Source organism: Falco peregrinus, chromosome 4, assembly GCF_023634155.1.
Source record: "Falco peregrinus isolate bFalPer1 chromosome 4, bFalPer1.pri, whole genome shotgun sequence".
Classification (NCBI taxonomy): domain Eukaryota; kingdom Metazoa; phylum Chordata; class Aves; order Falconiformes; family Falconidae; genus Falco; species Falco peregrinus.
In genome coordinates, this window is record NC_073724.1 from 89,753,952 (window position 1) to 89,898,130 (window position 144,179).

The 144,179-nt window shown below is 41.5% G+C and overlaps 2 protein-coding genes and 1 long non-coding RNA gene across 17 annotated transcripts in view; 2 read left to right on the forward strand and 1 right to left on the reverse strand.

Moving 5' to 3' along the window:
* Nucleotides 1-4,188, forward strand: part of LOC129784376 (uncharacterized) — a 9,513-nt gene extending 5,325 nt beyond the window's left edge. The window contains exon 2 of the long non-coding RNA XR_008747040.1: nt 2,960-4,188. This is a non-coding gene — a long non-coding RNA (uncharacterized LOC129784376). The remainder of the gene's footprint in view (nt 1-2,959) is intronic.
* Nucleotides 4,189-14,084: 9,896 nt separating this feature from the next.
* Nucleotides 14,085-109,940, reverse strand: TSC22D1 (TSC22 domain family member 1). Of its 15 annotated transcripts, XR_008746803.1 has the most exons (5): nt 105,973-108,824; nt 78,578-78,668; nt 77,101-77,202; nt 73,843-74,674; nt 70,773-71,901 (listed from the first exon to the last, which is right to left on the reverse strand). XR_008746803.1 is itself a non-coding variant. In XM_005233774.3 (4 exons), the coding sequence occupies exons 2-4, from the start codon at nt 108,792-108,794 to the stop codon at nt 15,258-15,260; spliced, it is 3,132 nt and encodes a 1,043-aa protein (XP_005233831.1). In that variant the 5' UTR covers nt 108,795-108,827; nt 109,472-109,940; the 3' UTR covers nt 14,085-15,257. The 15 variants fall into 15 exon arrangements, 8 of the variants coding, with proteins under 8 accessions (XP_005233831.1, XP_055657564.1, XP_027637289.1 ...); XM_005233774.3 differs by lacking the exons at nt 70,773-71,901; nt 73,843-74,674; nt 77,101-77,202; nt 78,578-78,668 and adding exons at nt 14,085-15,515; nt 16,632-16,683; nt 109,472-109,940 and having other exon boundaries at nt 105,973-108,827; XR_008746801.1 differs by lacking the exons at nt 70,773-71,901; nt 73,843-74,674; nt 77,101-77,202; nt 78,578-78,668 and adding exons at nt 67,335-69,516; nt 69,824-69,973; nt 70,493-70,758.
* Nucleotides 109,941-109,995: 55 nt separating this feature from the next.
* LOC129784287 (translation initiation factor IF-2-like) lies at nt 109,996-111,470 on the forward strand. The gene is made up of 2 exons (XM_055801590.1): nt 109,996-111,156; nt 111,324-111,470. The coding sequence occupies exon 1, from the start codon at nt 109,996-109,998 to the stop codon at nt 110,917-110,919; it is 924 nt and encodes a 307-aa protein (XP_055657565.1). The 3' UTR covers nt 110,920-111,156; nt 111,324-111,470.
* Nucleotides 111,471-144,179: the final 32,709 nt, after the last annotated feature.

The window sequence follows — 144,179 nt, forward strand, 5'->3', positions numbered from 1 at the left end:
TGGAACAGATCCGCAGGTACCAGAGTTAATCATCTCATGTTTATGCTCCAGACCTGGCAGCTCTTTTGCGTTTCATTTTTGTTTAAGAAATTTATTTGCCAAAAATATGCTCTTGCTTATCTGGAATTTTTATGGGCATTAAACAAGCCAATGGCAACAACGCAAGAGTCATCCTTGCTGGGCCGGTCAAACTCATCTCTCTTTTTAAACAAGGCAGGTGCTCCCAGCTCCCAGCCCTGCCAGCTCCATGGCCCCATCCCCGCAGCAGCGTGTGGGACACGCTCAGCACTCAGAAACCCCAGCCTCATCAAAGACAAATGGCAAAGGAAAGACACCCACCAAAAAAAATAAAAGTCAATTTAGAAATGCTCTTTGCTACCTTCACTTTTTCTCTATGGTTTTTGTGTTTTTTTTTTTTTTAATTTCATATAATTTCATGGCATTTCATTAGTGCTGCATATTACATAATAATCTCTTATTGTTTAAATTCAGTTTCATTTTAAAACTATTAAAACCATCTGCCACTTAGTAAACACTAACATATTTTCTTTCCTAGATCAAAGTGTCTCCCGTCTGTGTTGTAATGGAAGTTTGACATTATTTTTTTTACAAGACAGGCAGGAGACACTTTGATCAGGTGCCAAACCATTTCACTACAACAAACAGGCAACACTCTGAGCTAGAAATGATAAGATGTTATTATGCGCCATGATGATTTCACGACATGTCAGCCATAATGTTAAAAAAAACCCCTACAGAACATGTAACATTAAAAACGTCAGTGTGAAATTCCAGGTTTTAAAAAATGAACAATTTATGAATTGAAAACGTTCCTTTTATATTTTTCCTCTACAGAACTGTGACCTTTCTGTAGCATTTTTTGACTATTTTTTTTTGCAATCCTTTTCATTTCAACGAACCAGTATCTTCAGTCAAAAACAATCCACTGAAAAAATTCTGACAGAGTTAACTTAAAAAGCTTTTCTTGAAAGCCTTTTTTATATACAAAAGATTATTGTCCTTGTCAGAGAACAAAAGAATCACCTGCTGGCTTTTTTGTCATTCCTAAATAAATTAATTGCTTGAGGATTATTTCATCCATGTTTCTCAAATGCACCGCTCCCCACTGCTCCCACCAGACCGCGGTACACATTTGCCTTTTATCCTGGGACACAGGATGCCTCCACAGAGAGCCCCCGACTTTCCAATAACACAAATACTGCAGCTACACGCTGGGGAATAAAACCCCATGCACATTGTCATTTCTGTCTTAATTTGCATGCTGAAGAGGAGAAGGGCTCTTCCATAGTCATCTGCACTCAGCGCGCGGGCATCAGAGAGGGGCTGGGCACAGGAGCTGCAGGTGGAGCAGGGGAAGGCCACCAGACCCTTCCCCCTCCCCCTAAAAGGGGGGCTACTCCTGCTTGGCTGAGCAAAGCTATTCCAGCTTTCCATGTGGACAACCACAGCTGAGAAAGGGCTAGTTGTCTCCAGCACGCATGGCAGCTGGAAGGGAGGTCCACGGCTCAGAGTAACTGGTAGCAGAAGGGCAGCAACACGCACAAGGGGAGCCTGTCTCACCAGCAGGGAAAGATGAGCACTTCTTATTTGAAGACCACAATTTATTTCACCCTAAAAGAGGTGAGAAACCTCAGGGGCCTAAAATCTGTTTCTTTACAGTGATCATAAAGGAATCAAGGATGACTGTGTTGCAGAAACCAGATAAAAGTTGCATCTGAGAAATGTCTGACTGGGTATTAGGGAAAAAAAAAATCACAAAGAGGAAGAGGTTGCCCTGGAGGGCTGTGTAGGATTTTCATCCTTGGAGATTTCCAAAATTCAGCTGGACACAGCCCTGAGTGACCTGCTCTAATGCCAAAATTAGCTCTGCTTTGCGTGAGGAGTTGGATCAGATGACCTCCACTGTTCCCTTAAAGGTTCAGCCATTCTACATCCATTTATGACATCCCTACAATTATTACGGGATGAATCCCAGTTTAAGAGATAACAAGTATCAGGTTTGCCCAAATCTGATTGTGCGTCCTTACCTGCAGCCCACTGCAGCAATGGCATTTGCTGTGTCAGTGGTGGTGCCAGTTACCACCTCCTACACCACTGGAAGCACAGTGTTCAACCCTTCCAAGGGTAAGTCCTTGGCTTCCCGGATAGCTTCATTTCAAAACATGCATTTGAACCAGTCTGGGGGTTGGGGGACTTGTATCACACTGCCCAAGGTCAGGAGGAGACCCCAGACAGCGCCGGTCTGCAGGCGTTTCAGCACGGGGAGCTCTTTGTAGCAGCAGAGCCACATGCTGGTGCAGCGTCAACACACGGCGCACGTCCAAGCGCAGCCCAGGCTGCCACACACCGGGGTCTTGCGTCAGTATGCGCAGTACAAACAGGCACCAAGCGTGGGCTACTTCACATTTAGGTCTTCTTTCCTCCCCTGATGCTTTGGGTCGGTGGGTGTCACTGCCCTGAGAATGACTTTCCAGCACCAGTGGAGCAAAGGCTGTGCAAGAAACGATTGAGCCTTAGCTCATCTCCTCCCCTTTTAAATGCAGATTCTTTAGAAACAAAAGCCGCAGGATTGTGTGCGCTTGTTGTTTCAACCCACTAGTAAGTATTTTAATGTGCAGTAAATCATTATTGAAAGAAAAGGTCAGAAATCCAGAGCCTGGGAGGCTAGAGGTGTGGGTTGGGCATTGCAAACCAACCGACAGGAATACAACTCAGGTGTTTCATTCCCTAGGGCTCCCTCAAAATTCACAGCTTTTGTGCTTTTCTTCCTGAAAGACTGCATTCAGGGTGTGTTAGCACAAGGCAAAGTTGGTTATACTGGAAAGCTGAGAATTCAGTACTTTATCCCCTATAAGAGGGCCTGTTTACCACAGGTTGTTTATTGCTCATTATTACTGGTTGTCTGCTAGCACCTCTCCCTCTTTCTTGCCCTCTCCAGGCAAAAATCAAAGCCTTTCCTACCACCCGTGATGTTTTAGTACCCCACGGGCTTAGCAATAAGCTTGTGCCGTCCCTCCACACCCCATGTTGCGGACAGCCCAGCCAACCACACAACCCAGCATGCCTGAGGGCTTCCTTCCTCACCAAGAGAGGGAAACCACTGGGAAGCGACAACCACAACTCCCAAAGAGCCCATTGCTTCTCAAATGAAAACATTGTGGAGCTGTGGCCTAAATACAACCGTTGTTTGCCAACAAGTCAGAAACATCTAGAACAATCTCCCCTCTGGTCCAGCGCGAGGACCACCTGGTGCCCAGAAGCAGATAAACATCACGTGGCACCGTGAGCCTGTCCTGCTGCATCAGCCACACCTGCTCATCTCCTTGAAGAAGGACTTTGACTTGGGCTAGCAAAGGAGGCAGGGGTGATGCTCACCAGGATCACGGGCCTGAGCAGAAACCCTTGGAGAAGTGCAGCATAGCCTTCAGCCACAGCATCTGACCGCTCTCTTGGCTGTGCTTGGCAGTTGCTGCCACGCGGGTACCGCCTGTAGAGCCCACAGTAAATACCCCTCCTTCGCCAGCAAGAAGAACATGAAGATCACCAGGGTACCACGCTGAGGTGCACCATACACTAACAGTTCAGGTCCCAAACGTGTTATTTGCCCCGTCAGTTCCTGAAACATGTCTTTGTAAGATGTTCACGCCTCTCCCAGCACCAAAGACACCTCCAGCAGGACTGATCTACTATCCTGCTGCCCCTCTTTGGAGTGCCTTGTCCCCGTTAAGTAAACAGTGCAGGAAACCCTTCGTATTTACCCACTCCAGAGAAGACCTTTGGTTTAACCTTGTCAGGATGCGTCTGCTGGAGCGACAGCGTACTGTATGTTCTGCCTCTCTATTTGCATGGGTCGAGGAAGGAGGCTGCCTACATAACCACCCTCCAGATGGAGTGGTCCCATACGCATCCAGACCTTTGTTGGCAGTTGCCAGGCTCACGCGGTACATGAGAAACGCCTCACGTGTAATTATAGGGCTGCGGTGTTTTGCTTAATTGTTCTGCTGACAGAATACAGCTGTCAAAGGAATTGTCCCCTTGGAAACCTCCCTGCCCACACATTTTAGGACACTCAAGATAAACTAGATCTCCTAGCAGGCTCAGGGTGGACAGATGTAATTTCATGGGGGCTGGGGGACAGAAGGGTCAAACTTCTAATTTTTCACAGAACAGCTCTCTTCTCGTTTGCTGTGCTCCTGATGTAGTTCTGCGAAGACGACAGCACACATAGGGGACTGGAGATGGGATCGTTACCATGGCTGGTTATTTTTGTTGGAAATGGCTGTTGCTATTTTTTAGTCTAGTTGATTTAGCCAGTGGTTTCCGGAGAACAAAAAAGTCAGTGCTTTCTCTTGACCCTTCATTGCAAAACGCAACCTGAGCTTTAGGAAACTTGGTGTCGGAAGGTTCCCATTCCTCAGACCTGCCCTGGCTGTTGGGGCCACTGTGAGAAAATGCCGATGGCTGCAGGGTGGCTGTCCCACCAGGCACTGAAGGGCATTAGCCCTGGCTGCCTGGGCAAGGTCTGTGAGAGCCCCTTTCCTGAGGTTCTATCTACCACAGAGCAGTTGGTGCCACACAGTGCCCAGGTTGTAGATGCCACAATTAAAACGCTCCAGAGAGTCATCTGGGGTAAATAAATGAATGCCATTGCTTCTGAAGTGAACTCTGACTTTGAGAGGCGCAGTAGAGCTGCAACACTGCACAACCCCAAGCTGGACGCTGCCTCTCCTCAGCTGTTTACACAGCTAAAAGCAAGCAGCCGTTTGCCTTCTCCATTTTTCTAAACAAGGTTGCAACCTCTGTTCCTGCCTTAAGGAACAGACTGAATTGCTTATGATCCAGAACAATATCATCCTTTATTCTCTCTCCAAAAGCAAATCGTATTTCACCTTGATTATTTGCACATAATATGATTCACCAGACAAAATACCACAGGTATAAAAATGCTTATTGATAGAGAAATTGATAAAAGGTATTAAAGATCCAACATTTGCTTAAATATCATGAAACTTGTCACACACCAAGAGCAAGATTTCAGCCCCACTTTGTGAACTGGGAAGACTGATGCTGTGTTTCTGTTCACTCCCAAACCCTTAATTAATTTGTTGTGGGACCAGGGCATCATAACACTAAAGGCAGCTTGTGCTGCAGTCAGAACACAAGAACAAGTTTGCTCCAGCACCATTTCCAAAGCTATCAAAGCATCCCAAAGCCTCCTAAGTCTGGCCCAAATGCATCATTTAATCTTAAGAAAGAATTTGGTTTTTTTTTTTTTTCTTTCTTGTTTCTGGCTTCGTGTATTGCAGCTCATTGATACTTCTAGCTCTTTTCCTCAGAAACTGAAGGCTAGAAACTGACTCAAGAGGAGGTATGAGTCTCATCAGAGCAACATGATTTCAGGAGCTCAGATTTTAATGGGAACATCACATCTATTTGGCATTACAAGGTCTGATCTTGGTTTGCTGAAGGTCTATCCTGGGTTTGCTTCTAACAGAGATCATAGGCTGATGTATACAAATGTCTGTACTGACGTTGCCGGGCAGCCTCATTGGCAAACTTTGCAGTTAAATATAGCTAGAAAGGAATTTCTTTTAAAATTTAGACCAAAAGTAAAGGCTGTTTTTCTTTCCCCTCTTTTTTAAAAAAGAAAAAGGAAATTATTGATGTCTGTGAGTTTTCATACAGAACATCTCCAAAGGGTGGATGTGCTTTCATTTAAACCTTCCCTTAGCCGAGCTGTTCTCAGCCCTGTTAGGATGACGTCCTTGTTGGAGAATGAGAAAGCAACTTTGCACAGACACTAAAAGGAGACATTTAACGATGTCACAGCTAAAAAAAAAAGCAAATAAAATCAATGCTAACAATGGGTACCAATACTGAAAGTCCTCTTTTTCTGAAAGCGGAGAATTACTTCCTTTAAGTACCCAAGTAAGCAGGCAAGGGTGGCAAAGGTGAGGAGACAAAGTCTGCGGGGGGGCACCACACGTTAGCCATGTGAGCCTACCTGAAACTTCAAGGGCGAGGACTTGCAGAGGAGCTGACGACACCAAGTTCCAGGCAACACACCCAGAGCAGAAAACTCCATGTCTGAAGTGATGCCCATGGGCTAATAGCACAGATCAGGGCCAGTGCTGGGCTCCAGGCATGTTGCTATGCTGCAGGGCAAGCATGAGCACTGGGGGGCCTGGGGAGCCAGGCTGGGAAGGGAGAACTGGGGAACATCTGCTCTTGCAGAGCGAGCAAAAGATGGAAATGAATTTAAACATGTGTCTGCAGGACATGTCCAAACGCAACCCTAAAACATGGGCATCCAGCTGCATCCTCCAGTTTGGAAAGTCCCCGAGTTGTTGGCTGCTGGAAGGTGAAAAGATGCTTCGGGACAAGGACAGGTCCACACCTTCCCTCATGTATCTGCTGGTGGCCATGGCTACTCAGATGTGCTGGGCTAGGCGGGCTGGGTCAGTCCCCACTGATAGCCCAGGCAAGGCCGTTCCGGAGGGATAACACACCGAGTTGCTCAGTTTATCCCAAGCAGAAAGCATCACCTTCAGTGTAGCAATACCAGTACCACAGTACTTACACTGTACAGATTGGCAGGAATAGCCGCTGCTAAAATACAATCATGCTCACACTAGGAGGTCCCATGACCTCAGCAACAGGCTTGATCTCTAACAGAAACCCCTCCCCTTAAGAACATCACTGCAGTTTTTGGGGCAGTACTTTGGCAACAGCTTTTAAGGGACAAGTCGGCAGGTGCCGTTCCAGTATCGGGGTGCAGCATTTTTATGCCAGACACCTCACTAAGCAGCGTGTTTTCCCTTCATGCCCTGTGTGCTGCAGCACACGCTTGGTCAGGTAGGAGCTGGAATGGCAATGAACTGCCAGGCTGTGCTGGAAGAACTCTTTTCTCCCCCTAGGATGGACTGGGGTAAGATTTTCACGACCAAAACCACCAAAAAATTACTGTGTGCAGAATTGCCCTTGCTTTTTTACATTACTTTGGGTTGGGGGTTTTTGCTCATTCTTCTTGATTAGCTAAAATGCCCACCTGAAATTTATCTTGAGAAAAGGCAAAGGATCTAACCCTCCTGTAAACAACAGACTGTTGATAGGATAACTTTTTCCTCTCTGAATTACTAATAACCGATACCTGTATTTTCACATCCCCAGAAAGGAACGTTTTTTAAAGAAAGGGGCATTTGCCACTGAAGCCGCAGGTTGAAATGCGAACAGAGTTGTGGCCGTGGGTTGATTTTACCTCCAGGCTTGACTGCAAGCAGCCACGCCGAAATGAAATAAGAGCACCATGGAAAACTGGAATATTTTCCCTGGGCTACAGGGTGCCGGGGTGCAGCCCTCCCCCTGCCCTATGTGCCCCAGCACTCACCGGGGGCATTAACCCTCACGAGGAGTACCACAGCTCCTCCAGGGAATGGTGGGTGGGCGATGGCTGGCTGAAAGCTGCCATCCGATGTCACTTGGTGTCACAGGCCCTCTGCCTCCTGATCCAGCAGGCTCAGCATAGATGGCCTGGGGGGGGGTGGGGTGTCTGTGCACATACATCTGTTCTGCCAAAACCCCAGAGTGTCCAGGAGCAAGTTTAAGCACTGCAGGCGTTGAGGATGCTCCAGCAGAAAAATAGCCCCAAACCTCCTTGCTGGAAACCCTTTAAGACAGATAGGGGCCCATGTTAGACTTCCCTTCCCCCATAAGATTTCACTTCATTTACTAAAGCTACATTAAGAACATCAACATTGTGAGGGTGGGGAAAAGAAAGCCTCTTCAAGCCTCTTCTGACTTCCCCTGCTCTTCATGAGATTCATCTCAGCAGCTTGGCACTTGTACCTGCTCCCAGACCTCTCTGGCTACCAAGGCCACCCCAAGTAGCCCAGGGCTGGAATAAAATCACTGCCTAGCTCTGACATGTCCAATGCAGGCATTGGCATCCAACAGGCCACGTCAGAATACTGCCTCCCCCATCATCTCCCTCTATCCTAGACCTACTGGAGCACCCCCAGCCCTGATGTGTCTGCATCCTATTGTTGGCTGGAGCTGCTTCGGTTTGCTCCACATGCCCTGGCAACACAGCTACTGCTGCTCCTTAGAAAGCCCAAGTGCATTTATGGCACTTAAGTAGTAAATAGGAGTAATTGCCTCCTGAGCAAACAGGCTGTCCTGGCTCAGATCCTCTGCATGAGCCCATTAAAGGGGAGCTGCTGTTCATTAAGAGCATGACTGAACTTGATCCCACCACTGCTCGCAGGATTTTAAGTTGAAGCTGATGGAGACTGGGAGATGGGCTAGGGGACTTTTCCCCGCACTGCCTATGAGCACTGGCACTTCCAGCCTCTTCTCACCTCCCTGTGACAGACCTCAAGTGCTTTCATCATCACTGCTGGGGTGGATCCCTTGTGAACAGCAGATGGAGAAAGTCCATGGCTGCAGGGCACTTAGCAAGGCTTTGCTAAATCCTGCGCTCAGGGGACGCAGACAGGTACAGCACCCCAACCCATCAAGGCTATACTCAGCTGCACCGTTCTGATGCGCATTTGCTTTTCCCCTGTGCCAGGTAAGCATTAAATCTGCCTCTCTATCAGTGGGGGCTGCTGCTCCCTGAAGGCACGGAAACCTGCCGTGAGCTGCAAGCCACATCCACTCCCCGCACTCACCTTTTTTTCACTTCTCTTTGGGTTTGGCGATTTTGTCAACTGCATCTTTTCTACAAAGAAGCCCACGCAAACCTCCCTTCTGACTGCTTTCATTTGTGATTTGCAAGCCTTTATAATTGGTTCTTAGAAATGCTTTAAGCAAACCACTGAAGCACTTTGCAACATCCGTCTGCAGCGTTTTTAAACAAATGGTATGGTTGTGGTATGTGGTAGGGATCAACCTGACATCACTTGGAGGTCACCTTTACCTCTGGGGTCACGCAAATATTTCCAAAGAGTTGTTCCTCTTGGCGGTCTGGCCCAAGCAGGAGGTGTTTGGGCCTTGCCTCAGTCACCTCAGAAGGTCACTACGAGCAGGAAGAGTGGCCCTGGAGCAGCCAGCACCAGGGAATATGCATTTACAGCACTGGAGACTAAATTAAAATCAGTGAAAATAAAGCCATCCAATTCCTTTTGGTATGGACATTCCTACCAATTCATCATGCTTTCATGCCCATGCAAAAAGCACAGTAATTTACCCCTGGAGCACCTTTGGAGCTTCTTCATCCTACTTCCCAAGGCAGAAAGACGCTACACTGCAGCAACCACTTTCAGTAAGTCATAAAGCAGATTTTGTGGCTCCTGAGTGGTGCCAAGTTTCTAGCTTCTCTCCTGCTTTGCAAGGAAGAAGTAGTACGCTCCTACCAGCCTCTGATGAGGAACAGGTCCTCATTTCAAGCATCTGTAAGCAGAGCCAGCAAGGCAGGAGGGAGGATGAGCCGGTGGCAGGAGGCAGAAGTGCTGGAGCAGAGCCCTGCAGGCTGCAGCACCAGCAAGCCCACAGCGTGGAGGGCACTCTGTTCTGGCAGCGGCCAGTTTCACAGAGATTGTGAGTTTAAGCACATATCTAATTGAATTGCAGATGTCTTTTCTGATGGCTATCTGGTAGCAAAGCTTCGATTAAAGCAGCTGCAGAGAGGCAGAACAGGCTGGTTCTCAGTAATAAAACTAATGGGAGGAAGAATGACCATTTACCGCAGCCTCCGTGGGAGCATAATGCAGGCAGCTACTTTAAACACGATTTTTGAGGGAGATCTGAGAGCTCAGCACAGATCCCCAGCTTCCAGCTCCTAGAGATCCTGAATGTATGCTGGACTGGAAAGCAGCTGACAGTAATTCAAATAATCCACAAATAAGCTCATCTCCCTCCCTTCCCATACTCCCTGATGAACAACAGATCTGCTTTCCCATGAGGGCCATAAAGGCTTGTTCTTCTTGACTTTGTTTTTTAAAGGCTGACAAATTTTAACCACTGCCCTTTTGTTTCTTCCAAGATTCAGGTGGGTTTGCCCTGAGCTTGCACTGGCCAGATGATGAAAGCACTTGAGGTCTGTCACAGGGAGGTGAGAAGAGGCTGGAAGTGCCAGTGCTCATAGGCAGTGCGGGGAAAAGTCCCCTAGCCCATCTCCCAGTCTCCAGCACCTTTCACCATTTTACGGTGCCTTTAGACCTTCAAAGAGGGAGAACTTTTAACAGAGCTCTCAGTCCACCCAAACTAGAAGACTGGAGTGCTAGGATGACCTTTTTTTTTTTTTTTTTTTCTTCTGACTAGCCAGTTTCTCGTGACAGCTTGAACCACATCCAATATGCATCACCACATATGCATCACTGAAAAACCACCCCCACCCAATCCAGCTGAAGCATCAAAGTTAAGCTTCAGGATGACCTAAGAACCTGGCTTAGCTCTAGAACAAGGCTTTTGAGAACTGTTTTCCCTTTTCTCAGCTGGCTGTTACACACTACCCAAATTCCCGTTGTGCTGCCTTTCGGAGGCCTCTTGGCCATGTCCCACCCAAACTCTTTTGCCTCTTGGTGCAGCACAACCCTCCCAGGGGCACCTCAATGAACAACCACCAACAGGCACTTAGCTGCAAGGAAAGTCATTGCAGTTTTGCTCATTTTCCTTTTTGAACCGCTGCCCTTTTCCAGCGTATTTACAATGTAAGGAAGTTGGTTTATTCATGGTTTGGCTTTTAACTTCATTGCTGAGCCTGGCTTTGTTCCTGTTGGAAACTGGACCCCGATTCAGGAGGGCAGTTGCCAGTGTCTGCTGGAAACTCCTTGCCATGGGATTTTCAGACACGGCGTTTGTTGGCCTAGCTCAGCACATACTAAATGCAGTCAGAGGAGTCTGCTTACTCATTGCAGGAAAAGGACCAGGCCAGTGGCAGGTGTTTTTCAGAGTATCCTCAAACAAGCATTTCAAATGCCTACGTTCTTTCCAGACTTCCCAGGAGCTGCCTCCAGCAACTATCCTCCATTCGGTTTCATACATCTGAAGCTACACTGACCAGCAATGGATGGAATTAGGCTGATTTCCAGTTTAGGCACTTGGAATTGTAACTTGTTTCAGGCTCAGCCCAGCAGCAAACTTGCCAGAAAGTCAGAACGCATAATCCCAAAGAGAGAGGAGAAAAGCAAGAAATAACGCAGTGTCTGGTAAGATGTGAACTGTTACTAAAGTACTCAGCATGTTTAACAAGAGGTTTTGTGAATGGCATATATTAAGCTAAACAAGCATGCCTTCAGTCAGCGAGCTCGAGTACTGCTATTTCACCCTACAAGGAATAAATAATAATTAACATTCTTTGTATTGAGATAAATACATTCACTGTAGCTACAGAAATCAAGGGTGGTAATTCCCAAATAGCCTTGCTGGGTTCTTTCTCCAGCTGAAAGATGGGAAGCTGCCTCCCAGGCATGGATTTATTCCATGAGAATTAGGGAGAGGGATCTCTTAAGGCACTGCATTTACTCCACTGCTGCTGGGAGGTGTTGTCTGGGTGATCTCCAGATCAATGTTATTGAAGCATATTTCTCTTCCCCAAGTATTTACAGAGCCCCCAGAATCTGGACAATCTGGACTTGCCTTAGAATTATTTGTCAAAAATGATTGGTTTAACCAAAAAAAAAAAAAAAAAAGCCACAAGAGGTAAAAAATAGCAACTTGCTCTCTACAATAATTGGCTTAGATGAGTTTATCATATTGCTGTTAAAAATAAAGCAAGTGTGCAGCTAATTGTCAACAAGTTAAATGACAAACAGCTTGAATATAGCCTGAAGAGTTACTGAGTTGGAGATAGGCAGAGAATAAAGAGCCTGGCAAATAAAAGACAGATTACATTATTCTCACTGTGGATGTAAACCTGAGCAACTCAGAGCTCATACAAAGAAAAATTCTGGTGGAAAAAGGTTACACTCTTAACTATTGATAAGCTTTGATTTAAAGTGCTCTGAAAAATTATTTGTTCTAGAATAAAAACAAAAATCAAAACAATTAATTCCAGAAGCATTACAACACCATTGACTGAAACACTTTTTATTTGGGTCTCAAGTGCAATTTTAGTTGATTTGAATCTGTTTCACAGAGAGGCTGCAGTTTTGATAGAGCTATTGCTAAAATCAATTCAGCAGCAAAACACTGCTCTGCCTAACTTTAGCAATTAATAAACAGCTACAAAAAAAAGCTCTATAGGTACTGAAGTTTTAAAACTAAGAGTAAATTATCGTATTTGTCAGCATTGAAGCACAAGGTACTAAAATTGTTGATTACCTAACCAAACTTTCAGACTTCCAAATACTGTATTAAAGAACAGTTAAAAAAAATATCTTGGATTTAGGATATGCTCAGGCTCTTCGTGAAAGAAATAAAAGCAGAGGTTAATTTCTTTCTTAAATAAAAAAAAGTAATTCCTTGCAAATTTTGGTAAGTGAAGTGGGTGAAAAAGCGGCTCTGCATGTTGAGATTGACTTTTTTATATACTCAATGTTACAGCCTGGAAGTGCTAAAGAGACATTCAGAATAGAAAGGCAACTGGAGACAATTAAGCCATTTAAAAAGCACCAAAATTAGCATTCCTTTTGTCAGATCCAAATAATTCCAGTGCTGTTCTGCCACAAAGGCTATCATCAATTTCTAATTTTAGCTTAATCCATGAAAAAAAGCATCTCGCATTTCTCTCTGGCGTTTCCTCATTAAGAACATTCTCAAATTATAGACTGAAATCTCAAGAACACAAACTACGAATTAAAGTTCACACTCCCACATAGACACACTCACGCATGCACTTTGATATACTAGTCCCAATAAAGGTAATGCAACTACTCATGCCGTGATACAACTAAGCAACGCCTGAACTGCCGTATGATGAGTACCCAAAAGCAAGAATTTAGCTATAAATCACACAAAAAGATGATCTGTTCTGCCTCTGAAGCCTCAGCCTTCTTGCTCCCTCTGCTACACCCGATTACTCTCAATAACATGAGATTCCACGAGAACGGTATCTCCTGATTTTCATTATATGGAATAAGCAGTCATATAAGACCCTATAAAAAAAAAAACCAACACACACACCTCTGTAATTAACCCTTATGTTTTAAGCCAAATTAATTCTTTCTATTCAAATTTTAGGACAATGCTTTCAAGGTCAAAGAACTGCCCTACCACTCAAAGCACTGACCATTCTCCCTCATTAACCGGGAATACTCTTTCAAGTATACAAGATTCACATGCTCAGCACTAGCTAACACCATCCACTGCAAAACTGCAAATTCCTTTGCTCCCCCGGTTATAGCCTATCAATCACGCTGTATCTAGTCATTCACCTAGAAATCGGTAGGTTTAGATTCAGTTGTATTTTAATCATCGTAACTAAAGAGGAACGAAATACTTTTTTCAAACCAAAGGGAAAGTTTTTATCTTCACACATAATTGGAATTTCTTCTCAACAATTTTAGAAGGCAGAATTAATACTGCAAGCCAAGTTCAGACAACTTTAACTCACAAAAGTATCAAATAATCAAGATAAAAAGCTGTGGGAGTGAAAGTGAGAAATTCTTGGATGCCGAGGTTTCAGCCTGGCAGTTTGAGAGGAGGGCAGGTCAGTCATGTTTGCACTGCCGGGGAAGCCGTAATGCTTGCTGCCTCAGTCACCCTGAATTCAGGGTATCGGAGCTGCTGCCAGCACGGGGTGACCCACGCTCAGGCACGGGTGCAGTGTGCTGCCACGGAACAACCGTTGCACGAGATTTATACGTTCATAGCTGATCATACAAGCAGATGCCTGACTCCTGCTTATCTGCTACTCCACATACAGAAGGCACTCAACAGTCCTGCCTGCACACGACCAGAGCAAAACAAGGAGCTTTGCTTAGTCAGGCCCCCTATTCCCACCTCCTTCGTTTGGCTTCATGTTCACTGTGTTTTTAAGAACACTGTGGAAAGCGGGAGATGCATTTTTAGCTGAAACTACACCTCTGAAGCCTGGACCTTCTCCTGACCTCTCTGCTTATGTAAAACTGCATTGCAACATGTTGACAGTAACTGCAGTTAACATTAGTACAGTATACAAACAGTGATTTATCAACATTGTATGCTTTATTGAAAGTTGACAAGTGCAACAGTTAAATACATTGACGTGTTACAACTGTTTAGAGAACATGCACAAAAACATATGCATACTACTATACAGATCATATGCAAAAAATCCATACTGGGAAATCCAATTTTTTTTTTTTTTTTTAATTCTTTGCTAGCAGGGTTTGATAATTTTTGGAGTGGTTTTTCCTGTCTTGAACCAAACTACAATGAACAAAGATTTACTTCAAGATAATCAGCAGCCAGGGAACTTCAGAAGTTACACAAACAGCATAAATCTGCCAAATTCTGAACAGTTGCGTAGGTGCATTCTTATTTATGTAGCATAAAAAAAACAACTTTCCAAACTTCTTCAGATCAGCCAATGAAACAACTAAACTTCAATCTGTACAACCTAAATAGTTACAGTTTTCTATTTTACAAAGTAATTACACTAAATACACAAATATACAGTAGGCGAATAACCTTCATTGTAATTATCCTATGACCCAACTGTACGTCACCTACCTGCTTTCTATATATAATACAGCTTTATGCACCTGTCCACTGCTTCAAAAAACGGTGCAAGTATTTGCACTTAAGGTTTCAGGTGACAATTAAATGTTAAAACACTGAATTTACCTTTCTCCCTCTCCCTCTTCGATCCTATGCACCAGTCCTCACTTTGGAACCCCAGTGCACTATGGGGGATTGAACCATCACTTTTTACTCCAGTCTGTTTCTTCATATTTCCAAGCTCGAAAAGCACTTGTATCAGTTATGTCACTGGATGAGCAGAAGGTTTAAAAACAAACAAACCAAAAAAAAAGAATTCAGGCATGCAGCTTCGCTTCTCAGCCATTTGCAGAAGCTGCTCAAGTCCCCAGTGTACTTGTGCTAATTCTCTGGAAGAAGTTTATTTTATTCAGTCAACCTAAGAACAAAGACTCCTTCAAGCCAAAGGGGGGAGGGAGGGAAGAGAGAGAGACAGATGAGTGCATAATACGGGGAGGGAGAGAAGCCTCTCCTGATGTGTACAGGGCATGGAGTCCTCAGTCTGAGTTGCAATGTGCACTGAAATGGATGAAGGGTGGCTGTGGCGGATTCCCGCTAGTCCTTCTTGCTCTGGGCAGTCCAGAGGCCAGCAATCATGATGGCAACGACATCCCGAACTATGCTGAAGGCCCTGACCCCTGTGATGCCGGCTGAGCAGGCTGCTGTGTTGTCCCTTGTGACTGGGAAGAGGAAGGCGGGGAACCAGTCTGCAGCTGTGCTTGGAACTGGGCAAGCTGCTCCGGGCTGGCCAGTGTTTTTAGCAGAGTGTTTTCTTGCTCCAGCTGGGAGTTCTTCTCTATCAGCTCTTTGATTTGCTCTTTGAGGACCTCCACTTCCTCCCTTACCGCGTACATCAAGTGACTCTTTACCAGATCCTGAAAGGCAGCAGAGAGCAGGAGCGTCAGGAGAGCAGCCCCGCAGGCGACCCACGGTGGCGGGGGCCGGCGCCGCCCAGCTCTGCCGGGGCGCGGTGCGGCAGGTCCCCCCGCGAGGGACACGGCCCCGGCCCACGGCGGAGGGCGCCGGCCCGGCCCCAGCGAGCCCCACCGGAACCGGGGGCCGGTCACAAGCCGCCGCACACGTGCGGGCCCGGGGAGGGCGGTGGGCCCCGCCCCCGCCCCCGGCCAGGCCCCGCCCCGCGCCCGGCCCCGCCCCCCGCGCACCGGCTGCAGCCAGTTCTCAGCGCAGGTTGCCGCATTTCCCTCCCTCCCGCCGACCGTGCGCGGCCGTGGATGACGTCAGAGCGCGCCCCGGCCAATGAGCGTCCGAGTTATTTATAGCCGGGAGTTAAAGGCTCGGAGTTTGCCTAGCAACAGTCGGCAGAGGCTCCCGTGAGAACGGCTCCAGGCACCGCTCCAGTAACAAAGGGCGGCCGGGCCCCAGGCGCAGCGCAGCGGGACCGCGCCGGGGGCAGGGCGGGGGCCGGGCCGGCGGCCGCGGCGGCCCCGAGGGGGACCCGCCGGCTCCGGGCAGCGCGACGCCCGTGCCGGCCGCCGGGAGAAGGGCGCAGCGGCGGAGGATGCCCGGCTGCAGCCCGCGGGGGATGCGCTCGTTTGGCAGAAGCGGGATGCGCTAGGAGTTTAAAAAAAAAAAAGCGAAAAGCACCCCAAAACACCCCCGCTTTGGGGGGTAGGCGTGTGTGTGTAACACCCTACACACACACACAAATGCCGCTGTCTGCCCCAGCAGCGCCCCTCCCCCGCCGCACGGAGCTGGGATCAATCGGTTGGGGAGGCAGGAGCCAAAAACGATGCCGTCATTCCCTCTCCGGCATCGATAGAGAGAAGTGCGCATTCCTCCCCGCAGGAAGCCTTTGATCGATAAAACAACAACCACCAGAAAAAAAGCCCCCAGAACCGGAGCCGTGCCTCCCCCTCCCTCTCCCCGGCCCCGCTACCAAAACGCGTCCGCGCACGGGTTAACCAGCCGCATCCCCATATTGTTTACCGCTTCAAACATCACCACGGTTTTATGCCCCAATCGGTACGTACCATGGCTTGCTCGATTTTGTTGTCGATAGCTACCACGCTTGCACCAGAGGAACTGCAAAAGAGAGAAAGAAAGAAAGAAAAAAAATACATTAGCGGCGGCTGAATTATTTAAGAGACAAGAGACGCGGGCATTGGTAGCCAGTTGGCTGAGAAAGTCATCCTCACGCTGCCCTGCCGCCGCCGCCTCACCGGGATGCTCCACTGCAGTAAAGCAACCTGTGAAGCCACCCCGAGCCCCCCGCCCGCAGCCGGATCAAATATCCCGACATTTTGCCCCCCAGCAGACCACAAAGACCGAGCTTAACTGCAGGCTGCGGCAGCCGCGCTCCGCGCCGGGGAGGGCAGCCCCTCCGGGGCGGGGAGACGAGGCGAGGCGGGCGCCCGGTGCCGCCGCTGCGGCTCCCCCGGACAAAGGAGTCAGCCCGGCGTTCACCTGCCCCGCCGCCGCCGCGCCGGCAGAGCCCCTCGGACACAACACTTATTTACCTACTGTCGAGCCTCAGGGACGAGTTGTCGGTGCCCAGCAAGGACGATAAGAAGGAAATTGAGAAGTGTCTTAGTTGATAAACTCCTAGATCCATTGCCACTGGTCTACAACATTGGGCATTCATGCAATCGCGGCCAGAAAGGCTCCCCGCAGAAATCAGGTCTCCCTCTTGCCGGACGTGTGCGTGTACGCGGGCGGCGGGGCAGCTCCGCCGGGCGGCGGGGCGGCGGCGGGACCCTGCAGGGCGCGGGGCTGCGCTCGGCCAGCTCCGAGGTCAGCGCTCCGCCGCGCCGCACAAAACCTGGCCATCCCGGCCCCCCCATAATTTATGCGGCGCCGCCGCCGCCCATTGGCTGCGCCGCCGCTCGGGCTCCGCCCCCCGCTTCATCGCATCTCATTAGGCGCGCTTGCCCCCCCCCCCCCCCCCCCCCCCGCCGCCCGGGGCTGGCAGCGCCCTGGCCGCCCCGCAGCGCCCACGCGGGACGACCCCGCACGCGGGGGGGGGGGGGGGGGGGGGCGGCTCTGCCCCCTCCTCCCCCGCCCAAGAAACCCCGGCACACGGGGTGCCGACGCGCGGCTCACCGTGGATTTCCACCAGCAATCGCTGACGGCGAATGAAAACAATAATAATTATTATTATTAATAATAATAGTAGTAACAGCAGCCGCAGCCGAAGGAGCTGGGGAGCGGCGGGGGAGCCCAGCGCGCTGCCAGCCGCCGCCGGCGGGAGCGCGGCCCGCGCCGCCCAGGGGCCGCCCGTCGCCGCGCCGACAGCGCCACCTATGGGCGCACGGCAGGGCCGGCCGGGCCCCGCCGCACCGGGGCAGCCCCGCCGGCAGGGACGGTGCCTGCTCCCGCGGCGGGATCCACCGCCCCTACACACATCTCAGCCCCGGAGAATGAAACCCGTTACCGGACAGCTTCGCCTGTGCGGGATGCACACGCACAGACAAATGCACCTGCAGATAAAACTTGTTTCAGACTCGTACAGATCTGCTAAAGCAGCAGCGATCCCTCTTTGTCCTTTACACGCCTTATTAGTCCCTAAAACCATTTATGAAAAAATATTCAGCCATCAGATCATCCACAAAAAGCACGCACTGCCAAACCTTCGGACTTCTAGCAACCCAGCTAATACTCTTGTACAATAACAGGGAAAATGCGTATTTGCTGATTTTTATATTGTCATCCAGCACTTATGGTCTTAAAAGTTGCAGCACATGCACTAGTAATGTAGGAAAAAATTATCCCACATAACTGTGGTGTATTTATCAAGAAATGTTATGCTTTCAGGTGTCATCAAACACAGCCACTACAGTCACAGCCAGTCCAAGTGATCCTCTCTACCAGTAGAGTTTAGGAGGAGACCCAAGGCTGAGCTTGACCACCACAAAACACCTCCACAAGAAAGGGCCAGCCTCTAAAACCACTATCTGCTAGACCTGCACTTTCATAAGGCATTACGTTACTTAAATGCACAAAAACAAAGTCAAAAACCTCTTCAATTCTCTACAGCAAACCTCTCCAAGAGCTGGAAGTCACATATATGTCACAGGTGTTGCTCCCAGAGAAGCAGGAAAGCCAGGAGGCACAGAATAATCATCTTAAAGCTAAATTTAGCATTTGCGTATCTGCATCATCCTTCTTAGTTTATTTACGTTGTCCTAGTCTACTATTCTTTCATTCAGTAATGCCAGCAGAGTAGTACAAACTAATCCTGTTCACAAGAGAGGTGACATTTAAGAATAAGTGCTCATCATAGCTGCTATCCTAGTACCACACAGGATGTACATCCCGCAAGGGCACAGCTCTCATCTCGCCATCTTCAGATATCAGGGGAAGCTCCACAGGATACCACCTAACAGGCTGAAAATTAAAGGAAGGGAGTTTTGAAAAAAATCCTTTGCTATTACATTTGCAAGTCAATACAGGCAAGTAAATTAGAACCACCACATTAAAACATACGTGTCAGGCTCCAGCTTCCCACCTCCTGATGGACAAACACCAGTAACCATACAATGTGAACAGACTTCAACTAACCGCTTTCTTTGCAAAGGTTACATACTACACACAATGGTACTCAAACATATTCAGTGATCCAAGTGAGCCATTTAATAAACAGCTCCAAAAGCACATCATCTGTACCGGAATCTGTATCAACTTCTCTCCTAGACTTGATCTAAATTAATATTTTATGAAGAGCTGGGGTTTGAAAATCAAGTAAATGTCTCAAATGACTCCTCCTCACAGTAGGGGACTTAGGACTTTAAAATTAACGGAATTGCAGCTGGACACAAGCTCAGGGGCAATCTCTGTTCCCTAAAGGTCTCAACCTGAATGGGGCAGAGTAGATATAAAACCAGAGAAATTGTATCTCTGCTAATTAGGTCCTTATAAAATAACTCCCTGGAAGATAGCAAACTCACATGCCCACACAGACGTACCCTTGAAATGCCTGCTTTTGTTGCAGGTCAGGCAGCAGACGTTTGTATGTGTTTTCATTAGTACATGTAAAAATAAAGTCATGGATGCATTCCAAGATGATCGTCAGTGCTGCCATAACAACTGGTGATTATAAAACACCATCATCCCACTTATGACAGAAAAATATGATTTTCAGACTAAATTAACAATAAGTAACATTGCCCTCTAATCTATACTAATGTATCTTCGTGAAGAAGAGATACAGGTATGATCCTAAATCCAATTCCCACTAAACTCTCTAGCCATCTTCCATTAACTTCAGTGGGCTTTTAGCAAATTCATTTATTTTTAGATGCCTACAAGCAGAGCTATGATTCAACTGAAAGCTGTCAGCTGCGTAAGTAGGACTGCATATTAATATGCATGTTCTGCTTTGCCCACCCTATTAAAAAGCAAAACATAAGCGTCCCTTTATGGCTGAGAAAGCTCTAAGCTCTCAAATCATCTAGGAAATAAAAAAAGCAGGACATGTACTTTCATGTACTACTTCATCCGCAAAAAGGCAGGGGGGGGAAGAACACTAATCTGTGATGTTCTCACCTCAACACCACATCATCTGCCTGACAAGAACATGGACAGAACTCCGTATTTAAAGTTGGGGGTTTGCTATTGCTGTTTTATATCATACATTTTAAAAAATCTACACAAGCTGTAAGGAAAATAATCCTCCAAGCTCCCTTTCCCCCCCTTGCTTGCTCATCAATTTGTCTCCCCTCCTGGCCCCTCTACCATAACATTCAACATGCACTTTACTCAGCTTATGTTGTTTTGATTCACTCACCTTCTCTCACAGCACTAGAAGGGAGTCAAGATGACTACTATGTTACTCAAAATCTTCTCTCTCTCTTTTAATATCTCATTAATAGATACTACATGGTATTAGACTCCTGCAAAAGCTTACAATTTTACATTCCTGGGAGCAGAGGTGAGAAAGGCTGCAGAATTCCTTATTTCTGTAAAGCCACCCCAGGTCTGCACTGGGCTGGACCAATTCATGCCTGCTGTTAGCCCTGGACATGGAATGAGGGTCATTTATTTAGAGTCCCATCACATGGCAGATCACACACTTTGGAAGTCTGCCTGGTGTTCACAAACTGCTTAAATTAATAGAAAAAGGGTTGAGATGGGTTACTGAGAAACAAGCAGGGCAGAATACAATATACTGCTAAACAAGGAGCTCACCAGCATCTCTGATGCTCAAGTAAATCAACTGCTTAAGTTGAAACATATACGGTAGTGAAAGACTTCTTACCATGCTTCACCTTTTGTAGTGTTTCAGTTCTTAAACACTGTTTCTCCCACTAAATAAATTTCCTCATCTCAATATAATCACGCTAAGCACTTGAAAAAAGAGCTTTTCATCTTAAGCACATAATGAAGTAAGCTGCAGCACAGAACCATTTTGTCTCTACGCAAGTTTGGTTTGGCGTATTTCTGTGTGCATGTTAGATTCTTTCACTTAAAAAAATTACCTTTCAGGTATCTTGTCAATGTATGCCCCCTTTAAATGCCAACATTAAAAGCCCTAGATAAGCATCTCCTGAACTTAAAATAAATCTCATCTTTTGACCATGTTGCAAAGAGACCACACCAAAAACTGTACTAGAAAACAGCAATTTCTGTCACAGCACGCTTTCAACTTACACTATAGACAGGCTCAGATCCTGTGCACTTCAGCTATAGTTATCAACCACAAAATTAAAGCACTGAAAGGTTAAAAAAAATTTTTAACAATTACTAAAGAGTACAGTAATTAGATTCTACATGACATCTGACTTTACATTTCACTTGGCATCTAAAAACAGTCAATAAATGGCAAAGTACTATTCTGCCTTAAAATTCATAAATTCAAAACTATTTGTGTACTGACAGCAATCCCCCCAGTATCAAACTTAGCAACACTGCTCCAAGCTAATAACCTGAAGAGGAAACTCTGGCTGCAGTTGGCTTCAAGGACTTAAAGAATTATTTATTTCAATACACCATGACTTTTTTTCTTCATCTCAGTAAAGGTACACGATAGGCTGGAGAAGCTTCCCAGTGATTTCCGCACCGCCCCCCGCCCCCCCCCGTAAGTTATAATTATTTTTTTAACAGACTAAGGACAAAACCAAACCAACCAACTAAAAAAAGATCACATTCAGATAGTCTAAAAGATCACAGAATCTAGCCAACATCTTTTTCCAGCCCCAAAACTTGTAGCTAGGATCTTGATTTAAAGAAAACTTGGAGAGGTTGAGAACTTACTGCTCAGCTCCAAAGGCTAACACATATTTTATTTCTAGTTTGAATTCTGCAGATTTCCATTTACATATCTCTGCTAAATTGAAGAACCTCTTGCTGCCAGATACTACTTTAAATGTATCTTTTCCTCCCCCATAGTAAAGTTATTTGCAACTCTAATTTGGTTTGCTAGGAATTGGGTTTTAGTCCCATGAAAAACAGATAAAAGGGAAAGCTATGCAAGATGCTAGTGAAATGAACTGCTATATTTGTAAATAAGTTGTTTTTTTTGCAGATGTGCAAGCATAACTAAATAAATAGTCAGCAGAAAGAATACATACACCCTGCTGGGGTTCTGGAAATAACCTGACAGTACTTCTAATTGCAATGCACACACTGAAATATCATGCTGTGTGCTCTGCACAGGAGACACAAAGCTGCATTTAAAAGCAAGAAGGTAACCATGTAAGATCAAAAGACAAACAAGGAGAGGTTCTCACTGGCCCCTCTGAGGATATCCTCTTTCTCTTTTACAGGCAACTAATTGCTAAGTCAACCCCAGTTGTTTTTAATGAGAATTATAATGATTCTACCAATTGTAATGCTGACAAAATAAAACATAAGGTCTGTACCAAGTACCTGGATATAGACAAACACAGAGATAATCCACCCATCAGAGAGAGCTCTGCAAAGAAATGGGAACCATCTTAAAGCAATTTTGATGCTTGGAGAGGGACATGCGGCATACCCTTCCCTGTGATCATCCACCGATGACCATCTAGCAATGCAGCTGGGATGAAGGACTGTTCTGTGCACATCCACTGAGTTTCAAGATCTCCTCAGTCAAGTGAGATCTATCATAACTCAAAACCTGAAATTGCATCCAGATGTTACACCACCTAAACTCAGAGAATTACATATTTGCAGTAACATCTAGTTTGGGAATCACAGGCTTCCCTAATTTCATATCCAAGCTTAAAATGAGTAAGTGTAAAATATTTAACTTCATTGAAAGTGAAAGTCCTTGTCAGTATTACATAAACTTCCCTTGACCAAGGACTGGAAGTGGGAAAAGATCCACCAGCTGTGTTAGCACCCCTGAAAGTTTTAAGTGAGACATCTGAGCCAGGAATTTATTTTCTTTCCTCCAGAAAGCTACACACATCACTCTGCAGGCTGACACTGTCCCCAGGATGGAAGGGGAGAAAAAACCCCATCTGTTTACTGCCATAAAGCAGCCTACGTAGAACAGTGGTAAAATGTTACAACCCAAGTTTCACTACCCAAAGCATGGAACTGTAACTCATCTTTCCTTTATGTGAAATTTGGTTTAAGTAATTTTAGATTTAACTTATTCCCTGTTCTTATGCATAGCTTTCATGTGCAATGATTTTCTCAAAACCAAAGAGAACACCTAGAAGGAAAACCTACTTAAACTAGCATTTAATCCCACTTGTTCTAGCTGTACAACAGATTTTTCAACTGTGTACTCCAAAATTAAAAGAGGGAAAGAAACAATGTCACTGGACCATTTCAAGTTACACCTAACATAACAAAAAGAAACACAGCAAATATAGGAAGTGGTTTGGCACAGTGACACCACAAGCATTTGGAAAGCTGAAGTTCTCTATATTAACTAGTATCTCTGACCCAGGGGGCCAACAGCCCAGGAGGGACTCAGACAGTGGCTGACACCCACCCCACTCTACCTTGATAGCACACAGTGGGATTTAGTCATCAAATTAAGTAACAGCTAATTTAACCTGTAACTGAGCAGGGTAATCTTTTATCATTTTTTAAACTCTTAATATCTTCTGTTTCCTTAAGGCTGTGGAAAAGTCACTCCAAGTAACATGAAATGGGAATACTACATCTCACTGACTGGTGCTAACCATGGAAGGGGGACAGAGGACCTTAAGTCACTCCATTTCCCCTGTCCCCAGTCTCCAGTCCCCATAAAGCCTACACCTATTATGTCAATCTCTTCCTTCCTCTTTCCCACCTCCTCCACTTTTTCCAATTGTTCCCCTTGAAACTACATTGAAAATCTTGGATCAGCTAATAATTTACTCATGCTTATTAAGAAATTACTTATACTGCATAACAGTTGGCCTACACTTCTCACTGAATATCATTTTCCCTTTAATGGCTACTTTTCAATTCAATGCTTGAAATTAAGCCTGTGTTTCCCACAGAAGTATATCACACTAGAAGCAAATTCAGAGTTGCTAGGAACAAAGCCAAAACCCACACAATTAACCAGTGTTGTCCTATGGTCTTCAGGAAGTCTGGAATGAAGTTCCCTATTCCAGCTTCTACAGAAATGATTAAAAACAGCCAGTGATGATCAAAGGAGAAAAGTACAGGCATATAGACACAAAATGTAAGGTAAGATCACAGTGCAGGAAACTGAGTGCCCGGGATGTGGAATACAATCTGCTGTGAATGAGGATGAAGGTCCGTCATTGCTCAGCTTTTGACATGGCAGATCACTCGTTACCACCCCGTTATGCAGAACCTTTTTTAAGGACATTCTGTTAAATAATAATAATAAATACCCAACACTGCAACTCTGTTACACATATAGTAGAATAAAGACAATAAGGTCAGAGTTCAACAACAATTTTCATCCTTGGCAAATATATGAAGATGACAGACCTCTATCCAATTGTCCATTTACACTCCTACAGTTTCAATCTCTTCACAATCACTGGCAAATGGCTTCAAAAGGTATTAGCAATATCAATTAACAAGTAGGTGAATGACTCCCCTGGCTCTAATGTATGTGTAATACCGTATTTCCTAATTTCTTAAGTGGTCAAAACTTTCTACTTCAGATGTACCTCAACCCACAGTTTTATCAACATCTGGTGACTACTTAGAAAATTTAGAGAAAAGTCAAGAGCTGTTGTTCCATCCAAGCAGAAGTGCACTTTGACAAACAGGCTGCATTCACTCTGATGTATTTAAAGGTATTTTTATAACTGAATGGAAACTTGCAGTTATAGAATGTACCTCCACCCATTCAGGAAGCATAGGGGAAACTTCCAGAAACCAGTAAGAATGCGACCTGATTTACTACACCTATTGCACACGGCAGTGTATCCCAAAGTCTTGCTCCTCTTTATCAACCTTTAAGTCAGCCATCTGCTGGACGATTTCCTGCCCAGGCTGTGCTTTCCCCACCCTGTGGGAACAAGGATATGAGAGGAATCTGATGTATGCTCCTGCTTCAACTCGGTACAGCATTAAGAAACAGGTACAGCTAGACCCTGGAGCGGGAAAGTACTCCCAAGCGTCTTAATCCAGGCATAGCTTCAGTGACTTAAGAGACACAAATCCTGCTGACTCACGACCGCAGAAATCTCAACAGTATCTCCACATAAAAAAAAACATTTACCTTCTCCCCACTGAAGGAAGGAATTTTAAAGCAATACTGACCTGAAATAGAAAGGCAAGAAACCTGGGAAAATACATAAGCCTATGAAATGAGGTGTGCTTAAAAATGACTTCAAAATTACCTTAAGACAGATAAATATATTTCAAATCTGACCCAACTGTGCCTTATGTCTTTAGAGATGTATTACCCGCTTTAGTGCAACACTTCGTTCCTGTAATTCTGCCACACTGCAAACCAAAGAGACCAGTCAGAACACAATGTGCCAGCTCAGCATATTTGGAACACCTTCCAGGCCAGAGACTGAAAATGGCTGGCATAGGTCCCACCATCTACAGAAGGCCCGTATACCCTGAAGTCCTGGTTCTCCTTCAGTTGGGATTCAGCCTTCCTCAGTACCTTACTGCTCCTCTAAAAGAACCCCAGCCAGTACAAAGCCCTCATTTTCCACAGGACTTCATCTTCTAGGAAGTACCTTGAGACTGTCAGATCCATGGTGGCCACACAGAACAGACACCACTGACATTTAGCCACCCTTGAGGCAGACATTTTGCAAACAGCAGAAGATAATCTTAATCTTTTAATACACAACTTGCAAAGGAAAGCTTACAGCATGTTATTTCATACCTATTCAATATCTGGGTAATAGTCTTTATGCAGAGTTGGCTAAATTTGCGAGTGGCATACTGTTTATGAAGCAGTCCTGTCCACTCCCTAAGAGTTCTGATGCCTGTTTTCTGGTGGATATCCACATAAAATAAGTTTCATTAGCTGTTCCAAGAGTCTTTTGTACAAAACGAGTTCTGAGCTCATTTATATACTAACTGAACACTTCTTGAAAACAATTACTTCATCCTCCAGAAAACCACTGTTAATAAGATAACACCTTGAACCTTTGTGGCTTAGAAAAAAAAACCAAACAACCTCAAAACAAAACCCCCACAAAAACCCCAACCAGCTCCAGCATCAGAAGCCTGAGATGAGTAACCCACTCAGTAACACATGGGAATCCAAAACAGCTCCCGGGTACATTTCCTCATTCTCGTGCAGGGTGTTAGCCCAGATGCCCAGTGGCCACTTCTACAGCATCAACGTGGTGAGCTGCCACACTGCTGTCAAGGTATAAGGAAGGAGAGAAAACCCCTGCTGCAGGACAGGATTTAAAGCCCCTTTTCCAGCTCCACCACTGCTGCAGTGCCCCACCAAGCACAGGGCACAAGTCAGCTCTTCCAAAAAGCCACCCCAGGCAGCCTCCCATCCAGGAAGGCATTGCCTGCTCCCACACAAGGTACAGAACAGGGGAATTCCTCTCTGACACTCCCCAGCTACTGCTAATCGCTAGAGGCCCTGGGCAGGTAGACAGTAACATCGATCAGCAGTTCAACCCCGAGCAATCATGACAGCTATAAACAAAAATACTTGCAAGTGAATGTTTGAGTCACAGGGTAACAACGGTGCCACTGAGATAGGCTCCTGCCTTAAATTAGTTTGGCCAAACCTGTTTTTCAGCCCCATTTCTGAAGAATTCGGCATTTTAAAAAATGCTGTTGATAAACTGAAACAGGTAGAAAAGAACCATTGAACTGATTCAGAGATTGGGGTTGGGGGAATTCACTTATACTGACAGACTGAAAGACATCAAGGTACTTGAAAGGATCCTTGAAATCCTTGGAAGGACTGAGAATGATGAGTGAAAAGCTACCTTTAAATAGTGAAAATGCTAGGTTTCAGGAGCTGTCAGATTTTTGTTTTCTTTTTTCATATTAGAATGTATCTATTTAGTATTTGCCTAATGATGAATTAAAGCCTGCCTTTGAAAAATAGTAAGAAGGACCAGCTCAAATACAGCTGCTTTTCTATCCCTTGATATCAGATCAGGTAGAGGCTGGATGCCCTTCACTAAGGAATGCTTTAAACCAGCTAAAGTTACTGAAGTTCAGATAGGAATGACCTAAATATAACAGCACAAGACACACAAGTTTTTGTCCCTTTAACCAATACAGCCCACCTTAACCATTCCAAGAGTTAGCAGGTGCACCCAGCACTCCTTCCTTCCAGCTGACGCCATAACCAGAGCCTGAAGCATCTTCTGACTTGGGTGGGTTCCCCCAGGCCCCAGGCTCACATGACCTGCATTTCCAACCAAGTTTCAAAAAGAAATACAGAAGATGCCACGACACCATTTGTTCAGTACAAATACAGAAAAATGCCGATACACACCAGGCCTCAAGCAGACACAGCCACCAACTGCCTGCAGTACAAGAGAAGCAGGAGCTCCTGCACACCTACATAATCACAGTTTCCAGCTGCTTAGTGCTACATAGCTCCCCAGTAGCACACAGACATTAGGGATCGCTCTTCCACAGCACCCTGGCAGAGCTCCAGAGCCTGAACTCTAGATCTTGGATGTCATTCTTGCACACAAACTTTAAATGAAAAAGTATAAAGTATTTAATTTTATCTGCACTCCCTCTCAAAAAAGAGATTCTACATCTAACCTGAAGAAAGCCAAATGCTTCTTTTGATTTGGCCCACACATTCAGTAGGGTCAGTTTTGGAAAGCCAATATAACCATATGCAACAATAGCCAAGGACAGCTGCGCAAGAGGTTGAAGTTTCGCCTTCATTTGCAATTTATGGTGACGTGACAATCAGCCAGCCTGAACTCACAGAAAAACAAGTAGAGCAAAACCAGTGTCTCTGTAAATGAAACTAGAGGGAACAAAAGCAAGCGAGAAGTAAACAGGAAGTAGCTTGCTGAATAAGAATACAGGAGAAGTCATCCACATTTTCTACATAACTAACGTAGATTTTGGTTTACAACTAGAGGTGCTACGCTGGGCTGCTATGTGTATCAGTAAAAATCAGTTATAGCAAAACCTCTTAATAATGCAGAAAGGTTAAAGAAAAAGCATGTCTACTCCATCACACTTTTTTTCATCATACATTTTGTGGAACAGATTGTTTCCTACCACAAACCAATCTTCTCAATACAACCTTTCTTGCTCGGTAATATATGAGAACACAGGTCATTGCTGTACACAGACGCCACTCAAGCACAACATACCTTTTGTTGTTATATTTCGATTTCTATATAAAATCGTAAAGTATTTCCATTACACTGGTTCCTTAGGCATACAGGTGATTTTAGTGTAGTTTTTAACATTCATTTCAAAATTCAAGCATGTTTTTAGAAACTGTTGATTGCCGAAGAACTTAGTTTTTTAAAAAAGTTTTCAATGTATAAATTTATATTCTTTAAAGAGGCACCACTCACAGAGGAAAGCTATTCTCTGTGGGCAGTACCGCAAACATAACATGACAAAGGTAACAAGTGAATATGTATAATTAGTATTTATCAAAATTTATATATGAGCAAGGTTTCTGGATTTTAAGGCTGTGGTGTAACAAAAGTTACCAGTTCAGAGATCAGAAGTTACGAAGAACACATTCTGTGCTCTCTCCCACAGAAGGGTATTTGCCTTCTGTACACAGAACAACAGCTCTTTAACATGAAGAATGAGGGCATTTTCATTCCCCCAACTATCAGATATTTTTAACTCAGTAAAATAATTCTTCCCATTCACCAAGTTACTTGGTATTTCTTTTAAACACTAGAAAGGAACCAGATCAAAACCATCCACCTCATTTTTATACTGTTTAGATGGAAAGGGAGGTTAACAAATGTAATGCAGAAGACCATGTTTTATTTCAATGTCTCTCCAAACATTTAACAAGACTGATTAACTAAGCTGTTCTTTAAACACATGACAAGACAGAAAATATATTATGTATGAAAAATATTTACATGAATATGAACGTGCTTGATAATAAATTTCAAATCATGTCAAAATTGTCATTATTTGGTTTAGTATTGCATCACTTAAGATTTGGAATAACTGTAATAACTTTTTTGAAAAGAGGAAAAGTACTGTAATGGCAAACAGTTTACTAAAATATCTAAAATAATCTATATTATAAAGAGATTTCAAGACATGCAGATTTTCAGTGAATAAGTAAAACAATAAGTAAACAAAAACTATGTCTGCATGACACAGTACATTCAACCAATGTGATACTCGTAGCTTTAAATAGTTTGAAATAGTTTCAACTTGTGCCAAGCACCTTGGTTTAGGAGAAGCATTTTTAAGTACTTGCTCAAACAAATTAGTTTAAGAAACCATTTTTTTAAAAAAAGGAAGAAAAGTAAATCAAGCATCTAAAAATTAAAAATTTTATAAATACCTCTTTAGATGCTGTTCCAGGTCCAAGAATAACACTTTCATGGTTATTTGGTCAGAGCCTTGTTTCTGAAGAAGTGTCACTTTCATTGATGTATCTATTTAGTACCCACTGATTAGTTTCCCCCAGATGGAAGGTTGGAAGAAATACCTCTCAGTCCTTGGCAGCCGTAAGATTAGCATTAGCATTCCACTATTAACCACAGGTCCTGAACTCTGCAGCACTTTCAAGAATCACAAAGCCTCACCCGTTAAAGATTATCCACTCGCTTCCATTCAAAGTTTGAGGAGTTTAATTGTGGTTGGTCATGATTAACAAAAACAAGAAGGGCGAACAGTGATGACACTACAGATTCTGAGATCACATGGTGTGCTGTTACATAAAGCATCAAGAGAGATTAAAATCTTCATGATTAGGTTTTCAAACCTCAAACAAATGCATCTTCATTCAGCAGCGCCAAATTTGCCAACTCTCAAGCTGATTCAGTCTGCTCTCACTTTTTCTGAAGCATGTTAATCACTACAGGTAGCCAATTCTGCATAGAGAAAAGGCAGATGAGTTGTATTGTTTCTCAAATCAAAGTTCTAGTGCTTAATGACAACTGTAATTAGACACAGAATCAACAGTACCCAATTTGTCAAAACACATTTTACATGGGGAAATCGTATCCCCAACTACTATTATAAGAAGAACTGGTGACGGCAGTTACAGACATGCATCTGGTTAGTCTCTTCTGCAGACCAGATAAAGATCAACTCATCATGTATCAAGCCAAAATTCAATCAAATACTGTGTATTCTTCCCCATAGAAACACCAATCGCCATAAGGAATTTTTGGTGCACTGTAGTACATCTACCATCTAACTAGAAGCGTACTTGCATAGGGGTCATTATCCAACACTGCTTCGATGTAAACATACTCTTCTCTATCACTGTGAAAGCTTTTCAGTGAGAATAAAAATTGACTTGCCCACAGCACATTGTAGAGAAGTGAACGAGATTCACTTCCCTAGTCTACACAGGAGCTGGAGAGCCAGAGATACCCCCTCACCGTGGGAACGGCCAGATACTTGCAGCATGCGTGCAGGAGCTCCCACCACACAAGACAGCATGGGCATTGATGTTACACTCTTCTATCAGACGGAGACCACAAAAATGCAGACAAAACCAGAAATCAAACCTAGCAAATGTTACGTGGGCTTACTGCTAACTGCTAAAGCATGTCAGTTCCTCAGGCAGATTTGCCTTTTAAGACTATACAGGAAAGAAACCAAATAGAAGGGCCAAACGAGTTGGCTCAGAGCACGGCCATCTACTATGTAGCTGCACCTCTGTTGTACCTTGCCAAGGCACTGAAGATGTGACTGATGGCAAGAGAAGCAAAGCAGGTATTACACGATAAAAAAAAACAAACCAGCCTGGCCTGGGTGAGGGAGGGGTAGAGCCAATGCTTCTTAGTAGAACCAAGTCTACCCATCACACAAAGGGAATATTTTGGTTAAGAAGTAGAAAGGAAGCAAACAAAAAGAAATAACACAATAATTGGGGTTTTTTTCTTCCTGGCAGTAAGGGCTGCGGTGGGATTAGTTCTCCATTCCCAAAGTCAAAAGGGAATTCAGTTAATTTAAAATAGGCATCAGAGCTACTAACTGTGAAGCAGGGCAGAATATTTCCAAATGGGTCTTCCCAGAGCCTGGTACACCTGACTTACAAGGACAAAGCATCACGTTCCTTTTAAAGCACACCAGGGAGATTGAAACAGACAAGTTACACTCTACAATAAATGTTTCTCTCATTACCTCAAGTCCATCTTAACACAGCATGGAAACGGGTAACAGTCATGGCTCATTTGAGCATTCTCTTCTCACTCCCACCAAAAAAATCATGGAGGTGGGACCACTCAGATGGTGGAGCAGTTGTACTCCAGGATCTTGGTTCTCAGAGAAGAAGCACAGAGGTATAACAGCCCTGAGAGAGATGCGTGCTCTGAAAGCAGAGCTACTCTTGAAGGCTTCAAGTGGAGACTAACATGGTACAACCAAATATAAAATGAGAGGGGGTGGGGAAGGGAAATGATTTGTAGAAGGAAGGAGACTTTCAACAGGCTTTCAAGGAACAATAAGGTAGCAGCAAAGGGATCATCCATTACAGCAATTAACGACTATTAAGATGAGAAATTTTAACCCAGTATTATTTAACAGTTTCATTATTCTAGATGAAATATTACTTGTAATGAGGAATCTTGCTTATTTTAAAGAGCCAAATCATCAAGCTGACTACAGAAATGCTCAAAACCAATTTCAAAAAGCTGAACCGAGACAGAAATTACAATTTGAGTGGCATCTTTACATATCCTTTCGTAGTCAGAGATTTAGTACAGCAGTAATCTCTAAAGAATCCTGGTTACATTATCTTACGTATCACATATCCTACAACCACATATCCTACAATCTCCCTTGGCTGTTCTATAAACTACACGGCTGACCTGTGGCAGTCAGGCTCAGCTGAGTCTGTATCCCACAGAACTGCACCAACAGAGCTGACTGCTTTGGATTTTAAGCTGCCCTTCTCTTAATCCTCTTTAACATCCTTGCCATCTCTGTTGCCTGTATGCCCCTCTGTAAGGCTGCGCAGCTGACATCAGCTAGGAAGACAATCTTTCTCCGTAACTGTTGTGCATACAAGCACATGCACTGGTCACAAGTGTTTTCCAGTATGCCCGAAACAATGAAAACACATTGCAATATGTTGGAGCGGGAAAGGGAAGAAAGCAGTGCCATTAACCTTTCCCATGGACAGTCTTTCCTTTCCTATTCCAAGACACCCTCCGAACAGAAGCTCCATCATGCTAGGGGCTGTGTTAAGCCACTTAGAAACAAGGTCCAGTAAAAGTTGTGCACATCTGACCAATACATCACTCAGCTTCCAATGCTGATATGTCTCAAATCTGGGTTTCCTTTATAGCCAGAAGGATCATTAAATGTTAGATGACATGGGGGGGCGGCATAGAGGGGAATAAATGTCTAGAGACACCAATGTAAGCACTGAATATAATTAATGACAGATAACTAACCGTACTATCAATTCATGCCCACAAACAAATCAAAAGACACTGTAAAAAGTTATCCTTCCAGCATCCTCCCCATGAGCTTATGCTAAAGCCTTGTAGTTTGCCCTGCTTATTAAAAGAAGTCTTGTCAGAGTCCGTTTTAAAGTGAGAGACAAATATATATGCATGTATGATGCAGGACTACTGGATATATTCAGCTGCTTCATTCTGCAGAGAAGCAAGCGCACTGCTGAGCCCAAGAAGAGAAGCCATAGGTAGCTCCACCTCTGGTAACACTAATCACCCTCCCTCATGCTTCAGCCCCAATTACGGTGATGACTTTACAGTAAGGCAACACTCACAGGCTTAATTTGATGCTAATTCTCCAGTTATGCCAAGTAAAATGGTTTCTACACCACTGATCTAAAAGCACCTAATTCCAGTTCATCACCTTTTTATGTGGGGGTTTTGTGCCCCAGAGGAGTCCTACCAGTTTCATTTATCACAGCCATGTGAAACAGCAAAGGATTTGCGTTGTCAGTTACCAGAAACCAAATTAAATCTTAAAACATTAACTGCTCCAGAGGCAGGTATCCCAATAACCGATTTTCCTCGTAAACATTCCCATAAATTTGACAATTCTGGTTACAGTGCATTCAAGTAATTAAAAGTATTGCTCAGTTATGTGTAGGTTAACAACTTACAGGTAATAGAAACCACAAAGAAATTGTACGTCAACTGGATTAACTACATGATCGAACATTTTTACTGCCTTGAAAAATAGCCTCTAGCTGCAACTGAAAAAAGCTTGAAGTACAAGGATCTTCTTTCTTCTCCTGTCACATTCAAGAATTCAGCACCAAGCTATGCTTTCCTTCCTTTGTCCTGAACCATTCTGGCTCTTATATAAAGTGACAGATTGTGCACAGATGAATTATCACTGTGGGTACACTAGGATGTCAGATACGGGTAAGTTCCAGCATTTATTGAAACAAAAAACAACAAGATTTCATGCATGATAGCATCAGGGTACCTAGGTTCTCCCCTGGCCATAGCACTTATGCCCAAAGGGGAGGAGGGAGCACATTTCATGATACTTGATTTGCAGTACTCCTCGACAGTCTTGCTTTTAATTAAAAAAAAATACATCAGCGCAAGTTTAGATTTAGCCTGGTAACTGAATGAATCTGGCATTCAGCCAACAGAATTTACTGTTTATGTCAGTCTCGATGAAGTGCAGCACTTGAGCCCGAATTCCTCAGCATGTCACACATCACTGAGTGAGCTGCCATACCTTCATGGAGTAAACATTTAGCAGGTTCATTTCCCACATACTACAGAGGACTTAAATAGACTATAGGACTTAAATAAAACACTATAGGACTTTAAAAAAAGAGACAGCTTAAGTAACCCACAATTTACCATAGGAAAAAGCAGAAAATAAAGCACAAACCAACATTTAGACTACAGACATAAAAACCCTGATGGTAACCATGTCAATTTTGATGTGATGCAACAAACTAAGAATTATGATGCGCATGAGTGCTTGATAAAGCAGAAAATATACCAAACATTCAAGCTTTTCTGGAAGCTTTGAAGTTATAAACATGTAATCCTTCCAATATTTAAGGGCTAAAAAACTTACTAAAATAGTGATCCAAGATTCATGTAAGCCAGCACTCAGGATTTCCAAAGTTCGATCTGTGATCATACACCAAGTGTCTAAGACTACTACTATAGGGGGTTCAAAATCAGAAAAAAAAAATATCTATGTGAAGTTGTAATGTGTGTTACAGGAGATGCCCTACATACCATTGACATTGTAACTTAACTTTTTTTTTTTTTTTAATGCTTTGTTCCCCCTCACCCCCATTTTAAAATCAACCTTTATGGAGTACTTTGCCAAAGTGTTTTTCAAGGCTGCTGGTCAGCAACAGCAGCACAGAAAAAACAAATCCGACTTCAGAAAATACTCTTTAGAAGTCATCAGTGAAGCAATACACGCTGAATTATCAAGGGAAATAAAACTGACAATGAGAAATGGTAAAAAGCACAAAAAGCTGCATAAAGACATCTGCACCATAATGAAAACCAAAGCGCAGAAGTGAAAGACAAGCGCATGGATGCCAAGTTGGGAAATGTCTCATTCCCAAATACTAGCAGCAGAAATCACTGCTGTACCTTTGTTATCCTCATATTTTGAGCAGACGTAATGAAGTACAGTTCAAGAAGATAGCTTTATTTCAGTGCACCATTAAGCACTTCAAAAAAGTGTCTTTAGCTATTAACATCCTAATTGAACATCTAAGGAATATTCTTAGACATCCTACACAGTCATCACCAAGTGATACGCACTGTAAGGCTTTCACAGTTGCACAAAGGTAAGCAGGACAATTGCACAAAATCAGCCTGTTTTACTGTTGATTTTTATTTTCATCTTGGCACTATGACACATACTGTCAAAAAGCAAATCCTCCCTGTGTGAAAGATCAAGAAACACGTACAGGAAAGATCTTATTGGGTATGAAACACCCGCCTAGCCTCTGACACCACCTCCAGGCAAGGCCAGAGGCAGAGGCCTGGGGGAGAACCCAAAAAGCAGGGAGATAAATGCAGCTTCCCTACAGTACGCTCCTACCTGTCAGCAACCAGCAGCTTGAGAAGACCCTGCACAAGAAATAACAACTTAAAGTGTTTAATAACGTAAAAGAATTTTCTTCCAAGAACTGGCCCAGTTGCTTTCTTTCAAAGGAAGTACATCACAGTTCTGAGACTTTGTAAAACTCTGCTTGGTTAATTCCGAGTTAATTACCCAGAAGAGGCAGTTTTCAAACTATCAAATACAACCACCTTGACTGCTAGAGAGACATGAATTCAAATCTCAAGAGCAAACATTATTTAAGAACACGTCAGGAACACCTGGAAGCCACCACAAGCAAGAAGGAGCAGCTACCGGGAGTCATTCTCCAAGAACCACCTACGAGCAAGTGCTTTACATTCCACTTGTTGCAAATCACTGAACTTCTATCCTTTAATCACACAGAATAACAGATGTACTCGAAGCATGTTCAGGCTGTGGAACTATGTCAGTATCAGGACAAAGAAACATTTTGAAAAAACTAAGTTATCTTGGGGGAAAGAACTAATTATAAGCATTGGTACTGAATTTGTATTATAAATTAGAATATTTACTGGTAACTGCTTTTTGATTGTGAACATCAGTAAAATCAGATTAAGGCTACAGGAGACAAGCCTAGTATCTACCACTTTTACTTCCACAGGTAAGGCATCTCTCTACCCTGGCTATGTTCTATTATCCTGGTCTACAGTGAGTGCTCCTTTCCGTCACTGCAGGCACCTGTGAAACCCAAACCAGCAGAATCTCTGATTAACAAGGAGCCTGATTAACATGGACTGACACAGCACAGTAACAGCAGCTCAGCATTTTTTGCTGCAAGGGATTGTCGATTTAGTTTGCATGTTACATCAGCTGAATACAAAATTAATAATGAAGGATTTACAGACATTCATCTAGACTGGAGGGGAAGGAATCCTCCCCCCAACACAGATGTGTACGGTTGTGTTGGCATTTTTTAAACCTATGCATGCACAAGAAAACTTCAGAGAGTACTATTCAGTTGCCAGTCACATAATCCATGAAGTGGAACCTCACAGTTAAGGGTAAATAAGTTTCAACAGACAAATGCAGCATGAAGCAGGACTCACAAGCCTTCTTATTGAGAAAGGCCATCCAAAACCTTCACAGGCCAATTCCAAAACAAATCTGCACCCTGCCCAAACCTCCAAACTGAGGCTCATCACTAGGTGTGGGCTAACAGAAACCAGTTACAGCTCTTCTTGGAGACCAGACACTCCTCAGTAATACAGGAACTTTATGAAACTAAATTACAGCCGACATTCCTTGGGCATTTGGTGACATTTGTATTGAAGGAGTAAGATAAAGATTTACAACAATGTAGTTGTAGCCATTATCAAGACAGGAAGAGTTTTTAACTCTACAGCTCTCTTCCCCCAGACTTTTCCTTTCTTTCAGATTCCAGAGAGCAGTGTGCACTCAGGCAGCAGTTGAGGACCAAAAAGCTTTGGGCTCCATGAGGCTAGCATCTTATTTTTAATGTCAGCCTGTTGTAAAATGGAGGCAAGTAGAATGATGCAGCACTCAAACATCAAACAAGCACAAATCCAGACAGAAGTAACCAACCCCTTTTGGTACTGCGAGTACAGCAATTACAACATGACCTTCGACGCTCTAAATAAAGCAAGCTGCAGAGACCAGAGACTGGGTTTCTCTGCCATGCCCATCATCCCCCCATCGAGGGAGCAGCACTTTGCCATCCTGACTCTCTTCAATTAGGCCAGATGCTCTGAGAGGTGAGATCTTGCTAAAGAGAGATACTCTACTGTTTCAACCAGGATAAAGCCCTTCACAAACCCACTGCTGTCAATGGGAAGGGCACTCCACCAGGTCCAATCATTCAGATGCTGGACCACCAGGACTAGAGCTATTGCAGCACAACCTCCCATGAGCAGCACAACACAGGTGCTGCGTGTGCAGAAGGAAAAAGGGTGTAACTTGCTGCTGAAACTTGAACTTTAGGACCTGGCAAGCATTTTGTGCATAATCTGTTCTCATGCAGGTAACTTTCATGGTGCTGTGCAACCTACCCAAACTTGTATGTTCACAGAAAGCAGCATAAGTGCTTTAGGAGGTTTGATGGGAAACCAGCAGCAACAAAATAACACCGCAGGTAGCAAACTAATATCTTGCCATGTTGAGCTACTGATAATACACCTTTTTCTCCCTGTAGTGAATGCTCATCAGTGGCCCACCATGAATGATTACGCCACATTAGTTCAAGTCAACAACACCCCAACATTAAGTATTAGTTCCTTTAACAGGCACTGGAAGACAGCACTAATCCTATACTTGATTATTTTTACTGTGAACATTTAAGTCTTACACAGCTCTTACCCTGTATTTATTTTTGTATTCTTCTAGATTGATTGTGTTCAGCAATGTTTTATTTCAGAAAAGACTGACAGTCACAACCTTCAATTTTCTTATCTGGCTATGTGACAACAGCAAGCAATTCTGAAATTAGCTGCTTCTGACAAAGCATTTTCTTCAGAGACTGAATGTATTTTCATTTCTTACCTTATCAGTAAGGAGTACAGAATGTGACAAAGTTGCAAGATGTGCTGAAACGCCTCTCTTCTAAACCAGAGATTGGGACTTCAGTTCCGCAACCAGTAATTATCATTTTCTTGAAATTAATTGCTCTAATCAGGTAAGTAAAAGCTACTGAAATTACTTGGGAGACCAAAATAGAGGTTTGGAAGATTATTACTGCATCTCACAGAGGAAGAGATATTATTTTTATACATGCTATTATTAACGAGACTGAGAAATGTATTTATCATGAAATTAAATATTTAGTAACAGAATCATAGGAAAACAATCCAAGTACAGATTTGAAAATCAAAAAACACGTCACTGAACTAAAAGAGATAAGAAGAGAACAGAAATAAAAAGGCAAGTGAAAGCAGGGAAGGAACAGGGAGAAATAGTCAGAGAAAACAGCAAGCAGAGCAAGGCAATAAAGACCGAAGGGTCAGAAACCGCATGAGGGAGTGAAGAGGATAAAGGAATTATGGGCTAAAAATACCCAAACGAAAGGTAACAGCAGATGTTATTTTTTTGGTACATTTAATACAACATCTGAAAAACAGAGCATTTCTGGAAATGCCAGATTTTTCTAAAAAAACCCCCAAAATCCAAAACAAACTATACAAAGGAAAGGATTAACAAATTAAACCTACAATGAGCAGCTGCAAAAGGCCTGCCACCTCCCTTGGAACAACAGCACTTTGATTCATAACCCAATACCATGACATCACTGTCTTATGAAGACAGCTTTTGGAAAAAGAGGAAAAAAGGGAGAAAAAAAAAATCAGAAGTTTCAGACTCTCAATCTCTCACCTTCACGTATGTGAGCAAAAACTTCCAGCCTGTAACGGCTCCCTTCTTAATTCATGCTTCAAATACAATGTACTAGAGAAATACTTTAACCTAAAGTACCAGAGGTAAAAGTTACATTAGCCAAGATAGTTACGTGGCTCAGCTTACCCCACTGAAAAGGGTTAAGCTGGCAGTGCTAGAGTAGCTCCTTCCAAAGCAACTCACACAGCCCTGAACTGTGCAGTGTGCATTCTGTAGCCACACAAAAGCCATGCAAATTCTCCTGTCAGGAGCATTGCAGTTCTGTACCGAACCAGCAGCCCTTGGCTTAACCAGTAAGGCAGCTGCCCTTCAGTGGAGATGGGTTACACAGTGCAGTGGTTAAAAGCAAAAAAATCAGCCTACACCTGTGTTTCCACAATCACAACTGACTGTCACAGCAAGCATGAGGATTTTTTAGGACAGCAGCACTGTGTGAGCTCCAAACAATACAGTGCTATTTTCAATCCTCTTCAGAGAACAGTGAGGAAGAGAGAGCAAGGAGGTGTTTTGAGTGGGGAGGACAGACACAAAACTAGTTTATTGACCTATCTGCATTTCAGCTGTTGTTAATAACAGCTAATGCTTCATATCATTCACTGAAAGATGTATCAGAAGTAAGGAAGATGAGCTCCAAGCGTATTCCAAAAAGTCTCTGTAATTCTGGCTTCTGAATATCAATTTATCAAGTTATAAGAACTAAGAGTTCTTCTTTCCAAGATGCCCAGGGAAGAAGGAAGATAATCAAAGTTTATTACTTTCTCCTTCAGTGACCAGTTCAATATCGCATTAAACATTTGTGGTGACCCCTACTGGTACATACATACTGATCTAAGTCCAAAGATTCAAACCTGCTCAGGCATTCATGGCAACAGGCCTTCCACTCAACGACTGAATTTCACAGGTTTTAATAAAAAGCACAAACACAGCTAACATGTCAAGTTAAATAACGTTCTTTTCCTCTCACTCCATTACACATATTCCACTATTGTATTTCACAATGGGCTCCAACTAATTGCCTCCTACTTCATCCTGCCCACAAGTTCTTGCCTTCTCTTTTGTACTGGATCTGATGGAAAACCAAAAACTATTACCTGCTACACCACATGAACAATGTAAGTGAAGGCAGAAAAGAGTGACCGGCAGAGAGGGAAGGCAGCTTTCCCCTTCCTTAGATACACCCACCCACCAAATTCACTATCACGGTAAGGTCTTGCAGAAAACACCAGACAGGAAATACTAGCAAAAAACCCCACAACCCCCAAACATGCAATTTTGTCCTTATTGTCTATCTGGATATTCTGTTGTTAAAGTCAGGGAAGGAATAAGAAAAGCAGATAAGGAAGATAATATTTAGGCCACTTTCCTGGCTAATTGTGTTCTCTAATGACAACCATCACAGCAGTAGGAGTTCCCTTTCCCAGTCTACAGTTACTTGTGTGGCGTGTCTGATTCAAGACTCTTTGCAAACTGCCAAGCAGAGGGCATGCTCAGTAAATAGAGATACAAACAGACTGTATTTACTTGTGTCAGAAGTTTATCAGAACAGTTGAAGAACCACATTCTAAAGAAGATAAGCAGGCAGGCAGAAAGAACATCAGAAAAAAAAAAAAAACAAAACCTAAATTATAATCAAAGCTACCATATTGAGACATACAACAGCAAGTACAATTAACATTTAACTTGTTACTTGAAGTTTATTTGAGAAGTGACTGAATCATTTGTGCCTTGGAGCAAAGAGGTGTTGACACAGATATAGCATTAGCCAATTATTTTGCTTAATAAAAAATACGGTTAAGTCATGAATTTGTCACCTGTGACAGCGTTTGGTCCATTGAAATGAACCCTTCAAGATAAGCAAGTGGTTAAAAAGAAGAAAACTCTGCTTGTAATAGTACTGAAAGTAATGTACATATTGGATATGGTCTTTCTCAGAGTTCTCTTTAGCGTTAGGAAAGATCAGACGTCTAGAGGATAACACCCAGCCTAAGGCTCAGTCCCTGCCTTTCTCTCCACTAATCACAGAAGCGGCCCAACACAACGAACCTCCTGCACTAAGGTTAGCCTCTGTAAATGTCCTTCCCTCTCATAAAGCAGTTTCTTCCAGTGGCCAGCATTAAGCCAAACTCTAAAAGGGAAGCTATTAAACCAACCAACCTCCCCCCCCCCCCCCCCCCCCCAAAATAAACAAAAGAATCAATTCAATGGACTAAGAGAATTCTGGTAGCTAAAAGGCATTAGGCACAGCACCTAACGGCACTCTGACTTCATAGGATTACTCAAACTCCTCAGTTCCCTTACTGTGAAGGAACTTGGTAGCACCTTTTCTGTTCCTCTGCTTTGTTCTCTTGGCTTCTAAGTGCATCCAATCGCCCTTCCGCACTTCTCCTGTATTCTTCTCTCTGTCCTTTCTCACACATCTCCCTTTGCTTTAATAAACTAGCAAACAGTAAATCTGTCAGGTGTTCTCCCTTCCCCACCCACTCCACCCCCAACACAAAAAAATACAGTTGGCAATCAACTTCCAAGCATGAGGGAAGTGCAAAATGTGTAGATGAAGGCAATGGCTATCAAGCATGCATAATTCATCGGACCTACGGCTGCCTCTGTAGAGAATGGAAATAAATTCTTTCTTCTAGCACACCACACTGGAAGAAAAGATGAGATCCACAGAACACACAAAAGATCAATACAGCACCTTTAACAAAGCCAAAGGTAACGAGGGGAAGAAAAAAAAAAAAACTACTGGAGAAAAAAATCATTATCTATTACCTGGAACTGCACAGACTAACCCTAAAATGATTTTAGATTCAGATATTTTTATGTTTCGTTCAACAGCTCCTAAAAAGCGCTCAAACCCCAGAAATTCCTACTGGTCTTAAGAAGAGTAGCTAGATTATGATTTCTGAGGAACCTGAACCTTTGTTCAACTGCACAGCAAAGGTATCTGAAGAAATTGGAACAATGTCTTAATTCTGTTTTATCATTTGTCTCTATTTTCTTGCCAACTTGAATTAGAAGAAAGAGTTTTCAGTCTCAAATTGCAGTTCATGGATGAAAGTAAGTTTTTACTAGAATTAAAAGGCATTCCGCATAGCACATCTTTGTTTTTAAAGCAAGTGGTTACTCATGGTGACTTCAAACTCCCTTCATTCACGTTAAGTGGCTGCTTTTTTCTTCAAGGCCACTATTGTGTCATAACTCAACTACTTATAAAACACTTGTGTATCTCCATACAACAAGCACGAAAGAAATTATCCATTTTTGCTACAAACACTCCTCTAAACCCACAAAACCAACTTTTTCTGGTTTTCTTCGCTTTTGCACCTACTTATGAAACTGCCACCTGATATCAGCACTAGAAATAGATGCCTAGAATAGCAATGCAGCTTTTTAAAGAAATCCAAAACAACAAAAACACTATCATTTGACCATGTACGTATTGTTCAAGTGAAACCAAAGAGGTCACGCATATTTTTAAACTTCCCATACAGCACGCTACACAAAAGAAAAAAAAAAATAGGAATCAGGACAGCACAATGCTTGCATAACCAGAAAGTCCTCAGTCTTGCTGCAGGAAGGCTCAACATCACCCACACCAACCCTGCCCCCAGAGGGATCCTTATACATAGGATTAACTTCTACAGTCACGCTAAGACAGAAAAAGCTCCCTATTCACAACTAGAAAGTTAAACAAGAAAAATACAAAGTGTAAGTACAGGTATAGACCAGATTCCTCCCAAGCATCTCACAATTTCAGAGTTACTCAACCACAACAATTAAGAATGCCTTGAGTGCGCTGTACCTGAGCAAACTCTGTTCCAGTGCACTACATTACCGACACTGCAGCCTCAGCTGAATGTAACCCAGTCCTGGCAGCTTTGAAGCTTTTTCTGCCTTTCCCTCTAATGCTTCCCTCCCGTGGAGCCTGTGGGCTTGGAGAAGCAAGTCACTCCTCTAGTCAGAGGTACACAGCTGGCTTGCAGAGATCAGGCAAGCCCCTGATGACAACTTGTCCCCAGAAGCCTAGCTCTAAACATTTTCTATTCAGCTTTTAACTTAGAAATGAAATAGGAAACCCCAAACCAGAAATCTGCAGAATCAATCCATAGCGAGATATTCACCATCATAGATAAAAGCAAAACAGGCAGACTTGGTGCCAGAAAAAGCAACCTTAATGCTATTAGCTACTTCCATCAATCCCCCCGTGGAAGCCCATACATAAGGTCAGTGGCAAGCTCTGCCTAGCTCAGTACCATTTCACAGCTGCCATATGCCAGCAGAGTCTGCATCCTTGTTGATTATAGCAGGGCAGCAGCGCCCCTTCCCCTGACCCAGTCCCCGCTAACCCTGTTAGGTTTGGTCAGATGTAGATCCAGCTGTTTGTAACTACCAGTACACGCAGGCACGAGCTGTTCTTGACCAAAGCAGTTCTGGTTTTCACTGGCTATCAAACTGCGTGCAGTCAGAACCCTGCTTCTAGCAAAACAAGCTCCTTAAGAGTAAAAATCCAAATCAACTGTTCAGAACTTTAACGCCTCATAGGGGAAATGAGGACCCTAAATTGTGCAAATTCCTCGTATTCTGCCCACTTTGCTCACTCAGCACCGTCCATACTGAACTCCCATCACCACTGTCAAGGCAACGAGGACTCGACCTTCTCGCCCTCCGCAAGATCTTCCCTCGGATACTCTGCTGAAGCCGCACTCCGGAGTTTTAAGCTTCCACTATGAAAAACCTCAACCTGCGGCGGCCACTTTCCCCCGACTCCCGAGGATGCTGCCCGAAGAGAGGCAGTGCTTGCGCGGGACACGGCTACTGAGCCCGCTCGCCACAACTCAGCGCCGCGCGGCCCCGGGCCGTGCCCGTGCCCCCGCCGCCTGCTGCCCGCGGTGACTCTGCCCCGCCACCTGGTGGCCGCTGCCAGCGCCAGGCCGCGCTGCCCGCCGCCGGCGCCGCCGCCCGCCCCCCCCCCCCCCCCCCCCGCCCCCCTCCCGAACCGGGCAGGGGCGGCCGCCCCCCACCCTTCCGTAGCGGTGCAGGTTTTGCGGCGGCGGGGGGGAATGAGAGGGACACGCAGCCCGCCCGGAGCCGCGGGGAGAGCCCGGCCCGCCCGCGCCCCGCCGCGGCCGCTAGGGAGCGCTGTGGGGCCGGCAGCGCGGCAGGGTCCGGCCGCTCGGCTCGGCGCGCCCGGCGCCCCCACAGCCCCCACCCCCCCGCGGAGAGACCCTCTGCGGGGACCTCCGGGCTCCGAGCCGCTCGGACCGCCGCTGAAAAACCTGCTGGGAAAAAAACAAACAAACTAACCAACCCTAAACGTGAGATGCGCCAATAAAAGGGGAAGCAGCGGCTCAGGCCCTCCGTCGTTCCTCCAGAAAACAGATTCGTGCCCCTGAAAACAGCCCGAAAACCGCGGCACAAGGGGCCGGCTTCGCCCGCCGTTACAGAGATGGTGGCTACGGGTACAGACACACGAGTACGCCGTTCCTGCACTGAGGCTGGCTGTAACCGGACAGCACTGGGAAGCGCCGCACACAAAGGCCGGCTCGCAGCGAGAGGCGGGCAGCCGGGCCCAGCCCCGAGATGGGACACCGGGACCGTGGGCACATCTGTCCCCAGCTGTGCGCATCCCCCCAGGCCCGGGCCGCGCACCTCCTACCTGCTTTTATATCCTCCCCTAGTAATCTTCTCTTACTGCGGAGTCAAGGCATGAAGAACGTGCCGAGGGGGAGCCCACGGGGACCGGCTCCTAGAGAGAAGCTGAGACCGCAGACCTCCGCCTTGGGCCGCTCCCAGCCCCACCGACTGCCCTGAGAAAGGGGGTGCCCCCGGGATGCAGCACCAGCCCTGCCAGCCGGCCCCTTCCCCAAGGCATCCATCAGTCACTTACTACACTTTCAGGTCGAAGAAGAGCTCAGGGCCAAACCCGGTATCGGTTTTCCCTCCGAGTAAAATTTTTAAAGGCAGGAGCAGCCCAGACACATCGCCCCCCACCCCGCGCTCCAGCTACAGGCAGCCAGCCGGGCTTTGACCGCTGGAGCCCGCTACTGAACGGGGTACGGAGAGACGGTGACCTGCAGCAGGCTCCCGGCACACCAGGTTTTTCTCGGGACAGTGAACCTCCAGGACGCCGCAGCACAGACTGCAGCACACCCCGCTTGCCAGCTCAAGTCAAGCTACAACAACACCCGCCCTCCCCTCGGTCCTCTCTCACCAGCAACAAAGCCACAGGCAAGGGTAGCAAGTTACGGGTGTCACACCAGAACATCCACGCTGGATGAGAAAGGAAAAAAAGCATTTCGGTTTATGGAGGCATAATGTCTAAGAGACACTTCCCCCCCTCCCCCTTCCAAAACACCAAATTGACATTATTATTTAAAAATCCTTCATCTTTCCCCACTGTAAAGCCAATGTCACTTCTCAGATCAAAGTAATCCTTGCATTAATTGGATTGCTAGATTCCCTCCGGTGTCTTCCTGAAAACTTCCTTAAACTTACTACTTTCCACTGCTGGGTGGTCATTAGATTACCCACAACACACACAGGCCCACAGCCTTGGAGCTTTATTGAGAAGAGAACCTCACCCTTTGTGCCAGCCTAGCAGCATATGACAGGGGAAAAAAATACTCCGAAAAGTTGGTCTAGCCAAAGATGCCAAAGGGTCATTGAACTCTCCCCCGCAACCCAGTCTAGCTTTGCTCACTGGCAGTTACCTCTGAGCAAATACTAGAGGAGCAAGAGGCTGTGCACTTGAACCCTGCCACTATTCCCAGGGATACTACAAGGAAGGAGTGGGTCCTTGCTGAGTCTTGCTTAAGAAAATAACACGTGTGTGTATGCATGTGCATTCATAGACACACCTGTGAGGCTGGTATGTCAGAACACACTGATTTTAGAGAGCCTTAATCTCCAAGACTTTTTACTGCTAGAATATACTTTTAAAAATCAGATCTTGTCTTTTTTTTAAAAAAAGTCTCTTCATGAAAAATGGGATGCGGGAAAAAAAAAAAGTACTCCACAGTGCATCATTTTCAGTACTGGTACGTAATTCCGTGTTTTTCCTTTCTATGAACATCCAAACACTTGAAGGTATTGGCTTTTGGTTTTTTCCTTCCTTGTTTTTTTCTGTCTGTTTATTTTAACAGAGCATCAGCCAACATGGCAAAGACTTGTTCTTCAACTGCCAAAAGCATCACTAGTATAAAAGTGATGTCGACACTGTTTTGTTAGTAATGTTGGCCTTCCCTCTGAAGAGGCAGAACATACACATTGCCAGGTCAAGCATTAATGGAAACTATTGTTAGTTTACTTAGCCCGGCAGCATGAAAGCTTGTAAAACAAGACAACATCATCAAAAAAGATCTGGGATCACCTCAAACAATCACTCCAACTCACTTCTCCTGAAGATCCATATGCTCAGAAATCCAAGTGACTGAAGACATGGCAGAGGTAATCACAAAAAAGGGATGGGATTAAACCTTGCCTTCTTTGTGCTCCTCCACCTCACCCTCCCCTTTGCTGTGCACTGGAACATGGTATTTTGCAGAAAAAGATGTGCCTGCAAGATTGTGAACTCAATGAAAAACAGGCATTTTATGCAGTCTACACGTCCAAATTTAACAATGAATCAACTGTCATAACAGGATTTGACACAAGTCTGAGTCTTTTGTTACTGTGCCAAGCTAGAGTTTTGCCTACTACTGTAGTTTCAATACTGCACGTAGACTCCATGAGTTTGCTGATCAAAACCATATTTATATTTTTAATTATCAATGCAATGTTTTATTCAATTATTTCAGTGAATTGCCTTAGTCTTCCTGGTTACTTTAAGGAGATGAGTTCTTTCTACTGTCTACTTTGCATGAAATTATGAGAAAATTCTCTGAAAACTGACCTTGATCAGGATGCACAGGAAGAATACTGCCCAGCAAGTATCCTTAACGGGCCTACTATCTTTTGTCATGAGTTCTACAAGTTAGAGAACTGAAAGTTTATACCTTCAAAGTATGGGAACAAGTAATTACACGGCAGGCCCAATAAAAAGGAAAAAGCAATCAAGAAAAGTAGCTAAAATGGAAGCCTTCGAAACCACTTAGTGAGGTATAACACAGATGTTACCAACCACAGAGAATAATAGAAAAAATTAGATCGGAAGGCTTCTTTGGCTTTCACCTAGACCAACCTCACCATAAGTGACGGCTAGCTTCAAAATTTTATCAGGTTGCCTTCTAAAGGAAATGAACAAGAATAGACAGAGCTCAAAGTTCGTGAACACTACTACCCTGACAGACTACCACAAGTTGGTAGGTGCCATCTGAAAGACTCAGCCTTAGGGATGCTAAAGAGCAGTAAACAAAAAACATGCAGTCTTCATATGAATCTTGCAATTCAGATCAAGCAAAGGACAGCATTTGTGATCCCCCACCCCCAACTACAACAGAACAAGTTACTTTCTGAAACAGCAGAAAGGAAAAGAATAGAGCATCAGAAGAACCATCAATCAGTTCCCAAAATATTACAGCTCTAGGATGAGAACCAGGAAAAACTGTCTGGCTCATCTAAAGTACCATTCCAAAAGTACAGCAGGCAACTCCTCAGAACATACCTTATATTAAGCTGTATTTTAAAAATTACTTCAGCTATTTGGCTTCTGCACTCCTGGTTTGAGGCCAAACCAGAATCTCAGCTCTCCAACAGCAGTAGCCTTTAGTATGTCACACGCATTTTCTTGCAATATTTTAAGCTAAGAAATCACACTAGCCTGAAAAATAAGTATAAAAGTATAAATTGGCTCTTCTTCCTCATGGATGTTTTAAAAGAAAAAAAGTCACATTCCCTCAGTCTTCTGCTGGTAGGCTAAACAAGGCAGCATCTGATAAGAGCAAGAAACTCAGTACATGAAACCTTTTCAGAAATGCCTAGAGGGGGAGGGGAGGGAGGGGGAAGTATACAAGTGGCAGTGAAAGGAGGACCAAATAGGTCAGTCAACACAGAAGACAACTGGTTTATAGCACTGTCCCAGATGAAGCCCTGATTGCTTGCCTTGCAAATGTAAATACAACTAAGTTCTAGCTCCAAAGCACCCAAAAACCTCAAGAACTCAAGAGAGTGTAACTGTACCACCAGATCATGCTAGTAAGATCCAATTACATACTTAAAAACAACGGTCACAAACAATTATGTTGTAATTAGGTATGATGTCACAATCCAGAATGCAGACAGCATTGAAAGAAGGCTATATTCAAACTGGCAAGAGAGATCTTATCTATAAAACAGCCTTAAGAGACTCATCCAAAACGTTAATGTTAATGCTCTGAAGATTTCAGACTAAGTAGAATCCATCATAAAAATGCCAAGTCTATTTAACAGGAAGCTATAGGTAGTATTAAAAAAAGGCAGGCAAAAATTAGGATATTTTCATCTTAATTTTACGTTAAAAACCTGCCTATTAATCTGCATGAGTTTTATATGCTTCGGTGCTGTCCAAATATATGAATGTTCACTCAAAATGACCACTTCTACAAAGTTCAACACCTGCATATCCTGGGACTATTTCCTTCATAGTGTATCACTCTGAACCACTGTTTCAGTCCAAATGTTTAGATGAATGCTGCCCGAATTAAACCGCTATTAACAGTTCATTGAAGTGCACAGATATGTATTTGATTCGTAACTCAGTGGGTACTGCTCTCTACAGTCACTTCTGGAACTCAAAAGCAAAATAAAGCAGAAAATGAGAACAGAAACACTGAGATTAAGAGATGTAAAAATGAATGCTGCCAACACCTATAGTTCTGTGAAAAAAAATAAAGGAGGGTATGTGAAGCATTAAAACTATGTAAATGAACCGGAGACATATCTTAACCTTGTATCATCCTATTTAACATCATTCTTAAAATGTCTGTGTTACACAACTAAAATTTAAAGTATTTTTGAAGTCTATTAAGACCCAGTTACTTTGAATCCCAAGCACTCCTGCCTGCACTGGCTGCCAATAGTAACCACATACTTCAGCAAATGCACTCCTATAGCTTCTAGGAGTTAAAAACTGACATTTCTACTGTTTCAAAAACTTGACAGTCAAAGTTATAACGGAATTTTCCTTTTTTATGCTAGAAGTTGCAATCCAGACTGAGCTCTAACAGCAAGGTTAGAGACATGCTAGAAATGTTTGCAATACATGTTTGCTGAAGTTAAGAATAGCCCAAAGATAAGCAGTTGCCTAAACTTGGCAGTTACAAACTGGGTCTCTATACAGGCACAAAACATTCTTCTGATGCTCAGACTCATTTGTTCTCAAACACTGACTGTCCCGGCTCCAAAGCCATACAGAAGTTTAATGAGGTGACAATCCCCTGCTGTCAGAAAAGTTTTGAGATTCAGGTCACAGCAAAAAAAAAAAACCCAAAACAAAACACTATGGGTAATTTAACACAACAGGAACTCACCGAAGAGAATTAGATAATACGTGCTAGGAGTTGAGTTTTTCCCATCATCAAGATAAAAATCCTATTTTTTTTTCCCAACATTGAAGGAGAAGGCTCACACTTGGTATCAGAAAAATGTGTGCATATTTGATCCTTGAGTCTTGGAAGGTTTTAAAGAAACCTCTGATAAACTCATTCTTTTCAGGGGAGTCACCATTCACAATCACTTTGCCAAAGCTCTCAGAAGCTTCAAACATCTTAAGATGGTCTTACCTTTATATGCACCCATACTAAAACTAAACTTCAAGAGGTAGGTTAGCAGGGAAAGAGGAGGTGCAGCAAGACATATAATGTCATCTCTGGCAATTGAGTAACTCTGTCTCTCATCAGCAAGAGTGCCATATTGAATCTTTCTTCATTAACACATAGAATTTCCCATAGCATTTGTGGGAAATATTGATTTTGCAGATTTAGCATTATTTGATCTCACATGCCATCTATACCATCTCTCCTGAAGCTGCTGTAATTCTATTGTTACTGGAAAAATAACTTAAGTCATGGCAGCAATAAAAGAATTCCCTCACCCATAAAAGACATCCATTTTGTCTACAGTGGAACACCTTATTTTACAATTCACTTTCAAACATAAAGTATACTTAAGGCCTTGTTTGTACCAGTAAAGCCCATCAGACTCATTATTTCTATTTAAAATTTAATGTAAGAATGTTCATAAACACAGTGAATAAAGACTCACTAACAGTAATTTAAAAGTAATCGTACCTGCCTGCTCTGCATTAAATTTATCACCAGTTAGCATAACATGTAAGAGTCCATTAAGTTCAAATGCTTCATGTTAGCTGCACTGAACTGTTTTTCAACTGATCTGTAATTAAACAGGACTTTTCTGTAGAACTGGTGACCGGTTTCTGAAAGCAGACCATGCACAACAGGACAGGTTCTTCACCTAAATCAGACAGTAACAGTCTTTCACCTTCTTCCCTTTTTTCATAGATTCTTACTAGGGAGTACCCAGGTTTCCATTAATTTTAAAAGCAAAACCAGAAACAATGGCATTTTCATCTCTGAAAATACAAGAGGGTTCTATTTTCAGCAAAATAGCGCTGCATTTCACATCAGTATGCAAGACCATTACACTGTTATTACATTTCACAATCATTAAGAAAAGGAACTTCCAGATTAACAAAGGGCAGACAACAATCTGGATATTTCCTCACCACATGTAATAGACAAAAATTAAATTACTACAATTTAGACTCAAGCTTTACCTCAGTAACTGTATCTCCCTGTCTGCACACAGAAGACAACTTTTCATTCCATTGAAAGCTAAATCTGAGATGCAGTGATTTTAAAGAAAGTTACTCTAGTGATGGATACTACCACTATAAATAAATACTGGAAATTAAAATGTTGAATAAATTATTAAGCTAAATGAAAGACCTGTTTTCTTCCTCAAATTGACACTAGCCCTAATCAACAGTATGATCCTCAAATATTAGTTAATAAAAATGCCAACAGAAAACATGAGAATTAAGAAAAAAGTTAGTAAACTCGGAAAGGCAGACCTATATTCAACACATTCAAAAACAAAGGAAAGCATCAACACAAGATAGTTAGAATTATGTATACAGCATAAAGCATCTAAAAGATTTTTATTCCTTTCTCACCCTAAAGAACACAGAAAAGACAACTCATTCAGCTTCTCCTCCCCCCCCCCCCCCCCCCAGTATCATGGGATACAAGTTTCATGTTTTCATCTAGATAATTACTACTTTTGTTTTCTGTGAATTACAGTGTCACCCATTTCCAACTGAAACAAAGGCATTTATTAACTTAAGCAAGAAGGATCTGGGCTTCAAGTCATTAAGTATTTCAGAAATATAGGTTAGCCTATCTATAATTAGCATTCCTGATGATTTAAACATGGTTTGATGATTACTAAATTCATCATCTTTAAATAAACACTTCTGACTCAGCATGAGCAGAATAGAGACATTTTCATCAACTAATTTAGCTTAAGACTTTTTGGCAAGCAAGACTAGGAAAGAACCGATAGCTTTTATAAGATCAGTGAAGGCAGGAATAGGCATGCAAGTATGTTAACAAGTAAAAGGGAAAATATTATCATGAAACTGAATCCAGAATCATTGCAGACAATTGTTCCCATACTCCAGTGTTTTGCATTTTGAAGTGAGTAATCAGTAAGCAGACACTACATAGACAAAAAACATCCTTATCTAAGAATTCAGGTAAGGGAGCTACCCTTTTTTTATTATGATTAAATACTAACATGCTTTAGAAGTCAAGTTGTATCTTGTAGAAGCTAACAATATAAAATGGAAAACATTTATTTCAGTACTTAGTGGTCAAAGAGGATGAAGCTAATGACTTAAATCAAAGATTTAATCCTATAATGGAGCCACAGTGTTCAATTGCCAACAATGAGTAGGAGTAGGAGTCATCTCAGCAAGTCACCTGCTAAGCAAGCCAGGAAACAATACAAAAATAAAAAAGCACCATGTATCCACAGTGGAAGAATGTACAAAGACTGAAAGGGCACGTGCCCACTAAAATCCTCAGCAAACAAAACCTGAAATTGGGTACCAGATTTATTTCGTTAGTTCATTGTTATCCAGAACTGAGACCTTCCCACAGCTTTCAAAGATCTGACCCATATTCAAAGGCCAGATCCAGAACTTTACACGTCACCTGAACTACAAAATCTTGTTTCCAATACATTGGTGTCACACAAGGCTGACTCAATCTTTTTTCTGAACACTCACAAAAAGCTTTTTTCCAAGGTTCATCTAATCCTTAGCAGTGGTTTATTGATAATACATACACCCCCCCATAATTGCACTAGAACACAATTTTGCATATCATGTCTTAAAGTCTGTTTTGTCTACAGACTCCTTGGAAACCTGGTTTGCATAACACATTCTTTCCAGAAGACTCCTCTGCTGAAATTACTATCTGGGTTTTTTCTTTTATTAAATATGAGGCAGTTAGTTCTCTGTAGTTTCAAAAACTCAGTCTAAATCTTTATCTTAAATTCAGCAAAGGACTCTTCCTTCCATCTTCATGAGGCAAGCATTCCACCCTACAGATTGTACTTGAAATCAGTTCTTTCCAGATTCAGTAACTCTCTCAGCTTTTATATATTGCATTGACTTATTTGTTCCACATTGCACATTAAGATATCAGAGACCTTTAACTCTCCTTTCTAGTGTGTTACATCAGTCTTCAGCTACTAGGCTACATACCGTTCCTTAAAATAGCATAAGCCATTCAGATTTTTTAGCAGTACGTACACATGAAGCAAATTTCCTCATTTTCCCCCTACATCAGTTGCTTTAAAATAGAGGAGACCTTAGAATGATGCTGAGTGTCTAATGTGAGCTCCTCCAGAGGTCTGACCATATTTTAGAAATTGAAAAAGGTCTATCTATACTGGGTACAAGGATATGGCTGAGTCCAACAGGAACCTATTTACACAGTGCCTCTGACATTTTGAAACAGCCTTGCAGCAAAATATCTGGGGCTCCACAGAGCACAACAGCACCAAACATTTATTCACATGCTTACTGCAAGTAGTTTTCCCACTTTCCCTGTGAGCTTGCTTTTTTTTTTTTTTTTTTTTTTTGGTCTGGTGGTTATTCCCCCCACTCAAAAAGGTAGCTGAGAGAATTCACTAAATTTCTTTAAAACTCACTAATTTCTTTAAAAGCTGTCAACTTACATAACATTTGACAAAGTACTACAGAACAGTTTAAGCATCTAGAAGGTTTTATGAATGATGGCTTTTGTTCATCTGAAGTTTTTACATCATTATGCAGAAACTTATTACAGGTTTAATACAATTCGCAACCTCCACTATATCAAAATAGAGGGCTATCCCACTTAATTACATGCTGTTTGTGGTTTTTTTCTCTAGGGGATGCATGGGGGGAGAAGGCTTCAAGGTCAAATTCAGGACCCTGAATTTTGCCTAAGTAGTCTAAAAACAAAGTATAAGAATAATAATAAAGAAATTGCAATATGCTACCAGAAAGATTTCATTAACAGTCTGAAAATTCACTTAGTAGAAGTCTAGCTGGGGAACAACGCTGTCAAACACCATACGCCCACTTAAAGTTGTATTTTAAACAAAATTTTAAGTTCCAAATTACATATGTTCAAGGTTATAAATGATGTAACCTTGGACTTCTGACTTTCTGTAAATCTTTAAAGTAATTTTCCATTATTCCTTACACTATTAAGTTTCTCATGCTTTTCATCAGCACAGTACATCTGAAAACCAGAATCAATTATCTCCTATAGTAAATGATCTCTAGATGTTCAGTTTGAGCTTTAATAAGGAGAGATTTTTTCAGAGACTCAGCATCTATTCTCAGACCCACCTCCCTTTACTAATAGCTGCCAAATCCATCAGCCCAACAGAAGCAACACAACCCGAACTCCCTGCCCCAAGGTCCAGCCCAGCAGCAAGGCTGAGCATGCAGTCCCTATAGGCACACACGTAAAAACACATGCACAGCGCACACATACACGGCTGGCCACACAAGTCAACACAAACTCAGCAGTTAGGTAAACACAAGCAGCACCAACAACCTCCTTCTGCTTCTCTCTGATCAGGGTGAAAATCCATTAGGAGAATACGTACAGATGTGCACACACAGAGAATATGGATACCGCTGTAACTGGCCTTGGGCTCGCTCTGAAGTCTCCCCAGCAGCTGTTCCCAGACTCTAGGTCTGCCCAGCTGCCACCACATGGCACACAAGCCCCTGTGGCCACACTCCAGCTGCTAGCACTCAGACCCCCTTGCAAACACATAAACACATCCACTACAGATCCCTCTAGGATCTGGCCTTGGACTCTTGGTCTACACAGCAGCTGGTTGCCAGAGCTTCTCGCCCCTGGTTAATTACTTCATGCACAGATACACACACAAACAGGGGTCTCAGCCAGACCCCAGAGTCTCCCCAGCAGCTGGCCTGGACTCTTAGGCTCCTCCAGCAGCCAACCTCTCTAGCTGTCGCATACAGATGCACATGTGTTTTGCCTGGGCTTTACAGCCACACTCAAGTCTCTTTTCCTACTCCCTGGTTCATCCTGCTTCACAGACCCTAGTGATCAACACCAATGCATGCACCCTCAGTTGACTCAGCCACGTGAGCCCTTGTCATCCATGGCATCTGACTCTAGCTGCTGGGACGGAGACCCCTGTAGACACACACGATGGGTAGCCTCTATTTCTGTTTTCTTGGGTAACAGTTTAATGAGACAGGCCTGGCAGACTGCACCGAGGAGGACAGGACATGGCCAAATATACTGTCCAGCCACCTGCTTACAGGCAACCAGCCCACTTTAGCCCTCTGTCCCTCTATTTTCCCCACAGTTGTTCCTTCCCCCAAAATCACCCTGATCCCTCCCTTTCCCCAACCTTGGTCCCTCCCCTAAGCATCCCATGCTGCCATGTGCAATCCCAACATGTTCTTCCCTGCAGCCCATAGTAAGTCCTACAGTGACTCTAACCCCTCTTCCCAATCTGCAAGCTGACCGCACATTGCCTCTCCATTTACTCATCAATTATCTGTCACCCAGGTCCCTGGGGGCTGATGATCTCCAGTGACAGACCTGGCAGGAGCCAGGTCAGGGGGCTTGTTTCTCTGACAAGGTTACCAGGGTTCCCCAGTTTGCCGCTCTGCCTGAAGGCTTCACTGTGTGCACAGAAACGAGCCTTTTAATCACATAACCTATTACCCTTAGTATTTCCAGACTGAACATCCAAAGCCATTCCAAGAGTATTTATCAAAGCCACGAAAATAACATTTCAAAGTTCAAAGCCAATGTGTTTGGAAAATCATCATGTTCACCACTTGTTTTAAGTTGTGGGGTTTTAGATTAAAAAACACAAGCACATCATTTATCAGATCTACTCACTCAAAGTTGTTGCTCTTAAGTGTCAGGTGCTTGCTCATGTGTAATCCTAATAAATGTTTTCCAACAGTTATCAGGACACTTAAGTAATACAAAAAGCACCACATACCTTGTTGACCATATCATATTGTATTTGCTTTATAAACACTCATGACTGTTAATGTTATTGCTAGGCAACTGGACTATCTACCATACAGTATCTGCATAGCACTGTCTGTTAGCAAACAATTGATTTTGAAGTCTTTTAGTTCACAACTCACAGAATACACACCTAACACTGAACAGATTTTTTTTTTTTAAACCTTTGATAAATTATCCAAATCATTGGGTGACAAAAAACTCACTCACCACTAACACTTAGATTGGAACTGTAAAGAGATTGTAAAAATATGGGAGGTTTGGGTTGTATGGGGGATAACAAAAAAGCTGAAGTTCTAATTATACAGCAGTTCTGCAAGGTAGAGGCAACAAAACTAAAGACGTTATCTGGAATTTGTGAAGTACCATTTTATGCCTAGAAGGTGAGGGAACTTGTCTTTCCTTACCTAGCTGCTACAGCAGCTGCAAAGATGCAAATCTGTTCATGCACAGAGGAAAAATAATTAGTCTGAAAATTCAAAAGGAACAAAGAGGAACTAGGGCTGTGTTTCTTACGTTACAAACTGAAAAACTGCCCCCTTCCATTGCCTCCCACATACTATCTTTTCAGTAACCCTAACTATGCCCTTCTCTACCAATACATGGTGCCATAGCTCTTTCAGATCCCTCTTCATTTCCATGTTCTTTAAAAAGCAAAGGTTTATTTTATCCGCATTAAAACCTCAGTGTTTCCAACTTATTTCATACTAATGGCACAATTTACAATCTGACAAAACAGCGACTATTACTGAATTAAACTGTAATGCCCCCTCCCTGAGTTTCACTGTTGTAGTTGGTTTATAGCTTTTGGTAGCAGGGGGTCTACAGGGGTGGCTTCTGTAAGAAGATGCCAGAAGCTTCCCCCTTGTCTAATGGAGTCAATGCCAGCTGGCTCCAAGACAGACCCACCGCTGGCCAAGGCTGAGCTAATCATCAACAGTGGTAGCACCTCTGTGATAGCATATTAACAAGGTGGAAAAAAAAAATCTGCACCAGCTGAGAAGAGGTGAGGCTACGTGAGAGAAAGAGCCCTGAAGACACCAAGGTCAGCGCAGAAGGAGGGGCAGGAGGTGCTCCAGGAGCCAGAGCAGAAGTTCCCCTGCAGCCTGTACTGATGACCATGGTGATGGAGGCTGTCCCCTTCAGCCCGGGGAGGACCCCACACCAGAGCAGACGGATGGCCAAAGGAGGCTGCCACCCCATGGGAAGCTTACACTGGAGCAGAGGAAGAGTGTGAGGAGGAGGGAGCTGCAGAAATAACGTGTGATTAACTGAACTGTAACCCCTATTCCCCTATGCTGCTTGCGGGGAGAAGGTAGAGAAATGGGGGAATAAAGTTAAGGCTGGGAAGAAGGGGGGGAAGTGTGGGTTTTTTTTTCTGATGGTAATAAAATTAAACTAATTTCCCCAAGTTGAGTCTGTTTTACCCCTGACTGATCTCTCCCTGCCCTCACCTCGACCCACCAGCCTTCTTGTTGCATTTTCTCTCCCCTGCCAGCTGAGGAGGGGAGTGACAGAGCCACTTTGGTGGGCACCTGGCACCCAGCCAGGGTCAACCCACCACAACTGTTAAATGTTGTATTCCCTTGTGCAAACCATTCTACAAAAAAATCATATTCTGAGAGAGCAATAAGCTCAGCCAGACAAGCTGAGTGAGGGCATGCAAAGCAGGGTCTATACAGAGAGCAAGATTTTAACACATGAATTTCAGTGAGAGGCTCTGAAAATCTGATGTAACAAGTTATGCTCTCTGCACTGCAATGGTGCACTGAAACCCTGTCAGTTACTGCTATGGAAAGGTCAAATATACAGTAAGAGTCAGCATATTGTTTTAAATGCCCCATTCTTCCATGCAGAAGCATCATCTCAGTTGAACGGTACAAGCAGCCATGCACCGCCTGAATGGCAGCAGGAGTTGTTCATATATGCCTGTTACTGTCAGGTCAAAACAGTGGGTAATTTTAGAACTACTCCACAAGAGACACGTTTAAAATAGACAGATGAATGATAGGAATTTGGAGTGAGACTACAACAATTCCGATTACCAAGTGTCTAAAATTGAATGCTCTACTAGCTAGACACTAACCCAAATATTAGTTAGGCAGGTTTCCTAATCATGCAGCTTCACAAAAATCTATGGCAACCTATGTGCTTAGGTTATACCAGATATTCCCAACATAAATCACCTTATTTTTTGGTTTGATCATTCCCTCATCATTATTGATTTCTCACCTGTGCTATTATCAGGAAAGCTGTGGCACTGCTGTTAGCAACCTACACTTCAACATGGTCATAAGTGCAAAAAAAAAAATCACACACAAGAGGATATACAAGGGATTTAAGCCGCTTTTGCACAAACAACGACCTGTTGGCACAATTTGTAAAGTTTCTCAGACAGAGTGTTATCTTTTCTGTATTGAACATGAGAGAGAAAGCTTCAGTTTGCTTGTAAAGCCAATTCTACAACAGCTATGGTAGAGGGAGGAATAATTGGCAAGAAGGACATCATAACTTACAAGTGGAAGGGGGTAGCCAAAACAGAATATTGCTACCCTTTTTAAAAGGGAAAAAAAAAATACACTTTCCAAGGTGATGCTCTTAAAATTTTCAAGTATACACCGAACAGCAAGAATTAGAAGTAGACAAGTAAGGCTGAGGAGAAAAGCCACAACCCCCAACTTCTTCAGCCCTACAACGTCTACTTAACTTGCACTGCATTAGTAGTGTTCCCAGTAGAAGTACTAACTTAATCACTTCCTCAGGTTAAATAGTTTTATGAAACAATACACATTTAGTACATATACAATGACAGGACCTAGCATCATACAGACCTGAAGTCTCTGTGGATAATGGACTACACATCAACTCTGTTTTCATGTTAAAGTGTAAGGCATTCTGGAGACTACATCTCTGAATTTTTCCAGGGAGAGTGGGGGGATACAGGAGAAAACTGTACAAGCAGACAGATCCTTTTAAACACATTACTTATGCTCACTCAGATCAGCAGTCATAGGTTTTAAAAATTATCATAAACCCACATTATTTTTCAATATAACAAAGAGAAAGGAAATGTAGCACAACACCATCAGTGTCAATGAAGAACTACTCACTGATATAGCGGGATAATTTTAGTATTACAATGCAATGGTGTTAAGTTTGTACTGGTTTAATTCCGTTACCAAAATAACAAGTTGAACCAAATCTAATGCTAAGTCCTGGCATATCTGATTATGCTAGAACTTGGATATCACAGTGGTAACACCACAGAGGCATAAAAAGAGGTCTTTCAAGCTGTTATCTTTAGATACATGTTACACATGGCCTATAATTCTCAGAAGGAAGTACTACAGAACAAATTGAAAATTTATCCATTTCATTGTTGATCAGAGAAATTTAAAAATCTCTAGTCAAACTGTTACAGCACTCAAGTTAGAAGAAACTACTAACTTAATATCACCAAATATCTGTTGTAGTTACATCAACATTATTTTAACTACTCTTTGTGCAGATTCTCCTTCCATGTAAAATCACAAGTGCAGTATTTAGTTCAAAGTGTATGTATGATAGAAGGAAAATGAGGTTTTCATGGCTCAGCAAAGACCACTTTCTATTCTCACTTACTCTTTCAGTCCTATTTCAAAAGGCAGGACTGAATTACTTCGGTAAATTGTGGTTCCTTTATTGTGACAACTAATCTGCTAAAAACGACTTTTATTTGGTCTACCTAATATCAAAGTAAGCTCTCAAAAAAGGACCAGTAGAAAACAAGGACTCCAGCCTCAGATTTGTGTTAGCACAATAGAAGCTACAGCCAAGCTATGTATGATGTTAAGTCATGAATCTGTACAAGCAGAAAGCACATACTTCTGCACGTGAAGCACCATCTGCAAGCAATAAACTTCTCTATCTCACTCTGGCCTCTGGGAACATGAATAATGGCCTTTCACACAAAAGATACACAGCTGGATAGGGTGCCAAGATAAACCTGGAGTACTTGTGTTTACTGTACAAGTCCTACACAATTCTTAAGTGTTCCCAGGAACAGCCTCTCCTGGAAGCCTGTGTCTTGCTTCTCCCTACACATGCCCCAAACTACACCACTTACTCTGACATGCCGTAAGAAATAGCTTTAGTATAACTCAAAAGTTGTTAATGTGCCCCAGGAAGAGAGGAAAGGAGCCTCCAGATCTCCAGGTGGTATGTTAAAACAGACCCTCTCAAGTGGACTGCTTAATATAGCATGTGCACAAAAAGCACCACCCTATGCATTGTCATCCAAGCAACAGTGATGTCAAACAAGCACATATTTAGAGTCAGAAGGTCCTCTGTAATTCGCAAGGCAAATACAACATCTACCAGAAATACCGACATGCCCTTCAAGGGCACATCAACTCTCAACAGCATAAATCAAAGACAAAGATTCCTAAAAGGTATGATACCACAAACTGATAATAGTGTTAGATAGTACCTGTCTATCCCTAAGGACCACAACATATCTATGAAAATTCAGCAGCCACCTCTCCAGGAAGGCCGCACTGCAGTAACAGGTCCTCTGTTAATGCCATACCCCACAAATGGGAAATTAAAGCAGTATTAATGAATCCTCTTGAGTTCTTACATGAAAGGATTTCATGAAAAATCTTTTTATGGATGGCCTCAGGACTCAAAAGCATCTCTTCAAAATAGAAATCCTATGTTGATGCTCTTGTCAATACAACACAGAAGTAGAAGAGCCACTTCAGCATTCAAATCCACTTCTAAAGCAAAGGATTTCAGTGATTTTTTTCCCTTTGGCCTTGGTCTTACATACTGCTATGGTGGTGACTGAGAAATACTCCAGTCCACCATATCTGAAATTTAGAAAGTGCTGAAAAATTAAGTTGGAGGTAATGAAATAACGTGACATTTCTAGAGGACACGATTCCCACCTTCCTCAAGCCCTAGCCCACTTTATTGTAAGAATCACTGAGCTAACACTCAGGTACCAAGTCACAGCATTGGCAAAGCCACCTGTCGGTAAGTAAATCCAGCATTGTTTTGTAACAAGAAAATCACTTCTAAAGAAAACACAAAGTTTACAAACTTGTTCTGAACATGGCTTGCATACTCTTCATATTCATTTACAGCCTTCATCTTTAAACAAGTTAACCTATCTGGCCTTTGCAATAACAACCTCAAGCGAACAGATTCAGCAACTTAAGTTCTTTAAACTTTACAATTTAAGATCGACAACTAAACCTACCAAACACTGCAAACTGTTTAAAAAAACATCCTGCTTACATAAGCCATCTCCTTTACTTAAAATGCAAATCGGCCGTCACCAAAACCATGTTAATACTTTATTTAAAAATGAAAGAATTAACTGACTTAATGCCTCGTTAATCAGTCTGTGCTCAGCATTTAAACCTCACTGCCCTTACAGGGCAAGAGCATTCAGGTCAAGTCAAAAAAGCAGCACACAGGAGTAACAGATGGCAGAAAAAGCTTCCTACAGCCCTATCAAGTGACAGAGGAGCACCACCACTGCAATGACTGATCACTGCTCCTGGTGGGGACAAAACCGTTCAATTACACATCAGTGCAGAATTATCAATAACTAGATAAATGTAGTATAATAATATTGTTTTGAAGGGCTGGGGGAAAAGTTACTGTAAAACCCTTATTTAATGATTAGATGGTGGGTTTGATGGACTTTAAAGTCAAAGGGAAGAAATTAAAAGTTCTGCGGCCCCAGACAAACCTGCTTACAAGTGATATTCTGCACCAACACGTTATATGTATTTATAGAAACGGATATATAGATATGTCTATATATTTATATATAGACAGATACAGACATATCATTTCACTTGCACATAAAATCTACCTAAGATTCCAACATGCTCTTACAGGCTGCAGGACTTTGGAGCTGATACAAATTCATGCTTTTAACTTCCTGAGCTCTTAAAAAGATACCAAAGGTAATGGTTCTGAATCTGTAGAAAACAGCATCCTCTCTCACTGAACGTTCTCACTTTAAAAAGAGTCATCTGCATCCTTAACCTGACCTCCTTATAACCAGAGGAATGGCTTCCCCTGGGATCCTGGTAGAACTCCTTATCTTAGTCTTGCTTTCTGCAGGCAATCACATTCCTTGCTTTAGTCAGAGCTTTCACTTTAAAGGTCAGCATAAGCACCTAGTGCTACAGAGCAAATCTTTAAATAACTTTAAGACATCAGAAATTTACCACTTATTTCACCCTTCAATATAAACTTCACACATATATACACAGTACCATCTCCAAAACTCTTCTTCAGTGTAAAACCAATACACAATATAGTGTTACTCAACTAGAGATCCCTGTGTAACCCAATACATACATATTTGTGTATGTACACCCACACACAGATAATACTCATCGGCTGGAAAAATACTTTTTGATTTCTTCTACACACAAAAGCATGAAATTTTATATAAAACACTAAGAACATATATTCAGTTCCCTTACCTCTAAGAATGCTCTAATTTAGCAAAAAGCTAACACAAACTCACAGCTGAAGCTGTCACTAACAGCACAGTAGAAGGGGAAAAAAACTCATATAAACTTTTAAATGTTTAACTAAAAAAAAAAAAAATCTTTCTACCACCTTTACAGGAGGAAGACAATACTACAAACCCAGTCAAAAAAATCAAGTCAGTGTGCTAAGTAAGTCAGTAACTAGGCAATAAATGCAGAGAGCTTATTAAAAACAAGTCTTCATTAGCAAAGTCTCACACCACTCTCAAGTATGAATCATTCCTTTTTAAAAACCCTCAAGCTACAGGGGGGGAACAGGAGGGACATAACAGAGAGTAGAATCCCCTGTCTGAACATTATTTTTGTGTCATGTTAAAAAGAAACACTATCACATTATATTGTACTTTACACTACAGGTCTCAAAACCCCACTTTAGCAGGACTTTTGTCTTAACAAAATACTTTGTATGACAGCCTATGCTTAAGTTGGAATTTTGAGGAAACAGTTTTCAACTTTGGGTGCAAATGAGAAAATTCAAGTTCATTTGGGGTATAAATAAAAACCCTTGCCTTATAAACCAAATTAATGTTTGTACTGAAATACCATCCATGGGTCTTATTTAACAAGCAAAGTCTTCTTCTTGGTGTACAGAGAAAAAGGGGGGAAAAGTGACATACTGAAATTTTATACGAAGTAAACCGAAGTTTAGATTTGAGGGGGAAGGTACAAACAGCATTCATATCACATTACAGTCATTATAATTCTAGATTAAACTGTAAATTCTTGTATTTTGATACAGGTCAAGGCTTTAAGTATCACTACTAGTGTATGGACCATACTGAAATCAATTAATCTTCCAGGTTTATCTAACCTGGAAGGATTCTCTGATGGGTGGGAGTAGTTTGCCAAGTAAATAAACTCTCTTCATTGTGCCAGAAATTAAAGAGGAAACACAGGAGCGAACAAGGAGAAAAAAAAAAAGTGGGACTCCGGCAGTTTTATTGCACTTGCTTTTAGCTAGAATAGAGAAAAAGTTCCTTCAGCCAACAAGAACACCTTCCTTGCAGAAAGCCAGTCACTACATAAGTTGCTCCAGTGCAGTCCACATAAATGTCTCAAGGAGTGTCCCAATATCACATGATCACATGTCAATCAAACCGATGAGACTATTCACTGAACCAAGGCCTTACACAATGCAGTTCTCAAATAGCTCCAATACGTAATTCTGCACTCTGTGCAAAGAAACAAATATGAAACAGCTAGTCAAGACATAACACCTTGCATGTAAGTCACTATTTACATAAAGGCAGAAAGGAGAGTTTCTTTACAAAGTACACTGCATCATAGAGCAAGACAGATTTTGAAACAGTAGGTGCTCCAAGAGGGCCACAAAACAGATGGTAGCTCAGAGTGACAAAATGTGGCAATATAAACCATCCACTGCTTAAGAGTAAAGGCAAGTGAAGATCTAGATTTATCTCATGCATTCATACATGGCTTTGAAGCCTTTACAAAAATGTTTAACTTGCAAAGTTGTAAGGAATGAGCAAGGAGCCCATGTATCACCATTATACTGCCACCAAGATCACAAATTTTACGTGTCTTTGAAGGAAGCAGAAAATTAACCTGAAACAATAACTTAACTTCAACTACAAGCAGGAATTTGGGTGTTAAGATTACCTGGAGAGACAAGCAAAATGCCCTGCAGCTGAAGCGCTGCCACACTGGAAGCACTGGTTTGACTGCTAGCTGAGGAGATACGTTTGAGTCTTCCAAGTAATATGGTATTTCTGGAGAACAATGCGAGGACTGATATGAGGACAAAAATTCTTAAACATTTTTCTTAAACATTTATTTTTTAATAAATGTAATATTATTGTTCATCTTTCTCATTTGCTAAACTGCTTTATTAAGAAAAAACCCAGTTCTGAGCTAGTTAAAGGAAGTAATACAGAGACCTGGTTAGTGTACTCTCTCAACAGGGATTGATGGGAACACTCTCCAAAGCAGATGCAAGTACAGGGAAGAATAACAAAAAAAAAAATTTCTATGAAGTTTAGCAGTAATACAAGGGAACAGACACTTAAAAGATATCACCCATACAAGTATAAAGGGAACAAAAGTGTCAATAAAGAAATTACTTCTTGGAAGACTCTTGAACATAATACATAACAAAAGAAAGTATTATTCTTCCCTGAAATACTCGAAAGAAAATAATTTCATCAGGGGCTTTGTAAATACCATTTGAAAAAGTTCAGAGATCAATTAAGTAAGGTATGAAAAACATTAGTTGTGTTCTAGGACACTACAGAGGTAAAGCTGAGAAGAGATTAAGACAGGAAAAGCTAGGTCTGTTATAGCACATTCATTTTTACAACTACTCTTAATTGATTAGGAAAGGATAAGCTCTTTCTGTGAATGTCCCTAACATTTTTTTTAACCTATTTCTAATTTCAAACAGATCCAAGAGAGGGTTACAGCTTCCAAAGATAAACAAGCTCTTAAGAGTTCCATAAAAATAAACTGACAAGTCTAGGAGCCCTTCTAACTTGCCTCTACTTTCCCCTTTAAAAAAAAGCTGCAGCATTAACTCAACTGGTTTAGACACCATGTGGTGATAAAAGTAACTAGTGTCCAAGGCATAATAAAGCCTCAAATCAGTGCTTATACTTTATTAGACACCAGAGCACCTAACCCCACAACCTACAAATCTATAGGAATAGAGACGTTACTAGTGTCATTGCAGGGGCAGGGGGGAAGCTTAGCTGCAGCAAGCGATTTTCTGTCAAGCCTACTGCCTGTTAAAGGAGTTTCTACTTTAGCTAGCTGCTTGTTATTCTAATTCCTGCAATGCTCCAGTAACCAACTCGGCCTCAATTTCTCTGTAGTCCTGAAGTCACCCAGAAACATCCTGCCTGTACCCAGTAACTGCACTGAAGTCAGCTGTTCTTCATTTACTCCTACTTGCTTCAGTCTGATTTCATCTCTCTATCATTTATACACAAACGAAAATATTTTGCAAATTATTATTTCATGGTTCCTCATCTAATGTAAAGTACTACCAGAGATCAGGAAGACATTTTGCAAAGTACTTCAAATTTTAGTATTCTGAAAAGTACTAAACATATGTCAGCAACAGGTGTGTGAAAGCACCCCTGAAACACTTGAACACATAAGGATGCTTTCCCAGGTCACGGCTTATTTGTTTTCAAGGTAATTTCCACCATTTCTCAGAGAATCATGTTTCACATTCACATGCTACTTCACTTACACTCCACATTAAACAGTATTTCCTAGCCTTCCACAATACCCCGCCTCACTGGTAAATGCCAGTATATACAACTGTGGGACAACATAATGAATGAGAACAGAATTAAATATCTACCTTAAGGAGCCAAGCTTCCCTGATTTTATGCCTTAAGCCTTCCCTTAGCCATAGAGAACCAAACTTTGGAAAACCTGGTAAGAATCTACTATTTGTCACTAATTTCTGCAAAATTACGTGTCCAAACAGTCTTTCCATTCTTCCTGTAGCCCCACACAGTAAGTACAGAACAGTGTGTTTATTCTACCTTGTTTTTAACAAAGGTATCCTACCAACAAGAAGCAAACAGTCTGCAAGCTCATGCTGCCTACCCAGTTAAACCAATTTTAATCAAGGTAACGCACAGAAAAAGTACAAAAGCTACAGGAAATTCCATCATATTTTTACTAATAAATGATGCTGATCTACCATTTAACCTACAGCTTCTCTATAGCACTGTTTGACAGGTCTTTCCATCTTTCACCAAAAAAGCTAAAACCAAAAAGAGAGAGTTTATTTCCCTATGTGCCATGCCAATAATTCTAAAGATCACTTGAAGTGAAATTAATTTCTAAACAGTGCCTTTCCTGAATAGCAGTCTACATTTGCTGGCAACCTTTCTGCACTAATATTATCACAATTTTAATGTGGACTTTAAATGAGGTAATTCCATCCAATGAATAAACCTCAGTTTAAGTCAGTACAAAGCTAAACTTCGCAGAAATTATCTAAATCACATTTCAATCTTCAAAAGGCAATTATGATCACATAAAATCTATTTATAATCATAAAAGTTTTGCTGTTTGCTCAAACGCTGTTTACTTTACAGATGCTATCTTTATCTGAATTTGGCAAGATGAGATCAGATACTGGTAAGGTAGAAATTGTCAAAGCAGTTACCGAGAAGAAAGCCACCCCGAGCCACATGCCTCTCTGTGCAATCTCTTACAACCATCCATCAGGATAAATAAAATTATTTTGTCCCCATGAAAGCGATACCCATTTGTGCAAGATAAATTTCTTCATTTCCTGTTCTGTAAGACAAGCCTAAAACCTACACATTTTCCTGACCTCTGCTGGATCAGAACTCAGGAAAAAAAAAATAAATCAAGAAACATCAGTTTTTACCAGGGAGAGAAAAAAGGACAGCCACTTATGTATGAGAGTAGATCAAGGAAATTAAACAATGTAAGACAGTTTATTAGAATAGTGATTTTATATTCTTAAAAAAAATTAAGTTATCAGGGAAGCACCACTGTCATCAGTAAGAGAAACAAACTTAATATGGTTTTCAAAACCATTTTTTAAAAATAATTAGTCATGCCTTCCATGCCATTTAAACAATCCAGCTTAAGTGGCAAAACACAACAATTCCCGGAACAACCCACCAACTCACCTCATGTTGCTGATACCAAATTATGGACATGGCTTAGAGCTCTGCAGCCACCAATTCTTTATAAAGTCAATGCAAGAAACAAAACTGGAAGGGTTCGACCATCTGTTACCATTGCTTTCAGAGAATGCCTTTTTCCAGCCTTCAATTAAAAACAATTTTCTGAACTAACCCCTAAATCACATTCATTCTTTCAGGGATCAGTAAGAGATGTCTGGCAAACCAAGGTATCAATCTAATTTCCTCAATAAAAAAAAAGCTGAAAAGGGGTTTCTGTCACTGCTACCTGCTCAAATTCCAATGCGCTGCAAATAGGACTACTGGAGAGATGAATTCCAACATCTAGCACACCACTGCTGATGGAACCAGTCTGGCTTTCAGAAGTTCACAGAAAACTGCTGGTTTTGTTACCCATCTCCCTGACTGTAAAGCAAGGGAATTACAAACACCCCAGAACCTACACTCTTTATTCTCCTTTTCTCATTTATAAAGTCAGCGTAATTTTCTGATTTACAAAAGGAACACATTTTTTGACACACCTCCCTCAAACTACTCTAAACCGACAAAGTATCTCTCACGCAAATGACAGGTTTAGCTCTGGTAAAGTAGCAACATTAACAAGATTTCCCCCAAAGTTTCCTGATCTTTACAGAATACTTCCTCACTCTCAAAACATCCCATAATAAAGAAGGAGTTGCAACGTAAGCCACAGAGGATGGACAGAAGGTGGAAAGCATAAAGCAAATCTTTCAGGTTAAACAATATAGATATTCTGGGACAGGAAAAAAGGAGATGTCAACAGCCAGGATTTTATTGACCAGCTAAGTAACAGTTAGGAGGCCCTGGCATCTGGTCAAGAAGATGTAAAGGATTACATGAAGTGAGTCAGGTAGCTCAAATGCTCACGGAATCTTAAAAGGGAATAAAACCAGCAAAAATAGGAACACTACAAGTCTATTCACAGCAGTTAGTACTGCAGATTAAAAACCTCTAAAATCATACAGTGTTTTTCCATGTTTCCTGGCATTCTGGAGTCAGAGGAGTCCAATACTCAACACAGTTATGTTAGGTACAATATAAACAAGAAGAAAATGGTTTTAGACATCTTTATTATTTAATAACACAAAGGCAGGAGTTATTCCTCTAAAGATATATCAAGAACCCAGGATTCCAAGTTGCAAAACTCAGAGCATGATAGTAATATGCTAACACAATGCTGATAAGACAAGGAGTATCTGACTGCAGAATAGCAACAAATATTTTGGTTTGTGTTTTGGGTAGTTGGGTTTTTTTTTTCTCCAATCATAAATATGGGGGGACAGGGGAGTGAACTAATTTTAGCAACTGAGACAATAACATTAGAAACAGTTCTCAGTGCCCCTGTTGTTTTATTATAAGCATTTAGCATTCGTAAGTATTTGATAGTTTTAAATTTAACATACTACAGAACAAAATGACCAAAAACTATGGCTAAGGCAAGTATACCTATTAAGGAAGGTACAAAAGGTATCAAACTTTAAAAGGACTACAAGTCAGAAAAACAGGCATTTTCAACTAAAAGCACTGCTGGCACAGATCTCTAGCCACAGATGTTAGTATTTCTTTCTGAGACTCACAGATCTTCAGCTTTTAACTTCTAGATGACTCCTGTTCAGCACACAATTCATGCCTATACTTATAACAACCACTCAATTTTAAGGTCATCACATACACATTTCCACATATTAAAAAAGTATTTGTTACATTAAATCGAATTAAATTGATTTCTCTTTAAACTTCAAAGTTCACAAGTGTTACTGTTGTTGCATAGTTTAACACACACATCCAACTATCAGTTTTCTAGAAATACCAGGTTATAAATTTAGCATTTTACTCAACCACAGAAGCAGCAAGACAAAGTAGTTTTGATACTCACAGCAAAAAAAGATATTAAAAAGCCATCCAGCAGAGCCAGATTTCAGAAAGTCCAGTGAAAATGGCTCACTACATAAGTATGTACTTGAACAGCACCATCTGAACAATTATTTTTAGAATGTACTAAGACTACAATGCATTCCAGCATAGTAAAGAAGGCCCAACTGCCATGAAGCAGTAGCCTGAGGGCTAAGTTAAGACTGTTCAACAATTTAAATATGCAGGTGAACTTAATGAAAGATCTAGGCATTAGTTAAAAAACAATGTTTTGTGGTAACTGATTTAAGACATTAATTGGATTCAAGCACAAGCATCTGATTAGTTTACTCCAACTGCCAGAAGCAGAAAACAGGAAAAGTGCTCTCTACCTACTGCCAGAGGGTCCGGTTCACCCTCCTGCCACCCCTTCTTGGTCAGCTTCAGAACAAAGCTTTCCCCGTTCCTAACCTGAACATTAAAAGTCAGCCCTATTCTTCAAAACTGATTTCCTATAACAAAAAGAACAAAAGTACACAGATATGTGTGTGTTGTTTACTACTACTGCCAAACATAAGGTTTTTATTTGAGATCTCACAAGACATTTAATTAAGTTTGACTATAGAATCCCTTAGGGGGAAAACAATTAAAAGCTTTCTGCTTTCTAACAAGTAACATTTCACTCTTAAAAAAAATATCAAAAAACTAAGTTTTTTCACTTCCAATGTACCTTTTCAACAGAAAACCACAGGAAACCTGAAAAAATGCTGTACTTCCCATCATATTGCCCATTGTGACATTTCTGGCTCAAATTTATTTTTAAGTAAACTTGGAGAGGTAGAAGCCTAATTAAATACCATTTGCACAAGAAGCTTCATTAGTATTATTGCTAATCATTTAAATGGACTATAAGTGGACAAATCTTCACAAATGTAACAGTCTGAACCACAGCAGAACCCTGTTTCACAGCTTCATGTGGCATCTCCTATGCAGGGGACAGCAAGATCTGATCACATGAGACTTGTAAACTTTTAACTTGTAAACTTTGGATTTAACTTGATCTTCAGATAGGAAGATGCCAGGTTTAGGTTTTATAAAAGTCATCTTTATGACATTGTAACAAAAGGACCGTGGGAGACCAAACAAATTTCCTTAAGAATTATGCATTAGAAGTAATTTTCTGCCTAGGCCTCCATTTCTAGGGTAGCTCTGTGTGATGGAAAAAGGAGTCATTTCTTTCCCAATCCCATTTTTGTCAGGAGATCCTGCTTAAGGAAGGCCAAGATCCAAACCCAGTCATCTTCCAGCAACATAAATGGCTCTCAAGATCTTCTGCTGAAGGCTTGTGATGCAGTATAAAGGTTAGAAGGTGTCCTGAAGCAATTTGGAGGGAATGAAGAAGGAGAGAAGAGTCACAAGATGCACCAAAAGTAATAATGTATGTAACATAGTTCCAAATGACCAACTCAGCATGAAAGAGGAACTGGTAAAATCTCCTTAGAATTTCATTGCCAGTTTTCAAGTGATTCCTTTTGCTAAAAGTCAGAAGGAAATTTAGAATAAACTTCCTGTGCCAGCAATGACACAGCTGGAAAAAGAAAGGTCTGACTGTGGGCTATCGATGCTTGCAAGGAAGAGGCTGTTGCTCTGCACAGCACGAAGTGAGAAAGGCAGAATTTACCTGAGCTGATTCTACTGATTCCCCTTCTCTGAGCCTGAGGGATTGCTGATCATGTGGGTTAGCAGCACATCCCCTTAATCAGGATGTTCCAGTCTACTCCCTTCATATGGACAAAGAAACAGGACTTAAACCCAGCAGCCACAGGCTCCTCTGAAAGAAGAATCTATTTACACATTTAGAACTGGGGAATTTTTTCAGTGCTGGGAATCAAGTCAGATTTCAAACACATTTGGTGGCCTCCACCTTACTGCACATTCACACCTAGCACTGGTGTAAAGAGACAGGGAGGAGATGAAAATTGTGCGGCTATGGGCCATATACAGATCACTGGCCTTACCTTGACCCCAGCCACCAGTTTCTGCTCTTAGCTTCCTGTCTAGAAAAGGGTCAGACCAAGAATGTCATTAGTGCTTCAAAGAACTGAAGTACAAATATGACCCATGGAAAGGAAGCTTACACAGAGGCATAAAAACTTTCCAAGATATTTTTTCTCCTCTCTCTCTCTCTCCCCCACTTTTTTTTTTTCTTTAAACTGCTCACACTCTTTCCCTCTCTCAGCCAGCCTAGAGGAGTGGAGGACAACATCAACAAAAAAAAAAGCATAGAGAAACATCATAAAGTCCATCCTTCACACCTGAGCGGATGGCAGTTCAAAGGGGCCCTACCTACCTGCAACCCTGTTGTTTGCTTCAAGAACTCTGTTTGCCCAAGGAAAAAGAGGCGAGCAAATCCTGGAAGCAGATCCTTCCCCAAAGGAAGTTTCTTTGTTTCTTTCTGAGTCTGCAACCTGGAGCTTTTGCTTGAGACTCAGTCCTCTGAGCGGATTCTTTCTTCAAACTCACACTGGTTCTTTACCTTTGTGGGCAGCTGGAAAAAGAATGAAGCCGTAGGCTGAGGCAGGGACTCCATACTTCCAGGATAGGGAGGCAGAAAGACTGGAGGGGAAGGAAAAGTGCTAGTTGGTAACTTCTTGAATAATGGTCTGCATTCCCTCATTTTCTGCCACACAGAGACATACACATAGTCACTGCAATAGGGGAGGATGACAAGAGATGAGTACTAGACATGCAGTTTTCACATGCTCTGATGCCAAAAAAAAACCCCAAAGTGTTGAGCTGTGAACTTTCAAGACTTAAGACATCTACCAATAGATGAGATCAATCATAAGATGTTTTGTCCAGAAAGTTCTCTCAGTTTGTTACAAGTAGATGTAGGTGGGGGAAACAAAAAAAAATAAAATTTAAGCGCTCATTTCTTGGGAAAAAAAGCCAAATCTCTCTTCTGTTCACTTTCTCTCAAGTGAATGAGAAATGGCATCTATCGCAATGCAGCGAACATCTCCCCTTAATCTCTTTAAGAAGAAACAACCATACTTACCAGACTGTTTCCCTCACCAATGACTTCCTAACCCCATCCCCAACTCCTCTGCAAGGCCTTACTCCAGCCTCAAGTCTTCTACTCTGTTTGCAAAATCAGATCAAACACTGATAGCATTTTAATGCTTTTGTGACAATCTCTGACAACCTAGGCATGTTATGGATGCTGTGGAAGCTAAGAACCAACCCAAGTTCCTGGATCGGTTTCAGGGTTTCTAGAATATTCCTCATTTTTCCTGAAAACCTAGATGTCCTAGAGTCAAGTGTCATTACACAACAAGCAAAGATAATGCATACGAGAACTCAGATTTTCTTCTGCTGACAGACTTCTGTGAAATTTTATTAGTAGCATGGAGCCAACATGCAACAAAACAGATCTAGAAGTCTCTGGACTTAAAACGCAAGTATAGGCATAGCCACTCACGTACGCATTTACCGGTTATTATGTATTGCAATACCTTTTGCATAACAGCAACAGCACCCAGCATTTGCACATAGGGTAGCTGTTGAGCCGCGCACCTCAGATGAGGCACTATCATTTTACCTGCAGTGCTTTTCATTGCTCTCAAGACACCAGGTAGAGTATGATCCAGTAGATAACCAAGAAGCTGTGCTACTCATTATGTTTGGTGCAAATTACTCTTAATTCATTTGGGGGCAATTTTGGTGGTGTTTCTTCATGTTCTCCTTTAGAGTGCATACCTAAACAAAACAGCTTTATATGGTTACATACTTCACATGTCCTTCAGTTTTAAGCTCTCCTCTCCTCAAAGAAATGTTCCTTCATTGTGCTCCAAATAACAGAAAAGAAGTAGGGGGAAAAGCTAGGTCTTCTCATTAAAATCACAGCAATAATGTATTTCTTAAAAAGCATCTTTAATTTTTACAGTTAGAGCAGACAGGAAAATTTCCTCTTTTTTTTTTTTTTGAGACTGGTGACAGATAAAGCCATCAAGGACAGAACCTGATATCGTACAGTAATTAAACCAATCAGCAAGTTTCTTCCAGAGAAACTGCTTAGGCATGCAGAAGGATACTCTGCTGCATGATTCCTCTGAGGACACCGAATATGGTGATGCTATATCAATCTAAGGTAAAAGGCTTCACTCTGAATAGCAAGACTATTTCACAGAAATAACAGGATTAGTAGTCTTTTAGTGGAATTTCATGACTTTTCAACAAAAGACCAAGATGTGTTACTAAACCTTTCAATTTGACAGAACATTGCCTTTTTGATTATTTCAGATCAACTTCCAAATACTAGAGAGCCAGGTTCAGTCTTTCCACCCCATATGCATTTTTTGGTGAAAAAGTCTGTCTGTTTGGAAAGAATAACTGACCAACGCACACAAACATACTTGGCCAACAGATATCTCCAGGATTATGTTTATATTCTCCTCTTCCAGTAAGGCAGAGGATACAAGATAAAAGAGAAAAAGTTCAATGCAAATTTCTACTCCTCTGTACTTGCTGGCTAAAAAACTATCATAAACAAACAGTAAAATTAAAAGCATATTTCTTCTTAAGATTCCCTTGCAAACAGAAGGTTCTTTTTTACCAGGTAACTTGCAAGACTTTGAATCTCTGGAACTATTCAAGCTGCTAATACTTGTTGCTTACAATTCATAAGTTCAATGCAATATACAGCATTAGAGGCTTAATTTCAGGTGATGCGTTGAAGCCTACAAACACTACTAACACTTCTGAAGTCAACATTCTTTTCCAGCTCAAAGCAGTAGAAAGTATCAAGAGCAAATCAACCCAGGTGAAGCAGCATGACCCAGGTTATTGTAGCTTCCTTTCAAACAGGAATCTGCCTAGTACCTCTGTAATATCAAGATAAGGCTGCCTTTGAGAAATCCTCTTCACCACGGAAGGAACCTATTCACTGAAAAGAGTCCACATCACCTTCAGTATGCTGCACAGTATGAAATCACCTACTGAAGTTTTAGGGGTGTAGAAGAGAAGATTACTTGGCCTTATTCTATTCATGTAGCAGTTCAGTACAAGAGACAAAAGATCCAACATAAAATTTAAGAAAAAAAAGCATTTATCAGGACTTTGCCCACTATTGTTTTCTCATGGAAATAGCTAAACAACAAAACAGTTTCTGGAAGATCAATCTTAAACAAGTTGTTAGGAATAACTTGTTTTTAAATTCCTTTCCTTACTTCAAGGTCACAGTATCTCTCCTTTTCCGAGGAAGGGAGAACACTTTGCTTCTAATATTTATCCTTTCATACATACTTGCATACCACTTCGAACAAACTTCTCTCAAACTCTAAATAAATAAGGTTGGTAATGTTTGTGTTCTAGCTATCAGAAATACTAGCCCGATTGATTCCTATATACAGATATATATACAGATCCACAAACAACTGGATCTCTACATTTTTAGACGAGAAATGCTAATAAATACTCCTTTGCTCTTCCAAAGATTTAGAACAGAAAATAGATCTAGAATAGACCATCCTAAAGTACCTGAATCCTTCTTATGGGAATTCTGGGAGAGGGTTTTTTTGTTGCTTCGCATCAATCATCAGAAGCGATTCATGCTGCTGAGATGGGATGTTAAGCCAGCTTAAGGCACTGAATATACAGTAGCTTTTCTCAGTCACTGTACCATAGAGTCTGCTGATTTACCTCAAGTGCAGGCCAAGATGGAATCCTTCTAGCTGGAGCAGGAAGAAGGAGCAGAATGAAATTATGGCTGGGATGACACGAGAACACCACATGCTGATGATCTTCAGGTATAGACGAAGTCAAGAAAGGCACTGGTAGATCTGTTTGTGAGTATACAGAAGACTGTATGGAATCCTATAAACAATATTCTTCTCTCCTTTGGGCAAAGAAAGGAACCTCTGCAATGTCTTTCCATAGTGACCTGACTGTTGATAAGATATTCTGGGAGGAAAACTCCCTTTAGCGCTTTCTTCCACCTTCCTCCTCTACATAGCAGGTTTCACAACCACTCATCAATTGAGGAACTAGTGAAGAGCAATCACCATTTTTCTGCAGCAGCAAGTAGAAGCTCAATATCCAGTAAAGAAAAGTTTAAACAACCGTGAGTAAATTCTACAGAATAGCATCTGCAAAATAATCAAAAAACTGAATCTATGCATTTGGTAAGTGGTATTCAATATAAGCAACAACACTTTTTTTTTCATCCTAATACTGCAACTCCAACTATAGGATCCAAGTGAAAGAACATGGAAACAAAACACAAACTGTTAGACCAGATTCAAGGTACCTGCAACTAGGTCAACTATTTCTGAACCCTCAAACTGGAATTTTAAAGCATCATGCAATTATTTTAGATTTAAAGTGCAACTAGCCATATGGAGTATTTGCAATTCCTAAAATGAAACTTGTTCTGGGTTAAGTAGCTGTGGCCCTCCTGCCATTAGTCATACCTCTAGAAGTATGTGCAGGCTGCAAACCCACGGCAGGATCTATGCACCAGCATCCCGTGGAACTGTTATTCAAAATAAACATTACAAGAACAAGAAATTTTAGTAAAACATCTTTCTGCTGGAAACCAGCACCAACATGGCATGCATATTGAAATATCAACAAGAATGATGTAAGGCTATTTAAATTCCAAGCTTCTGACATTATGAAAAAAAACAAGTTTCCCAAAACTTCCTGGCTTTGTTGTTTTTTTTTTTGAGGGGAAGGGGAAAGGACTTGATGGGAGAGAAGGGAAGAAGTCATTGAGCATTACAACAGCTATACCAGATAACGTCATCAAGTTCCAAGATGGAGAAAAGGCAGCAAAACTATTGATCAAAGTGTTGATTTTTAAAAGATTGTTATGCAACCCATCATTAAAAGCTAAACTTGCAGACAAATAGAATGTAGGTATCTTGACTTTCTGATTTTCAGACTTTGTTTTAAAGCATTTGGTCTCTCTCCAGAAACATTTTCTGCTCAACTTCTTTAAAGGCCTACTAGAAAGACGGGGCCACAGCAATGTCCGAATTACCAGACAAGGCATTGTGTAAGACCTACTCAAGACTGGTGTAGGCACCAACCCCTGAAAGACCCCTCCTATTGCCAGATTACTTTTTCATTTTTCAAACTGTTTACATTGCAAGAATATTTTTAAATGTCTATTAGCATGCTTTTTGTTTCTTGTCAGCTTTGTATGCCAAGTACAGTTGAGAGCAAACCTTTTTTTGGCTTAACTAAATCACATTTCAAATTAGGTTAACAGACTTTACTGGCACTATTATATTTCTGTCATGAAGACAGACCTTTATTCAGCCTTAGGGAAATTCTATGCTTCTGGGCAGAGGGCATGAGCAGATTTAAAAATAAAAATCAGTGTTTTTAAGACTACATATGATGCCAGGTTGTTCACCTTTTTCCTCCTTAAGAAAGCCAACTATAGCAACAAAGGTTACTGTATTTATGTGTATCTTGAACTTATTTGAAGAAATTCGATAAAATGTGTAGTTTCTTAATATGAACAGTGTCTTTGCACTTTCCTTTTTAGCTCTTAATACATGGCTTTATTTAATTCAATTCCATTTACATGCAACTAGCTTAGATAAATTTCTTAGACAATTCTTTCTTTAAAGCACCATTTTTCTTACTGAGTTCTTAAACTTCACATAATTCCTATAGTTCTCTGGTCGGGGACTTTCAGCCAGTCTATCTGCAGAACCTGGAGGCTGAAATACTACACATAAGCAATGTTAAGAGGAGTGATTCCGTTACTGTTCATACAGCCACACCAAACTGGATGCCTGTGATTTTTTTTTTTTTTTCTGGGGTGGGGGTGGGGGTGGGGGGTGAGGTGGAAACTGAATTTTCAGGTGAGAATGGCTCAAGGCTTTTCTCTGTAGGTTCTGACCCTTGATCATAACTTTCCTCTGGTGTCTAGAATATCTGGAGAATACAAATACAACAAAAGTATCCCTTTCATGCAATATTTACTCAAATATATATATTTAACAGATTAATGTTAATAAGGGCAACATGGATTCCACTGGAAAACAAAAGCTAAACAAATTAGTTGTTTTTTTACAGTCACTAGTTAAGAAGTTCTACTTTGGAAAGTACTCAAAACATGTATTTCAGAGTGGAGTACTTTCTACATGTTGCCTTCCACATCTAATACTAATTTCTACATTTTTTACCTTTTTACGTTAAAAAGAACATCCTGACTCTAGAGCTTACAAATGCAGCATGCAATCTGACCAACAGGCTTTATCCTTTCCTCATTTTCAACAATAAGAACTCTACAGCCAAAACTGGACGGAGTTTTCTAGTAACTGTTACTGCTGAGATACAAAGTGATGTCAAATGCTATTGTAAGCTGTGTTACTCTCCAGCACTAACAAACGTGTGATGTTAACTAAGGCTTATTTTTGTCTAACAAGCTGGCAACAGTGGAGACAGAAGCCAATTCAGAGTCATGACTTGCAAATGATGCGCAAGCACACCATGACACTTCTGTGATATAGTCCAACTCTTCAGTTCAATATTAAGAGAGTCTCATATGCAGTCAGTTATGTTTTAGCTTGGAGTTACTTTTACTTTTACCTAGTAGGTGTTAACAGTACATGAAAAATGCATTCTGGATTATCTTGTACTGCTACATCACACAAAACATGTTGTCTTTAATAAGCTAATTTTCTGAAGATTTGCTGACTTACTTTATTGGACTAGTGCCTCGAATTCACCTGTATTTTAGTATCAAACTAAAATTGTGTAATTCTCTCAAAGACAACTTGGTATAAGACCACCACAAGTTTTATTATAAAAAAAAAAAATGTATGTAAGTCAACTAAGGTATAGGCCATTTGAAATGTATCATTTGTCTCTACTTAAGCAAAACTGTTTGCATTGAGTTGCCCCTGCATCTTCTTTCCATGCAAGCACCTTCACACCTACCTGCTTTGATCAGCCAGAACTCCCAGCTTTTGCACTAGACAATTAACTTTGGCAGTGCCTCTTCACAGGCATACCAGTGTGCAGTGTTTGTCATTCTGTTATCTGTTGAAATATTAGCACTTGGTTTAGGTTGTGTGCAAGAAGAAAAAAAAACAGTATCAAGTCATAGATAAAAAAACATGAAAACACAACAAGATCTATTTCTAGCCTAGGCTTACTGCTTTCACAAAATTATTCAGAACAGAGAAAAAAGACATAAAACAATCCATACCAAAATAGAAACTTACCCCACTGACTGATCTGGGTTGGAGAGTGTTTAACCATAGACTGAATCTCACAGGACCCTCTTTCCCTCATTTGAGTCAAGACTTCATTGACAAAAATAAACACAATCCAGGGCAGATAAAAAAAGAGCTTCCCACGCACTCAAACACACAAGACACTACGAACCCTCTCAAAAAAACCCACCATTTGAATCATTACTGAACACTTCTGTACATGATTAATATCTACAACATGCATCATTTATTTTGAAGCAAGTTTGACAACATACACCACAGATTTTTGACATGACTCAGCATGAAATTAGTTGCCTCAGAGTTCTATGCCAAAACTTAAAAGGCCAGTGTTTCCTAAAACCAGTTGTATTTCATAAAATGCTTCTGCCTTTAAGTTCCTAACATCAGCTCTCCTATAGAAGACTAGCAAGGCTCCCTTCCTTCCATCACATTTTCTTTTTAAGGCGTGATTCTAAAATTAGTTTGCAGGAAGACCAAGAGAGATCTGCATTAAGGTTCTCAGGTTTTAGCTGTGTATTACACGCAAGCTATCATACTTTTTATTTAATGGCTTTCTAGCTACCAAAAAAAGTTTAAAAAAATCTCACAAGTATTCCATGTTGCTGTTACTTCTACATGCAAGAAAGTTTGTATTACAAAACTATCTTACACACTCCTAAATTAAGTCAAACTCCATCTTCTAGTTCACTGAAATGTACAAAAAGACATAGTGCATGTGACCTAGCCAAGGTAAGGAAAACTGCAACAGATGCCTAGTAAAGTAAAAGTCCTTCATTGTTGGCAAGTGTTCAAAATCCATCCCCTAATGGTTGTTGAGTTAAGCATTACATTAATATAGAATTCAACTAAGAGCAAGTCTGTATTTTTAAGTGTACTCTTCCAAATAGCTATTTCCCCAAGTTTTCAATTATTCTTAATTCATAGTTTAATATCTGCATAACTGAAATCCCCATAAACATTTTGCAAACTAGAGTTTAATATTGTGTAACTGCTTTTTTGCTCCTTTTTTTTGCTGGACAAGCATTATATTAAGTATTACTTCATCTATATAATATTACATGTGAACATCAAGTAATTTTCTATTCTTCTATTTCTTAACTATTTTTATTGTAAACTTCAGTCCAACAGAAAAATTATTCAAACAGAACTGCCACTTCATACTTCAGGATGCAACTTACTGTAACAGTCTGCTCCTATTCCAGGCAATCTTTTAATGTCCTTTTTTCAAGTCATCAGGGAACTGCCATTTACCAGTCAAGTTCTTTCACTCTATTTTATAAAATAAAGCATGTATATGTATTTAAGCAGCCTGCATGACAGAAGGATCATATATGGTACCAAATAAAATGCATTCTAAAAAGGTACTTGTATAGGCAACTGTACAAGTTTGAGAGAAGCTATAGGAAGTATTTGGGTGAACAACAAATGGCACATTACAATACAGCATTAAAACAGATGTTTTCACATGAAAAAGATTTTTCATGTGAATTGAATACAGGTTTCAGAAATATGGCATATTCAAGCCTACACTAATCAAAAGTTTGCTTTTCCAGCAACGTACCTTGATACTATGACTAAATATTTTCGTAATTTTTTCTGTTACATATTTATAATACATACACAGAAAAAGGGGTACAATAGAAAAAATTAAATCACTAAAAAAATAGATTCTCTCCGATTACCACAATCAAGCAATAATTTGGTTTCATACTTACTGCAGTTCATTACAAAAATGTGCAATGAAACATATATTTTGCAGTCCAAATGAAAGATGCTTCCATCTCCAGAGTGGGGACAGAGAACATTCTGGGCGGAGAAGAGGACATGGGGAAGGGTATACTACACAACCCCAGTAGAATCACTTGAACGCTTGTTAGCAGCATGTAAATTGGCACAGTGTTCTCAAAGAGCCAGTAATTTAACCACGATAACCCTGGCCTTCCAGAAAATGAATCATTAACTGGACTGTACAGATTTTTGGGCTCCACAGTAGCTACAGCTCTAACTATAGCAAAGTAACAATGAGTATAGACTAAAAAAAAAAAAAAAGTACGCAAACACATGATGGAACTTTAACTGCAACTTAACAAACAGCAGTAAGAGACACTGAGAAAGTGCGAGTACTTTAAAAGGAAAGTAAAAAGACAAAACGTAAAATATTCTTCTCACTACAGACAACCACTTCTTCTTTGCCCACCAGTTCCCTAGCATGCATTAACACCACACATACGCCTTCCCTCTTCTTTATCGCTTAAATCAGAGCAAATGGTTGTTCTGAGCAGTATCCTAAATGTTTACATTTTTTAAAAATTATGTCTGTTTAGCAGCTACCAATCAGAGAAGTCTGTATCATCTGACTACTGTTTTCTATCCATCAAAAGGCAAATTTAAACTACTGCCACATGTTCATTTGGAGCATGAATATATACTGCAAGCAAAGTTAATCTGAGGTAAAAACATGACACTATGGACAAGGACACCAGTAATCCATCTCCACATGGCCTAGTCATAAAGTACACAATAGGAGGAATCAGAGTTACTATGAGGAAGCCAAATTCACACAAGCTTAATCTATTTCAGAATTGCAGCTAACATTAAACAGAGAAAACTACAATTTAGAGAAAAAAGGGCTCATCATTATTATTAACAAAAACTCATTTCCATATTTTATTATTTTGTTTAGTAAATGACTAGAAGTTACTAGGCATTTATTTAGTTTACATACACAATTTAAAACTCCATAAACTTGCACATTTCTAGTTATTACACTTAAATGGTTTGCAATGATAAACCACTCAGACTCCACAAGATTAGTGCCCACTACACACAGTTGATCTCAATTTTGATCAGTTTTTCAAAAACAAAAAAAAACCCAAACCAACACCAACAAACCAAAAGAACATGACAAAACAAGTATTTCTGCTGCCTGTTCCCTACAAAACAACTTTTGAACCACTGTTCAATTTAAAGCCTGTTTTGACACCTCAAAGAATAGGCGTGTCATGAAAGCAATGGAGTAGATGAGCATGGCCCTATTTCTGCCTCTACAAGCACAAGGCAAGGGACAGCAAGAGGCACTCCCAACATTACTCATTCTGACAGAAAGCCACCAGCAATCCATGTAGCACATCCCAAACTGGGAGCGCAGCAGCCCACCCAGCCTGGTTTTTTAGGCAGCCAGTAAGCCGAAAAACACAAAGCAAAGGGGAAAACTACAGTGGGGATGGCAGAGGAAAGAGATAAGAGAACTTAAATTACTGGGGGCAAAGGGAGGAGCAGTATGGTAATAGGAAGAGGGTAACTGCAGCACCAGTCAAGGAGACTTCTCATAGAAATCCCTAGAAGCCCTACACACAGCCGCGCCGCGCGCCCCCCCCCCCCCATTTATTTTTAACTCCTCCAGTATTCATGGAACTTTTTGTTTTGTTTCTCAAATAAGAAACAAAAATACTCGGGGGTGGGGGGGGGTGGGGGTGGGGGTGGGAACAGACTTACAGACTTGAAAGTCAAATCTTTTAAGGTTGGTTCCTAAATCATACACTCCCCCCATAGCAGAAACACTGGCTGCAGCAAGCTCCACCGACTTGAACACTCCTGCAGCATTAACTTCCTTCATTTATGAAGCCACTGGCAGGACTGCAGCCAGTGTTATAGGTGTAATAGCTGTGCTTCAACATTAGGCAGACTATTGCATCAGCCAAGCTATTTTTAAGCACAATTCAGCTTTTCTTCCATAACCTGATGCAAGCTTATATGTTTTTTGCCTTTAAACACTGTTCAGTTTGTTCATCACCACCTTATTTGCCAAATATTAAGAGCCACTCCAGTATCATACAATGTCTAGCAGTGAGAACATTTATTAAAAGCAATGATTGCTATGCTTGACAAGAGAGCTGCTAATATTACAATTTATCCTTTTACATAATATAACAAAATTGAGTTGCCAGCTTTGCATTATTTCCATTTTACTACTTTAGGCTGTATCAATGATAGTATCAAAATATTTAGCATCATTGTGCAAAAAAGTTAAGGCATCACAGGTACACTACTAAACCTAAAGTTTTTCACAAAAGCACACACTAAAAGAAATAAGAAGCACAACAATTTCCAACAGAAGTTCTGAAAAATCAGATTATCAAGTTTTAAACAACCAAAGTAGGGGGATTCTCAGTAAGACAACTTTGTCTTCAAACCTTCTAACCAATACACATTCTTATTTGTGCTGTATTTCAAAGAGCTTGATCAGTTAAATTTACTGATAGGAATTTTAACGCAATTTTATCTTGAAATTTGTACATGCAATTTTTTGGAATATCAATGCTTATATTAGCACTTAGCAGAGCTGGCAATCAAGTCTTTAGAAGTTAGGCACTGTCAAGAATATTTTGCAACATATATAATTGTTCTTCCCCACACTTCTTTTAATTGCCTGTATCGGGAGAAGAACATTAAGTTCCCAGTTTTTAAGTACCCAACATTTTAGAAATCCCTTGCCCTTCAACCAACCAAAGCACAGACGAATGTTTTGGCAGTGTTCTCCAGCTGCAAATGGTTCCGAGTGCCCAGTTTGAAGTATCTTTGGCTCAGTTTCAGGAGCATTCTTCCTTTCAGACCACCAATACAAGTGCATTTTAGAAAAATACGAAGTGAGACCAGTCTGTGCTAGAATAAATACCATCCAAGAGACAGCATGAAATAAAGATTCAACTAGAACCAAAGAGGTTTTATTAGAATATGAAGCTGCCATAAAATGGAATGCAACAAATGAGCCTTAAGCACAAGAGAACTACACTGGAAAAAAAACCCTGCTTCTTCCCAGTCCTCTGAGGCTGGGGAGGAACAAATGCCCTTCACTATATACTACCTTATTTTTCGGTTTACCCACAAAAACCAAAATTCAAAATACTTCCATAGAAGCAAAACCAAATTTATGAAAGGTAGTACATACTCTCTTAGAAATAACTGTAGAAAAACGGCTTAGCTAAAAGGCTAGTTGAACAGAAGAATTTAGGAGTTCTCAACCTAGGACTGCAGCAGAAATGCAGTAGAATTCTTTACGTAGTTTTGCAGAGCTCTCCTCAGTTCCTACATTGTGTATCTAAAAAAGCATCTTCCTACAGTCTTCAGATAGTTTACAACCTCAGAAAAAAAAATTTAAGAGTTTGATTTGTGAGGTAATTTAACTCAATCAGGAAGCTACAATCACCGGTTTGTTTCTCACACTGACATTACCCCTAGACTTGCTTTCAGGATGGCATTTGAAGTATCGGCAATTCCTCAGACACAACACTAATATCTTAAAAATGCATCATGGGAAACCAGGGTTATAATTTGTGAAACTTGCTGTTGTCACAGTGATCTAATCAGACCCTAATATACAGGGCCTGGCAAGGGGAAGACAGACTTACAGATACCTGCTCTCTCCTGTTTCTTTTAATACTTAACACCCTAGCTTTTTCCAAGAAGAGTTTCACAAAAGTTCATGAAAAGGTAATTTTCAGGCTCAAGACAGGGTGTTTGAAGAGGGATATGCAGTCGCTAGTTCCTCCACCTTTGTTTTGCCTTGAGTTATTTAACAAAGCCATTTAGCAATTCAACAAAGAAGAAAAAAATAGAATAAATCTGAACAAGCATTCAAAAGCATATTCCATTTTCTTGGCTCCAATACACCCGCCCTGGTCTGCTCACTGGCCAATGTAAAACCACAAAAAACCTAGCAAGTTCTGAATTACTAGTATAACGGAAGTCTGAGCATGTTATTTTCACTCCATCATGCACTTACAGCACATTCTCTGCTAGTCCAGAAGACACAAAATGAGGGGAGGAGAGTGATGAACAGAAACATTCCAATGCTAGAATACTGGGAAATAATAGGTCTGGAGTACGTCATGAGGCCTAGTGCTTCCCTTGAGACTTACCAGGATGCATACAGCAAGACCAATGGATATGCCTCTCCACTTGCGTGATGATCAACACCTGACTAGCTTCCTCTGGAAGGAGTTTCAGAGCATGCAGTTTGACAGCTGTCCAAGAAGCTTGTAGGCTGCTGCTCAAATACCACGAAAAATGGAGGAGTTGGCAAATGGACAACAGCAGGTCAGCAGGTTCTCCTGCAATATTCTGTCAAACTTTACAGTTCTTTACTTCAAGGTTCTGTTCTCTCTACAAGCATCAGTGAAAAGGAATTCAGAACACAAAAGCAAACCCTAGACTTTTGTCTTTTCTTAGACATCTCCCCAAAAATATGCATAACAAAATGAAAAATCCCTCAATCCCAAAGAGTTGAACTGAAGGCAGCTTTGCTGATTGCATTGTGGATTCCAAGACTGCAGGAGTAAGGAAATGGGACACGATATGGATATAAGGCAATGGGTGAAACAGGCAAATGTTAGTTATAGATCACAGAAGAAACAGTAAGTTTCCTTACAGTCCTATTAATTTTACTTTACAGAAAGCTAGATGTTCTCTCTCACACTACAGTGTAGTAAATTAAATTCATTAAAAATAAATATCCACCATAGTAACACTTAAGGTATAAAACCGTACACAAATTCTACTGCTTGCTAAAACTTGCTTCTTTTAAGTCAAACTGACAATCTCATAATGTATTAAAATAAACTAAAGATGGACAAAAAGCATTGCCAGAACTGTGGGCTTAACATAGATAAAATACCACAGTGAATTCACCACACCTTCTTTCCTCTCCCATTGCCAAAACATCCCAGCTGAGGCCTTCAAATAAAGCAAATTAATAGGTTGAAGAGGAAGGCAAAGACAGAGACAGCAAACAGAGAAAGGTAAAGGGACCTCAGGAAGGAAGGAAGCAAGCTGTGTGAAACAAGACAGCTATTGGAATTTACAGCAATATCTACATCAAGTTTCCTGATGGAAGAAGAATGTTATGTCTGTTTTAGTGAAACACCACTTTCAGTTCTTGTGTCACCATCACAGATCCTATTTTTTACATTAATTTATTTTAAAAAAGAAAACAGAATCACCAAACAAGCAATTATGCTTCATTGCTGCCTAAGTAATATCATTCAAAAGAACAATTTATAAAAGTGTATTGAATTTCTCTCAGGATCGCTGACTAGTCAAGGTTGGAAGGAATCTCTGGAGACCATCTAGTCCGACTCCACTCTCAAAGCAGGGTCAGCTACCACAAAGGAGTAATAAGATACAAAAGGAATAGTAAGCTGTGAGATGTTCTTGAGTACCAACTTCTGAGACTCGAAAGCAAGCAGAGTTAGCAACTACAAACCACCTTTCCCTCTTCCTGCCCATTTTTTTTTAAAAGCTGGGTAGCAATGGCACATGTACTTCATTATTAGAATCAGAAGCTGCATGTAAGAGACCTGTATACCAATTTTTGGAAAAGCACACTTTTTCTTTACAGGAGCTATCGTACATTCAGTGAAGCACAATTCGGCACAAGGCCATTAAGTAAATATATTTAACATATCATTCTGACATCTCATCAAATTTGTAAACTTACTTGTTTACACAGACGTCACTGTTTGATATCTCCCACTTTAGGGGAAGCCTTTCTCTATTTGTTATGAACCTGCTCCAGGCAATATACCATTCCTTTACTGATGGGAACAACTTATTATTGATTCTTAATGAAGTATCCATATACAGCAGAACTAGGGCATCACAAAAAAGCTTGCATCCTAAAAGTATTAGTTTCAAGAGTGTAAAACACTTATTTAGTGAAGGTGGTAAATTCTTCTCCAACTGACAGTCCTGAATATAAATTAAAAAATAGTTATTTTATATAACTACTTGTTTTGAAACTGAAGAGTCAAGACAGCTACAGAAAAAGGTGTGAATTTTCTCTTACATATCTGTATGGCTTAACCCAGAAAACACCAAAAGACATGAAAAAAAGTGTGAACAGAAATAGAAGCTTCAAAGAGCCAGTTCAAAAAAAGAGCAAAGAAAGCAAGTAATATTCAGGGACACTATTTCTCATTGACTTCAAGTGCAGTGTGTCTGAAAGCATCCTAATGAATGAAAATCTCTTGAAAAGAGTATATGCCAAGACTAGTAAATAAACTAAAACAGCAAGAAAGCAAATAATGTAACCCCTCTTGAAGCAAGAATATTAGCATGAGGTTTTTTGGTTGGTTTTATTTTGTTGGGGGTTTTAATTTTTCTTAGCGTTAAACCCATAAGCAGAACTAAGCGGACTAAATTGTTCCTTCCTACTTGTCAAGTAAACACTTATAGTCACTTGGGACCCTTTAAAGACAATAATTTATTTAAACTGGGCCAAAGACTTTGAAATTATCATGGGCATTTCTTAACACATTTCTGTATTATGGATAACAAAAAAAGTTTTAAACATCAAAGATGTGGAGAGTTTTAAAGCTATGATGTCTGTTCTAGTTTTTATGAACTAACAGACACATTAATGATAAAGAAAACACTATACCGCAAACACAGTACAAGAGGTAATACTTATGAATAATCCCACTGGCTTCAATAAAAACTCTAAGTACATATATGTTTTCAGCCAAAGCTACATTATTAAAAACCTTAATGATATAAAAAGTTTCAGAAACTACTTAAAAGTCAAAGTTGCAAAAAACCAAAATCCTCAAGGAAGGTATCCAGATCGCTGTTTTGGGGGTTTATTGGTGCAAGAGACAGATGAGATGTTCTAAGAACAAATATCATCAACTCTGTGTCAAATTATGGCTATTCACATTCTCCCACCCCATCTTGCTAATATTCCCTTAGAGAGCCATTCAGAAAAAAAAAAAAAAAAAAGGCTATGAATAAGGAGTTGCAATACAAGATCCCAACGAATTTTTAGAAAGCTATGACCATAAATTCCGATTGAAAAGTCTTTGCTAGCTAGCTTTGCTTCTTTTTCCTCCAGGAAAAAATGTGTTCCAATATTTAGAAATAATAAGCATTTGTCAAAGGCTTTGAAATTAATTCAGCCTAGATACAGCACAGAAAGAACCATCAAATCAGAAATGCTAAAAACTTAAGTATCCTTTTCTTATATATATACACAAGATGGCAAGAATGATCAAGTATCCATTAAAAAGTTAAGGAAAGGTTTGTTAGCCATCTCCCTTCACAACTGGTACTTCCATGCATTAAAACTCAGATGATGGGATTTTTTTAATTATTAAGTAGGCTTTCTATTGCACAACTAATTATCTGAACTGATTATATTAACCTTTAGAGGACAAAAACTATTAGTACAAACAAAAGAACTCAACAAGCTTGTTTTGATTTTGGAATTCAATGTAAGGTTCTTTTGTGAGGCAAGCGAAAAGCTTAAATGACACGGGGGATCAAATCATCCAAACCAAAAGAGAAAAACAGCATTACACAGGTATCTGAACCAGGTTCCACAGTCCTTAGAACAGTTCATGTTTTCTGTACAAATTTCAAACAATGGAAACATATTTGCATTTCAGACGCATTGCAATGCATAATACATTTATTAGTAAATACAATCACTGAAATTCTATTCTTTTCCATTTGGAATCTCCTAAAGCTTCTGGATTTTAGTAGTTTGTATTTTAAAATAAGTCACAAACTAAGAAGAGTAAGAAGTATTTCAGTAGAGATCTACACAACATGCAAATGTTTCTATCCCCTTCTGCATTTTTTAAGGGCACTGACATCAGGAGTCATTGATTTCAAAGCAATTTACACAGTACGAGTCATGCACTGAGCTGTTCAGGCTTCCTTATTTTTCCCCTCTGATGATTTGCCTCCATCCTTACTCTACTTCATGATTTTTCAATTATTTTTTTACTTAAAAGAACTTAAATAACATTTTGATATACAGTTTAAAAAAGTATTTATGCCACATCAATTAACCAGAATAAAGTATCTAAATACTCAGCAATAATAGAAACGCAGCAATCCCTTTCATCATTTTTTTTTCCATTAGTCACAAACCCCTAATTATAAAAGCATGATTGTTTCCAAAACGTGAACAGTAGTGACAATTCTTCTCAAAGGCAAAACAGAATCAACACTTATAACTAAGTAATAAAAAAGAAGAGTAGAGAAGTGTATCGGGAGCACTTTACCATAAATCTTCATCCAGCAGAAATAACATTCCATCCATCCCACAGCCTATTAACCAATATTGCATACATCAAATACTTCTGCTGAAATCATAAGTTTTTGCAAAAGGCACCTATTAAAGTTACAGACACTAAGTTATTATTCTAATTTAGAATTATGAACTTATCCAACAGAGCAGCTAGTGTCCTACAGAATTACTTGGCTAGTTCAGAGCAGTCAAGCCCCTTGTACCGTTGAACCATTCATCACAGGCGTATCCTGTTGCATGTAGGAAGCAGCACATTCACATAAAACTTTTACATGCACACTTTAAAAGAAGTATTTCCACAAGACCATAAAAAGATTAGTGTTTGTAAGATCAGCAAAAAAGCCCTAGCCAGTAACAGTGTGGAAAATGCTTCTGAAAAAGGAGCTAGCCAGTCTAATCACATATATCTAAACATACTAAGTATGGCAGCTTAAAATAAAGGCCCAAACCAACACATACTATGACAGAGTAACAGCTGGAAGAAAGAGGATATATTTCCAGTTAATGGACTTGGCTTTACCTTCCCACCTGCCCCTCCTCACCCACCAATGTTTATAAGCATTCCCTACCAGAAGATTTCTTTCATAAGAACATATCCCTTTCAGTCTTGTCTACCAGCACCCCTTCTTTGTCCTGTATTTTGGCTACTTAACTTCCACTAGCACAGTCTTCTGCTGCAGTCAAGTTTCTACTCCTGATCTTCAAAGGCCTTGCTGTCCCCTGCAGTGCTCAACAACATATGAATTGCTGCCACAGATCAAGTTCAAAAGACACAGATCAATAGCCAAGAACTTCTTCAGACCTTTTTCTCCTAGCATGCTTTACAGAGATATCAACAAAGTTGTATTAGAGAGGAACAGGTACATTTTGTTAAGATTAAAGCTACACATAAGTAGTTCATACATGTGGTTGCATCGCCCTCCCCAATCTTTAGCACGCAGTTTATCTTCCAAAAATGTAAGATGCTCATGTTTGTCCCTCTTCCAGTAGAAGTGAGCAATATGTGGCACACAGTAAGCACTAACATAATAAGAATTATGGTTATTATTTCTTTATGGGTATTTTATCTAACTCCCAACAACTCTGCACACATTTTCTGAGAAGGTATTAAAAATTAACTGAACAATTAATGAATCACCTTAGTGTTCCCATAAACACTGCATTTTACAATATCACCTGGATGATAATATGATGCAAATTTCAAACACGGACTATCCAGCACAAGGAAGAAATACATTTCCTGAACAATAGTCAAAGTGTAAATAAAACACTTGGCTAATCTTATTAGTTAGTGCAGCACTTTCCAATCTTATATTCAAGGTGCTTCATTAAGACAATGGTAAGATAGTCTAGTTGGACTTATATAACAAGACAGGTTATAGACAAAAAAATGGATTAAGTATAGAAATTCATGCAAAGACACCAACACTAAGCAAAACCACATTTGCTAACTGGTCTTACACATTAGTTATAAGCCATGAAATGACTTGAAGTATATGACATTGGGTTTTGAATTTTGTATTTTAAGCCAAGCGTAGTAATTCCCTCCAATACTACCTGATGCTGCAGCCAACAGGGAACACTTGATAGTTTGTATTGGATATCTAGAAAATGTTACAGTAATTTATTGGCTTTAGTAACTGCTATTAATTTTAAAAAGTACGTTTTGACAAACTTTTTACATTCAAAACAAGATCAACGGGCTTCCTGCATTCCTAAATTTATTAATCATTTTACGGCTAACTTGCAACATAATTGCATTATTTGTGTATAATCCACATCAGACTAGTTTAAAATCTAATCAAACATCCTCTTCAAACATCAAGCACAACCCCTGAAAAGTCTGCAGACTCCTCCAGCTTCTGAAGTAGGATTCCTGGAACAGGTGCTGTAGTTTAAATACAACACTAATATTTAGCTGATAGCCACATCATGAGGAGCAAAACAGGCAGACACAATACCTGGGGCTTGTCTTAACCCAGGCTTTGGCTTAAGTCCTTCCCACAACGGTACTCTTTTAGGGATCATATTCAGGTCTTGTCCAAGCACAAACTCATTAGACAAAACACTTGTTTCCACAGACTGGACAAGATATACACATTCTACACAGTATTCTGCTGTTGGATGGATTAAAACAGAAACACAACTTAATGAAAAGACAACTATTTTCAATATATTACAAATTAGACGTTCTAAATAAAGTCAGGAAAAAAAAAACCCTAAGTAGATTATTTGTCTCCTTCAGGGTTTAGTGACCTCTGTCATGCTTGCTGATCTGCAGAACATCTTCTATGCCAGCAACTCTAGAAATCTGGAAGTCCTGAAAAATGTGCTCCAGAATTTATTAGTAGCATAAAGCCAAAATCCTCCTCAACATTACTTAAAGCATTTGAAAAAGCAGCACTGTGATGAGGGAATGTTTTGAAAAAATTATGCCAGATCTCAAGAGTCCTGGTAACATCCTTTAAGATTACTATTAGCACCCTGATTGCAAATGTGACCACACAGACATGAATCAAGACAAACTGTCTTGTTCTTTTTTTACTGTGAAGACAGTTCAGAGCAACTCTGGCAACAGCATTTACCTGACAGAATTGGAAGGGGAAGCACAGGAAGCATTTCCCATCTTTGTGGGAGAGTCCTTTGCTGGCAGCAGTAAAATTGAGAACCTGGCAATTTTAAATGCTTGCTACTTGCCTATTTATTCATTAGCAACAGCTAATGGAGTTATCCACAGACACTAAGAGGGGTTATCTCAACAGAAGGCATCTTTCCTCCCCTTTGTCAGAATGTAACTACCAAGGATGACACTGGGAAGAGCAGGGAAGGAGGCTGCTTAAAGCCATCCCTCCTCCAGTACCTGGAGCATCCTGCAAAAGGACAAACAACATACTTCAATGCCATCTCATAGCCATTGAACATATGTTTATAAAGTAGAACTAGCCTAGAAAGGCCTACAGTGTATCCCAACATAGAACCAAGCATTTGAAAAATATGCAAGCAGGGAAAACAAGAAAAAAAAACCGCTGAAGCTTTTTCTTACCTCACTGGTACACTACCACTTTACTCTGTAAAACTTCAGCAGTTCTTCACAGCTAGCTACTCTCCATGCACACCTATAATCAATTTAATTACTTTGTGTTGGCAGTAAGAATTGTTGCTAATCTCGTATATCTTTACAGGATTTTAAGCTCACTCAAATATTTTGTTAGAGGCACATAATTTTAAAATTTTGGAGAATTTAAGCATCAGAAGGTGCTTTTCGAAGCTTTGTTTAACATTTAAAGCATTCTTCTTCTTCTTTTACAAGCCTCCTGGATGTTTGCCAGTGGGGCTCTAATGCCAGCACTATAGCATCCAAAACACTATTTTAAGCCATTGCTATGCTGACCAACACATTTTTCAAGCACAAAAACAGCTTCCCAAAAAATATCGACTGTGGGCAAGTGTTTTTGTTGTTCATGAAATTGTAAATATCTTGCTTCAGCCTACAGGTCTTCTTAATTTCTGACCCATGCTTTGATAAGAGTAGGGCAGTCATTACGCCTTTCCCTACTTTAAAGGTGCAACAACCTCTGAACTATTGCGACTCTCCTCAGTAACACGTCATTGCATCCCACCTAGCTTTTAGCAGCCATGGGATCAGTTGTGACCATTCACATTTCTATGAACAGTCAAGGGTATCTATGGCCACCTTCTGTACCTGTTTTTCCATTTGACTCAATCAGTTTCCTCTCCTGCCCTCACACTTCACCACTATTTTCAATAAAGTTTAAATAAACTACAACTTAAAATTCTTTTTATTTCTAGTTTGGAATAAGAAGGTACAGAGCAGTATCCTGTCTTCAATAGTTGCCAGCACCAAGTTATCATGAAAAATCACTGAAAAAGGTGAAAGTAGCAGCTACAATAGATACATCTCAAAGATGTACTTGCTTCCCCTGAATTAGCTAAAAGTAGTCCTAGGAGCTGAAGCCAAAAGTCATTTAATTGCCACGTACTATTATAATTCTGTACCATTTCCTATATAAACACCAGGAAAATGTACACACACATTATATACACATGTACATTTTTTCTCCTTAAAGTGCTGCTAATTCCTAGGCCTCTACAGGATCTTGTGGCAATGAGCTCCACAGACAAAATATTTCTTAAAATTGGCCAAGGCAATTTTACCCATGTTCTCTTGTTCCCAGATTATTTGAGGGCATACAAGGTCCACATCTTGTTCTGAAGTAGTTCTCATTTATAATTTAAAGTACAAAAAAGTGGCTATGTTATCATAGCTTTAGGCTCCTTATGAGTCATTGTCTCCATCAGAAGTGTGATGTAGGTTTACCATTGAGCCTTAGAGATTTGCTTCTCTCTTTAGGTATTACTTTGTCATTACATTCTGAATTCCTTCTAATCCCCTGTAGATGATCTTTAGTCATTAAAAAAAAAATACACCACCACAACTGAATTTCAAGATGTTGTAGGACGGGCTCCGAGGACACAGCAGGCCTTAACTCATTAGCTTTTTGTCCTCAAAGGCTCAAGTTAAAAGTACTCACACAATTTACACGATGGACATCCTGGGTTTTCTATCTGTCCGCACCAAAGCCAAATGACCATTTTGGCACATTTGGCAACAGATTTGCAACTCAAACATACTAATTCACCACAGTAATAGTGGGTAAGAGTGGAAAACCCTTAGGAAGACAAGAATGATCATCAGATAAGACACTCTACTTTGAGAATGTATCCACGAAGAGAAAAGGAAAGCCACTGACCGCAACACCAGCTCCACTCTCTGCTGGCATCAAACATCGGAAGCAAGAAACCTAACCTACAAGGACAATACAAACAGCTTGCGGTTGAAGTAAGAGTGACTCTCTAGGGAACAAAGAAGGGAAAATAACACAAACTGAGGTCTTCGCACAGTCTGACAAGGAATTAACAGCCCACAAACTTATCATTAGTTACATTGCTCATGCCATCCTTTTTCTTACCCCCTTTCATTGCTTCTGTTGTAAAGACTCACCAAAAGACAGCCTCATTTTCCTGAATCAAAGCATTTACCATTCATCGAGAGTCCTGAAGCAAACAGCAAATGCTGAACCAAACTGGATAAATGGAAAAAGCACAGGACACAGTACTGAAGCAGACCTGTAAGACACCATTCCAGGCTTAAAACCAGGACGCATTAGTTCACGCAGCATGACTTAGGTCTTGCAAGTGTTACATTTTGCCAACATTACCAGGAAAGGAACAGAACAAAGTTTTGAAGCCTCTACTTGGGTACGTAAGCAGAGCAACACAGTGAAGCTACAATACAAACAGTGCACAACAAGAAAAGCAAATACACTAGGAATTCTTAAAATGCAATTTGCATCACATAAAATATGCCAATCTGGTAAATCTACAATTAACTTTAACCAAGTGCTTCTATTATGTAATAATTCTGGAAGGTATTGGCCTCAATAGTTAAGTATCAATCAAAAACCAGTCACTTCCAAGGATATACAGCAACCCCACAACACTCAGTCATACTAGCCTGACTACAAAATCCACTCTAGCTGGCCAAAAGTTTCTCCACTGGTCATTTCTTCCTATGGCACTGGACCTCTGGCCATAAGCCATCAAGAGGGAGTAGAGAGAAATTACACTTAAGGTAAGAGAAGCACACATGTTTCTAGATACCTTTCAAGTACAAGGCTAAGTGTTCAGAATCTCCATTGCAAACTGCTCCAAAACGCAAAGCTCAATTCAGGATTTTCAAGTTTTCCACATCAGAGCTCTATTTACCTTCCTTCACCAGCATTTCTTTCTTCTATTATTTTTATCAATTCCCCGATTAGATGAATTAACACAAGTATGTCCTTCAGGAAGATCAAGCTGCCAAGTCAACAGCTGCCATCCTGACATTTTGAGGTGTTTATTGCCATGTTTCAAACACTTTTTATTTCCTTTGCAGAAAAAACAGAACCAAAGAGTCTTCATTGTCACGTTTCACGTCTGTACAATCTTAAGTCAACCCACTAACACCAATATACTTGAGAGATAAAAAATGCCTACTTCATCAGAAAAAAAATGCAAATCTCAGATACTGCATTTCAAACCATTTCTTACCATTTTAAGGTTACAAACTTTCTTTACCACTTAAGAACAATCTCACAGAAACTAGTCACATTCACTGACAGACACTATAATTAGTGTTCAGACATGGCTGGATCTTCCTTCATAAAGGAAAAAAGCCTCCTTTTCCTGTCAATTGTATTTGGTACATTTCTTTTGTGGTCACTTTAGGCAGATTGGTCTACCCAAGGTAGATACTTCTTTTAACTCTTATTTCTGAAGCAAAATGCAGATCTTTCCAGCAACCTCACGATTTCTGAAAGGGCTTCATTTCTAAATCTTGTCTCTTCATTAGAAGCAGACAACATAAATCAGTGGCTGAAAAAATGCAACTGATGAGCAAAAATTAAAACGTTCAGTGTTCACCCATCATGTTCAAAGTATTTTGCACAGGGAAAAAGAATTTTTACTTCATTATAAATGCATACCTTAGAGCATATATTTAGTATACAAAATACTACAGAAGATAATCTTTTAATATATTTTTTCATATTATAGTTACATTAAGAATGGCATCCAAGAAAGTTGACGTTTTTAATAGAAAAGGCATTGTTTATTTACAGAAGCTCTACATATACATATCACAATTTACTACAGAAAACAAAAACTTTGACTCCAACATTTCTGAACACAGACCTCACAGTGCCAGGTTGCCTATGCCAAATTGTGCAAAGCTACACGGCAGTATTATTTGATGAATGCAATATGTGTGACTGTTCTAGTGATCACAGTAACAAAAGCGTGGGAAGATTTGTCTGCATACACAGAGGCTACAGACATAATCCAGAAGATATCAACTTTCCTCTTAAGTCACAGACAGCAGGTCTAGTGCCTATCAAAGTACTTCTGTTCCAGAGTTATCTGACAGCAACTTTGAGAAAGTAATTCGAAAGAGTACCTGTAAATCCACTGAATTATAGTATTTCTAAAGCCAAAATAGAAGACATACAGAAAAGAAGGGTGTTTGTGATTTTGGATAACTGCAGGGATCTTACACAGATATGACTTGATCCTCCATCTAACATATGTTAACTCTATCATTTAACAAAAAGATATCCCAGTGTTTGGGGTTTGGTTATTTTTTTGTTCTTGCAACATACAAATAAAAAATTTTATATATTTATAAAGCGTACGTGTTCCTGTAACATTAAGAATTGATTAGTCTACCTTGTTTGGAGGTTGAAGTAGGAAGGAACTCTTAAAAATAAATCTTAAAAAAACAAGCTTAATACTTTTTAATTGGAGAGATGTTAGGGGGGGGGGGGCTGCATGGCTTTCTTAAACACTTTTTAGATCAGTAAGTATCAAGACAACCCTCTATTTGAAAATACCTACGAAAACTTCACACAAGTTCAACATATTTTACAGAATTCTTTGAAAGACTGTTGGTGATACTTTCAGAGAAAACACTTTCATCCAGTAACTAAAAAAGTCTGTTCTAAATATTTTAAGTATTTGGACAATAAATATATACATTAAAGAGCCCCAGAGACTGGGCTTTGATGGTCAAGGCAAATGGAAAAAGTGAAGGTAACTACTGCTAGTCACAACTGTCTGCTATATGTTAAACATTTATTTCTCTCCTTTCACAGATCAAGTACTCTCTAGAAGCTGAAAACGTCTTCATGCAAATCATCATCTTGCATTTACCTGTTAATTTCCAATGAAGTAAAAAGACTGCTCAATTACTTCACCATGCTCCAGCATAAGCAAGCAGCACTAAGAATCTATACATCCCAAGAGCTGAGTCAGTGAAGCCTTACAGAAGGGGCTAACCCATGCTTTCACGACAAAATGGTGACTCAGTTTTCAATGCAATCGTATTCCACAGATTGTGTACTTCATTAGCAACAGGTGACACCTCTACAGGAATATACAGATTACCAACCTGCTTTGCTGCTCTGTTTTTTCATAAACCATTAAAAACATTTAAGATTTTGCCTGCTTTAAAGTATCACTGTCTTAAAATCAATTCAGAAAGTATATGGACATCAGACAGCAAGTCCTTTAGGACCACCTCTTCTGTTCTTTGTTATAAAGCAACTAGCAAGGTGGAGCCCCAGTTCACAACTAGGCCTTTTAGCCACTATCCTATAAATAAGAGCAGCCTGTATTGCCAACAACTGCATATACTTGGCTCTAACACACACATGCCTGATACCATTTCAAAAATTAAAATCCCTTTCCCGACCAGAAAAAGAAAGAAGAAAACCATAACTACCATCATAAATATTTCATACTTTCTTCCTCACTCCCCTGTCTCCAATCAAAAACGTGCTCAGGTACCCCTCTCTTTCATAAGTAATTACAAAATTGGAAAGTGTCTCACAAACTCTGAAAGAAAAAAAACACAGAAGAACATACAGATCCTGCACCAGTCCCTAAGCAGTTATGAGTAACTTGCCATTTCACTCAATTTAGGATATTAGGCCTACTAAAGAAACCCTTGGCAGTGCAATATGCTGATCCATTCTTAACATAATAACCTCATTCAATATATTAAAGAGGTACATTTATACCTTTAATTCATTTGAGTGCTACAGTAAATTATTTAACAAGTACTTTAAAAAAAATGTAGTCATTAACTCATGGTTCCTTTTATTTTCACTTAGTCTTATAAGAATGCAAGAAATTAAATTGTAAAGAGCATCAACTGCTCGTTCTCTCACCAGCAGGTTTGTTTAGGGTTGCTTGGGTTTGTTGTTGTTTTTTAAAAAAAGAAGGATTAAGCTTTATATGTTCTCATATACATGTATACAGATACACAACGTTCAAAATTTTAGACCAAAGAATCTCCAAAAAAATCAATCAAGAGATTTAGTAGACATTTCTAGTCAAGGCCAGGTCAAGATTATCACTAAACAGCTTATAACATAAACAAACCATAATACTGAATATAAAACAATTTTTTCCACAAAATCCTTCCTTGCCAGATTTCAGAGATGCTCAGAGTTTGAGAATCCTGAACACTGAAGGACAATGACAATTAACACCATGCACAAATTTACACACACGACAATCATGAGACATCCTGAACTGTTCTGCTTCCCTTTACATGCCTTTCTTTCTATAGGGCAAGCATTGCTGCATGAACCCTCGTGAAATCCCAGGGGAAGCTAAAGTATTCCACTTCTGTTAGGCTCACCCTGGAAGAATTAAAACACTATTTACAGTCCACAGACAGACTTCCTCAGAGAAATACAGCATCTCTTCACATGGTACACAAAACACATTATGATACCTTGACACATACATCCAGTAAAATTACCAAGCTGAAAACGCTCCAGGAAATCTAGAGGAGTTGGTTTTGGTGGGTTTGTTTTGGTTTTTACTATGCTTATCCCAACTCAGTGGCCATATATGTCAAACAATTCACTCACTATTCAGATTCTACCTGAGTAGCTTTTGCTTGCTCTTCTTTAAGAAGAGAAATTTTTCATGATTGCAGCCACAATATAAGTGAAAGCAATCATACATGAGTTACTTTTAATCACAGTCTTCCTTACTAGCTCTAACAGCACTAAATAGATAGAAACACAAATTTAGTATAGTTACGTTTCAGATTCCTTCAATTTCTACAGCTTCTTATATATAAGTTATGACTGCCAGTCATCTCTTTCATCTGTATACAACTGTGACAGAGTTGGATGAAATGAAGGTCAGAGGAAGCTTAAAAGGCATTTAAGTTTTCTCTCATCTTGACATGGATTTCATCCCTCTACATTCCACAGGGAGTTCAAAGTTGCTGGAAATTTGTTAAAAAAACATTAAAAGTTATTTCTATACCATGCATTTGTTTACAACAATTTAAAACCAAGCACAAGCAACTCACAACAGACACTAAATTCAGAAACCTAACATTTTATGCAATTAAAAGGACTAGGTATGTAAGCACCAAAGAAGATTAACACTTGATTACCAATAACTAGGACTGTAATTGACCCATGAGACAATGGATTACAAATAAAAGATCAACAATGTTTGCAAAAAAATGATGTCACTTATATTTGATGTGCACCTTCTGATCTTACAGGAGTGAGCCAAGTGTAACACTGAGGATACAGAAATAAGCATACACTAATAGCACTGCATGCCGAAATTACCTTATCTGTGTAACTTGTCTTTACGAACTATACTGCAACACAGTAGTAAAAAAAGCTATTATTAAATGCATTAAGACACCAAAAGTATTGTTGAATGTGTATCCACATATTCAGCAGCTTTGAATACTGTCCCTAATACTTAGCACAGTACTTCAATACTGTCACTCAAGTAACTGCTAGATAAGTTCACATCTTGATTACACACAAAGACATCACAGCTCTAATAAGTTCCTGGTGGATATCCATGCTAATTAAAACAACCTAATAAAAGCCACCAACCCAACAGACATACAAACAGGAGGTTGGATAAGTACTTAAAATCACATGCAAGCTCAAACAATTTGCCTGGCCAAGTGGTTTAGCACACAAGCAGGAGTTTATAGAACACTCTACAACCAACTTCCATTTGCTATCAAATCTATACCTTACTAGAAATTCTGTCTACATTTTTTTTTAACAGCCTGTGGGCCCACCCATATCTTTCTGTTAAGTCTAAACTTATGGAATACCACCTTCTGCCTGTTTTAGCAATTTATAAAATCATAATCCTCCACTATACTCAAAAGAATGGGTTGTTTAAAAGTAGACGAACAGATGATGAAGATACCCCTTAAGTTTTATTAAAATACAAAGCATGGTTTTCTGAAAGTTTCCTTGAGAAAAAAACCATCAGTGGTACTTGCATTTGTTGCTCTTCAAGGATTATAGTCAGCTTCAAAAATTAGTTAAATTTCTAGTCAATAATAAACAAAACTTCAAACTGCTTTACTTCCTACTCTGTTCTTCTAATATACTTTGAAAATCCGGTACTCATTCCAGATCATTATCTACAACCCTCAGCAAGGAAGGCTAATTATAAAGGTTAGTTTGCTTAGGTAGACATTCTCTGCTGAACAAAGAAGTTACTTTGTTCTGGACCATCACTAGCCCTGCACTGCAAGAAGAAACATAAATTGGGACAAGAACTTCAAGCCTGAATGCCTACAATACTTAAACACATGTCCTGATTGTCAAAGGTACTCCATATATGAAACTTCACCAACACTAAGCACCTCAAAAACAGTACAATAAACTCTTAAAGCATGAACATTTAAAAAACACATTACAACACGGATTTGCTTAAGCGCCCAAATTTATCTAACTAGGTGCATGTGAATTTTACACAGAGCACAGTGGTGAAAGCTTGACTTCATATATGTAGCACATATGGAGCAACACTTTGAAACACTCCTATGCTTATATAGCCCAGTTTAAATGTTTTTTAATAACTGAATTCATAAAAAAAGGTTAAAACAACTTAGAAGAAGTCAAGACCCACATGTGTAATTCAGACTGTGGAGTAGAAAAAAAATTCAGGCATCACTTCCGCTGTACAAAACAAAGCTAAAATAATTTAAAGAAAGTAAGAACAAATAAATTGCTTGCTCAAAGAAAATGGCAAACAAGTTTGTTTCAGTAATTTGAGAAAATCACAGTAAAGTGTTCAAGATTTTACTTTGCAAGTGTAAAAAAATTCATATAATTGAAAAAGTTCAATTAGTAAAGCATAATGCTGTTTCTGAACTATGATGAGTATCTCTGCATGGCACCAAAGCCAAAAGTCGTCATTTAGTAGGTGCTAGCAAGTCATTTAGTCCGTAAGATAACCAACCATGATAAAATACCTAAACCATCACAGGCAATACTCTGACATTTGCATGTATGGGATCATTACAGTCCCTGTCTGCCAAACATTTATAATCTCTAAATCCCTCTCTGAGGCAAGTCTGTCCAGTGTCAGTGGAAGATGGAGACTTCTACATGTAACTGCAACCACAAACCAAATCCTGCCTTCAAACACTGTTAATGTGTAACAGGTGTTTGGAAGGCTGGCACAAAATGAGCTGATAAGGGTTTCCACACCACAAGTGACCATAGCGCCATCACTATCTTAGTAACCAAAATCCAAAAGCAAACCAAGAGTTAAAAGATTTGCAAGACATTAAAGCAGAAGGATGATCAGGTGCTCCAATTTGATACCATAATTAAGCTGCACTTCCATCATGCAATTTGTAACTCTGTGAATGCTTTAGAACAGGCTAAAATAAAGTGGTATCTCCAGTCATTCAAGAGCTCTTTCTATCTTACCTTTAGGCTATGGTTTCCTGTACAATCACATTGAGAATAAACTAGTTCCTTGTTTATGGTGATCATTACCATTAAATAATTTACTGAATAATCTTACCCTTAGTCCCTGCTTAGTATGCTGTTAAAGCATGCTTTTGCTTAACAATATTGCCTTTGGTGGCCTAAATGCACTAAATTAAAGTTATAGGCTCACTTTAAAAAAAAAGTTTTCAGTTATTTGTTAAAAGTGTAATACCTATTACACACAGCACACTTTAGTCTCATAAATTAATCAAGAACAGAAACGAACATGTGCATTCAATCAATGAAAACAAAAGACAATATTCTTTTCTATTTTTTTTTTAACATTTCACCTACATCAAACTGCAAACCCAGATCACAAAGTATTCCCAAAAAGGTCATACTAAGAATACACTTGCTATTATTACACTGATACTCAGATGTGCATAGTTTCTTCTAGAAGACTACAGCAATACTACTGTTTACAACTTGACCTACCCCCTAAGCTCTTAAGAGACAGGTCTGAAAAGGCTTATTTATTTCATTATGCTCTGTAAAGTGAACGGCATTATAATAGGGGATTTTTGTAGCATAGGTGTGCTACCCATTTGCTTTTTTACTTACGCTTAAGCAAGATACATGAATATTTTGGGGGTGGTTTTTGGTTTTGGGGTGGGGGGTGATGTATTTATTTCCCCCTCCCATCCTCTTAACTTTGCTAGTTTACCACAGTTACAGTCATTACTATGTTGTAACATTATCTAGAACATAGTAATTTGTAAAGGCTGAAACATTTCACTACCAATACACAGCCTGATGAAGGGATAATTCTAATTTCCAGATTAGCCTGTAACATAAAGAATGCAAAACCTGAGACAGTAACATAGATTGCTTTTCAACATTAAATATTTTAAAACCTTTTGTTTCTTTTTGTACACACATACATACATGATTTAGTCTGCTTATCCACTGACAATTTCCAAAGACCAGCCAAAACTGTAGTGCTAAGGAACATTTTCTGGAAATCACTTTATTAGTTGGAGAGATACTTTTCTCAGTATCTCCAACAATCTGCCTTAAGTGCTAAATTACTGCTTTTACAACCCCCTGATATCTGTTGGTTCTTCCTGTCTTTAAAGACAATGCAATACCAAGCCTGCAGCAGTCCTTAGTTCAAAGCATATCATGGCATGCAGAAAACACATCTATAAAAAGAGATGAGAAAAAAGGTCCATCCAAACAGGTATTGCCACCTACAGCTGGCCAGCAGACATACAAGGCGCAGACTGAACTCCTCATTGTTCTTTACTCAGAGCAGAGAACTAACAAAGTCAATTCAGCCAACTGTAGGTATTTTATTTCATCAGATGAAATGAGAAGCTGGACTTGTCAGCACGACACAACAGCAACCACATTTTCTTCACCAAAGCACTCTCTTTTTACTCATGTGACTTACCACTACCAAGGGTAACTATTTTTTCAAGTTACATAAATAGCCAAATTAAAGATATGAAGAGAATTTTCTAACAGTCAATTGCCCAGAACTCAATTTATGCAGTTTTCACATTGGTGGCAAGACTCTGCAGCAAGTTTTAAATCTGAAAGATGGAAAACACCACCACTTCCCCCAGGATGCAGCTAAAAAAACCCACTACCATGAATCTATGCTAAGCCACCATAAATCCTTCATTGTGAAATATCTTCTAGAAGTATCTTCTCCCTTTTTCATCAAATACAGAAGCAAAATTTCCAGCAAGTAAGAAAGCCCATATACACTCTAGAACAGCTTACAAAATAATTATGCGAAATAGTTACTGCATCAAAAATAACATTTAATTGAAACTTCCAGTTGTACTTTATTACGTTCATTCTCTACTGCCTAACATCTTCAATAAGTATTCAATTACATCTGTAAAAATCTCATTTGTACCTGATCAACCTTCCTAACTACATACATGATTAAAATTCATCCGATTTTCTGACTGTACACTTGCTTTACAAGCTAGTGCTAGTTACTACTATCAGAGATTCTCAAAGGCTGTTTACAAGTCTTTTCAGTGCTCACATTCAGCGTTAATCTTACAGTCTCTCCACAGACTTAATAACAAGTCAAAACATACATCCTAAACAAAAAAATATTTCCTCCAACATTTGTCTACCTCTGTCCAGGTGTAAAGGGATCTTTTAATAAAAATTTATCTTCAAAAAGAAAACTATGAGGTTGTCAGATAATAAAGAATAATTCAAATCTCTATGTCAGTTTTATGTGTTTATCATCACAATTTCCTCCTTTCTCTTTTGCTTCACTGTTTGGATGAAATGCACATACAGGTGAAAAAAACTTGCATCAGACTAAATAGAATAAAAGCAACTCTACAGGAAATGCTGTCAAAGATCGGAGACAGTTATTAGTTCTCTTTCATTCTCAAAATCTGCTTTTGAGTAATTGTGAACAATGTTTCAGATTAAGTTATTTTTAAATTCACTTACAACAGCCCTTATAAATACTGTAAAATACATTGACTTTAAGTGTTCGCTTTACAGGTAGTTTAAGAATTATACAAGTCTGTACAAAATCTTATTGCAAGCATCTGCAGCATAATAAGGCATTGTCTAGGAAGATGTAAAACGGATTTTGCAACAGTAAGTACAAATACACAAAAGAATTCACCACAATACAAGTATGTATTTTTCCATACTTAAGTTTCAAAAGCATAAAAATAAAAGAAATCCTCTTCTATGGTTCTAGGGATGAAATACTAAGCTCAAAAGACCATGTCTAAAATTGACAGGATTTAATAACCAAACTGAATAAATCAAGATAACTGCTGCAAATCCAAGAAACTATATGAGAATCATGCACTGAAACAAGTCCACACCATGACTCAACCCAAGAAAAAAAGATACTTAACATACAAAAAACTTGCCAGCATTTTTAGTACATTGAAATATTAGAAGAGATGATGAATCTACCGACATACAAACCTCTACGGCATACCCAACAGGCTGAAGAAAGACTAGTCAGAAAAACTAGACGTGGGTTTGGTTGTTGGGGGTTTTTTTTGTTGTCATTGTTTTGGATTTTTTTAAAACACAAACTGTAATGGTATTATTTGAATCCTCTCCTTAATAAACTAAGTTTGCAAATTAATTTTCCATACAACATTCTGCCAAGCAGTTCATTTTTAATATCTCTTATTTCAAGTCAAAGTGAAGGGTTTGTTTTTTGGTTTTTTTTTTTTCAAAAAATCATTCATACTGGGGATATAAAGGCTACAGTTTTCAAAGCAGATACACCGACACACTCTACACTGCCTATATTTAAAAGGCAATGCCCTGATAAAGGGCATAGAAAGAGCTGCAAATGGTGTTGTAAAAACTGAACAGGCCTAAAGACTTAAAGATACTGGCATGTCTTTAAATGCAATTATATACAGGTTTAACGGAAGCTGGGAGTTAATCTAAACAAGGTATTACATGGGTCAGATGTTTTTTCAAAGGCACACTAAATGGAATTTTACAGCTTCTTCGCTGGCCCAATTATGTCATCACTTACTCCTTTCTCCTACCTTTTCCCTTGCCAGGTTTAGAATCACTTGGGACGTATTGATACAAATCTGCAGCAGTATATGTACGCATAAGAGAGAGAAATAGGGATTTTATACACACATATTTACAGCATACCTCCTTCTTAAATGCTTATGTACTGTTACAATACACTACCTTTTACCTCAGTAAAGGGGGGAATAATCTAACAAGCAGGCAAAAAATTCTCAAGAACTCTAGCTAGAGACATCCGATGGGCAGAGAAGTGAGGAAGCAAGCGGAGTAACAGCATTATCTTGCACTGCCTTTATTAAGTGATGAGGTCTAAGCTCTGGACCAAAAGAGATTCCAGTCAAGATGACAATACAAATAATACCTTGCCCTGAGATCCCCTGGAAGCTGAAACAGAAGCCATCTCACTAAGTTTTTAATGCTACAGGCAGCTGTATGGGGACAAGTACTGCTGTAAATTATCTAACTGTACACAAAAGTGACCTGACCACTACTGCCATGCAAAACAAAAAGCAATTATTTTTGGTCTCCATTTAAGAGAGTCATATCCTGCTCTGTGTAAAGAATCTAAATGACTTTCCAACTGCAGCTAAACAAAAGTGTAGCCTACCTGGAGATGACAGACTGAACAAAGACACAACGTGCATGGGAGAAGAAAGGATATGATCTTTGGCTAGCCAAATAACAGAGGAAGAAGGTATTTCTGGCTATTGTTACCTTCAGGGAATTAAATATTCTGGAAAAGCTACCAATCATGACGAACAGCTAACATATGCTCTTAAAATCAGGGTAAAGTCACATGCTAGATGTCATTTTCCAAAACACTGAGTATCAATGAGTTTATGATTCTCTTACTCAGCTAGGATCCCTGAAAGCTTAGGGGGCTTTTTTTAGATGATGGGGAAAAAAACCCAAAACAAACAAAAAAACCCGAACATAAAAAAAAGCAACACACGCCACCAAACACAAACAGGACCCATGAAGAGGATTAGTGTCCTGGTTTAGAAAGATCGAAGGAAGGAGGACCAGAAAACATTTCTGAGAAAATTGACTGCTAGTAGCATAATGGTGACACTGTGGGCTTTAACACTTTAATCTGTCTTCTACCACCTTCACGTACAAAAAACATAATCACAACGAAACAGTGTTGGAACTTGTCTTCTAGGACTCCTGGAAGACAAGCTGCTACTCATTATAGCGCTCTGGCATCTTGGAAAGATGTGATGAAAGCCACTAAGGCAGTCAACACCTCATGATCAACATAATCAGAGGCTGCTGATAGAGTAGTATTTTCAATATTGAAAAGACTCTAGCCTCTCCCAGCAACACAATTTTTTTTTTTTTTCCAGTTTGGCCACTGATACTACTCCTGATTTGAGTTATGGCACCAAGAAGATATTTAAGAAGGACTTCACCTCCCATTGCTATGGCATTTTCCTCCACCTTGTAAGTGTTCAGTGCTTTATTCTGTCTCCTCACTTGAGTCTGTTTTTCTTTTCTAGTGTTCTTTTCTGTCCTCTCCCACATTCTCAAGGCAGGTTATTTAAAGGTACTTCTCCCATTAATGTCAGCTTCTTATTAGACAAGAAGTTTTTTGGGAGAACCACCACAGTCTTCCTGTCCATTTGTAAACATGTATCACAAGAGGTCCTCAATACAGTGAGGAATTTCCTCACAGAATTAGTATCAAACAACTGCACTTTGAAACTGCTGTTCGGATTGCTTCAGCCTGCACATGCAAGGGCCTTTCACAACTGACACAGCTTTTCTGCACTCACCGTCAAAGAAATGAGAATATTCACATGCTCTTACTATTAAGACCAGCCAGTGGTCATTTATATGAAAAGGTGAAGGTGGAAGAACATGTGCGGTTTCTTATTCTGACTGCATAGAATCAGTGCACCAGATTCAAAGGCTCACCACCCCTCCACAGGCCTGCACGGCTCTCACAATGGATTAATGCTTTGAAGTAAAACCACCAAGACCAAAAGTGCCCCAAGTTCAATTTAAAGAGCCACAACAGTGTTGCTGAACCTCCCTTTTCCCACCATACTCATTTGCCTAAAGCGCCTCTTGGCTATCAAAGAGAAGGCTTCTACATACACCACAGACTTGCAACCAGTCCAAAGTGAGTAAAGTCAATCCTCAAAAAAGAGAGGCTGAGGCAGGATGAAGTCTAGGCTCGTGGGAAAAAAATAATCTACCTAGGAATAAATATTCATTATTTCAATATAATAAATAAGCTAAACTACAATCACCACTAGCATACCCACATTCCACAGTATCCTTTTGTCTTCCTCTATACAATGGGAATATACACACTGTCACAGATTGTTAAACGCAATTTACCCATGCAGCAGTTTCAGAGCATAATCAATACAACCCACCCACCCTCCCAAGAGAAAAATAAGTATTTTAATGTAATACCTACATGTGCCAGGACCTGAGAAACAATGTTTCTGATTAGACAAAAACATCACACCACTTCTATTCACAGAATGGCTGTAACAAGACCTGCAAGTTAGTGTAAATCACACTGTATCAGTCTACCCCTTAATAAGGTTACAGGCAGTCTTACCTCTCATCCTCACCATCTACAAGAGGTGTTGTCAACGGCAGCACCTTCAGCGGAAAGAGGGAAGCAGAGGATGGCATATTGCTGCTACCGCCATCTGAAACAGCTGATGCTCCAACACCACTCTCGCCACTGGCAGCTTGAGGTAAACCCACCAGGGAAGGTTCCGTAGGGCGTCTGCCATCTTCAACTTGGCTTACAATTGACTGAGCTAGTGATTGTGTGGGGAACTGGGTAGAGCTTAGCGGTATCTGCTGTGGCACACTCTGTGCCACTGGCATACCTATACTTGTTGATATCAAGGGAGGCTGACTAACACTTTGAGCCAAATTCCCATTCTGCACAGCCGAAGCTTGTGCTATATTCTGTGGCTGTCCCAAACCTATAGAAGCAGAAGGTATGCCAGGGGGCACAGCTGAACCAGCTTGACTTGGTGCAGGAACAGAAGGTATAGGGCTAACCGCAGGCAGCTGCTGGCCAGTCATCCCTTGGACTACAGATTCCACTCCTTGTGCCTGTGGCTGTACAGGTAACAAGGTGTTTTGCTGAGCAATGACCATTTGCTGAGCAAGGCCTGAAGCACCAGCCTGTACTCCCTGCTGCATTATTCCTGTCTGCACAGGCTGCACTACTTGTGAAGATGGAGGAGCAGCCGTTGACGGCATAACTGGAGGTGGAATTTGGTTTGCAGCAGACGGTGGCTGCACCACAGCAGCTACGCTTCCTTGCTGCCCAACATTCAGCATTTGACCACTGGTACCTACACCTGGTATTGCTGCCGGAGCATGTGCAACAGGCTGGGCTGGGGCAGTGGCTGGATGTGCTTGTACTGAAGGCTGCATGCCCTGTGCCTGGGCAACGGGAACCGGCTGCCCTGCTCCTACTCCAGTAGAACCAGGCTGCATGGCAGGGGCTGGAGGCTGAAGGATCTGCTGATGTTGAATGTAGTCTGGCATAGCCCCCGCAACAGAGTTTTGGTTCACCGGCTTAACATGACCAGCAGCCATCTGCGTAGGAACTGTCTGTTGCTGCTGCTGTTGCTGTTGTCCATACTGCAACTGCTGTTGCTGCACAACTGGCAAAGTCTGCACAGGCTGCGCCGGCTGAGAATATGGTAGCGGCTGTTGAGCCATACTTTGAATGGCAGGTTGCTGGTGGCCCAGAGATGGGGATACACCTAGTATATTAACTGGGGCTGGCTGAACCCCAGTAACAGTGGTTAGACTGGCCTGTGCAGAAGGTTGGACCCCTGGCTTCTGCTGTGGATAGTTTACTTCTTGAGAATGCAGCTGGACTTGTGCAAGCTGTGATTGAGAAACACTCTGTGGTATACTAGATGCTGGAATTGCTGGAGGAGCAGCGCTGCTAAAATCCATCTGCTGCGGACCCACACCTTGAAACGCTTGCTGCTGTACCACAGTAGGTGCTCCCATTTCTCCACTTCCCACACTTTCTGTATAGTGACTCAGTGTGCTTACATTGCTGCTAACAGAACTCCCACTGGTGCTCTCCCTTTCAGAAGTCACTTCAAGCGGGTTTTGTTTTATCGTCTCTACTGCTTTGTTTACTGCTACTCCTTCTGAAACTGCAACAGTGTTTTCTTTATCATAGAATTCAGTGCATGTCCATCTACCTTTTTTGAAAGGTTCAGAACTAGAATCTAATTTTACAACCCTAAACCTTGATGTGCCAGATGCAGGCGGCTGCTGGCTTGATCCCACTGCCATTCCTGCAGTTGGATTAGTAACATTGTTAATGACACTAGAGGAAGCACTCGTACCATTGCCAACACCACTCAAGATATTCACATTAACACTGCTGCTAGTTCCAGACAAAGCATTTACATTACCAGTACTTGTGATGTTGCTTAAATTTATAGTACCAAGCACACTGCTTGCCACACTAGAACTACCACCACCCATATTATTTAAGGTACTAGTTCCAGTAGCAGGACTTACACCTAAATTGCCAGGAGTACTTGTAGTGCGGATATTAGAGACGACAGATGCCGGGGAACCAGTGGATGATGCAGCAGAAACTGGTGCAGTTGATATAACATTGTCAGAGCTTCCAGTTGTTGACAGTTTTCTAAATGATGGACTGGGTGGTGGTCCTCCAGAAACTGGGGCACTGCCCACCCCAGGATGTGATGGATGATGGTGTCCATGGTGGTGGTGGTGAAGATGGTGGTGGTGGTGAACATGATGGGGGTGAACACTTCCATTGATCACAACACTCTGCTGTGGGTGATGAGGCAGAGGAGCATGCTGCTGAGGAAGATGAGGCTGGTTTGGAGAAACAGCCCCAGGAGTCTCTGCCTCTTGGAAGTTATTTAAAGTCTCTTCAGAGGAGCTCCTCTCGGGTTCTCCCAAGTCAGTGGCCCTAGATAAAGAAACATCCAAGATTTCTGAAGACGACAGGTCTTCAGTGTGGGACTCGTCCAGGTCATCGTAGCTTTCTGTATCCTCAGCTATGCTGTTATTAGAGCTCATACTCGCTGATATTTGAGCAGGGGTCACACTGGTAATTTGGAAGCCACTTTTCTTTTTCATTTGAGCTCCACTCTGTGCAAGAGGCTGCGGCTGGAGCTGAGACTGTGAGAGGAGGTTCAGGCTTTGTGGAGGAGGGGGTGTCGGCTGTGGACCCACTGATGAAGATGCTGCAGGAGATGGAGGCGGCGGCTGGACCAGCAAAGGCGGCTGATAATCCTCGGCAGAGAGGGCAGCGCTCCCAACGCCGGTACCTGGTGCAGTGGGAGCAGTAACGCAGCTGCTGCCGCTGCTACTGCTGCTGCCCCTTCTAGGAAACATTGCCGGGTGCGCCATCTTCCTAGCACTAATGTCTGCGGCTGAGTCAGGCTGGTGCATTGTATCGGGTGTATTTTAAGAGTGCAATCCCCCGGTATGGAGAGAGACAGACAGACACACATACACACAGTTAGCTTTGCGCTCACGGCAGGGCAGAGGCACCAGGCACAGCCACCCACCCCACCCCCCGGCTCCCGCAGAGCACGGGCTGAGGCGCCTCAGCACCGCCGCTAACCACCCCCCTCCCCTCCTCCTCCCCTCCGAGACAGGGAGGGGGCGAGGACCGGTCCTCCGCCGCCTCGAGATTAGCGCCTCTGAATGTGACACTTTCAACCCTCCGCCATTCACTTTCTTCCTCCCTCTCCCCCCCCCCCCTTTTGCTTTCCACGACCACCCCCCTCCCCGGCCGCCCCCCCGCCTGCGCCTCTCCCGGGGGGCGAGCAGCGGGCGGAGGAAATGCCCGCAGGAGCCGGCCGGCCCCGGGGGCGAGCCCCTTCCTCCCCGCGGCTCGCCCGGCCGCCGCGGCTCGCCGGCAGCCGGCACAGCCCGCCCTCCCCACGGCGGCCGCCGCCGGGCCGCCGCCTCCCCGGCGGGGCGAGAGCAGCCGGCGGGCCCTCGGGGCAGCCCGGCGAGGCAGACGGCGCCCCTCGCCATCACCGCTGTAGTAGTAATAGTAGGAGAACGCAGATACGTACAGGACTGGCGCACGGGAGGGCGGCAGCGGCAGGCTGAGCCGGGCAGGGACATCCCCTTCAGTGGCAGCCATGGAGCTGAATCATTTTGGGTATTAGAGAGACGGAATAAGGAGGGAAGAAAAGCAGCAGCCCGACAAGAGAGTCCATGAAAAGGAGGGAGGGAGGAAGGGGGAGCCAGCCAGGCAGCCTCTCTCTCCTCCCTCTGTGTCTGGCTGTCTCTGGAGGAGGCTCCGCTCCGCACGCTCTTCCTTCCCCCTCCGCCTCCTCCCCCTTTATAACAGGCGGCACCCGCTCTTCCTCCGCAGAACCGCGCCTGGGACCGGTCCTCCTCCCGCGTGCGTCTGCCCCGTCCTTTCTTCCCTCCGGCTCTCTCCCGCCTGCCCCGCCGCTGCGGGTCTCTCCCCCTCCCGGCCCCGTCTCCTCACGGAGCGCTGGAGGAGGGCGCTGCGCGGAGCTGCAGGGGGGAGGGGAAAGCTCGCCAAAGGGGAGGGCAGGCGAGAGACAACGTAAGATGGCCGCCGCGCATGCGCGCCCCGCTGGCAGACATAAAGCCCGTCTGGCCGAGGCCGACGGAAATAGGCTCGGTTCGCGTGGCGGAAATTGCCGAGCGGCGCCGAGCCCGGGGAGGGGGAAGGGCGGGGTGTCCCCGCGTGGCGGCGCTCCTAGCTGGGGAGGGGGCGCCGGGCGGGGGCAAGGCTGCGGCTATGGCGGGCAGCCCCCCCCCACGTGCCCCACTCTCTTCTTCGGGCCCGCAGCATGACTGTGCCTCACATGACCCGCCGCCGCCTCCCTCCCCCTCTCCTCAGCTCCGCTGCAGATTTATTCAAGTTATTCATCACCTTCTCCTTCCTCCCCTCCCTCGGTCCAGAATATTCCTGCCCATTCCTTCCTTCCCTCCGCCCGGGGAAAGCGGAGCCGCCTCACCCGGGGGCCGCCTTCCCCTTTGTATGTACCTCCGGCGGCTTGCCCCCGACCCCTCCCCGCGGCGGGGGTCGCCGCGGGTGGCTCCCCTCACGCCCCGAAATGGCCGCCGCCCAGCACCCCCCAGGCGCTCTTCCCCGCTCAGCCGGCCGGGCGGGAAGGCCCCCGGGGCGGTGTCACCGGGCGGTGACGGGAGGCCGCGGGTGCTGCCACCGCGGCGCGGGCCGCCGGCAGGGCGGGAGGTGCGAGCCCGCTGCGGGCGCGCACTGAGGCGGCGAGACGGTGCCGGGGAGGCGGGGCTGTGGCGGGGCTGTGGCGGGCGGGGGACGCCGCCGGCGCCCGAGGGGAGCGACGCCCGCAGGCGGCCGGGTCAGGTGAAATCGTTCATCTGCATCCACAGGCGGCGTGTGCGTGTGTGTGGATGCGCGTTGTGTGGATGCGCGTGTGAAGGAGTTTCTGATGAGAGGTCGAGAGGAAACGCGCTGCTCCAAAACCGGTGCCGTTCACAAGCATTTCGAAGTGACTGAAGGGAGCTGCGGTGAAACCCACCACCCTGCCCTCGCTGCTGGCGGCAGGCCGCCCGGGCCTCCTCAGCGCCAGGCAGCAGCGCCTGTCGCGGCAGGGCTGCTCCGGCTCTCCCCAGTCCCACAGTTGGCTTCTCATCGTGGAGCAACGACCGTCTGACCCCTGAAGACGCTAGATGCGTGCGTGTCTGCCAGGAGATGCCCCGTCCCTGTGGCTGTTAGACTGCAGGTACACAGCAGGTAGGCAGGCATCTCATGGCCACACAAGCCCGACAGATTGGCACTGCCGGTATTGCTCCCCCTTTCCCATCAGCAGGATCCTTTCCAGGAGTGCTTTCAGAGCGCCGTAAGTTGGGCCTCCCGCTTTCCTACAGAGTGGGACAGGTTCGCACCCTCTCCTCCCGCAGCCTGGCATGCACCGGCGCCTGGAAAGCTGCTCGCACTCCCACCTCCTGGCAGCACGCCTGTGACTCCGAACCCAGGTGTCCCTGAGCTTCTGGAGTTGTCCGAAATCACTGCTTTGAAGTTGGTCCAGTTTGCATGGAATAATATAATGTTTGCAGGACTTGACTGGCATGGGCTAATTCTGTAATCTGACTGTGAAGCCGGCTGGACAGGACAGTCAACAGGGCATGGGGGGAAAAACAGGGCTTGGTGTTTGCTGCAGTGAATATTTAAACATACCACAAAGAGTAGTAGAGCTTTAACGAGAGGAGAGTTGTGAGAGTCCAAGGTAGTATATCATATAGCTGAGTCATTAGAGAGTTCTTGTGGGAGATGTAAATGTTAGCTCCTTCAGGCAGAGAGGAGATTTGAGTCTCCCATGTTCACTGTGTGGCGTTTAATCACTAAGGTACTAGAAAAGCTTGGGTTTCTGGCTCCATTTTGTGAAAAGAGGATTTAAGGTCACACAGAAGGAGGAGCTTTTGCTGCCTGTTCCTGAATTTCAGCCTTCCATCTTGCCTGTCCCTGTTGACCTAGCTTACCTAATTCTCACTCAATGTGGGGACCAGTGTGGCTTTGAGAAAACCCTGCCTTTTGTAGCCTAATTCCTTTTATGCCTGGAATGCAGACATTCAGCTCGTCTCTCCAGGTACCTGAAAGGTAGACTTGCAACCCTTGCTCCTTCCATGGCTCTCGGACACTGTATACAGACGCTATAAAACTATTGTCATGTAATTAAATAGGATTCTGCCTTTTCTAAGAGCAAGACAGTATTATTCTTTAAAACTGATAATCAGCTAGAACACCTTGAAGACCACAATACTACCTGAACACGTGTTCCCTGTGGGAAGGAGCCTTTCTGCAACCCTCACAGATTTCAGGAAAGCATCACAAAGGTGCCCACAATCTGTCTACATCTTGGTGCAGCACTGAGACCTTGTATGTCTTCAATGAGATACTCACATGTGTAAACATTTTAGAGATGAGAGCCCGAGGTTGCAATCCAACTTCCATTATAAATTCCTGTTCTGTCTGCTTATAACTTTCCCAGACAATTTCCTTGAGGAATTAAGTCTTCTATGATTAGTTGCAGCTCGAAGATGATTTTTTGAATGTTTGAACAAAGTCCAACTACTTTTAAACCACATAGGCTATGAATACAGATGACTCTGTTTCTAACCTTAACAATTTGTGCAAAAGTAATTCAAAAAGGACTGGGCTCTGAAGTTTGTATGCAGCTAATAGACATCAACAAGCCTGAAAAAGTTTTAGAACAATAGTTTTGTCACTGGTTAAATGCTTGCTTTTACCCACACTAACTTATATTAATTTTGAATAGTTGGTAGTCTTTTGGACTATAAACTTCTGAGTACAGCATGTGAAATGGTTCTTTAAGTTGGGTCTGTATAGTTCTCTTCTTATACAAGAGAAACTGAAGAAAAAATGAAATTTAGATAAGTGTTAACTTATCCACATAACATGGTCACTGGTCAGTTAACAATCCAAATGATTGTCTAGGCTAGACAAAGCACATCTGAAATGGCATGTTTGAAATTATTTTTTTAATGCTCTTTGTAAATACGAACATTTTTGTGTTACACATTTTTTCTTTGCTTATCTGTTTTCATCAAGTATATGCTTACACTTCTCTTTCATTTTTTGCAAGCCTTAGTCTAAGCACAAAAATAAGATTCTCAAATTCAAGATTTTAATTCATTTTCATATCCATTAAAGTTTTTTAAATTAAAATAAAACCACTGAAGTTGATAATTTAATTGTTATGAATTGTCTTATTTAATTGTTCAAAGTGGGAAAAGAAATTTCATCATATACCTCATCTACAAAACACCACATATTTAAAATTCAACCACAACACAACTGACCACCTTCACATATGGACAATAAGTGAAATTACCCAGTAGTTATTCCAAACAAGTCCACCTGCTGTTTTCTAATGAACTGTATCAATCAACTAGCTGGAACCAGAGGTGCTTGTGTCATCACTGGATGAATCCAGCACCTTGTTGACCATGGTCACTGCTTATGACTACAGGGCAGATAGTCCTGCAATCCCGTCGCTACCTCAGCCGGAGACTGAAGACTGCTGGAGGCTTGCCAGTATAGAGGAACCCCCTTGGATTGCATCTCCTACATACATGCTTCCCAAATGGGCCAGCACAGATGGGTTTGATACAGCCCTTGCTGCCGGGTAGAGAGAGTGAGTGTCTGAAAGAACTCCTATTTCAACCTTAAAATCTTATCATTCACGTTAGGGCAAGAGAACAAGATCTTCACAGTGTAAATATGTCTCACGTATATATAATATTTCTTCAGAGAGGAAACAACAAGCTGTGTTGCCACCACAGATTCTCCAAGGATACAAGAAGCAGCAGTATTTTAATATTTTCTTTCTTTGGCTCCTTTGCTATTTGACACAGTTGTATGTGTTCATCCTAGCATATGCAGTAGTTCATGTCTTTGTGCAGAGTAATTATAAAACCAATGAACAGGAACACTATGGGTTTTTTACTCAAGAGAGTCAGAATCGTGGCAAATCAGTCTGATGTGTGTTTTAAATCCCATGTGACGGCTTCATAAATAATTTTTTAAAAACTTCAATGAAATGAATTTTTTTATACTACAAAGCTGCCATTGTTAGTTTAGACAGAAGGCTTTTCTATGTTCATTAGTATTGCTGACTGTAGTCTCAAAGTTGGTTTGCAAAGGTGTATGCAATTTTTTTTCTTACTCAGAAAGTACAAGAAAATTCTCACCTTTCAGCTCTGAAAAAGTTGCAATTCTGCTTCTTCACTTCTTAGAAAGTTCAAGTCAAGTCTTGATCTTCCTGTCTTGTTTTGTTTTTAGTTGGCTTGTTAGTTGGCTGATTGGGTTTACTGACTGATTCCAAAACGCCTACTGAGACATTTTTCAGTCCTTATTTTAATTCTTATGAAATAATGTTGAACTTTTTGGAAAGGGAAGTTTTCCCTCAAGTTTTTATTAAATAAATGCTTGCAGAAATTGACAATTGTAGCAATGCTTAAAAATACTAGTCAGATCTACTCCAATGCCAATATACTTGAAATGATAGATCATCTGGAAAAGTTGTTTTAAAATATTCATCATACCTGCACTTGGGGAGTGTGGCCAAGTAAGTAGTCTTTTTTTTTTTTTGTCTTTTTTTTTTTTTAATGGAGATTGCATTCAAAGTCAGATTTTATGGAAGACTTCTAGAAGCTTTATCATCACTTTAAATTGTGTAGACTATGGGTTTATGGACTATGTTCACTGTACTGCAGGAATGAAGGTTAAATTAAATCCCCCACCAGCTTGTGACTGATGCATTACCAGCCATAAGACCACCATGATTTTATCACTGTTATCATCTTGTTTTCCTTTACTTTCCAGTTTCACTTGCATTTGTAGTCACCTGATGAAATTGCATCTTAAAGAAGCGACAAGTTCTGGAAAGTATTTCTCGAATACCTCAACCTACAACCTTAATGGATACCATTGTAATCTGAGATCATTTATTTAATTAAATGTTTGTAGAGTACAGGTCTTAGATTGTTAACTGTTTGATCTTTGATTAGTCAGCCAAACAGTATATATAATTAAGCTGAAGATCAAATAACGTAGATGATCAAGTCATTGAAAAATGGTCCAGTTGTTAAATAGACCCTCCCTTTTTCACCTCTGGAAAATCTATGAGCAAAGTAGCAAGTTAACTAGTTTTTTAGATTAGTTTTAGTTTTTATTAATTGATTACAAACATTTGTACATGACTAACAGTGTGGAAATGTGAGCTCTTAGCTTGCAATTCTCAGTCTCAAAGATTGTGTGGAATTGTTTTCTTTTGACTGATAGAGGGAAGCACTTAGGAAAATGCTTTGTTTAAGAGCGCACTTTGTGTCCCCTGACTACGCTGGCAATTCTGTGACGTCTAAAAGTTCTGCAATTTATGTGATTTTCTTGAATGATCAGGGGTGAATGTGTCTGTTGTGATGAGGCACAAATCTTTAACATCTCAGGCTAGGAATAAATATTTCCCACCCCCCCCACACACATCCAGCCCCAGCCCCCGAAGCACCAGCCTTGTTCCATGCAGAGTTATTTGGAAAAACAGAATGTTTAGATAGTTAGTATTTAGCACAGCCACACAGTTTTTGTCATTATATTATCACATAGTAACTGGAGGCAGATAGGCTGTCCTAGTTGTGAAGGGTACAGAGAAATCCTTCTTGAGCTCAATTAATTGTCTGAATCTTGTGTATCTAATTTTCATCTTCCTTTTGGCTGTGTCAACAGTATTTCTTCCCATCTAAAACATATTCTGTGGAAGCAAATATTTGTTTGCACAAATCCTGAATTTTCTATTGGACGGTACTTGAGCAAACCTAAACTTTGGTTTTTATATGCATTAGTTGTAGTGTAGCTGAACCGCTTCGTGAAAGCAAGCACAGGCTGGTCATGAGCACAGCAGAAGTAAACACAATTTTTATGAGTAGTCACTTGGTATGTTTTTCCATAACTCAAGTAATAAAAATCACCTGTACTATATTATTTCTCTGCTAAAGAACATACAATCTTATTCACAGTAATAGTAAATTTAATTCCCCCACTTCTGTGAGGTTTGTTTCCCTACTTTATAATTTTTCAGGCATTTTCTCTTTGATTATCTCTGCATTTTAGATTACTGTATGTGACACTTTTGCTTCTGCACACATACTCTGACAAGCCCTGAAAAGTCAAATTAAATGTCCTCGTGACAAAATTCGGTGGGAAACAAGTTTAGGATTTCCAACTGAAGCACCAGAAAAAAATTGCCTTAATCAATTTAAGTAGAACAAAAGATGTGCAAAGTCCTGACAGTTCAAATACATAGTCAGAGGCTTAACTTCAGTCATGTGAATGGTCCCTTTGACTATTAACTTTTAGTCACTAAACCCCTAAAATCTTAACATTAAATGTGTAAATATTTGTAGGCTCAGAAGACAAGAGGTATGTGCTAAGGTGTGGTCTTACGGAGCCTTAGGATTATGTTGACCTTTAGATGGTAACAGTGTTGAGTCCTTATCACGAAAAAGTTACTCCATATGCTGTCAAACCAGGCATTCTCCAATATTTTTTGAAAAATGCTAACTTTCTGTGTCTGAAGGAGCTTTGTGTCTGATTGGAGCTTTGTGTCTTAGATTAAAAGCCAGCCCTGCAATATTTCACTGCTTCGGGATCAAGCTACATTACCTCATACCCAGTTTTACCACTCATTAAGGCATTTTACCTGTTGTTAGTAAGAGATTAGAAAATTGCCTCTTTTAAGTAGAGCATTGAACAAAAAAACATGTTCCTGTTGATTAGAAAGTGCTTAATTTCTGCTCAGTCTTAATACCTTTATTAGTAGTTCGGCATGGAAGCACTGATGAGAGTTGAAAACCCATCGGGGTTACTCACCACATCTCACTGCTGAGTGAATTCTCAGACAATAAATGAGGAAAGGCAGAAACAGTGTCAAAACATGCCTCAGACTGTGCTGATCAAGTAGCCTGTCCTACTTGAATATGGGGCAGTATGTCAATGTGCCTGTCCCGTGAGACAAAATACAGTGACACTGTAAGAGAGGGAATTGCTTCCCACAGCTAACACCCCCTGCCCCGTGACTCCCCAATGACTCGGTTGTCTCTTGTAAACCATCTGTAGGAAGCAAAAGAGAAATCACAGTCAACACACATGCTAAACCTAGCTCAGAAACATCCAGGGCACTTGCTCTAGAATTGACAGAGGTCTTCTCAGCAGCTAGTGAAGATGAATGGAGGGGAATCCTTGGTGAGAGGACTTCTAATAACTCCCTGTTGAGATGGGCTGTCAGACAGTAGTTTTTTACTTCATGCATAGAGGAAGACCTTAATAGGATACAAGTGAAATTTAGAGACACGAAGATGCAAGATGGTGCGGAAACCAGACAGGCCCAGGAAATAACATGTGGACTTCATGTCTCCAGGAGGACGTTTGCTTAGTTTACACATTTAGTAAACATGAAATTAGATATGATTTTGCAATATACGATGAATGCAAAGTAACATTTTTAATGTTTGATGACATTTGCAAAGATGCTGTTGCTGGTATACCCTAGGAACTGTAATAATTTAAGGACACTGTGGTGCTCAAAGTATTTTGAAGAACTGGAAATAGTCCAGAGAAATGCAACAAAAGTGATGTTGGAAAAAGCTGGAGTTTCAGTCATAACACATGTTTGGTTTGCGAGTATCTGCAGGTCAAGCATTAAATCACAAGATAATAATCTCTTGACTATTTAAAGGAGGGGGCGTGATATTTCAGACCCAGATTCAGCTCACCCCCAGTGAGGTATCTAAATTAGAAGCGTTGCTGTAAAATTTCTCATAGAGAATAGGGACCTTCCCCTACAACCTCTGAATCCCTCCGAGCTGCTTATTTCTCTCAATTGACTGCTAGGAGAGCCCAGGGTAATTAGACATCTACCGTGTGTCTCTCAGTAGGGGCCTAGAGTAAGGTGGGAGGTATGTGAGCCAATGGCATAAGAAAAAGAATATTTAGTCTGAACATCGGAACAAACAGTTCTAAAGATACATTGGACACTTAACAGTGAAATACAGCCTATGGGAAAGTGATAGAAAATCAATTACAGGGACACTCACATTTAGCCAGGATAAAATACTAAAGAATTGCCTGTAGAGAGTAATCCTTTGCTGATCAAGAGAGGTCTTGTATAATCTGTAAGATTATTCCTACCATTAATATATACAATACTCTTATCTGGCAAAGGACAATAATCAATAATTTAAGGCTCTTACCTGATACCAGGATTAAAGTGACAGGTGATTATCCAGTGCAGGAAAGAATGTGATTTTATTCCTCAACATTATGCTGGGGAATAAAATCACATTCTTCATGTAGGTAAATGTATGTATATAAACATATACATATATATGTCAGTATTTACATATGTGGTTTTATATGTGAATATGTATATTGTGTTACTTTTATATATATTTATTTATTTATTTATTTATTTTTCCCCTAGCTGAAGCTTGCTGGTGCTTTCAGTGCTGCTAATTGACACTTCTGCATCCCCCTGCTGTCAGATATCATTAGCTGAGGGTGCTCTGAGCTGGTTTTGGCCTGTCCTGGGCAGCTGAGAGCTCCTTCCTGTATTTCTTGTCTTCATTCTCACAAAACTGGACAGCTCGCTACAGTCCACATAAACATGACCTCCCAAACCAAATGCTGGTAGGTGGATGAAAACAGATTTGTGGGTTCAGCCCTGGCTTCGTGCTGCAGACATTGCCTGTTCTTTGCTCTGGCATCCACTGCATTTGAAGGCAGTGATGCGTCATGTTGATTTAAAAAGCGTTTAAGATGACCAAATCTGTGTTCTACAAATTTCTTCATTGTTCAGCTTCTATCAGCTGTCCTAACATACACTTAACTTGTCATTTAAACTATATACCTTGCTCCTTAGCACACTGAAATACATTAGTTCCTGTGCTGATGCTGGGTTTTTTCCTTCATTTGTCTTCTATCCTACTTTTCACTTCTCCTTTTCTTTAAGCCTTTCTCCTTTCTGATGCTTAGATTATTTTCTTTTTCTGCAAAACTTCCCCTTAGCTTAGATCAGCTCTAGCACATCTATGCATAGCTGCCACCACTTTCAAAATACTGCTTTCAGACTTCCAGTTAGACCAGCTTCTTCTCGGGTAGGGTCACAGAGAGGTTATACTGCTTCTCAGCTAATCCTCTGAGGCCTAGAAACAGGTTTTTCAAGCAGAATAAATAACTCTGCTGAGCCATTACGCTTGTTACAAAGTGTTAAATAGCTGATTTCAGTGTTTTTGTAGACAATGATGAGTGAATACTGCATTTTGTTTCTTTTTTTAGCCTGCTTTCCTAAGGAAACAAAGCTTACACAACTGTTCTGCCTGGCTGGCTGGCTGCTTGTCTGTCAGCTTCTCTTTAATAACTTTGAACCTGTTGGTTGATTTCAGACTGCGATGGAGATGGCGAAGGTATGCTGGCCCTAAAGTTCATGCATTTCTACAGCTTGGGAGAGGACAGATTCCTAACGCACTGCTCTTATGGGACAGGCATCCCTGTGGACGTTTGGGGTGGCAGTGGCCACAGCATCACAGTCCAGCCCGTGGGCTATGGCCAGACACCACGTGTCCCTCCCCAGGGGCCAAGAACTTGAAGAGAGGGGGATGTTCTGGTGAGCAGAAAAGCATTGACGAAGTGGGAAGGAAGGAGGCCTGCTCTGTATGAGGGACAAAACTCCGTAGGCAACCGAGTTTTGTTACTGCTCTTGTTCATGGAACAAGTGTATTTATGACAAAGAAGAAAGCATGAAAAAGAGAGTTTCCTTCACAGGAGTCTTTCTCTTCTTGGCATGAACATATGCATGTCATAGACCCACAGTGCATGTGTATTCATTTTTCAGCTGGGTGGCTCAGTCTTGGATTTGAGTCACTAGGTGCCACTGAAATATGAACAAGAGATGTTAATGATATTGTAGCAGGAAAGTTAGGCTTCGTTCCTTGGTACCCAAGAGATGGAGCCTACACCTTGCAATTTTCAGAGTCCTCCTGGGCATTCAAGTTTCCAGCTCTGCAAAGTCTTAATCATCTTCTCAGCATTGCTATAATTTTCAGCTGTTTATTCTTGCAGGAGGCTGTTCACCAGATATCCAGTATCCAGATACTCAGTATTTGTCCTCTGTCCCTCTTTGTGCTGTGGAAGATGAGACTTTGCAGCTGCTAGTTATCAGACTTCATACACTTAAGATTTTAATGTCTTCATGCTTTAGCTCTGGAGGTCATGGTCTGAATTCTCAGTCATGACCACTAACAGCAAATAAGGTAAATCATCTGATTCACATGTTAAGCGGTAAAGGTGCACATAATTACAGTGTCTCAAAAAAAAAATCACAGTGGCAGCTAATACAAACAAACTAGAGAACAAAATATGAACAGCTAAATGAATGCTAAAAAACCCCCTCATGCATCTGGCATCCAGGGCTGAGAGTTGCTATATCCTATCTGAAATGGGTTGCTGGTGGGAGTGAATTCTAAATAAGGTGCCATCAGCTAAACAAGTCGTTCTGTCAGCAACAGATTTAATGAGGCCTATTTCCTGGGCACTTGCACTTCGTACTTGGATTCTCCATTGTCTAATATGGTAGCGACCTTGATCCAAGCTTTTCTTGTGAATGGGGCACTCCTCTAACACTTTTCCTGGGGAGTTTCTCTGCCAGTGGCTGTACTAAATCAAACAGTCTCAGGGAACATTTCTGGCCACTTTAATTCGATCCTTTGTACTTTCAGATTGTCTGGTGGTTGGCACAGTGCTGTCCTGTGCCCGTAGCAGTCTCCGAAATGGCTCCTGAACACAGTTTGGAGTGAACTTTGGCCAAGGCCATTTCCAGCAGGTAATTTGCATTTGGTCTTACCCTGTTTTGGAGGACAAGAGCATTTAGCAGTACATGGCATAAGGTGTTCACTGCCTGCTGCCCTTAATGGCAGAAAATGGTCCTGGAAAATTTAATGTAGGAGTGTAGACATAGTCTCTGGTATCTACTAGGAGTTACACCTTTTCCTTAAGACTGCTGATACTCTAGTAGAGCTTTTATCCATTGACTAACTAGCTATTTACACAGACCCATAGGAAATAAGCGTGTTAGAAATCTCTGCTGTGCTGTCAGCTTTGGCTGGAAGTAGCTGACAGCTTCAAAGGTATTAGTAGGTGAGGCACAGTGATGGGAATGGCAATTCATAGACATGTAAATGTACACACACATTTATGCATGTACACGCGCTTGCATAAAAACTGCAATCACAAACCTTTCCTAAGGAAATCAGGCTAGAAATGTGGTGGACAAACACAAACTGGTCAAATCTGGCAGAGCGTGCTGTGTAACCAATCTCAGCGGTTTTGGTGGGGTTTAAGTAGGGTGAGCTGTAGTTTCTCAGGGAACCTGGCCCTTCGAGCTCTACATTTGCTCAGGCCCCTTGAATTACTCCAATTGAACTGAATTTTAAGCAGGAAAAAGGCCACCATGAACTGACACATGCTTCTTGAATGCATTTGACTACACTGTGTAGCAAGCAATCTACAACTGTGGGTGTGCACAGATGTACACAAGCTACCATTAAACCAGCTTGGGGACTTTTCTGCAGTGTAGCAATCTGAAGCTCAACACAGATAGTAGAAGCCACTTGAGCGATGGGGTAAATTCTTGGTTGGTGATCTTGTCCTGAGCTAATGCATATGTTAGCATATGCAGGGTGGCTCATACAAGGTTAGGTCATGGGTATTGCAATATATCAGAATGGCCTGCACTCAAACAGTGCCAGCACATTGCACAGTTTAAAGCTTGTGCTGTTGTTGCTGTCCATTTCCAGCCTGAAGTACCCTCCTGCCCTTTGAAGTTGCAAAGAGACCCTTGAAAATATGATCCGCTGTAAACTTGAGCAGCAAATCTTCCTGAGCCTGCAGGCAACTGAACCAAAGGTTGTAGGCGGCAAGAAAAGAGATTGTACTTTCTGTAGCATGAAATCTTCAAGAGGAGGTTTAAGAGGTTGACAACATTAGCAGGTTCACATCTGGTCTCTTCAGTAGATATAGTTTATGTTCACAGCCTGAACCTGCTTCTCACGCTTCCCTTGATATACTATCCCTCCCTTCATCCTGCTCCACCGGTGCCTGAATGTGGGATTGTTGATACGCTACCAGCTGGGAGTAGTTTATTTATCCTGCACAAGGGGAAGAAAGAACATGTGAACGTTGGTTTTTCACCCACATTCTGAGCAACTTCCAAACAATCTGTGCTGAAAAGGAAAAGATTCTTCATTAATTTCCACAAGGACTCATGAAAATCCAGGCTGTTCATGATTTGGATGGCGATTATAATTTTTTTCTCTGTGTCAGGAAACTACAGAAGATCAAAGTCACAGGCTTAAAGATAGGATAATGCAGCTAACAAGGGTACAAGACGTTACAGGCTGTCAAGATGGTATTGTTCAGGGCTGTCAAAATTAAAGACAATTTATGCATTGTAAGGACAGGTTAAAATCAAGGCCTTGCAACTACAGAAGAACCTAAACATTATAGTAGTCTAGCTGCTAGAAATATCTCATTGACTGAATGTTAATGCATCTGTGGGATTTTCTGGAGTGCGCATTGAGGGCAGCAGAAAATGGAATGGAGTTTAATCTGGAAGGAGACAAGAAAATTATGTCTTTCTCTGTTAGAATCAAAGCCAAGGAGAATTTGGATGCTTTCCATTACTTTGGACTGACTCAGCCTCTTTTTTGAATTTAGTGTAGTGTCTATTGCAGAGATGCCAACAAAGCTATCCATCAAAATGCTGGGAGGAAAAAGCACAGGTGCTCTCCTGCCCCAGCTATTTATAAGAAAGGCTTGCAATCACATGTGATACAAATGCCCTGGTTGAGTTTCTACATTCCAGAGCCCTAAATCCAGCTTTTTGGCTGAAAACACAGCTCAAAAATTATAATTGACTATCAGTTGTAGCTGTTTAGCAAAGCTGAAAAACTAAGAATTAAATTTAGCTACAGGAGACTGGGAAAGGAGAAGTAAATTTGGGAATCTTTGTTGAAAATTTACTGTTTTGAGAGAAGATATTAAGGCACCAAAGAATTTGCACAGTATGTTAGTATAATAATATTTTATCAAAACCTGTACATCCAGTCTTATGCATATTTAGGATGCAGAAAATGCTATGGCTCCTAGATACAGGCCAGGATTTGTACTGGCAAATCTTTCACTGAACTTCCCAGAAATTTTCTATTCGTTCTCTTGCTGTTTGAGGAAATCCAAGGTAAACTAATTTTTTCAAAGATGATGAATATTGCTGTAGGCTTCTGAAAGTTCTCATAATTTGTGAATTCTTAAGGTTAAATATTGTAAGTATGAGAAACATCTGGGATTAAATAAGAAACATTTGCAGCCTACTAAAGGAACCATTTAGAGCTTTGCATAATGATATGAACATGTTGCTTCTCTTCTCAACATGACTGCTATTGTCTCAGTTGCCATAATAATTGTTTCGGTGTATTTTTAACCACTTCTTTAAATAAGTCCAAGCAGATTGCAAAGCCAGCAACAAATAAGGCAATTTCAGACTTTTACCTCTCTCAGGAATCTTCCAGCAGTCCTGCTAAAACTGATGTGCAAATGCATTGACCTACTTTGGCAGAGATCTCCACAAGAGTCTTACAGTCTCTCTGCTGTGTTGTTATTTCTTTCTGTATTTTTTAAGGCAGTGATTTGTTAGAAAGCCACATAATCAGTTGTTAAATTGCTGGTGGACAAAAAAATGCATATTTAGAAAAAAAACCAAACCAACAAAACCGTTCCTAGTCTGTGCTGTGAGAGGAATTCTGCTTGTTCAAAGGCAGCAGGCTCTATACAGACTACCTGGTCACCTGAGAGGTTAGTAGAAAAGGCAGTGTAAACAAAGGATGTGGGCAACAAATCCCAGGATACTCAGTTTTGCAGGAATGCCAGACATCTTAGAGCCTCTGCTTCAGTTCATCTAAAGAAAACACGTCCGAGCAGTACTCCGTTCTATCTTGTGCAAAACCCCATCTTTCAGGAAGGCACTTGAATACCTTCAGGGACTTAAGGTGGCTATAACTATAGCCAAATTTTGGTGGCAATGTACCACAGACAGCATTTAATCCAGTGCCTCTTGTTTCCAGTGTGCCCAGTAGCTAGGAAAGTTACTGTAGGGAAGCAATGAAGATCGGCTTCCTACTGATGAAAGGCTTTTACTATAGAGCAGAAGTGCCCCTGCCAGCGAGGTGCCCAGCAGCACTGTCCTAGCACTGTGTCTATAAATAAAGAGCTGTGACTGTTTTACTCTTTTTGTTCAGTAGCATGGTAGAAAATGAAAAGTCCTCCATGTAATATATTACTTTTTAAACTAGTTTCCAAAAGATTTGAAACTTCTGTGAGAGCATATTTCTTCCTTTTTTTTCCCTCCAAACCCCAGAAATTATATATATTTCTGAACAATATATGATTTTTAGTATATTTGACAAGAAGATAGAGGTCCCAGACACCTTTAGTTAGTACAAGCTTAGCGCAAGTAGAGGAGAAAGGTTATAGTGCAGCTTTCACTCCTGGTACAACAGGAGGATGGAGAGAAAAGCATAAGAGAAAGAAAAAGAAGCTAAAGATGTTGCATAAAAAAACCTATAGCCATGGGTCTCCCAAATTTCGCAGACACAGCCTCAGGGAGCCAAGCTTTCCTACTCCTGCTGCAGACCAGCTTGCAACCCCATGCTGCAGCAGCTGTGAAGGGTGATTGTATAGCCATTACTAATACAATAGCATGTGTAATGATGACTTTATAATGCTGACCTAAAGTAGGTGGGGAGGTGACACACCAAGCCCCACACCTACCATAACATCATAACGTCTCTATGCAAAGACGGCGCTAGTCTCCCACAAATCCAGAGGCTGTCAATTCTCTGTGTGACAAGCAATGTATACATTGCTATGATGCTATCAGAAGTTCTCTGTGCAAATCATGCCATCTGGGAAGGGCAGTCTTATTCTGGAGCAGGAAGGTAAGCCTGGCACTGGCTGTACATCCCACATCCAGACCACTTCTAAAGCATACTTAGAGGCTTGCAAAAATAGGGCAGGGTTCCTATAGTAACTTAGTAGAAGAAAGGATCCTGTGAACTCTAAGGTTCATTGGCACACACCTGATACTGTTGGGTGCAATGGCAATCTGGGAAGATTGGGGTACCAAACAGAACAGCACCTCAGAAAACAGCTGCTCACCAGTTCTGGCTTAGACTCTTGTGGTTAATATCACACTTCAAATAAAGTTTAAGTGACAGCTTTGGCATAGGCAGCTATCAAACACAGTTTAAGTTCCTGAGTTTTTTTGTGGTTTTTTTAATGCTTTGCTTCCATAGCAATGTTTCCAGCTCATAATCAAAGACACAAACCTTTGCTTAACAATAGCAAAACTAACTGCATTCATTTGGAGAGTGTCCAAAGTGTCCGGAACAGATTTGAGTGAATCTAATGGGGTGTGGCACAATTCTTTTTTTTTTTTTTTCTCTGGTGGAACCAAGCCAAACAAAGAGGCATTTGCAGGCAGAGCCTGGGGGTACCTCAAGCCCTGAGAAGTTCGGCAATCCCAAGGCACATCTGTTAGGTCACTTTAAGGGCTGGTCTTTCTTTATTCTGGGACAAGTACACAGAAGTCTTTTGCCTGGTGAGGGACAAGTAGTAAAATGACATTCCTCAACTGTGGAAAATAGATATCATCACATCGTATGTTCACAGTGTTTATGATGAGTTACTTGAAACACACAGACCAAGAAATGTATGATTTGCAAAAAAGAAATACTAATATTAATTTCTTGAAGTGCTGAAATTGCAGGATAAGGTTATTGAATGAAAGCCTGGCTCCACTGAAATCAGTCAGAGTTTTGTTCGGGATTAATAAAAAAAAAAAAAAAAAGAAAAGATAATTTCACTGTAAACTAGTTTATAGCTTTCACTAGGTAGGTACTACAAAGTGAAACTAGTGAAACTATATCCCTGTACAGTAGACAGGTATTTGCCAACTGGGTTTGGGTTGGGATTAGAAAGAAATAAAATTTGCTCTGTTCTTTTCTTTCAGTCCTCTAATTAATTTCTGCTTAGTTCCGCACTGCCTTTTGCTGCAAAGAGCAGACATTGAATTGGGATTGTATGTGTTGACAGTCCCGGCTTGAGCCTTCCCACGGGTTGGCTGAGATTTAACAATACATTTTTTCCCATGGTATTTTCTGTCACATATTTTTTTAAACAAACACAATTCTGTCAGCTATAGAGGGCACAAAGAAAAGATGTGCTGTAAAATAGCAAGCAAATGACAATTTCAAGTTTAGGATTTGCAAGATTATATAATTATGTTGGCAACTCTCCTTTTCTATAATCTCTTCATGAAATGTATATTCTATTTACTGTGCTATTCAAAGTAATAAAGGCAATTACGGAACATTTCATTAAAAGGAATGACTCAATTTACCTTTGGCCACAGAAGCACAAGCTCTACCAACATTTTACAGAGTCACTGCCAACAGGTCTGGACTTTGGCTTCAATCTAGAGGAAACAGACACCTGAAAGGGAGCCCAGCTGTGCATCTACACACTGCCACACTAGCTGTGAAAACTGAGGAAATGTGCAGAGCCATATGATGTCACATAGCAAACATTTGGTGCCATCACACATACTGTGGTACTTCATGGTCAGAAATAACCTGATAAGGTAGCTTATTTTTCCAAGAGAATAGCCTTGTAGTGCAATTTGACACGATTGGTCTGAGCTTGTTCGCTTTGAAATCAGTGATAAAATTCCTGTTGTCTTGAACAGGAGTGGTATGGAGCTGGGAAGACATCAAGCTAAACCACCAGGCACTGCTTTGAAAGTTAAGGAAGTTTTAAGGTCAGAATAATAATTTTCATTTTTTCATGCCATCAATGCCATTTGCACTGTCCATCTATTCAGCTTGTTGTACATGCAGATTATCTGCATCTGGTTATCACACTTACTAATCCCAGCCTGGCACTGACTGAAAAAGTGCCTTACAAAACATACAGCCCAGGGCAGGAGACTCCATAAAGTCAATGTTTTTATTGCTTTTCTTATTGATGTAACAACCCCCTTGTCATGTAGATTTTCTTTTCTTTCTTCTTCTTTTTTTGAAGAGAGGGAAAAAAAAACAGATCATACAAGATGATAACTTAATGCAGTGATTGCTGGTTGTCCATGGAGAAGCATAAACTTGATCCAGGATTTGGAATACAGTCACAAAAAGTGCTGAAAAGACAGATCCTTGATATCATGTGCTGCAGGTCACGGTGGGACACATTGCAGAGCCTGTCTGTGGGCTCCAGCTCCATGTATGCAGGCACCAGTGTCTCCCTGTATAGGAACCACCGTGTTAGACACCAGGAATCAGTACCGGCAGTTCTTCAGGTGGGAGAATGGCACTTGCAATTAAAAACTGCATGCATGGTGGGTGTTACAAAAGATAAAAGAGATGGGGCAGAGGATGGAGGAACCATCCTGAAAGAAGCACTTGGATTCCTGCCACCCTAAAGACCTACTTGAAACAAAAAATTTTGGAGAACAGAGAGAGCTGAATCAAGTCCTACTCCGAAAGGTGTCTATGTTGAGGGCACAGAGGTACATCTCTTGCTGCTGGTCCACTAGCTTGCATGCTGCTCTAATCACTGATGGCATCAAGATTTTAGTTCGTGATGGTGTGCATGAGGGGAGGAGGGAGGGGTGATTTTGCTTGCTGCAGCCTGCAGGAACACTTTGAGTCCCTGTTTTGCTGTACTGCAACCCATTACTTCCAGAAGAAGCATTGGGCTTATTCACAAGCATTTTGCCCATGGGCTTGCAGGCTGAAGGTAGCTTGCAGCTTGAAGAAAGCTTGAAGGTCCCAGAGAGCTTGCAGGTCCCTTCCTCTGGCCTGTTTCTTCAAAGAAAAGTGGCACAGTGCCTGCTGTAGACTAACTGTGTCTGCTGGACTGAGGCAGCTGCCACTGGGTTGCAGAGGACAGATGCTGGGATGGAGCTGGCCTGTTCAGCAGCAGCAGTTGTCCTTGCAGCTCCCATTTCTGCTTGCATGGCAGCAACCACAGTCTCACCTCATCCTTTCTCCTCCTCACCTGCAACATCCTAGACCTGACCTCTAAGGCTGGCAAGGAGGAGGTGAGGGCTTACTAGGGATGAGGTGGGAGAAGACCAAGCAGCTCCAGGTACAGATCAGGGAGGAAGAGGGTGCGCTGCAGAGTGAGGATGAACAACCCCAAATCTCAGGTCCAGCTGTGTTGGCTTCTGAAGCTGGAATCCTTTCTGGACAGGAGGAACGATGTACAGCATTGTTCAAACTACAGTGACAGGAAACCTAGTTAACACAAGTGATGCAAAAAGCCTGGTGGGATGGGATCAGGAGGAGGAACACCCTTCTAAAATGTATTGGGCAAAGCCTGCTTGGCAGCTTCCCTGTTTGGCCCTCTGCAAGGGAAAATGTGCATGCAGAACATGCATCCAAACTCTTCTTCCTGAGGTCATGTACTGAAATAGTCTTTTGAAAGGATTTACACAAGCTGAATAGCCATATTTTATTTCTCTAATACTGGTATTTGTAACCAACTGCCATAAAACCTGTAGTATAAAATACTGTGGCACACTACTCAGGATTCATCATAGCAATGAGTCCATGCAAGCTGGTTATGTTTTTGTGTGCTAGGAGCCTGGTCACTGTAGGAGGTATTAAGTTACAATGAATATAATGAAATGCTATAATGTATGAGCCTGAATGGATGGGGCATTTCCAAGCAGACATCCCATCAGCAGCAGGCTGCTAACAGGCATTACGACACGGGGCCTTTTTGCTCTCCTAAGCTCTTAGATAAAGTAGCTTGTTACAGCTTCTTCCCCAGGCACAGCAGAAAGTTCTTACTGCATATGTCTCTTAGCAGAATTAGGTTGGTACTTGGCCAAAATTGGTCACAGAATTTTGCTGAAGAAATCTCATGCTGTTGGCTGCAGTAAGTGCTTCATAAGTGGGTGATCATTACTGACATATATTAGATAATAGAGGAGTTATTGCTGAAACACTGTACTCAATAAAGATAACTGAGCAAGCATGGCTATAACGTTGGTGTAAATATAAAAAACTATCTGTTGCAATTTTCTCTTTTTCTATCTAGTGCCATAAAATATGAGATGGAGTGTAACATTTATTTTACATACCACAAGAAAAGAGCTTAAATAGTAGTAATCATTAAAAAAAATCTGATCTCCATTTTTTATAAAAAAAACCAACCTCAAACTCTGTTATTTATGGTCCCACTGGCATTATGTACTGTCTGACCACACAGCACACAGCTTGTCTCTGACAGCTTGGTTGTGAGAGGACTTTTTAGGAGGTGGAAAATGTCTTTGCACCTCAGTCGCGAGGAGTTCAAGCCCACAGTGTCCACATCCCAGAAAACAACCACAGCTCCATAGGTGGTGCAGTCTCTGTTCTTGCTGAATATAAACCGCTCTGCAACACGGGTTCATGAAAGCAAGATGGTAGGACAGGCTGAGGATGGCTTTGAAGGCTCAGGGTTTAGGAACAGAGGAACTTAGGACTCATTTTGTGTTTTACCCAACATTAAATGCAGATGCTGCCCTGGGATCAAGGACCTGAACCTCAGGCTTTCCTTGCCTATGCAAGTTCTTTGCCACTGATGTTATTAAGAGCATACCTCCATGAGTTATGTCATTTCATATATAATCAGAAGAAACAGACTATATTCTCAAGGTGATTAATTACAGTAGAGCTCAATATTCAATGTTTTTTGGGGGGCATGTTCATTTAAGCCAGAATTAGTATTTATTGAATTATATCTCTTTAATTCTGGCTCCTTGAGATAGAATTACCAACATTCAGTTCTGAATTTGAGGAAATCAACAGTTTTGTATCCTAACTACTGGCCAGAGTTTTATGCATGATGTTGACAAGAGTATTCTCCATTTGCATTGGTATGAACCCAGAACTACTCAATTAAGATGCAGTGATTTATAGTAGAGGTGGATTTACACAGTTTTAACCAATATCTGTCTCCATCCCAGTATTCCACACTTCTGAACAAATGTTACAGAAGCACTGTTCTGCAGGAGGCTGAGTATCTTCCCTTCCAGCTCAAGGTCCAGCCTGCTGCTTGCTGCAGTCTCTGGGAAGTTTTCCATGGCTTTAGGACGTACTGGAGCTGGCTCACAGTCTGTTCCTTTAAAGCAGCAAACTGGTTTAGCTAGCACAACCAGCGCTTTGCAGACAACTCAGCAATTACGGGATCATATAACTACAGTAAGAGGCTGAGTGCAAATTACTGTAATTATGAATATTTCTGTTGCAAGGCAAATTTACAGCCAGATATGTCATGTCAAAATTATTTTATTTTGTGGGTAATTCTAATTCTGCAATACATTTCTAGAACTTCATTTTCCTGTTAAACAGCATTTTAATTTGAAGAGTCTATTACAGTGGTTATGGTGGATTATTGTTAGAATTCAGAGGCAGATTATGAAATGCAAACATGCTCCATCACAGGATAAATCCTGATCCCAGGCAGAATAGCATGGTTGGGAATGGTGATTAATATTGTTATAAGGGTATTGGACAGTGACTCTAGAGAGGCTCAGTTGTCTCCAGTTCCTCCCATATACCCAGATAAAGCTTCCTCTGCAATAAAAAGGGAGAAGACAAGCACCTCCAGTGAGCTCAGCCTTTGGGGGCGTTCATCTAGAAAACAGAAGGAACATGGGGTGAGACTGCTCCCAGCATGAATGCCAAAAGCAAGGCAGCGGGTCTTTTGTGTGACTTTCAGCAAGTCACTTTATCTCCCAGAGTCCTTTTATTTAGCTCTTCACCTGTACAAGGAAGAAGACAGGATGTTTTGGGAACATGTATTCACTGATGGCATTTAGGTTCCCAGAAACTTCAGTAAAATGGTCTTGCTCATTAGTAATGTTGCAATTTCCTAATCATTTGTTTATCTTAGTCAAATGTCAAGTAATCTACATCACCACCAACACCAGCTCTGACCGTAGCTCCAGGATTTTGGAAGTGGTACAAGCAGCCAAGTGGCAATTTCCACAGGTTTAAACCGCACAGAGCACATCCAGGTTCCAGCCACAGTACTACTTTTTTAAGTAGATCTCCCTATTTCCACAACATCAGCCTCTTCAAACTCTTCCCAAAGCTTCAGGCACTGCCCAAGTGTCACTGAAGGTGATGTGCAGCACGGCCTGCCTTTGGGGCACGGCGTGGCCTTTCCCTGCCCCATCCCTGATTGACATCAGCCAAGTGTGGCAGCTTCACCCAGCTCCCCAGTCGGTCAGCACAGGCTGTGACCCAGCACCAGTAGAAAGAGCTGTGACCTGAGGCCTCTAAAGCAGGATTGACCTTGTCACCTTTGCCTTCCTATCTAGTTATGTTAGGCTCCTTATCAGGAGGAAGCCAAAAAACACCTCTCCCTTGCCAGCCTGTTCATTAGCAGTTAATGGGACAAGCTTGACCCTCGTGTCCCCTACAGCCACCTCCCCTGTTGATTGCAGGGGGCTTGAGGCATGCATGGCATGCAGGGCCAGGCTTTGGGGCATGCTCCTGGCCAGTCCCAGGTGGGGCCGGTGACCTGGGCTGTTTTTTTCAGGAACAGCTGCAGGCTGGGGCCGGAGCTGGGAGCTGGCTGCAGCAGTGTACTGCATTCGGAGGGCTCTCATCGCTGAGATGCCAGCTAAAGGTGCTTTCAGACCCCTGACCTGGTGATGGGGAGTACTTTTGCCCTATATCCCTAAAAGTTTTGGTCTCAGCAGTCATTGATGTGGTACTCAGTAACTCCCATGTCTAATAGCCTGTCCCTGAGAAATTAAAGCTTTGTTTTGTCTCCTTTTTCTGATGCAGAGGTAGCTGATAAAGGTAGAGGGCTGTAGATTTACTTCCAGTGCTCTCTGTTGTCCTGCTGGCTCAGGTGTCTGGCAGAATCTCTCATCTAAATTTTAGGTGTGTGCGGACAGATCCAGAGCATGGGAGTGAAGACTCGGACCACCACTCACGGCCGTTTCGCAGACCAGCCTCACTCACCGCCTTCCTGGTTCACAGCTGTTCCCTGCAACTTGTGTCGCACTTGCAGATTATTTTCACATACTTCATCTAGGCTCTAAGTCAAGCGATGAGGCACTGACTCTGACCAAAACAGTCTGCAATGGGATTTTCTCTTGGTGAAGCGTTTGTCCTCAGGCTAACACAAGTGAAGCCCCTGTGATACAGGCACAGCAGCTGTTCAGCCAGTCTTCCCCTCCAAAGACATGATCTTACCTACAAAACAGCTGATGTCACCGAACCCATCCTGTTTCTGAGGTGCCATTTGCAGGATTCTACCCCTTAAAAGCCTGAGCCTTTATTTTAAAAAAGGATTTCAGTCTTTTCGCTCCCAAATGCTGTAACATCCAAGAAGCTTTGCAATGGGAATGGCCTTTGCTGAGTCCCTCTTGCCTGCACACTTTCCAGAGAGCTGCTTTTTCCAGTAGGAAAATCGGGACACCCTCTCAGTGAGCGAGCCTTGTAACCAGGGCTGCCGGGGACAGGGAGCTCTAGCAAGTGCAGTGGTGACTGGGAAGAAATGACTATTCAGACACTGAAGAGCCCAGAGTAAAATGGTATAACAAAATATTGACATGTCATTAACTTCTGCATTATGTCACAGGCAAATCACTCTGCACCAGTATTGCATATGGTCTGGCTTTGCAAACATTCCATTCAATGAAGGTAATTCCCATCAGCTCGACGGCTGAGACCTGACAGTCCCCTTCATGAGGTATCAATTATTTAATTCTGTGCACTCCAAAAGTCAGTGGGTCCTTTTGATATGCAAGATGACTATTAAATTAGCTGCTGAAGGACTACTGCTGCTTTTCAAGCTCAAGCCTCAGCAAGAGACATTCCCACCTCGTTGCTCCTTATCTCTCTCATTTCCTCATGCAGCAAAGCTGATTTAAGTGATTTCTGACCTGGCTGCTCCTTCCCACCTCCACACTGCAGTTCACTGTCCCACACTTGTGCCAGTGCAATCATTTTGTGAGGGCAAGCGGTAAATCAGGTCACTGAAATGTTAGTGCTCCTCCATGGGATGCTGTCGATGACTTCATCCAGGAGATGAGCAAGAAGCTGGTTGTAGCAGCATTTCCTTCTGATGTTCCTCTGCACAAGCAACTTCTCAGAGGTGTCTTTCCACTGCCAAGGAGGTCCACTCAAACCACCAGGCAGGGCACTGCACCTCCATAAAACTGTTGTCCTTCTTTCTTATATATGGCAAACTAGATTAAATTCATTTCGCATGAAATTCAGTAGCAATTCAACTCATAATTAATGTAAATAGCCAATTTAAAATACACCCAAGAGGAGATATTTAAATATACACTTACTGGTCATTTATATTCTATTACATTACATTAGGCTGGAAGATCCATCTGTTACTGAGCTTGCCCAAGACTTCTCATTAAATAAAATTGTAATAGTTGTTACAATGCAGAATTTGTTCATGCTGGTTATCTGCCTCAAGTGAAACAGCCGAATATTTTAGTTACCTATAAGAGTAAAGGTAGAAAAAATAAGCATGATCTCTTGTGAAATAAACATTGCCTCAATTTCCTTTGAAAATGTGAGGTGAAAACCTATGCGTTTTTTCAAATTTTAGAAGTGTAAATGACATCAATCTTTTGGTTTTGTCTCAGACCTCACATTTGCATTGAACTAGTCGGACTGAGGTATAGGTATCATGGTAGCTATTTTAGGTGTATAAAGATTACTCATCTAAGGATGTGTCTATGACAGATTTTTTTATTTGCACTGGGAAAGTGCTTCTGAAATGCATCCCCCAGGCATCCCCAGTTTCCATGCTATGGTTCACCTTATGGAGTGGTCTCAGAGGCTGGATACCTGGCTGATGAAACAGAACCAAAAGGTGTGCCCTAGGGACACATCTGGTGTGCTAATGGGATGAGACTAGAACGAAACCAATGTATATAGTGTAAATGTCAAGTTTTCAGCACTGCTTCTCCATCTCTCAATCTGCTCCTATTGCACTGCACCACTTGCTTCAGTGTACACAGCCTAAGTCAATGCTAACCATCAAAGTTCACCTGTCATTGTGGGGATGTCTGGATAAACCCTAACTAACTTAGAAAACTCACTTCACAGTTCAGGCTAGAGAAGATGACTCCACCCCAGGCATGCATCTAATTCTATCTACCTACCTACCAGTTAGGACCATGCCTGTGGAGGCAGCTTAACCTGCTTTCAGACTCCAAAAAGTGCTTTCACAAAACATGTGTCTGCAAGTAAGAATCTCTCCTCTGAAAAGTGAAGTTGCAGCTCCTGAGTCCTGTCCCTCTTGCATCCCAGGAATGCCCAGAAACCTGCTTCCTGGCATGGCACAGCGTGTTGTGTAGGCACAAAACATAGCTAGGGCTCAGGACTCTAGCAGAAACACTTCCTAATGATGCTGTGCACACTGGAAAGTAATTTCTGGAACCCAAACTATGTAAATAAAGTCAGCTACTGACCTCTTTCTCCCCTCTCAATTCCCAACCTTATAAATAACTCTTACTTCCACCTTCAGAATTTTTCCAGAGCTCTGCTGAGGCTTTTGGTCTGCCTATTTTTAGCTTTGCATTTATTGACAGTGGTTTCCTCCTTCTCTGCCTGTTCAGGCTGCAGCCTAAAAAACACAAAGGTTATTTGATTCCCATATTGGCTTTCCATGGACAGATCTGTAAAGTTTCTGAAGACAAAAAGAGAGGTCAACATTTCTTTCCAGAATGACTGGCATATATATCTTCTGAGAGTCACCAGGGGAGTGATGCACTGTCTGCCTTCAGAAACTTCCCGAGACCTGGTAACATGCTCTCTGATACCCAAGTACAATCAGTCATCTCTGGGGAAGCCAGCAATGAAGGCTGTCGTGCACATAGCAAGGAGTAGGAGGGCATTTGCGATAACTCCAGTTAAAAGATATTACCAATAAATGCTTAGGAAAACTGCTAGATTTTAGTAATGCAGATAATTATTCCCATTTCGCAGCAAACAGCTTTGAATCACTAGGCTTGTACTGTGCACATGAACTAGATACAAAATTGTTAGTTGGGAAATTCCCTCCCATGTGGTTGAATGTAGTGCATGATAGGCTGTGTGGGATCATGACAATTTAGCATGTTTGAGAAGTGCAGACAAACTTGTGAAGCTATATGCTATGCCCATGCAGTTTATGGAGCTTAAGGTAAGACACAGAGGCAGGTAGATCCTGTAAAAATTTTTTTTTTCTGGTGTCTAGTTTTATTCCCATGAACTAAAAGGAGGTAAAAAAATCCCAGACCATGGGTAGTTTTAGCAACAGTTGTTTTTTGTTTTTTGGTTTTTTTTACAGTGATAGTCTTTCTTGTGGAGTAGTAATGCAGAAAAATGGAAAACAATCATCATGTAACTTTAAGCCATAAAAAGATAACTTTGACAAACATAGTAATGTATATGAACCTTTATGTTTGCTTGATGTGCTGCTTCAGGCACAGAATTTCAGACAAATCCAACAAGAGAGCTAAAATGACAGAAAAAGCAGCAAATTGCTACAAAAAATTGATTTTTCAGAGGTACGTGACATAAGGCCCGATTTTCAGAGACATGCTTAAAGTGGGACACATGATTAAAGAACTTGCTGAATCAGAGATTTTGTGTACAAAAGACCAGTTATGCAGCTAACGGGCTGTGCAAATAGACTCTGTGATTTCCTCACGCAGTTGTGAGCTACATGTTCATTGCTGCTACAACTTACATGAATGCTACCAGGAAAATACGACACTTAGTATGGCAGTAGCTCCAAAGGTTTTCCACTGTGAACTGAATTTTAGCTTCCACTTTGTCTCCACAGGTAACATCTGCCTTGAAAAGCCGGTAGGTTAGATGTGGTCTCTGGTAGATTGATCCTTCAAGACTTGAAGTGACTCAGACACTTGATCTGAGGGAGTAATTGATAGCAGTGATAGGTTGCCTTCCAATCCTTGGACCAACGAGAAGATGAGGATGACAGCACAGTTTGTGGGTGGGTTTCATGGCCGTTTCTTGCCAACAGAGGAGTGCCAGGATGGGTTTTATCCAAGACCATGGTGGAGAACATGCTCAAGCCTCTCCCAGCCTCTGTTTCTTTTCTCATCCCTGGCTTCTTGTCCTGGTCTCCTAACCTTTCCAGATGTTCCTATTTTCCAGCCTGTGAGCTATTTATCCTTCACCTGGCCTCTCCCCCGAGTCCTTGGTGCAGTCTCTGCAGCAATCAGCACAGAGCCAGGAACCTTGCATCAGTCAGTCTCTGTTCCTCTTTCCCTTCCTCTCCTTGAATGGTTCCTGGTCCTCAGATACTTTCCCCATGACCTCCCATCTTTGTGCTGGTGCTTGTTTCCTCTGCCTTTGAGGTGAGCACCTCCTTCTCCGTGCAACCTGGGCACCAAGCAGGGGAATGTTGAAAGGCCAGGAGAGACAGAAGCCATGTCCTGCATTTGTGCACTGAGAGCCACCATGGCCACCGGCAGTAAGACATGGTGACAGTGAGGAAAGACCTGCAGCCCTGAGCTGGATCCAGCCCACAGGCATGATGGCTACGCAGCCTGTTTGGTATGTGAGGGCTTGTGAAAAGGTGAGGTATAGTTAAAGCAGGTGAGATGCTAGGAGGATTTAGCAACCACATTCAGGCAAGATGAAGATAAAACCACCATCTCCCCCACAAATGCGGCTATGAGAATATATTAATAACCCCATAGTAGTGATGAGTGGCACAGAAGGGACCATGAGGAAAGGAACAAGTCTGCCTCTGAGAAAGGCTTGGATAACGTGGTCAACCAGGCATTGAGCTAGGCATTGAATCACAACAAAAAACAAAAACACTGAACAACCGCTCACTTGGTGGGCACCGTCCTTTCTGTGCAGGGAAAGAGGCAAGGGTTTCTAGGTGGTGGTGGGACAGTATACCCACAGTATACTCACAGTGGCTGGAGGATATATCACAGCAATCTAGCTTAAGAGCAATTCAGAGGAAGAAGTTAGGAATCCAGTCGGTGGGGAGAGAGTGTGCCTGTGTAGCCTAAGATGGGAGGTATGAATACTCCTTTATCATACCGTTTATGAAGTCCAGAGGCTTCTTGCAAAGCTTCTAAACTAAAAATGTCACAGTCCACTTTCATACCAATGTTTACTAGGTGTACCCCACTTTGCAGCCTGATGTTCCTTTAGCATGGTTTTATGTGTGCATGTACAGCATTGTATAGATTCAGAGCAATACCTCCTGCCACACCCACAAATTAATAGCTGGGACAGACATAGGGCAGATGTATAAGACATTTGTGGTATGAAATGCTACTGAATAAGCAAGCAGCTGTATACCGATCTGTCTTTTTTTTCCAGATGGTCGCAATGAGCAGCATCCTGCAGGGAGCATTATAATGGTCAAGTCCTGAGTTGACAAAGGCTGAGTAAGTGTAATAATATCTGCGACTTGAAAGAAAGGATTGTACAATTCCTGCCAAGAACAGATGGCAAGATAGTGTTCTGAGCCACAACTGATACCGACCTACTAGCAGGAACCACAGATCTTTATTGCAAACATATCTTATGACAATTGATGCAATCCCTTAAGCAAAGAGCCTTGGCTGTTCCTCTAGTTAATTCCCCCATCCGATCGACATTACTGGGCAACGTCTGGTATAAGGCTTAGCCACATAAGCAGCTCCTAAATTCCTGTCTCATGAAGATGCTGGCTCATATCGTGCATTACATCAGCCCAGTCAGATTAGATAGAGAAAGGGTCTTTATTCAGACTGCCTATCAGCGGTGCCTCACGTAGATGCTGTGACTCTTAAAGGATCAAAGGACTGATGAGTGATCCAGATCCCAGACCTCATGGCATCAAGAGACATACTTGTGGGATAAAAATTAGGAAGATTCTCTGCTGATAGTGTCTACCAGGGCCACAGCAACTACTTGTCAACCAGTACTGCAGAGCTGCTGATGAGGGGCAACTTGATCAGCTACTACAAATGCTTGCAGTCATGGGCCTTAATGCCTTAATTTAGACAAGGAAAACTATTTTAGCACAGATTAGCCAGACAGAGCAAAGTTAGCTCCTCATTTGCCTTCACTTCATCCTGAACCATACCTTTGAATATAGAACATATTAAAATTAAAACATTCTTCAATATGAATGTTAAGAGGTAGCAGTTAGAACACGACGCCTGATGCATTTTACAATAATACCTTCTGAACTAAGCAAGTACCCACCAGCCATAAGGAAATCACTCCCAGTGTTTTATTTTTCGTTCATCGTAGCTTTCCTTTTTGCTATATGTGCACTCTTCTTTCTTTTCCCATGAGATCTTCCATATTTATACTCGCTTCAGAAAGCTGTTGCTCTCCAGCCTACCATACATAATACCAAGTCTGTGAAATCAAGTTTGCCCTTCACTGTTCACCCTGAAGCCAGCAAAAAAAGAGGTAGGAAAGGTGAGGAGAGAAGGGAAGAACAAGTATTTTTTAAAGAGATACACCAGTGCTGTTTGACAAACCACCCCTTTACCCACTGTTTATAATGGCTAAGGGATAGCCTGGACATGTAGATGCACATTGACATGGGGTTGGAGAAAACAGTCCTCTCCAAGAGAAAAAGAGGATTCCCAGGAGAAGTGAATGTCAGACCCAGGCTGTCTCAGTGAACAACACCCTGAACTATGGACAGGCCAGGTAACTGTGGGGCAGTCTGAACCTGTCCCTATAAATACGCCCCAGCCAACCTCCAGGCATCTCCCTCAAATCCCGCATGTTCTAGAAATATCCTGGTGGATTCAGGGAATTCCCAGGGCTCATGTCTGGTTTAAAGGGCAAGCCTGGGTGCCTGGAGCGATGCTGGGCTGAGCATCTACCTCCTTCAGGCAGCGCTTGTTCCTCACTCAGCTCCTCAGCACACCACCAAACTTGCCAGCTCAGCACAAGTCATCTTTTGTAGTGTCAACTAACACATTCATTTCGAAAACCCACAAATTAAAAGCAAAAGCAGCCTCTGAAATGCCAATTGCACTTTTAAGAAGGATGACTTTTCCACTTCCATCCGTATTGCTTTTCATCTTTATTGCTGTACATTTATACAAACCGTCGGGGTTGAGGGGATTACCATCACTGCTGTTTGCTTTTCAAACAGAAGAAAACTTTATCCTTGTAGATCAGGCATAAGCTCAAACTCTGTCTGTGCCAGCAGAGTCTCAATGCACCTCCAGGGCTGCGGGCAGGGCATTTGCCTTCCTCTTTCGTTAGCTCAGTGGTTCCTAAAAACCCAAGTGCTTGTCTTTGGTAGTCTGCACTCTGGTTTATTAAGATTCACAGACAATACTGTTGCAAACACCAGTGGGGATAGAAAGAGTCTGCACATACCAGCTGAAAAATAACAAAGTGACATTTACTCAGAAAATGAAACATAATACATCTAGGGAAAAACCAGCTGAAAGGCAGATGTTCAAGGGGACAAGAAACCTAGAAAGTCAGAGCTCTAGAGGAGAGCCGGGGGCGACAGAAAGCAAAGAATGTGCTTTGCAGGGCAACGTGAAAGGAAACACTCATGTAATTTTGACCTGATGTTACGTGACCCCGTGGGCAGACAGAGATGTTAGTGGTATCTGCTGGAGCCCAGTGCCCACTTGCTCATGTGTAATGCCAGGCCATAAAGCTGAAGGCACAGCAGGGTGAGGCATCCCTGCGCTGGAGCCAGGCTACAGTTTACTTTCCCATTAAGCTTTTTAGCATTATCCATCTACACTCCAGCAGTTCAAGTAATCCTACCTTCACCCAGGTGTCTTCCCACCTGCCCATTGCTGCTGTGCCACACAGTGACTAAGTGCTCCTCCTGACACTGACAGCAGCAGAAGTGCTTTGACCAGACCAGTCCTTGAACCAGCCAGGTCCACAGAAGCTCCTTTGTGCCTTGTGTTGCAATAACAGAAACTCACTCAAGCAATAATCAGGAGGTGCAATTTCTAAATGTCGGTGTGCTGCAACACAGTTGTAGGCATCAAAAGGTATTTACCCATCTATACAGCTGCTGATGGAAAGACTACAGATCAAAGTTTAAAATGTATAGATTATAGTGCCATTACCTTAGGTTAACCTTTCAGTATTTTCCTTGTGCTTGTTGGAAATGTAGGAAAGTACACTTCAAAGGGGCATTGATTTCCGTGGAACTCAAAGCGAAGTACGTGCTCAGGAGATGCACTGAGGTAGGACCTATGTCTTCTTTGAACAGTAGGTCTGGGATGTTGTATTTCAAGTGTATTTTGGGTGCAAACACACTTACTGTTTCTTAGGATCTGTTCTGCACTGGGACACATTCCCTTCCTCCTTCTCAAACGGTTCAAAGAGAACTTCACTGGTCAAAACCAGTCAGGGAACCATTGGCCCCATGCAAGCATACGTCTTCCTCTGCTGCTTCCTTCTCTCTCCTACCTAACAAAGAAACCCAAATTGTGTGTATGAAGTCTGCAGAGAAGCTCTTACGGGCTCTCTGTGGATAATCTAACACACCTGAATCTTCTAGTGAAATCAGGCCACTGATGAATCTCTGTGACACCTGTAGAAGTTACAAAACTCCAGTGAATCCTAGCCTCAAGGAGCTGCTGGGAGGTTCGCTTTGCTTACTTCCAAGCATCTGGGCCCCACACAGAGGGAAAGAACCCTCATTTCCCAGGCTTACCTTAGCTCATTAAATAAGAGCATTCTTGTGACATGATAGGAAAAAAAAAGGGAAAGCCATACTAAAAGATAACTCAAATGCATACTCTATGTCTCCCTCATGCACCAAAGTGTAATATAAAAGGACTAAGAGATTTTACACTGAGATTCTTTTCGTTTCTCTTTGACAGAAGGTGAAGGTAAGTCTCCTTCTCCTTGGTCTGCCCTTGCTGATTCCCTCTATTCGTGGCTGAGGTTCTCGTGTGATATAAGCAAATCCCTGTGTCTGAATGTCTGGACATCTTCCTCAACATGTTTAACTTGCAGAGACCTTACTACAGCTTCCCTTACATATAGCCGTTGATCTACATCTGAACCTCTTTCTGTACATGTCCTCATCCTAATGTTGTTATTCCTTAAGCTGCATCCTCCTTCAGAGGGCTCTTGCTCATTTTGAAGACATTTTTGAATCATTTCCAACCCTAATCTACTTCTAAAAGCAGAACGCATGGAAAATGTTATGTATAAACACAGTCTAAGGCAATTGGTGTAGCTACCTTTGATCTCATCTTTTTTCATACTTTCCTAGAGGAGTCTGGATTATGATGTCTTTCTAGTGGATGTTTTCTCAGATTTTTCATTTTTTTGTTACATGATTTTGTTTTCTGGATAGAGGGATCTGTAATCAAAATATTTTGATTTGCAGACTTCTATCCTGTAATGCTGAAATAAAGAGTCCAAGCCTAACAAAGGCTCATTAGTCTTCACTGCTTTTCATGAAAGCCTTCGAAGCAGTCCCCCGATGTCCAGGAAAGCCCTGGGTTTGACCGTGTTTTGAAAAAATCTGAAGAAGACTCCGCGTTGATAAACATCCAGGCCCAAGACATTTGAAGAAACAATGTCCTCTTTCTTATTCCCACCGTGGTGAGCATATGTCCGGCTGTGCGGGGGTCTGAGCATCCCATGGCCCAGATTCCTTTCCTGACTTGCAATTGTTTTGCTGCGTGACCTATCTTCATCATCACTCCCCATGGCCCTGATTGCTGTCACCCTCCAGTCCTGGGAAAGGCACTTAACCTCTCTGAGGTTCAGTCGTGACCTCTGCAAAAGAAATTGCTTCAGAGCCTGTCATGAGAAGCTCTCTGGAAGCTGGAAACGAGCTGCTTTTGCTCATTAACGGGAGCTCAGAGGAGTTAAAATGGAGGAAGAAGTAGCGTATGGACTCAGTAATCCCTCCTGTTGTCTGAATCATGCCAGCCTGCCAAGAAGTGGTGCCCTGCTACCTGGCATGCCTGTTTTCTGGCCCTTAACGAAGAGCCTGTCAGAGCTGCACATCTCCCTGCCATTCACCAGCTGGCAGGGTCCCAAACGATGGGCAGCTGCTCACAAGGCATCTCGGCTTTTTGCCCTGTGCTGCATAACACTCAAATGCTGGTGGGGAAAAAATATCAAACATTTTCATATGGTTTCATTTGTCCTGAGGCATTGCTGGACAAGCCAAGTTCTCCCCCACCCTCCTGGTGGAAAACAGGGCTGTGCTGAAGAGCCCACCTTTTGGTGTGCATTTTCACCACAGGAATTAAACCTTAATTGCCTGCTTTTAAAATTTCAGACTTCCTGTGTGAAATCATTCCCTGCCACGAAGGAAGTTGTCTCTTTTGTTTAAGGAGTACAGCACACTGCTGCAGGTTTCACGTTAAAATGTCTCTTTCCTCCTAGTAACCCTTCATGTGCTCTGAGGCTCATCTCTCAAGCCACACAAGGCAGGCAGATTTATGTGTCACGGTTTTGAACATTTGGTTAATAATCCCCAAGGAGCAGATGAAATGCAAACAACAATTACCCTGAAATAATTTTCTATCAATAGTCTCAATTTCTGCATTTTATTGTGTCACGTACAAATGTGCTTCTGCTTCCCCATTGAAGATTGAGATGAATCGGCTGAGGGAGGGGAAGAACGTGTTTAATTTTAGCTCTTTAGTACATTTTGAAACTAAACACAAACGCTTTGATTGTGATTCCTCATGTACAGGCTATTATTATTTACTCATTGTATAGGAAGTCTTCCATAATATGAATATATGGTGATACCTGATACAGACAGAATATTTCTTGAAAATCAATCCATTACAATTTGTTAACATTATCACACTCTTTTAAAGTCCTCATTTTTAAAAGTTTATCAAATATGCCATCAAAAACTCTCAGTTTCTTCCTAATGACGACTTATAGTAACAGGACAATGATTTATGTTTTTCTGGATGCCAAAATAAATATAGAAAATAATTTAGCTTTACTTGTATCCCTTTTGTGTGTGCTATTTGGGTCACTGCACAATATCCTAAAAAATATTTTGTGGTAATTCTACTTCTGGAACTGTAAGTAAATGACACCACTGAATCTGTGAGAGTGCCAGCACATTTCTGCTATAGAAGCAAAAGCAAGAAATAACAATAATTATTTTAAGTGTCCATTGAGCCACAAAATATCAAAATGAGAGTGAAATCTCAAACAGAGAAACAGGTTTTTTGGGACATAATGATGCTGCTGTAGACCAGTAACCATCACATATATGCAAGACTTTTCTATTTCTATTGTCTTGCTCTTGCACTTGCCTACTTTGTTATCCAGCTTCAAGTGAATATCGAGGAAGCAGTCAGCCCCATCATGAATGCTAATATTGTACTGGATGAAAGGTACCCACAAAGATGCAACATCCATGGAAAAAACACTATGAAAAATAAATCCCACAACAATTATATTTTCTTCCCACTTGAAATACAATGAAAGTGTTGCATTAGCAAATAATCCAGTGGTTTATAAAGATGTGCCTCTTAGCATTAAGAGGTAGATGAAAAATACAGTATAAAACAACTTGAGGTCAATAAAGTATTACATTACAGCTTATGGATGAAATTAAATCTCAGGCTCACAGTTGTTAAATTATGGTGCTTCTAATAAAAGTTACTGTTGTGGTTTCTTTAACTTATATTGCCTATTATATGTCAAAGAAGGAAAGGCTCAACTTTTAGAGCATCTCATTTCAGCTTGCAATCTGCATATTCCGTGCTTTTCCATTTTCCTCCTGATTTTTGATAGTGCCTTTGAAAAGATAATTAAAAGATATGAATTAGCTGAGGGCAAGCATTATGACCAGCAAGCTTGCCAAGAGGAAGATCTTTAAAACCACAAGATGAATGAGAAGCAGTACATACGCATGACAGCATTACTATTCTTTCCATTAGGCCGTTTACTGCTCTTGATCTGTGACAGAGCTCCTACTGATGTCAAATGTAGTCATACGCATTGATCCAAAGGGAAGAAAAGGCTCTTGCAGGAGAAATATTTTTTTCCTCACTCCCTGCGTGACAGAGAATTGATCAAAGCATAAATGCTGGGGCTGGGGAGTTCAGCACAGCAAAGCCAAGGCCTGATCCAAAGGGG

Coding starts and splice junctions, on each gene's coding strand:
- TSC22D1 (XM_005233774.3), bottom strand. CDS start 108,794: ATGGCGCACCCGGCAATGTTTCCTAGAAGGGGCAGCAGCAGTAGCAGC. Junction 16,684..105,972: donor GTAGATGGTGAGGATGAGAG/GTAAGACTGCCT, acceptor TCTCTTTTGCAG/TTCCTCTGGTGCAAGCGTGG. Junction 15,516..16,631: donor ACAAAATCGAGCAAGCCATG/GTACGTACCGAT, acceptor GCTGCCTTTCAG/GATCTGGTAAAGAGTCACTT.
- LOC129784287 (XM_055801590.1), top strand. CDS start 109,996: ATGCGCGCCCCGCTGGCAGACATAAAGCCCGTCTGGCCGAGGCCGACG.